The following is a 121,896-nucleotide window of genomic DNA, read 5'->3' as shown; positions in this document are numbered from 1 at the left end:
GATGAGCTATTGCCAGCAGGAGAGTGAGTTTGTGTGTGTGGTTTTTGGAGGGGGGTGTGTGGGGGGGGGTGAGAAAACCTGGATTAGTGCTGGAAATGACCCACCTTGATTATCATGCGCATTATAAAGAGAGGTTTCAAAGAGGGATGGGCTATTACCAGCAGGAGAGTGAGTTTGTGTGTGTGTGGGTGGGGGGGGGGAAGGGTGAGAAAACCTGGATTTGTGCTGGAAATGGCCCTACTTGATGATCACTTTAGATAAGCTGTTACCAGCAGGAGAGTGGGGTGGGAGGAAGTTTTGTTTCATGGTCTCTGTGTGTATATAATGTCTTCTGCAGTTTCCACGATATGCTATGCATCCGATGAAGTGAGCTGTAGCTCACGAAAGCTCATGCTCAAATAAACTGGTTAGTCTCTAAGGTGCCACAAGTACTCCTTTTCTTTTTTCTTTTTACGAATACAGACTAACACGGCTGTTACTCTGAAACCATTCTTTATGTGAATGTTTCTCGTCTGATCTGGCCCATACTTTATCCTTTTCCATCCTCTCCTCCTGACTAAAACCTAGAGAATCTCTGTCAAAAGACTCTCCCCTAAGAGAAGTCTCTGTCCAATCCACGTGCGCCTCTGCAACAATCGGCTTTCCCCCATGTCTTAGTTTAAAGACTGCTCTGCAACTTGTTTAATGTTAAGTGCCAGCAGTCTGGATCCACTTTGGTTTAGGTTGAGCTCATCCTTCCTGTATAGGCTCTCCCTATCCCAAAAGTTTCCCCAGTTCCTAATAAATCTAGAGCTAGTAAAAGACTATACTCCTTAATTATCAAAAGGTAAAACATTAGAACTTTAACCTGTGACTTTTCTAGAATACAGTTAGATAATGTTTTTTGCTATAGCATTGTACATTGGCTAAGAAAATTTGAGCTGCTGTACAATTTGGGTCAAATCCTGCTTTCTGTTCATAAGGAATTAGTAAATCAGGCTCTACACCTGAGCAAAGTAAGCAAGACTGGCCTTTTTGCATTGGAATGGTGCTCTATGGAGCAGTCCCACCTTACTTAGGCAGTTCCTAGTGAGGTTACGCAAGTGAGAGTGAGAGAAGAATTTGGCTTTTTGTTTAATAGACTGTTCATTTTCAATAACAAGTAGCAGCTGTAGTCAAGAGGGCACCTTTCCATCTCTGCTTAGTTAGACAAATATAATCATTTATTTTTGAATGAAGACCTTGATGCAGTCATACAGTCTACTGGTATTTTATTGTTTAACATTGCAATTAATTGCGATTTTTTGAGTTAATCGTATGAGTTAACTGCGATTAATCGACAGCCCTAGTAATTAGCTAATTAGGGCCAAAGCAAATGGAAGTACAATTCACACTAGTTCGTTTAAAACAACAAGTGGAATCCAATACATTAAAAACTCAGAAGACATTGAGTGCTTCTCACACCACCCTATCCATTAACCACAAACCATAAAAATTCCCTAACTACACCTTAAACCCTACAACCTTCCCCCCTCTCAAACTGCTTTAGAAAATAAATGGTCTTTGCATCATGCCCACAACAGGTTTTGGCCCTCATGGGTCAGGAGTCCCTAAAAGCAGCTATCTCCTGAAGGAGTCCAGCTGAAGCACGTTTGTTAATCCCAACTATAACTGTAACTATGGGGAGCGAGACAGTCCGTCAGGTAGCCAGGTCCAAAATTATTTCTTACTTATTCCTGCCTTGAGTGCAGGGGACTGGACTAGATGACCTACTGAGGTCCCTTTCAATCCTACACTTCTATAATTCATGCTCTGTAACAAGGGTGGGCAAACTGTGGCCCACCAACCAATTTAATCTGGCCCTTGAGTGCCCGCCACAGAGCGGGATCTAGCGCTTGCCCCACTCCTGTGCTCCACCTGGGGAGCAGGGTTGGGAGCCACTCCATGCACGCATGCTGCAGCTCCTAGAAGCAGCAGCATGTTCCCCTTCCGGCTCCTATGCACCCTGCTCCCGCCCCAAGTGCCACCCATGCAGCTCCCATTGGCTGGGAATCACGACCAAAGGGAGCTGTGGGGGCAGCGCTTGCAGACGGGGCAGTGCACAGAGCTGCGCCTCTATGTAGGAGGCAGAGGGGAGACATGCCGCTGCTCCCGGGAACAGCTTGAGGTAAGCGCTGCCCAGAGCCTGCACCCTGACCCCCTTCCCCAGCCCTGATCCCCCTCCAAACCCCTTGGTCCCAGCCTGGAGCACCCTCCTGCACCCCAAACGCCTCATCCCCACCCCAGAGCCCACTCCCCCAGCTGGAGCCCTCACCCCTCCCCCCCCCGACTCCTCAACCCCACCTGCACCTCAACCTCCTGGCCCCAGCCCGGAACCCCCTTCTGCACCCTGAACTCCCCATTTCTGGCCCCACCCCAGAGCCTGCACCCCCAGCCACAGCCCTCACCCCCTCCTGCACCTCAGTCCCAATTTTGTGAGCATTCATGGCCCGCCATACTATTTCCATACCCAGATGTGGCCCTCTGGCCAAAAAGTTTGCCCACCCCTGCTCTGTAGGCAACAACCAAACCCTTGAAGCTCCCCCAGAAGCCAAAAGCCAAATCAGTCGCACACGCCAGATCTCGGTGTGCAGCGTACCAAGGAAGGAGCTGCCCCCCAACACACACGCCGGCTCTAACCATGACCCCACCGGGCCCTGGTGGGTGCAGCAGGCACCGCAGGGTGCCCCGGCCCGGGGCTCTGAGCGGGGCGAGCCGCTCCCTGGCCCGGGCAGTTCGGCGGGCTCCCCCTGGTGCTCAGAACCTAGAACGCGCCCATTCGCCGCTCCCCGTCACATGGGCTCAGCGCCTGTCGTCGGGAGCGGCAGCGGGCTTGAATGGGGCTCGCGCCAGGTAACGGCCGCCCCGCCCCGGGGGTAGTTCGACGAATTCGGGGTCGGTGGGGCGGCAGCCGCGCTCCCCTCACTGCAGGTGCCGCCGGGCTCGCCCCGGCCGCCCTCGAGCCCCACTGGCGAGGGAGCCGCGGCCGGGGGGGCAGGGCGGAGCCGGCTCCCTGCGGCGGTGGGCGCCTTTGGCTCCTGCTGGGGCCACTGTGAGGGGTGGGACGCGGGCGGAGTCTGCGCCCGCCTCAGCATCGTCAGCCCCGGGCCCTCAGGAGACCCCAGCCGGGCTCCCGACAGGACGGCACCGAGCGACTGCAGCGCGGCTGGGGGCCCCGCTTCGCCATGTCTCGGGCAGCCTTTGGGGTGGCGCCGCGTCCTGTCGCCGCGGGTTTCGGCTCAGCTGCGGGAGGCTCCCCTGGAACCACAGGCGCTGGCGTTGGAGGAAACCCCCAAAGAGCCCTGGAGCGGCGATGAGCTCACCCCTTGGTTAGGCAGGCCGCAGGCTGCTCCCTGCAAGTCATGCAAAGCTTTCCCCCCATCTGGTTAACGCACCGACCCAGCCGTTTAACAACATACATAATGTACGGAGGAAATTTGTAATAAAGCTTCTTCATACAAATATCACAGTGCTCTCCAGGGGGGGAGGATAAATGGATAATGCCTTTGAGGCTGGCGCACTGATTCTCATGTCTACACTACAAACTTAAGTTGAGTTACAGCCACCACCGTAATTACTTTATAAAAAGTAACGTATTTCCCCTTGTTTATTCCCCTCTCCCCCCACTGTTCCTCAGACGTTCTTGTTAAACCCTGGATTTGTGCTGGAAATGGCCCACCTTGATTATCATACACATTGTAAGGAGAGTGATCACTTTACATAAGCTATTACCAGCAGGAAAGTGGGGTAGGGGGAGAGAAAACCTTTTGTAGTGATAAATACCCATTTTTTCATGGTCTGTGTGTATAAAAACATCTTCTGTATTTTCCACAGTATGCATCCGATGAAGTGAGCTGTAGCTCACAAAAGCTTATGCTCAAATAAATTGGTTAGTCTCTAAGATGCCACAAGTACTCCTTTTCTTTTTGCCAATACAGACTAACAGGGCTGTTACTCTGACACCGTAATTACTGCAGTTATTCAGGTTCACGCTGGCCTCCTGTCGGTGGAGCATGTCTCCACCAGGAGTATTTGGACCAACTTAACAGGGGCAGTGTGGCTTCTCACCTCCTGGTGGAGCTTCCCACTGGGAGCCCGGCTGCTGCCCAGGTTCCCTGCTGCCATCTTACTCCTGGCTCTCAGGGTTGGGGGAGTTCAGAGCAGGGAGCCTATTAACCTTTCTTGTCATTTTCAGGGCTCCAGTGCAGAGCTGTGAAATTGACGAGAATGACAGCCAATGTAAGTAACAAAGTGTCTACATGGAGGTTGCGTACTCCTAACTACACCTACCAGGGCTGGGCTTAGGGAAAATGGCACCCTGGGTGAACTTGTATTTTGCCCCCTCTCCTCACCCCTCCCCCCCACTCCTGGCTCCTACAGGCTCTCTGGGCTTACCCTCCTCCCCCCATCACCTCTGGGCCCTGCTGCCTCCCCAGTGTTTAATTTGTATTGAAAGATGCCACAGCTCAGCCATGGCACAAATTAAGCACTGACAAGGTGGCCTGATGCTGGCTGGGCACCCAGCTCTGAAGGCAACACCACTACCAGCAGCGGCAGTGCAAAAGTAAGGATGGCATGGCATATGGTGTATTGCTACCCTTCTGCACTGCTGCTGTGGCTTCTGGTGCCCGATGCTGGGCATGTGACTCAAGGCGGGCTTTGTGCTGTCACACGGGGGCTGCATCTTGCCAGAGCCCACGGTCCTCCTGCAGCCCTCTGGCCACTCCTGGCTCACCTGGGGCGTCATTTCAGATTTTGGGCAGGGGAAGGAAACTTTTAGCCATGATTCCAGGGACCTGAAAACTCTAGAGTTTTTGCAGATAATAACTTCGGAATTAGTTGACAGGAGCACTGTATCTAATTGTTATATAAAGAAAGAAAAAATATATACAAACTCCAATTAAAGCCACGTTTAAAGTTTATATGTAAATTTAGAACAATCAGGAGATAATACAGATACTCCCAATCCCAGGCCTTGAGATATGACTTCTGGAATTTTAACACAGATATCAGAAACACACATCTGATACTTTGTACACTATCTTTAGTAGAGATGAATAAAAATTAATAAAATCTGCTTACTTTCTCTAAAAGACACACTCTGTGTTACTGCCATTATCTACTCTATTTTAGTCAATTGTTTTTCACTAAATACATAATTTTAACATCTGGGATTAAGGTTTTTCTCTTTATTAAGAAAGGGAATTTATTTTTCTAATTATTTTGACATTTATGTGTACCGATCACAATCAAGTATGTCAGGTTTCAGAGTAGCAGTCGTGTTAGTCTGTATTCGCAAAAAGAAAAGAAGTACTTGTGGCACCTTAGAGACTAACCAATTTATTTGAGCATAAGCTTTCGTGAGCTACAGCTCACTTCATCAGGAATGCATCCGATGAATTGAGCTGTAGCTCATGAAAGCTTATGCTCAAATAAATTGGTTAGTCTCTAAGGTGCCACAAGAACTCCTTTTCTTTTTGCGAATCATGTATGTGACTTACTAACATTTGACTCCATCATTGCTATTGGTATCATAGTTGGAACTGCATTTATTTTCATGCAGATTTTAAGTTATTTTACAGATCTAACTAAAAATACAATTTGAAAATAAGCCACCTTCATCTGCCCAGTGTTGAAAGTTATGTGTTTAGCTAATGTTTTTTTAAACTGGCACTGCTAAGGTTAGTACAAGCTAAAGTTACTTTCTAGGAGGATACTATGATTTGATTGTACTACTTTAAATAATGAATGACAAAGCACAATATGATAACGATAATTACTTCAGCCAGGACAGGTTAGGCATTTTAAAACTCACTACTCAAAGAATTAAATGTAAGCATAAGAGAGAAATAAAATCATGAAATGCACATACCTGTCAAAACACTGAACTAACAGCACTTTGAAAGAATAAAATTACAGAGAATATATGTGCATTGCGGGAAGTATCAACAAGTACCAACAACAATATAAATATGTGTTGGGGGGTGAAAAAGACAGCATGTGTAAGCTGCGGGACTGTGTGAGCTCTAGAAGCGTGTGAGAGACTGCACGCTGCCCCTTTAAGAGAGCAACACTCACCAGTCTGAAGGAAAGCTCCTTCAGACACAACAGCAGCCGCCAGCAACTCCGTCCCACTTTTGGTGAGCCCTGTCCACACATACACACACACCCTGCTCTGCAGAGATGGGGTACAGGGCGGTGGGGGCAGGGGACACCCTGACATCAGTGGTGCCCCTACCCCAGCAGACTGGAAGCTCCTAGGAGCAAATGGCCAGGGGTGGCTCCAAGGCAGTGGGCAGGATTCTCAGGGCTGTAGATGGCAGCAGGGGGAGGGGCACCCCTGTTCCGGAGGCACCCCATTTATAATGGCGCCCCCAGCCTCCACCCAGTTCGCCCCTGCTTAAGGCCAGCCCTGACACCTGCATAAGCCCTACACATCTTGTGCAGGTGGAGTTATTATGTTGGTGTAGTAAGGCACTTACATCAATGGGAGCAAGGCTATAGTATAGACACTGACATAATTAGATTGACATAAGCTGCCTTCCATCAACCTAACACTGTAGTGTAGACCAGGCCTCAGGCAGACTGAATTGGGGGTAAACATTCAAATTGAAAGGAAATATAAAGGGAAAGTTAATGTGTCACCCTCAGATTTGCAAATAAATGCTTTAACACCAGAGGCTAATTATGCTGAAAGGTGAATGAAAGGTAATGTGGCCAGGGAAAACTTTGTAATGAGTAAGAGGACTTTAAGGAGAGAGCAGGATGAAGAAAAGAAGTCTCAGTGCTTGGAAAAGAGAGAAGGCGTTCCAGACAGGATGCCAAAATGGGAAAAGTGGCAGCTCAGAGGGGTGCATTAGATAGTACAAATTACTTTGTCCCTTTTCTTTCAAAGTCTTGTTCTCCCCTAATGTGGAATAGTAGTAGTGGAACTCAGGAGACGTAGAGGAGTGAAGAAATAAGAAGGTGTGAGGTCATAAGTAGCGTGGCAAGAGTCCACAAAAGGTTTTTGAAAACTAGGACATGTCTACACTGCAGTAGACACCCACAGCTGGCCCATGCTAGCTGACTCAGGCTAAGGAGCTCAGGCTAAGAGAGCTGTTTAATTGCAACGTAGATGTTCAGGATCGGGACCCTTGCACCACCACTACAGCTATTCCATAAAAGGGCCATTTGGATTTGAATAAGAGATAATAAGTAGGGAGTCAGTGAAGGTGAGTGGGATGAGTATGGTCCTGCTTTTCGGAGAGAGAGTGAGTAATCTGGCTCTTGTATTTTCATCTGAAATTTAGAAAGTAACAGGCTTAAAATATCCACTCTTGCAATTATTTTTATTATTATTATGAAGTGATCAGTGCACGTGTAAAGATTTCAATAGAGGAAATGCTGAGATAAGGAAAACTTCAGACAGCAAGGCTGGAAATTTTGAGGCAGTGTTGGCTCCCTACTTGGAGTGCCTATCAATAGCTTGACCGTAGTATTCAGTGACACACAGATGAGGCACGTTAGCTTAAATAGGCATTTTGCACCGCTTTTGCTTTTATTGTTTATCTTTCCTTTCAAAGCCACTGCTTAGTAGTTGTTTAGATTAATTGAATCATCACATTCTAGACCTCTTAAACTACTTACTTTATATTTTTATATACCATATCACCTTCTTGTGCAGTGTAGAAAAACAAATATTAATTGTTTATTTCCACGTAACATGCTGTACACAGGACCACGTTTTGCTTTAAATCATCCTTGTAATTTTCAGCAGGGCCTCACTGTCTTTAAGGTATGATGTGTAGAGAGATGTGTTATCAAGTGGAAAATCACTTGTGAATGGGAAAGTAGTAAATAGGGTACTATAAAACAAAATGTAAAAAATGGATTTCCAGCCATTACACAGTATTTTTATGTATCCCTTGTAATCAAATTATTTTTCCCAGTTATCCAAAAATCACTTTTTACAAACTGAAAATATAGTGCAAATTACTTGACAATTGGAATGAAGCTAATCCACATTTTATGAACCAGGTACCATCGTAACACTTGCTAAACTTGAAGTACAGTGAATTTATCAATCTTACTAGTACAAAGCCATTTATTATTCTTGAAAAAAACCAAACCATTTGCCTTACTTGTTCCTTTCATTTATCGCAGCTATCCCTTGTCAAATAGATGTTTCCTGTCCTGAAGTGCTTACAATCTAATATTAAGAAAAGACACAAGTGGGTTTAACAAATAATAAGAAGCAGAAGGGGTGATGATAGTGATATGGTCATTCATGAACATGGGCTTGATTGGGCACAGCTTGTTGCTTCTGATTCAGTTAACAGTGTGTGTGTGTATAATGTGTGTATACACACACACACACACACAGGGATTTGAAGCTACGTATGCCTTTAGTAAAAATGGCCACTACCTCACTGGGGAGGAAGAATGTCCTGAATAAAGATGACTGATTTTTCCTATTTCCAATGAGACTGAAACTTCCCCGTCTTCAGGGAAATCAGGGCCATCTTTTCTAAAGCCTTTACAACGCTTCTTAATCTTCAAATTTTCCAACATATGGCATGTTCCATATGCATGGGAGGAAAAATGACTGAAATGTAGAACATACGTATGTTGTGCGTTATACTATCATTTATAGATAATGTCTTTTCACTGTAAATATTCTTTTTAAGGATATTTTCTCATTGTCTGAAATTAAATCCATTTTTTTTAAAAGATAACCCCAAGAATTCATCTTTTTTCTACCATGTATAATAATAAATTCCTATATGGGTTATTTGAATGTTGGATCTTCTGTTCTCTAGTCCAGGTTGCTCTTAATTGAGTTGCATTAAGAACTCTTTGCAGTTATGTGGAGAGGCCACTTTGCCAGAGTTACAACTCCTTGCTGGACAGCAGTAGAATGCTGTGAATTGAGACTTTAGGGTTCTATTCTCAGCTTTGGGATGGTGAGTGTTGTCTAGTGATTAGATCAGTAGTAAGTGACACACCGATTTGACAGTTCTTTCTGACAGGAAGTATGGAGAACACTGGGATTTATTCTTGGTTTTGTTAGCCATGGCTTTCTGTGACCATTCAGTTACTTTCTTTGTAAAATGAGGTGGTTGATACTTGACTAGTTAAGATAGGGGCATGAAGAATTGCTCAATAATAAGATCTTAAGTGCTGTTTATATTTGTGCAGTGAATGGAATAGGTGAGATAGTACTGAACACTTGAATAGCAGTAGTTTCTCCTTGTTCCCCAATAGTTTACTTAAGTTTAAATAGGTTTTTTTCTATTACTACTGTTCAATTAGGCAAACTTTCTTTAATACACTTAAAGTAGCTGGCCTATCTGTATTGCCAGTTGGCCTAGGCAATGCTCGTCACAGAACTCCAACAAAGAAATCTCTTCCTACCTCAGTTTGCTAGAGCCCAGTTCTGTTGACCTGCAGAGCATGAGACAAGACTTGCTTGTTTGCACAAGTTATTTTAGGGGATGAGTAAGTGGGGAGAGGTTATGATGGAGGCCAGGAGGAAGACTTTGGCTGTGGAGGGGAAGTCTTTAATTTTTTTGGTAAGGTTTCTTACTTAGTGCTTCCCATATTACATTAAAATTTGTGCTTTTAGTGTATGTAATGCATCTAGAGTTTAATAAGGGGTCTATGAAATCTAAATTAACACACCTTAAAGGAGGAGACCTGGGAAATGATCAATATAGTGCTGGGGTAAGCAAATGTTTCCATTGCACCAAGTGTAATGAGAATCCTGATCTTTTGCTTACCAAACAGTAGAAAAAAAATTGTTTAAGGGTCTAGAGCTTTGTTTGTGTTTTGTCTTATTACCTAAATAATCCTTGTAGTAACATAAAGAAAGTTAGACAATTAACAGTAATAAGGCAGCATGTCTGTCACGGAAGTCACGGATTCTGTGACTTTCCATGACTTCGGTAGTGGCTGGTGCTGGCTTAGGGGCTGCCCAAGCCGGGTAGCCCCTAGGCCAGCAGCAGCGGTTTGGGTGTGTGGGGAGGGAGCTCAGGTGTGGGGCAGGAGTGCGTGGCGGCGCTTACCTGGGGGGGCTCTCCGGCTCTGACTGGCATGTCCCTGCAACTCCTAGGCGGAGTGCCTGAGGGCTCTGTGCACTGCCCGCACCCGCTTGTGCCGCCCCTGCAGCTCCGATTGGCTGCAGTTCCTGGCCATTCGGGGCTGCGGTTCTTGGCCAATCAGAGCTGCGGAGCGGCGCTTGTGGCGGGAGCAGCGAACGGAGCCTCCTGGCCGCCACTCTCCCTAGGAACTACAGGGACATGCCGGTCAGAGCCGGCTAGGGAGCCTGCCAGCTCCACCAACCCCAACCACCCAGCACCAGTGAGGGTCCTGGGCCACCGCCCCCAAGCACCCACGGTCCCCGGCCCAAGTTTTAGATAGGGGTATGTAGTAAAAGTCATGGATAGGTCATGGGCTGTGACTTTTTGTTTACTGCCCATGACCTGTCCATGGCTTTTACTAAAAATACCCATGACTAAAACGTAGCCTTAATAGTAAATAAGTAATTTCACAACTGTAAAATAAAACATCATTGAGGGGGTTTCTGTCAAAGGTGTGCTGCTAACAAAATAGAAAATAATAAATTTTTAGTGAGTTATAGTTTGCTTCTCATGCTCAAAGATATAATTCTATATTTCTCTTGCATTTAGAAAGACCCTTTCCTACCCTTCGTGGGTCAAAGGCCAGAGAAAGTCAGGCAAAGCTTTTGAGGGTCCTATCAGCATATGCAAAATACAATTCTCAAATAGACTACAGTCAAGGTGAGTTGATTGTGGCTGCCTCACTATAACTACTTCGTCATTTATAATAACACTTGTAAATATGAGGCTTAGAAGGTATGAAAAAAGAAGTATGATGGGCCTTAAACTCCTATGGAGGGATGCAGAGAACTTGGAGGTGAGTTGCGGAAGAAATCTTTATGACCTTTAACAGCAAGTCTATATGATATGTAAGCTAAGCTTACTACTTGCTCACCTTTCTTATAATAGGTTTCAGAGTAGCAGCCGTGTTAGTCTGTATTCGCAAACAGAAAAGGAGTACTTGTGGCACCTTAGAGACTAACAAATTTATTTGAGCATAAGCTTTCGTGAGCTACAGCTCACTTCATCGGTGCTAAGTAGAACAGAAGGGGGCAGAGTTGTATAAGTATAATCACTCATGTATGATTGTGTTTTAAATAGTAGGAACCTATATTAGGAAAGTAAGTGAAAAATTATTTGTGTAAAAGATTTGATAGTGAAAATGCAAGTTAATGTTCATTTAACTTTTTGGTTTTGCCACTTCTATTATTTGGCAACTGCTTATCTGTTCTTTTTATGTATATCCTACATTGTTGCGATGCTACTGATGAACATGTGTGAAAAAGATACTTTCTGGGCCCTAGTAGCACCGCTAGAGAAAACTAAGTACTTAGATGGACTATTTAGTTATTCTCGTGATAAGATTGTCATTTTCATTAGTGAGTCTAATCTGTTGATTCAGTATGTTTGCATTTAAAATTTGATTTCTAGTTGCAATCCCTACATTCATTATACAACACTTCTATTTGGCACTTAATTTATTTTATGTACGTAGATTTAAAATAGTAGACTCCTATTGAAGGCTCTAGGCACTCTAATACTAATACATCAGTAATTATGCAATAAAATACCAGCAATATTAAAGTAACTGTAAAACATGCATCAGAAGTCATATCCTTCATGAAAGATTTGCTGAAGTGAAGGTAACAGTTACTTATTACTTACATAGGTCCTGATCCAAAGCCAACTGAAGTCAATGTGAGTCTTTGTTGACTTCAGTGATATTTGGATCTGCAGGGCTATAGATTTGCATAGTGCTTTCCAAAACAAAGACATAGTCTCTTCCCCAAACAGTTTAAATAAACAGCAAGAAGGGATGACAGCGAAGGACTGCTGGGTGAAAGACAAAGATGTAGACAATAAGTCTTGTGGTTGCTTGGAAGAATGTGCATGTCTTGACAACTGTAGCTTCCTGAAAAGGCAACAACACACACATTTGTAGTAGTTTTGGTATTTTTATTGAATGGAGAATAAATCCTGTGAGACCAATCTTCATGTCATCAGACATAAATTTTAGTAATTTATGAATGGTATTTGTAATTCAAGAGTAGTTGTCAATTTATATTGACTAGCAATCCTTAGTCTCCCTAACACATAGTTTCTCAAACTGTGTGGTCCATGGACTTTATTTTTGTCTGCAGAGAGCAAGTGAGTTACATGGTACTTCTCTTCCTTGTTTTCAGCTGCTTTTACAGGTGTCCAGGCTTCTTTATAATGAAGAGCCTGGACACTAGTAAGAGAAGCCATTCTATCTGCCTCCACTAAGGGTGGAAGCTACAAGAGGAAGAGAAAATGAAGCAGGAGCTGCCTTCAGGAACAGGAGCCACAAGGCAGACAGCAGCTGCCTGAAGAGAAAAGGGGACCAGTCAGGAGACTAGCGGGAAAGAGAGTCTGGGTTCCATGTGTTGTGGTGAGGGGCACAGAGACAGGAAAAGGTATGAACAGATCATATGGAAAGGGTGGGATAGGAAATGAATATTTCCTTTCCCCTAAAAGGACACAACACTACATTAGAGATAGTTAATAATAGCTGGAAACATTACAAAAACTTTCAGTATAGATAAGGTTCTAATACTTAATTATATACAGTTAAATACTATATTTCAACCCCCTGAGAAATGGGAGACTTCAAAAGACCACTTGCTTATTTAATTATTACTGAAAAGCTAATGAGTAATTCTAAAGGGTCCAAAGTTAACATTTTGAAACTATATTCTGAAACTCAAACTTGGTATAGAAGACAAATGTGAATAAAACAGGAAAGGATTTAGATAAATTATTTTAGAGCACTGACCATTTATTTGGCATAGGATAATTTTCTCCTCCATATGTGTTTACAGTAAAAGAAATGTTAATTCGGTGGTTAGTGATACTCTCATTTAAGGAAAATCTACAGAGATGCATTGGTTGACAGCTGAATTGAATGTGGAATGAAAGGTACTTTAATCCATATTTGGTTGAAATACTCCAGAGTACAGATATGTTGGTCAAGAATTTGAACTCTTATAATAGATAAAACAAAAATGAAATTACCAGTGGATCCTTTGATTGTGTTTTTGGGGCATTCAGAGAAAGAGAGATCCATTGGATAATACAAAATTCTGATAGCATCAAGGTGTATTCTTGCAGAATTTTAGAAAAAGAGGAAGCCCCTGATAACCTATTGTTTCAAAAGAGGTTGATATATTCTTTTATGAAAAAAGCTTATAGGTGATCTGAAACAAGGGGCTAGTAGCCTTTCTCAGATTAAGCCGCCATTTCTGGAATATAAAAAAAGACAATACAAAATAAATAGACCTGGGAAATACAGACATTTTGTTTTACTGTAAAACACTTAATCTTTTTCTTCTGGTCTACTATATAGACAGAATTATAATATGTAGAACTCATGTATGTTAAACTTCAGCTCTTACTACAAGATTTTTCAATATGGTAATGTAATTTGAAATGGAACAATGATTTTTCTTATATCTACTACATCTGAAAAACTATGAATAAGACCATTAAAATATCTAAATATTTTGATATTACTCTTCCATGTAAGCAATTACTATATTAAAGTTCAACACCCATCAAGTTATTTGTCTTCACACATGCATGTTCACAGGCTGTCTCATGCACTATGTAAGTGTAGGTTGCTATTTGTCATGCATACTCAGGTCACAATTCATGCAGCTTACGATTTTTTAATGCACATTCATGGATATCCCTGCACACAGCTGCACTCATGCAACCAGTTAAAATGCATGCATGAATCATGTGATATGCTCATCTTTACAAGACATCAAATCTTGAAATGGTACTAGCTGCTGTTTGTCTCTTACTGGCCACCTTTATAGTTTCTTATTAAAAATACAAAATGTAAGACACTATTTTTTTTTCCTGTTAAGGATTTGTCTGTTTAAGGTCAAGTACACTCAGAAGTACTGTTAAAATGCCTCTAATTTATACTTTTTTTTTTTTTTTTTTTTACTAGCACTCATTTACATACTAAAATCTTTCAGCAGCTAATTAAACATAGCATACCTAAATTATGGCAGCATCTTATAAGTATGACTTCAGTTAGTACTACATACATATTTAATTATAAATGTTAAAACTTTTATGATTTAGACTAAAAATGTCTGTGTGGGAGCTGATGTGTTCCTTTTGAATCCCTTGACCCCTCTCCAAACTATTCAACAGTGGATATCTCCAATTTACTGATTTAGTATTTGGAAAAACCCACAAAGGTCTGATCTTTGAGGCTGGGTTGAATGGTAATAGATATATGAAGATGCATTCTAAATGTTTGTTAGCAGTAATGTTACTTCTAGAAAGCTGCTAGACCACCTGGAAGCACTGTTGATCAGTACCATTTTAAAAACAAATTAAACAGTTACTTGTTAAATATGCAGGAATGCTGATGTCTTTATTATTTGTTTTCATAACATATGGATAATCTAATAATTAATGCGTTAAAATACATGACAATTACAAAACCAGAACAGTAATGTCTGATTCTGCAACCTCGACTTACACATAAGTAGACTCACTGAATTCAGTGGGATTGCTGGCACAAGTACAACTTGTGAATAAAGGGTATAGAACTGGGCTCTGCACTTACATCAAACATGACCATATTTTAAAAACATATACTGATTCTGATTTAAAAGGAATGATACTCTCTGTGTTTGTTAGTTTACTCAGGCTCGTGTACCATTTATATTGTTTAATAACTTATGTGTATTCTATTGTTAATCAACAAAACTTATCCTTGTTTATGAATAAATGTCTGCTTTGGGTTTCCTACTAGAAATGTTACAGGAGCCAAAGGAATGCTGCCATTCTATATCACATTAATATCTTTAAATAACTGTATTTGAAGGATTCTGTTGAATGATTATAGATAGTACAATTATTTGGTTTCTTTGTAAGGTTATAATTGAATCTATACTACTCTACTGCCAGTCACTTCAATCCCAGAAAGAAAGAGAGGAGTTTCTAAGGGAAGCTTGTATATAGCCGGTTTTGGGAAAGAACCCATGATTGATTGTTAACAAACATTATAGGTGTGGCAAATCAGGTGTGCCATTATTTGTAAGAGCTACAAGAGTAAAATTAAGCATTCATGTAAGTGCAGCATCAAGACCTATTTGTGGAACATTCAACTGTACTTACCTACTGTAATTCCATTTGTCTAAAGTGTGTATAGTTATGCTTAACTTGCGAAAGAATTTCTCATACTCAAATATCTGCTAGAAACCTGTTTGGAACCACCAGCTCTTAACTGGAGACTTAGTTCTCATGAGGTTTAAAACCATCACCCAACTCCATTGTCACATTGCATTGGCTTTTAAAAAAAACAATACTACCTTTGTTGGATTTATAATGTAGACTTGCAGACAGATTGGTTTTCAAATATTGTGGAAAAAATATTCCTTTTAATGCTTGGTGACAGATATACCTTCAAAATACATTGATGTAATCATTCATTTCTAAAATATGTCTCAGATCTCTCTTCATCCCCAGCTGAATCTCACCTGTTGTCTGGGTTCCACTACGCTCTCTGCACTGAAGGCATGTCCACTTCTTAGGAACTCCCTTCTCCCTGACCATTAGAATTACACACCTCATCCTGGTCCCAAAATCTACTGGCTGGTATAAATTATGGTAGTGCTGCAGTTGCACTAAATATTTAGCATGTTCCACATGCTAGTTGCTTTGAGCTGTGGTAAGAATTTTAGGACTATCTAGTGATTCGTACAGTGTGGTAAATCATACTTTTAACAGAAAGCTATAAACCTAACATGCAGTATTTTGAGCCTGTGCGACAATTTATATTTCCTCATTTGTGTGCAGGATTCCTATATAGACTAGTGATTAATGTTCTTGAAATCCGTAGAGTAAGGGTGGACTGCTTAGTAAGGTTACCAAGATGAAATGCCTTTAGGTTGAGCCACTTTTACCTCCAGCTTGAGTAGGAAGAGCTAGACATTTTCTAAAGAGGTTCACTGACATTAAAACTCCATATGATGCCATACTATAGAAATATTACATCAGGAATTCAAAATAGTCAACAAAGGATCCCCTCTGTGGTTTAGTTTTTTTTTAATTATTATTAAAATTGTGAACCAGAGAGATGAAATAACATCCTGGGACAGTAAGGGATGTGGACTTTAAGGGATCTGTATGAACCTTCAGCAAATGAGACACAAATTCTAACTAACAGAAACTCAGATATAAAACTGCTGTCAGTTCAGACACTTATATCTGTGGATAGTTGGCTGGTATTATGCACTTTTTGCAAGCAATTTCAACTACATCATCTCACCAGGCAATGCTACCTGTATTACTAAGTCTGATTTCATACTGGTTTTACATTGTATAACTCCTCTGATTCTGTAGTTACTCTTCCTAAAATATTGCCCACTACTGTGTCTTACATCCTCTTAAAGGCAAAACTGGGTGGCTTCAGCTTTTTTCGAAATGGCTATTCAAATGGCAGGAGTTAATTGAATGCAATTTCAACAGGTGCAGAGTGGAAGAAAATATGACAGTCCTCACATATTAGAACAGAAACAAAACTAGTTTAGTTCAAATTGTTGTATAGAATGTTTTAGAAACCGTTATCTATATTACAGATAATTATAGAGATATTGTAAAACAAAATGGAGACCTGTCACAAATGCTACGATAAGTACGCTATGTGTTCTGTTGTCACAGAATTCATTCTGCTGCAGAATTGAGCTTCAGAATCTATTTTTGTTGTTGTTGTTCTTAACCTACCATTCATTTATGTGTTAATGCTGAACTATAAAGGTGACAATTTGCATGCCCACATTCTCACTTGAAATCATTTTTAGCAAAAACACCCAGCTAAGATTTCAAATTGTCTCATCCCTCTGTTCTTTACCCACTTCCAAAATCTCCTGCCTCCCCTTTGACCATTTCTACAATTAACTTATGTTGTCAATGCAAAAATTGCAGCATATTGAAAGCTGAATGTGGGTCATCATAAAATAAATAAAATGGGGACTACTGTGCTGATTTTAGTGGCTTTAATAGGGAAATGAATGCAAACTTCAATTGTGAAGGTAAATAAAACTCCCACAGAATTACTAGTCTGCTGTACCAGATTTTCGGGTCAGCACACCATGGAATACATGAGGCCCTTGACCTTAATCCTGTGAAAGGTAGATATTCTGAGAGGTATTATCAGATAAATTAATTTTTACCAATTTTATTGCTATTCTATAATCCCACTACCTCATTTGGTACTTTTTCTTAATTCAGGGTAGTAGTTTCAATGGGTTTATGTACAAAGCATAGTCTTAAGCTTCTGGAGAAGAACTATAGGATGCTAACATGGTTCAGACTAATCCAATCAAACATAAACAGTGGATGTATGTGTTTGAAACCCCTTTTTAACGTTTAATGCTTGCATATATGCAACCGACAAGATGCTTTTAATGCCACGGTAGTGTTTGTTACGCTTATTGTAGCTGTGATATATATCTGTTTAGATAGATTCAAGAAAAAGTAGGCAAAGTAAATAAAATAACTATGGCAATCATATAAGCTTGTTATTCTCCCCCCCCCACTGCAGTGTATAGACAATATTGGACCAGACCCTGAAAATTAAATACTTTATTTTGCAACTGAGTTGTATAGTTATACAATAAACACTTAAGTTTACAAAAACTGTTCATACACTGCATAAACAAATTATACTTTGTTCAATGCTCTACTGCCTCTACTTCAGAGTCCGAGACTCCTTGAAAAGATTTGTGAGATGCAAAGGCTCCCTTGTTGACCATATACTGGCACCCAGTCTTATATCTTCTCAGTAGATGTGATCAATGTCATCATAGTCTCTGCAAGAGGTCAGTATCTGGATGAAGAACAGCTAGCTCAAACTGAATCTAAACTAAAGTAGTACTGATGGGAAGGGAGACTCACTTAGGAGCTTACATCAAAGTAACATAAAGTTTTTTGTCTTATTAGGATTTTCACTAGTCCTAGCTATCCAGGTAGCAATAGTGATGGTAAATACCTTCTTCCACTTCCAGCTTACCAAGAAACTTGTGTTTTCATCTCAAATAAGGTTCTAGCTACAATAATGCACATGTTCATCACTTCCTGATTGGATTTTGTTAACTTTTCCACCTTCAACCCCATACATAACACAATCCTCCAACTTGTAGAGAATGCAGCACCCTTTTTCCTTAGTGGGGATGGCGCTCTTTGTCCTGTCCTGAGTCCCAGTTCACTTCTCATGCCAATTCAAGAACCTGGTCAAGGGATGGGGCCTGACTACATTAGAGACTGTCTCTCTATTCAGAATGCAGTGAGATAACTATGTTTATCTTGGGCACGGTATGTTTGTTAGGTCCTGAGGTGAAGCCCTGAGCAGTTGGAGCTAAAGTGTGCTTAGTCAAGAGTTTCAGACTGTGAAAAGATTTATTGGAGGAGTTTAGAAGGCCCATCCTTATAATTTTCAGACTGCTGCAAGGCTCATCTTTTTCTTACAGCCCTCATCTAAAGTGCCAAACACTGTTGAAACCCTGCAAATTTAAGTCTCTAAGGTGCCACAAGTACTCCTTTTTAAAAAAAAGTTAACTAACCCAGGAGAGAGCCAGAGTGGAGTCCACTGTGGACATCTCCATGCAACTCCTTAAATCTTGCAAATCCAAATTACTGTATATGACACTAGGTGCTATATGATGTACTAAATGTTCCAAACAATCTTGTCGTGCACACACTTTTCCTCAGGTATTGGAGGAGGACTTGCAAGCAGTTAGTGCCTCTCCTTGCCATTGGTTTTGCTTAGGGTGACCATACATCCCGTTTTGGCAGGGACAGTCCCTTTTTCCAGCTCTGTCCTGGCCATCCCTACTTTTTTGCCCAAACTGGGCATTTGCCCCGGCTGCAAGGCAGAGCGGAGAGCAGCGGCTGCTGCCCAGGATCAGTTGAAGGCAGCGCAGGGGATCAGAGAAATTTTCTGCTGGCAGGCAGCACTGCCTTCAGAGCTGACCCCCTGGACAGCGTGGAGCTCTAGTGGTCAGCCCCGGCCCCCGCTGCAGGTGGCACGGGGCTCAACAGGTCAGCCTCAGGCAGCATGGCAAGGGAAGCTCTGGCGAGCCCTGTGCATGGGGGTGGGGATGGGAGTGAGCGGGGAGGCTCGGGCATGCCCTGGGCGATTCCATTTTTACTTTAAGAAATATGGTCACTCTTGTCTTATTTTATCTCCTGGCCACTGACTTCTGGAATTGCAATAACATAATGGATAATTAGAGCTATTCAGATGTAACTCCTTCAGCTTTGTCTTAAGTTCTAGAGTAGAGAACATGATCACAGATTATACAAATATGAATGTTATATAACAAATACATAGTAAAAGTTTTAACCTGTGCAGTTGAGTCTTGTCTATTCAGCTTCTTGTAGAAAAGTTCTGGTTCAAAGAGTTTGATGAGTCAATACAAATTCCTAAGGAATAGGAAGAGAAAATAATGTAATATATCTTTGTGTATCTTATAAAGCAATACAAATCTACTCCTTGACCATTAAGTGACCTAGTAAATCTTTTCATGTGTAAAAGAAACCTAATTTTATGCATCCATGTTTCCTGAGAACAAGATTGTTGAATGCAAGATGATAGTTATATCTAGCCTTCAGTGATAGTTGTTTGTCTAGAGAGGATAACTGTGGCTCTCTACCTATCAGGGTACCATGTTAATGACTGTTCAGTGAACAGTAATGGTAAGGAGACTATGCTACCTATCAAATTTAGCCAGGTTGAGCCAGAATTTCACAGGCTTTAGGTGCCTATTTTCATCTTTAGGTGCCTAAATACCTTTGAAAATCTGGCCTTTAGTTCTCTGCTTGCACAGGAATAAAATTGTGTGTATTTGCTTTCTAGCTATCTAGAGAGAAAGAGAGAGAGATTGACATTTCACACATCGTTATAGGAGATTATTTACAAATAATTAGAATTTTATAATCCACAAAAAGCTTATAAATTTGTGATATTTAAAAATATTTTTCACATGTGGTTTTAAAATCTACTCCTGAACATCAAATTTAACTGCAACTTCTTCCAGCAATGTTTGTCCCAGAGTGCATTAAACCTCTTCCAGAGAGGGCATGAAAATTATAGTTATGCAACTGCATTTTCCATCAAAATTTTGAGTTAATATTTTATTACGAGAATCTTGTTTTCTGCACACATCATTGTTATATGGGGTTATTTATAAATCTAGAATTTTTACTATCTACTTTCCAGTTATCTGAGAGAGAGATATTGAAAGATCTTGTAAGCACTTTAAGATGCTTTAGATCGCATTTTTGAAGTCACAGATAAAGATGGAAGAATCAGCAGCTTGTGCCTTGGTTGATCTAAAATTATACATTTCCCAACAGGAAATAACGGGAAATAGTAAAGAATCATGGATTTAATGGATATTTCTAGAGTTTTACTGTTTAAAATGGGAAGACTGAATTTCCTAAAAAAGGTAGATAGCATCTTACCTCTCCCAAGGTTGTCTAAGAGCATGAAGAATGCCTTATATTAAGTATAGGTAACTTGTTGAGAACAACCCTTATTTTGGTCTATACAGTAAAGCAAATATAATTGGTGGATTGTACAACTGCACCTTAACAGGATTGGGGGAATCTCTGTGTTTCTGTCCTGTACATTGTGAAGAAGTAAATTGGTATACTATTCAACTTATCTTCATGCTAGAGTACTTTACAGCCCATTTCTTGTTCTGAAAATTAACAAATTTAGTTATAAAACTGTCTGAAGCATTTGCTCACGTGTGAAATTGCTTGCATGCTCCTATGACTGGGCATTCCTTGGCGCTTATGAGTGTGCAGTCTTTCTTGTGTGAGTTTGCTCTTGCATCTACCTATGAGCATGCTGGGGCTCTGTATAGGAGTGTTCATTTGGATCAATAAAATGCCTAGTTAGCTAAATGAAAAGGCATAGTTTGCTGCACCATTAAGCCTTCTATTATTCTAGTGATTTGTAGGTTAACTTGAATCTGTTATTTAGTTCATCAGCTTCTCCATTAGGGCAGTAACAACATTTATTAAGAGCCATGAGAGTGCTGGGCATTTTACAGTGTCTTCTCCAAGGAGTTGGAGAAGAGTTCTCTTCTAAACTGAAGTTGCATAACATGAAGTTACATATTTAATCTCTCTAGCATTCACTATTTCTACTGCTTAATCTGTCCTAGACTGCAGCAATTTTGCTCTGCAGGACATCAAGCTCAGTGTTAGTTATAGTTACACTAGATTTTACTTTTAGAATTTCCACTGATGCGTCTCAAGAAATTATTTCAGGAAATGAACAATAGACTGCTTTATAGTCCGGGCTTGGTCCTCTGTCATATGAAAGGTTTCAGAGTAGCAGTCGTGTTAGTCTGTATTCGCAAAAAGAAAAGGAGGACTTGTGGCACCTTAGAGACTAACCAATTTATTTGAGCATAAGCTTTCGTGAGCTACAGCTCGCTTCATCGGATGCATTCAGTGGAAAATACAGTGGGGAGATTTATATACACAGAGAATATGAAACAATGGGTGTTACCATACACACTGTAACGAGAGTGATCATTTAAGGTGAGCTATTACCAGCAGGAGAGCGGGGGGAGCCTTTTGTAGTGATAATCAAGGTGGGCCATTTCCAGCAGTTGACAAGAACATCTGAGGAAGGGGGGGGGAATAAACATGGGGAAATAGTTTCATTTTGTGTAATGACCCATCCACTCCCAGTCTCTATTCAAGCCTAAGTTAATTGTATCCAGTTTGCAAATTAATTCCAATTCAGCAGACTCTCATTGGAGTCTGTTTTTGAAGTTTTTTTGTTGAAGAATTGCAACTTTTAGGTCTGTAATCGAGAGACCAAAGAGATTGAAGTGTTCTCCGACTGGTTTTTGAATGTTATAATTCTTGACATCTGATTTGTGTCCATTTATTCTTTTACGTAGAGACTGTCCAGTTTGACCAATGTACATGGCAGAAGCATTGCTGGCACATGATGCCATATATCACATTGGTAGATGTGTGGGTGAACGACCCTCTGATAGTGTGGCTGATGTAATTAGGCCCTATGATGGTGTCCCCTGAATAGATATGTGGGCACAGTTGGCAACGGGCTTGTCCCCCCCGCTCTCCTGCTGGTATTAGCTCATCTTAAGTGATCACTCTCCTTACAGTGTGTATGGTAACACCCATTGTTTCATGTTCTCTGTGTATATAAATCTCCCCACTGTATTTTCCACTGAATGCATCCGATGAAGTGAGCTGTAGCTCACGAAAGCTTATGCTCAAATAAATTCGTTAGTCTCTAAGGTGCCACAAGTACTCCTTTTCTTTTTGTCATATGAAAGTCTCAATAATTTTCTGCTTTTAGATGCAGGTGTTTATATAATAAGCCGTCATTCTTGTTCTTCCCCGGGCTTTTAATTTCTACACTCCTTTATTCTAGTGAGGATGATAATAAACAAAATAATTCCTATTGCGATAGCAAAAGAACTCCAATTAATTGCTTCAGTGGGAAGAGTAAAATGCATGTAGGCAAAGCGCTTTAATATGTGACCTCTCCCATAATTCTTACCCTTTGAATTTCAAAGTTAAGTTAACTAGCTTTGCTTATACGCAAAGGCATAGTTTGACTTCCATATTTTGGGGGGGCAACTCCAGTCAGGCCAAGGGGGCCGCGCATGGGGGCGGGCAAATTCTGTGCCTGCCTAAGGCAGTTTTTTTGCGGGAGGAATGCATCTCTACATCGCCCCGCCCCCCCATAAACCCCAGAAAACGTCATGATCCTATCTGCTTATATTTGAGAGATTACTGGTTTCTGGCCTCAAAGGAGTAGAGTTGTTTTTTCTCACTGGGCTAAGGGACCTGAGTTTTAAATGTTTATTGAATTACTATACAACTCAGTTGCAAAATAAAAAAATAATTTGTTTTCAGGGTCTGGTCCAATGTTGTCTCTATACTGCTGGGGGAAAATAACAAGTTTATATGATTGCTGTAGTTATTTTATTTACTTTGCCTACTTTTTCTTTAAGTTATCTATACAGATATATATCACAGCCCCAATAAGAGTAACAAATACTACCATGGTATTAAAAGCATCTTGTCAGTTGTGTATATATAAAAGCGTTAAAGATTAAAAAGGGATTTCAAACACATATGTCCACTGCTTGTTTGACTGGATTAGTCTGAACCATGTTAGCGTTCTATAGTTCTTCTCCAGAAGCTTAAGACGATGCTTTGCTTTGCACATAAACCTGTGGAAACTCCTACAGAAAAACTTCCTGCAGGAAAAGTACTAAATGAGGTAGTGAGATTATAGAACAGCAACAAAATTGGTAAGAATTAATTTATCTGATAATACCTCTCAGAATATCTACCTTTCACAGGATTAAGGCCAAGGGCCTCATGTACTCCATGGTGTGCTGACCCTAAAATCTGATGTAGTAGATTAGAAATTCTGTGGCCGTTTTATTTACCTGAACTATTGAAGTCTGCATATTTTGAGACTGTAGATTTGCCTCATTGATTTTTTTTATCATCTTTCTTGAAAAAAGGGAGATGTGGAAGAGCTTTCATACGGGATTTTGTTTGCAATACCTAACATTTTTAAAAGTGAGATGCCTCTTGAGGATTTTATTCTCAGATTTGGGAAGATACAATTTTTCAAAAGTGATTAAATGAATTAGCATCCTAAAGTCCAGTTAGGTGCTTTCAAAATTTTTGCCTCCAATCCTGTGTGCATGCTAATAAAGAAGGGAAAACTACCCTTTCTGTACTTTTGTGTCTTTGAAGTATCATATTGCAGGATTCCCAGTCACCACAGAGTCTTTTAGTTTGGGCTCAAGGGTGGTGTGTTGTATCCAAAGTTGACTTTGCTTGCATCGTTGGGATGGTCATGATGTGGTATGTTTGTGAATATAAAATTGTGCAGAGTTTGCATTTTTTAGGGCAGCTCTTGTTTCCTGTACATTCAGGAGCTAAAAGAAGGTTATGAAGGGAGCTAAGGCTGTGGTATTTGGAATGAAATATAATGTCCAACTGTCGATGCCTTACTGGATGAAATAACTAAGGGCTATGGGAGTTCCCAACGTCTTTTGTACGAGGGACATGAAATCCAGAAATTGGACTCTCATGTAACGATTAGGGCTGTCAATTAATCGCAGTTAACTCACGCGATTAACTCAAAAAAATTAATCGCAATTAATCGCAGTTTTAATCACACTGTTAAACAATAGAATACCAATTGAAATTTATTAAATATTTTGGATGTTTTTCTACATTTTCAAATATATTGATTTAAATTACAACACAGAATACACAGTATACAGTGCTCACTTTATAGTATAATTTTTATTACAAATATTTGCACTATAAAAATGATAAACAAAAGAAATCATATTTTTCAATTGACCTCATACATGTACCAGAATGCAATCTCTTTTGTCGTGAAAGTGCAACTTACAAATGTAGATTTTTTTTTGTTACATAACTGCACTCAAAAACAAAACAATGTAAAACTTTGGCGCTTATAAGTCCACCCAGTCCTACTTCTTATTCAGCCAATCCCTAACACAAACAAGTTTGTTTACATTTGCAGGAGATAATGCTGTCTGCTTCTTATTTACAATGTCACCTGAAATGAGAACAGGTGCTCGCATAGAACTTTTGTAGCCGGCATTGCAAGGTATTTACATGCCAGATTTGCTAAACGTTCGTATGCTTTCGGCCACGATTCCAGAGGACATGCTTCCATGCTGATGATGCTCGTTAAAAAAATAATGCGTTAATTAAATTTTGACTGAACTGCCTGGGGGAGAATTGCATGTCTCCTGCTCAGTTTAACCTGCATTCTGTCATGTATTTCAGCAGTCTCGGATGATGACATGTTGGTTTTAAGAACACTTTCACTGCAGATTTGACAAAATGCAAAGAAGGTACCATTATGAGATTTCTAAAGATAGCTACTGAACTCAACCCAAGGTTTAAGAATCTGAAGTGCCTTCCAAAATCTGAGAGGGATGAGGTGTGCAGCACGCTTTCAGAAATCTTAAAAGAGCAACACTCTGATGTGGAAACTAAGGAACCTGAACCCCCCAAAAAGAAAATCAACCTTCTGCTGTTGGCATCTGACTCAGATGATGAGAGTGAACATGTGTCGGTCTGCACTGCTTTGGATTGTTATTGAGCAGAACCTGTCATCAGCATGGACTCCTGTCCTCTGGAATGGCGGTTGAAGATGAAGGGACATATGAATCTTTAGCGCATCTGGCACGTAAATATCTTGCGAAGCTGGCTACAACAGTGCCATGGAAACGTCCATTCTTGCTTTCAGGTGACATAGTAAACAAGAAGTGGGCAGCATTATCTCTTACAAATGTAAACAAACGTGTTCGTCTGAGTGACTGGTTGAACAAGAAGTAGGACTGAATGGATTTGTAGGCGCTAAAGTTTTACATTGTTTTATTTTTTAATGCAGTTATATTTTTGTACATAATTCTACATTTGTAAGTTCAACTTTCATGATAAAAAGATTGCACTACAGTACTTGTATTAGGTGAATTGAAAAATACTATTTCTTTTGTTTTTTACAGCACAAATATTTGTAAACAAAAATATAATGTGAGCACTGTACACTTTGTGTTCGTGTTGTAATTGAAATCAATATATTTTAAAATGTAGAAAACATCCAAAAATATTTAAATAAATGGTATTCTATTATTAACAATACGATTAATCACATGATTAATTGCGATTTAATTTTTTTATCGCGTGATTAATTGTGATTAATTTTAAATCACTTGATAGCCCTAGTAATAATATCTTCAAAATAATAGAAATACAGGTAATATTCCTTTCCCCCGTCTTAATCTTTGGTATAGAATTTTCCCCTTCCTGAGTTGTTAGCTATTTCCCTCACTCTGCACCCTCGCACTTCGATTTCCTTCTGTCTTTTTCCTCTCTTTATTGCTCTCTCTCCTTCCATCCTCCCATCTTGTACTATTTTTCCACTCCTGGGACAGCTCAAACAGAGTCTTCATTGTGTTGGGACTACAGCAAATGATGGTATGTTGAAGTAAAACTGGCCAACTCTGGTGAGTTTTATTTCCTAAAATTTCTGGTGAAACAAAGTGAAACTTACAAAAAGCAGATCAATTTTATTTTTACATCCTTTCCTCTGATGTCCATTCAGCACAATAGGGACATTGCTGGAAATGGAGGAATAGAATGGGTCTTGGGAAGTGGAACTTTTTGTGAGATAAATGAAGGCTTATGGAGAAAGGCCTTAATGTGAGGGAAGGGGGGATTGGAGGACATGACTAAACTTGCTCTCTGTACCTTGAAAAAGATACTCCTTTTAAGCTCAGTGGTCTGGTTAATACACTTAATTTACAATAATTTCTAAACTACTGAAAATAAAAAATCAGTTGTAGTTTTATTTTAAAAAATTCCAACAAACTGTGAGTCATTCTGGTCTTTATAAGAAGCAGGTAGATGAGGGTTTTTGTGTGTGTGTGGTTAATCTAGCCTCATACAAAGAATGTTTATGCCACAGTTGTTCACTGTCAGTACATTTATAACTTTTGGTCCTTGTCCACTTGAAAACGGATGATTATTATCAGCTTAAAACCTTTAGTGCAGCAAAATTGAAAGCCATCTTTATAACTGGGAAGAGAACATCTTACTGCATGTTGCTGACTTTTGGTAGGGCTGTCAATTTCCCTAGGGCAGACTGAATTTATTTTTTTCAGTATTTCTTACTAGTCATCTTTCATATTTATACAGTCAAATCCAATGGCTAACTTTCCGGTTTTTGCTTGTAAATGCAAGCTAGAACTTGGATTATCTTGGATTCTTTTTAACTTGCTTTCAATAGTCAGAAAATTTGCGGGAAACTGAATTTTTGTCCCACACCTGTGTCTTAATGGCACATTACCCTTCCACTGTTTCAGATTCATAAAGGAAGCTGTAGCAAAAAGTAACCTTCTCCCTCAGCATTTCAGTTTGATACAGGAAACTGAGATTTTGTATCTTGGGTACAAGAACCACACCTACCCACAGCAACAGTAATGAGAATTTGAGAGATGGAGTCTTGCATATCTCCTCTCTTTAGGATCAGCAGTCCAAGAGTGATGTTTCTGTATGTAAGCAGAGTCTGAATGAGATCTCCCCTGACATCTAGTGGTGAGCTGTGGAAAAAGACTTCAGAAGCTGATCTCGTTTTCATGGACACACCCACCGTGCCTAGGTGCACAGCACAATGGGATTGCTTCTCCAATTGATCATTTTGGCTGTTGTTGGATCCCCAGTCTCCTTGTTATTGGAGCAGGAGTAAAAAAGTGTTGCTATCCTTGTTTTGTGAACCAAGGGCAGCAGAACTGTACCTGGCATACCCCAATGGAGGGACTCGCCCTCAACAGAATGGCACTCGCTAGGTAGGGGACATGGATTCCGAAGCCCAATGAGTTGAGAGAGGGTGGGGAACAGGTACTTGTACCTGGTGGTGTGGGCCTGGTTTAAGGGTCCTTGAAACCATTTGACCCTTTCTCTCTCCATGGTATAATAAAAGAGCTAATTTAGATTCAACTGAGAGTCTTGTTACATGCACCAGAGCTGAAATCACTGATACCTAGGGTCTAAGTAGTAAACCTACTTTGGGACAGTGTCTCTATTGCAAGAGACTGTCCAGTGTGCACCAGCAGTGAGGCTCCCTCACTAACAGCCGAAATCACTGAGAACTGTGTTAAGTGGGGGGGCCCTGAAGACATCTTGGTGCGTGGGCAGCTGGTGGAGAGGCGCATCAAACAGCCAGCAGGGTGGCTGGAGGAGAGGTGTGGCAAGTGTCCAGCAGGGAGGGTGGCAGAGAGGCATGGCAAGCAGCTAGCAGGGTAGCTGGTGGAGAGGCGCAGCAAGTGGCTAGCAGGGCAGCTGGCGGAGAGGCGCGGCCAGCATGGAGGCTGGTGGAGAGGTGCGGCAATTGGCCATTGGGGCAACGAGCGAGTGCCCTAGCCATGGAGCATGTAAGGTGCCTCCTTACCGCCCCTCTCCACACAGGGTGGAAGGTGAACTATGTGGATGAATCTCTGAACTCTGGAGCTGCACTGGCCAAGGACAGCAACTTTGAGTGGGGTACAGAGCACATTAAAGGGTCTTTTGGGTTGCTGGACTTAAGACCCTGAGGAGAAAAGGACACTGTCCAACTTACTTGGGGGTGGGTCTTTTGCTCATGGTTTGTGTTTATGAACCCTAGTTGAGGTGTTTTCCCAAATTAATGCTGAGTTACTTCCCTCCTTTTATTAAAAGCTTTTGCTACACTCAGACTCTGTGCTTGCGAGAGGGGAAGTATTGCCTCTTAGAGGCACCCAGGGGGTGGTGTGTAATTGTCCCAGGTCACTGGGTGGGGGTTCGAGCTGGTTTTTTGTTGTATTGTTGAAAAGGAACCCCCAGATACTGAACCCGGCCCTTGTTGCTGCTGGCTCCGCCTGGCAGAAGGGTTACATGTATGTTAAATGTATGTTCTTCTAGTGGTTTCTCATGTTGAAGCCCCGCTCAGTTTTCTTTTTGTATATTTGTACATGACTAGTTTGAGATTTTTGTAAATATATTTTATTTATTCTTTCCTGCCTTGTTTCATTTTAAACAGTTTTGTTTTGAAAATCCCTCTCAGAAGCTGAAGGATGAATTAACTTTAACATAATTGCCTTAAAAGCACTCTAATCAACATTTTAAAAGGGAATAGTTGGGACAGCCCTTAGCCTTGGAAAATGTAGACTCTTAAAATGACTAATCTGATAGTAGTGAAAATCTAATTTAATACTCCCTGTGTTGTTAAAATGAATCAAACTGCATTGTGTTGTTTGTTAGGTATTAAAGCTTGTCATAACACTATTATCGCTGATGATGATAGAATCTTTTTTGGATGATGTAGATGCAAAGTCTGAAGGTATTGTTTAAGTTCCGGGAAACGTAAGTGAAACTTTAGTCTTGCTGAATTGTAGGATTCTGAATGCATGAGCACCTACCTCTTGCTCCAATGTGAGTTCTAGATAAACTTCCTAAAAGTTCTCATAACTATGTGGGGGTTTTTTCTGCATCCATCATAACTTATGTTGAGATAACATGTTAATCATGTTATCCTCTGATTAATAGTACGTCTAAAATAATTTAATGAGCAGTAAGTGTTTATTAACTTTACAAATAGGAAATTGATTTTCTGAACGTACGTTTTTGAGAACATAAATCAGCCTCTGTATATCTTTATAGCTGTAGTGACTAGCTCTTTAAAATAAAAGTTTTCAAAGTATTTTAAACATTTGAATTGACACCTTTTTTTTAATACAGGTATAATGGTAATTTTTAGTACTGGTCTGTGTATCCCTGCAGCTTTTGGAATCCAAACTGCTGGGAATGTCTGATGTATTTCAGATTTTACCCATTCTACTACGGGCACCTGTTGAAATGTAAGATTGCAGTAGAACTATCTGCTATATTTCCATAGTTCTCACTACTTTTTGTTTTGGTTGTATTCTGGATTATTTATTAAGCATTAATTGAATGCCTTGGTGTCTGGATTGCATAACCTAGGCATTGTTTCTGCTGTGACTATTCAAACTACATTGTGTCAACTACAAAGACTAAAGTTTGTGATATTTACAACTTTGTGTGTTGTTGTTTTTTAAAATTTTATGTTAAGGACCAATCATCTTTCTAGTCTGATTTTTAGAAGGAAGTTTTCAAGCAGTATTACAGTTCCTGAATTTATTGGAAATTGTATTTTCAGCTCGTTACTGATTTTTTTTCAGTGCTTTATGATGTCATGAGAATACTGAGGGGCTTTATGTTTGCATGTAAAGCCTTTTTTATACTTCATTTGATCTGATGACATTTATGAACAACAGTTCATTGTTTGGGTGTGTGGAGTCAGAGAATTTAGAGTTGGCTTACACATTTGATATTATTGTTCATTTGGGTACTGTAATTCTGTTTATGAAAATAATGTAAAATGTTTCTGGTTTGCTCTTAACCATCTAAAAGTGTGTATGTCTTGCCTGTTGTGCCACAGCTGTGAAATGCAGTGTATAGAATCAACAAGGGGAAATTGGCTAGAACATTTGAAAACTGGGACAGATAATAGTGATAAATATTTTTCAATAAAAATTTTGGAACTGTTTATCTGAGAGTTTTCAAAATTGCTTGAATAGATATTTATTAGTCAAAATAATTTTCACTGAAAACCAAAATCAGTAGTCATGATAAAACCAGCTATGTTGTGGGATAATACGTATTTATAGATCTTAGTATTCTACTTCTGAATAATTATGTTTTTAGCTATTACCAAACACTTTCCCTCTGAATTGGATAGAGAGGATCAATTACTAATATGATTGTTGAATTTTAGCTGTTTGCAGAGGCCAGAGCAGAATATCATACCTCTATAAATTAACATTGCAACTGGATTTTTTGTTTGTTTTAGCAAAAGCAAAAAGCATGAGAGACTTTTTGGTTTCATATTAGCTTACATATCTGATGACTATGTATATAGGTATAAAGGGCAAGTCTTGCTTCTGAAGCTGGTGCAGTTCCCTGGTGTGGTTCTGCTGCACAAAAGAAGACAGGATTCCAGGAGGATCCTGTTAGAAGGTCAGCTCAGCCTGGGGCCCTTGTTGACCAGCACAGATGGTGAGGCAGAGCTATCTCAAGGTGACAGAGGGCTGGAAAAGCCACTGCTACATGGATCAACCATTCTGTCTGTGTGGATGTGGCATACAATGATGCATGAGCCACTGTGTCGCAAAAGGGAGTCCTCATCCTACAATCAAGCTGCCCAGGATTTTTGCCTACAAGTACATTTTACTGTGAATGTCTTTGAGTATGGAATTGTTGAAAAACACTTTTCATATTACCAAGGTATATACATATATAAGACAAAAAATGAAAAGCAATGCATGACTCTTACTTCTCCTTAAATTATGTCTTGTTACAATTGTTTTCCTCCATTGGGTTCTACTAGCCTGGAGCCCTGGGCCTCTGTGAAGTCCTGTAGAGTATAATGGATCTCCATATGAGCTTGAGCATCTGTGCTAGCAGATCCTGGGGCAAGTTTGGGTCTAGAACTGAATAAATATAAATATAGTATCAGTATGCTCTATACATGGAGGTACTTAGCAGTTCCACTCCTCGTTTTTGTCTTTAAGAACTGTATATAGTAACCATCTCAAACAATTTACAGAACATGTATGTAGCATATTGTTGCAAATGACATGTATCAAACTGGTTTATAACAAAGTAAAGAACAAACAATTCTTTCAATTGAAAAATTTTTATTTTAAAACATCTAAAAATAAAAATATTTTAGAACATAATGTTTACCTGTTTTGGAAAAAACATAAAATATAAGATGTTGAAGTGTTATAAATTTAGTAATGCCAAGCATTTCTCTTACAAACAAAATGGTAATATCCACAGATGAAGTCAGACAGAAAATCTGCTCAGAGCCACAAGTTAAAGGGTTGTCCATTGTTGTGTCAAGTTGCTTTATAAGCTTGTGATTTTAGTTAGTAGGGTGGGAATGTCATTCTGGAAGCAGTGTTTATTCCCCAAAATACAGGCCCCTACCTTAGCCAAGCTTATAAAGCTATTTGTGAAATGGCCTCTTTGCTTTCGCTTACTAGGACCCTGTTCACCTTTCTGCTCTACTGAGCACAACTTCATGACTTCACAGCCCAAGAATTAAGCCCAGCACACAAAGCAGCTTTACTAGTAATTGTCTGCAGATTAAATTACACAACTGTTCTTGTGCAATGTTTCCAAATTGTATTGGAACCCACTTCTCTGTTCACCATTTTTGTCTCTGTCAATAAGATGTGGCAACTGTGAAAGGTTCCAAATAAATGCAAGATATCTTCACTTAAAATTGCTGCAGAATCTGGGACTTCTCTGCGTTAAACACTACTCAATGCTGCTTATGCTTTTATAGCTAGAAAATTAGTTTAGTCGTATAAAATAGCTTAATAGATTTTTATTGATTTGAGCTACTGCCTTCATTGTAGCATATTGTGGTAGCGTCAATTTAAGGTTGCAACTTATGTTATAAATTCCTACTTTCATAAGTTCAGAACTTTCTCAAAATATTCTTTTAGCCTGCAACTTTACAAGCTTGGTGCTTTTTTAAAGTTGTGATGTATAAGTAAAATCCAGCCACCAATTTTTAATTAGATGAACAAGGAAGAAAACATTTTCCTTGTCTGAATAACTCAAACAGATGCAAAGTTTGAAGTATTAAATACATGTGGCTAGTCCTCAGAAAAGAATATAAAACTGCTAATTTTGTCAGAAAATATTACTAAACTATCATTTAGGTAGCTAACTTGTTTTCAACCAGGTGCATTAACAAATTTCTGTTAGATTTTGAGTGTCATGATAGTTTTCTGTACTATGGAGTTGTGAAACTATTGCAAAACTCCTTAATATGCTGCAGTAGCTTGTCTTCTACCTATCAGTTTTGCTTGTTGCAATATTTTTTAAAAACTAGAGGAGATTTTCAAAGACACACATGGGAGTTATATATCTAATTTCCCTTTGTGTTTTTAAAAATCTCCCTCTAATTCTTCTCATTTCTGTGCAATAATTAAAAAAATATGATATCTTGTTGTATGATATGCTGTAACTTGCACCTATGCTGACATCATATATAATCACAGTATCTCATTAATGAACTTTTTGTAAAAAAGTCTGGAGAACTGGAAAACATACCGTCATTGTCACAGGTGTCTTACTGGTTGTTGATTAATCAGGTTTCTTTAGTTTTATCCTATGACTTGTGGTTGAAGTAGAATGGTTTGTTTATTTGTATAAAATGTCAAAGATCACTACTTTCAGAGAAATGGTGTAATCTCTGATAATCAGACAAGCCATTAATATGAGTTGTTTTTTGACATTGGGGTTATAATTCCTTTGAGGTTTAACAAATTCTTGTGAGGCATTTTAAATTGATGGGATTACCCGGAGCCATTTTGAGGGGTGAATCAAGAAAAAAGGTACTTTTGAATTGCCTACTGCTTTCTAGTTAAAAAAGAAGACAGTGCAGACATTTGAAAGCTAATTTTGTGTTAATTATAGCCTTTCTATCAGTCCATTTAAGTTTTTAAAGCATTATAACTTTATAGTAATATTGGTAAAGTATGAAATTACTAAAAATATTTTAGTCTCTTAAAAATTGTTTAAAGTGACTTGTATGTATTCTGCAAGGAATCCTTTGTGATAATATTAGAGGGAAGTTTTGCAGAAAATAGGGGTATCCTAACTACCTCAGCACACAGATGTCCCTCCCCTTGTTGTGCTCAGCCCTTCTGGATATAGCTGCTGAAGAGGCAGGAAGGTGGGGTTGCCTTTCTAAAGGCTTCTACACTAAATGTCTTGTTCTGGCGGCTCAGTTTCTCTTCATTCCTGAGACATGGAGAGCCTTTACTAAGCATTTCTGAGGTAATAGGGTGTGCATATGTATTCTTTCCTGGATAACCTTCCTAGAGGATTTACTGGGTGAGCCACAGATACCAACATGACAATGTCAGCCTTTTAAAGCCATTATCAAAAATTGGAAGGACAAGATCACGTCACACAAACTCTGAGCCTGCAGTAACTTAGGTATAATAATAAATAGATTTGATCATCAAGGGAAGACATTTCTATCTCAAGAAAGAACTGAAGACATAGGAAACTATATGGGGTGGCTCAGCTGCTGTTGCCCACAATTCTGTCACACACTCTCAGACTCCATCTGAGGCTATGCTTGTGCAGGTTCAAGCTAGGGCACATACTAGCCACCATGGTACCGATGTCGACCTTAATCATTGCTCCAGTACTGCAGGAGTTCCACTACTCAAGGCACCTATTTGTACTTTACTGTCTGGTTCTGCACATCTCTTGATGCCAAAGTCCTCTGGGTTACCAATGGCACCTCTTTCATCAAGACCCCCAGATTCACCAACTTCTACCATCCAGGGTTTACATTGATGGAGATTCTGACTCGCTGTTTGGGGATCTCCTGTTTATTCAATGAGAGGTTACTCTCCTCCACATATGGAGAGAAGAGGCAACCTGGACCTCTGATGACTTGGAGTGACTAACAGTGGCTACCTCCTCCCATGCCTTATGGTCCACTGTCGTAGCCTCATTGGGATCCATGGGCCTGATACAGTCAACAGTTCCCGAAGATTCTGAGTTCCCCCTGCAGGGAGTGTAGGCATTTTCGCTCTCCCATACCTTCTCCTCCTCCTCCTCACCACCCAGAACAGAGGGAAAAACAAGAGGCAAGGGCTGGTAAGGAGGTAACACCTCATATAAATATTTTATTGTCATTGCTGGATGAGGCTATAATGCCTCGACCACCACCCATGGCAGATGATTTCAGGCAGTTCCAGGAATTGATTAAGCAAATCAGTGATTATGCTTCAGATTCCACCTGAGGAAATTCAAGATTCCCATTAAAAACTTGGGCACATTTTATACATCTCAGCTTTCACGTGTGTTGCATTCCTGATTAATGAGACTCTTTTAGAGCCAGCCAGCACCATCTGGCTATGGCAACCCCGACCTGCAAATGTGCCAACAAGAAATACCATGTCCTAGCCAAGGATTTGGAATTTTTATTTTCATATCCACCTCCAAATTTCTTGCTTGTGTATGCAGTTAATGAGCATGGATGGCAACAAAACACAGAAGCTACTCCCTATAGTAAGAACTAGAAGCGCCTTGATCTTTCTATCACAAAAGCTATTTCTCTGCAACACTACAGTTCAGAATAGCAAATCATCAAGCACTCATGGCAAAGTATGACTACCTAAACTATAATAAATTTAACGACTTTATTGAACATTTGTCAGAAGACCACTGGGAACAATTCAAGGCTGTCATAAGTGAGGATCAGCTCTTGATGAAGACATCTCTACAGACTTCCCTGGATGCAGCTCATACTGCAGTCTGGTCCATATCCACTGCGATCATGATGCAATGTGCATCTTGGCTCCAGTTATCCAGTTTTCTGAGGGAAGTACAAACTACTGTAGAGGACATTCTCTTCAATTGTTTTCTGACTGACTTCACATGCTGAAGGATTCGAGAGCCACTCAGATTCCTAAGGATCTATATTCCTGCAAATAAGAAAAAATATAGCATGTCTCAAACAATGCAGAGTTCATGCCAGACCATTTTTCTGGTTTCTGTAGATCACCTGAGCCATTGGCTAAGAAACCGAGGTATTCAAAGAAGAAAACACCTAAATCTGCAACAACTTCATCATAGTCACCTGCATCGTTCAAACATTAGCTTTGATGGCTTGGCCAAGAGTCTAAACTACCTGCTTCACATGAATCTACTGCTGCACTATTCAACGCTCTTCCTTGCCCCTCCCCATACTCCTTTGGATTCTGCCTCTTCCATTTTTCATCTGCTTGAGAGAGAATAAAATCAGACATGGGTTTTGGAGGTTGTAAAATCTGGTTATTCCATCCATTTCACCTCTATCTATCTCACCCTTCCCTTTCCCTTTTCAGGGAGCCGTCTCATGATTAGTTACTGAGTCAGGCCATTACCTCCCTACTACACTTAAGGGCCAGAGAACCAGTTCCACTTCAGCACAAGTGGAAAAGGTTCTATTCTAAGTACTGTATGGTCCCCAAAAAGATTAGATCTGAGACATCTCAACTACTACATGAAACAACAGAAATTCAGGATGGTGTTCCTGGCAGCTATAATTCCCTCTCTAGATTCTGGGGATTTGTTTGCATCTCTTGATCGCCAAGACACACATTTCTGTGTTGCGATGGACTCCTCTCACAAAAGGTTTCTTTTGTATACAGTGAACCATAACCACTTTCAATACTGAGTGTTTCGTTTTGGCCTCTCCTCTGCCTGAAGGGTATTTTCAAAGGTCATGGCAGTTGTAGCTGCTCATCTAATTCATCTAGTCATAATTGTCTTCCCCTATCTTGATGACTGGCTACTCAGGGACTGATCTATCAGGAGGTCCTATCGGCAGTACAAATAAAAAGGGCCTTGTTTCACATCTTAGGCCTCCAGATCAATCTTGAAAAGTCTGTTTTGATCTCACTTCAACAGATAGATTTTTGATGGGAACCTCTCTAGATGATGTGATAGCCAGGCCTTACCCACCTGTAGACAGGTTTACTAATCTGCAGAATCTTATTGCAAAGATGCAGTTAAGCTTGAAAACTTCGGCAAAGAACTGTCTTTACCTGTTGGGCTATATGGCCAAGTGCATCCTTGTGACCCAGCATGCCAGATTTCATCTCCAGTGTTTCCAGGGATGGCTCAAGACTGTCTACATACCAAACAAGCACAGTCTCAATGAACAGGTCTCTATTCCCCATCAGGTTCTGGACTTGCTCAGTTGGTGGAAGAATCCCTCCATAGTCTCTGCAGGAGTCCCTTTCTTTTAAGCCTCTTTTACTGCCATTGTCACCTCAGATGCATCCCTCTTGAGATGGGGAGCGCATCTTGGTCCTCACGCCATCCAGGGCAAATGGTCATCCCAAGAGAATCTACTACATGTCAACTTTCTAGTCTTGAGGGCAGTTTGCTCCCAATTCCTCCCAGTGATCAGAGCCAAGTCAAGATTACTACAGACAATGTGGCTTGCATGTTCTACATCTGTCATCAGAGCAGAGCATGCTCCCCCTCACTTTGTGCCAAAGCAATAAAAATCTGGAATTGCTGCAGTCATATCAGCTTCTTATTGACTGGGTATACAGAACACCACAGCCAATAACCTCAGCAGACACTTTTCCCAGAGTTATGACTAGTTTTCAATAGCATATTTCTAACTTGGGGAATTCCAGATGTGGACCTTTTTGCCAATGCAACCAATATGTGGAGCAAGAAGTTTTCCACAAGAGGGAAACTCAGTCCTCAATCACTTGAAGCTGCTACCTCATTGCATGGACAAAGGGCCTTCTTTACACTTATCCCCCAGTGCTGTTGCTCTTGAACATTCTCAACAAGATCAAACAGCACAAAGACAAGGTCATTTTGATTGCATCAACTTGGCAGAGACAGTTTTGGTATCCTTACCTCATTCACTTGCTTCATGCTCTCCATTGCAACTTCCACTTAGCTCCCATCTATTTTCTCAGGAGACAGGTCAGACACTTCGCTGTAACCTGGAGATTCTGCAGCTTCAGAATTTCCCCCCTTCCTGGGGTTTTGATCTATTGACAAAGAAACTTACAATTAGAGCTGGTCAGAAACTTTTGGTTGGAATGTTTTTCTGTTGGAAAATGCCAATTTGTCAAAAGCAAAATATTTAGCAGACCTGGGTTTGATTTTGACAAAATCTAATTTTGAGAAAAAAATAAAAGCATTTTGAAAAGGTCAAAACATTTCCTTTAGACATTTTTGGAATGTTCCTCTTTTTTTATTTCACAATGACTTTGTTTGAAATATTATATTATAAAAAATTTAAACATTTTTTAAAAGTTAAAATTGAAACAAAACATGAAATACAACCTAGAATACCCAAGGCGCTGACTGAGGAGATATCTGAGCCATTAGCGATTATCTTTGAAAAGTCATGGAAGATGGGAGAGATTCCAGAGGACTGGAAAAGGGAAAATATAGTGCCAATCTATAAAAAGGCAAATAAGGACAACTCAGGGAATTACAGAGCAGTCAGCTTAACTTCAGTACCCAGAAAAATAATGGATCAAATAATTAAGCAATCAATTTGCAAACACTTAGAAGATAATAAGGCGATAAGTAACAGTCAGCATGGATTTGTCAAGAGGGGAAGTGATAGATGTGGTATATGTTGACTTTAGTAACGCTTTTGATATTGCATCGCATGACCTTCTCATAAACAAACTAGGGAAATACAGTCTAGATGGAGCTACTGTGGGGTGTGTGCATAACTAGTTGGAAAACCATTCTCAGAGAGTAGTTATCAGTGGTTCACAGTCAAGCTGGAAGGACATATCAAGTGGGATCCGTAGGGATTAGTTTTGATTCTATTCAATATCTTCATCAATGATTTAGATAATGGCATAGAGAGTACACTTATAAAGTTTGCGGCAACACCAAGCTGAGAGGGGTTGAAATGCTTTGGAGGATAAGACTAAAATTCAAAATGATCTGCACAAACTGGAGAAATTGTCTGAAGTAAATAGGATGAATTCAATAAGGACAAATGCAAAGTACTCCACTTAAGAAGGAACGATCAGTTGCACACACACAAAATGGGAAATGGCTGCCTGGAGAGGAGTACTTCAGAAAGGGATCTTGGGGGTCACAGTGGGTCACAAGCTAAATATGAGTCAACAGTGTAACACTGTTGCAACCACGCCCCCAAAGTATTAACAGGAGTGTTGTAAGCAAGACACGAGAAGTAATTCTTCCGCTCCACTCCATGCTGATTAGACCTTAAGTGGAGTATTGTGTCCAGTTATGGGTGCCGCATTTCAGGAAAGATGTGGACAAATTGGAGAAAGTTCAGAGAAGAGCAACAAAAATGACTAAAGGTCTAGAAAACATGAGTGACTGAAAAAATTGGGTTTGTTTAGTCTGGAGAAGAGAAGACTGGGAGGGGACATGATAACAGTTTTCAAGTACATAAAAGGTTGTTAAAAGGAGGAGGGACAAAAAATGTTCTCCTTAACCTCTGAGGATAGGACAAGAAGCAATGGGCTTAAATTGCAGCAAGGGAGGCTTAGGTTGCATGTTAGGAAAAACATCCTAACTGTCAGGGTGGTTAAGCACTGGAATAAATTGCCTAGGGAGGTTGTGGCATCTCGGTCATTGGAGATTTTTAAGAGCAGGTTAGACAAACACCTGTCAGGGATGGTCAAGATAATACTTAGTCCTGCCATGAGTGCAGGGGACTGGACTAGATGACCTCTCAAGATCCCTTCTAGTCCTACGATTTTATGATTTCAATTTGATTGAAACAAAACATTTTGATTGATCCAAAATATATTTTATTTATTTTAATTTTACTGGAAACTTTGATCGTTTTGGTCTCTTATTCTGTTTAAGAACAGACAAAGTTTCAAAATTGTGGAATTTACCACAAAATAGAAAATCCAATTCCCATCCAGCTCTTATTACAATCAATTAAACTTTCTGCATGGATTTGATTTTTCCTGGAGTTCCTCCCTGCTTACACCAGACTCAAGACCATCACAGCTGCAGACCCATGATCCTTCCGTGAGGTCATCCCACATCTGATGCCTGATTCCTTCCTTGTTATTCCTTCCAGACTTGATGTTGCTGGCAGATTGGTTTTGTGTGTGTTTTGTTTTTGTTTTGGCAACGGGATGGGACAAGACAAAGGAGTTTCAAACCAATTAAGCTCTTGACTTGGTACAATTTTGGGTTTGTCCCTTCCATCACAAGTATAAACTAGCTAGAGCTGAGAATTTTGGGTTTGTCCCTTCCATCACAAGTATAAACTAGCTAGAGCTGAGATCCATCAGACTAGACCTAACAAATTACAAACATCCTAAAAGACAAATGTGTTAGCCAGCACAATTGCTATAATTACTATGACATATAAACTAACAGGGTATCATGAAATCATCAAGTCTTCTCATTGAAGCAATATAAATTTTAACATAGATGAAGGGGAACCTGCTATCAGTAAGGACAACCAAACCGTCTGGCCAACCAGAAAACAAATAGACTGGGAGAAATTAGTCTATATCCAAAGATGTTTACCCACATATTCAGGCTGAGTATAAATCTTTTTGCTGCTTCCTTCACTATATATTTAAGATCCAGCCTTTCCTATCCATTCACATAGCTAAATCTGTCAAGGCCCTTATAGTCTTGTGTGTTGACTCTGCAGCCTCCTCTTTTCTGGCTTTGACAAATGACATCTTGATGAATTTATAGCTATTTAAAATGTTGCTGTAAAGTCTGTTTTCTTGGCTTGTTGCCTTGACTTTCCTCTTTGCATTTGTCCCCTGGTTCCTCCTTTTGTAAACATAAACTACTTGTTTTAACTTTCAAGGCCTTTTGTGACCTATCCTCACCATAGCTATCGCCTCTCGTATGCTGTTGAGCTGTTGACTCCTGCCTCTGCGCCACCAATGATACCAACCTTTATTGCCAATATGTCAACCTTTCTAACAAGCATATTTTCATCTTCTCATATGCTATCTAAGGTATGACACTCCCTGTAAAAATCTGCAAAGTTATCATATTGTCGTCTTTCCAGTCCCTCCTTACAACTCACTTTTTCTGTGACGTCTACAAAATACTCTTTGATAGCTAAGATGCTGGTGTGCTGTGACAGCTGCTTATCATAGAGTGATAATAATCATCTCAATAAATGGCATAACGGGGCCCCAATCCCTGATTGGGTCTCTAGATGCTACTGGGTACTAATATTTAATAATAATAATTTATGAAGATTATGGGAATACTGGGCTAGTACAAAGTGGAGCTATTTATTTTGGCAAAGAATCATAAGGCATAAACCAAATAGAAAGATCCTGCAGCAGTGGTAATTGATGTTCTTTTTCAGGCTTGGAGGTCAGAATTGCTCTATCCCTTTCCTTCCGATCCACTCTTGTGTCCAGAGTCCAAATTAAGAATGAAGAAAGACAAAGTAATCCTTACAGTTCTTCATCGGATCAGTAGACCACAGTAGTCCATCTTGTTCTACATTTCCATCTGCATTCACAGATAGATTTCTTCCTCCAGGGGCCATAGCTACATCTGTATTCAGGGTATCTGAAATTGACAGCTGGGTGTTAAGTGACAGTATTTAAGAGGGGGGGAAACCCTGAGGAGTTGACGAGAAACCTTAATGGCCTTACGCAGAAAATCAATTTAGTTACTGACTCAGAAATTTGGAAGAGATTAGCCAATTGGTGAAGGAAAAGAAAGATCAAAGCTCTTGTTAGCTGAAATAGCCTATTCTAGGGTCTGTGATAACTCAGCCTTTAAATTAGACTAAAGGTTAACCTTACAAAAGGCCATATTAGTAGCAATAGACAGCAGTGGCTGGAGCCCCAGGCCCTTTAAATTGCCTCCAGAGCCCCACAACTGGAGCCCTGGGGTAGCGGCGGCCCTTTAAATAGCCGCCGGAGCCCTGCCGCTGCTACTCCAGGGCTCTGGGGGCTATTTAAAGGGCCGTGGCGGTAGAAGCAGGGGAGCTGCAGGCCCTTTAAATAGCCCCCAAAGCCCTGGGGTAGCGGGGCTCCAGGGGCTATTTAAAGGGCTTGGGCTCCAGCTGCCTCTGCCACTCCGGTCATTTAAGTAGCCGCTGGAGCCCCGCTGCTTCCCCAGGGCTCCGGCGGCTAATTAAAGGACCGGGGCAGTAGAAGCAAGGGAGCCCAGGGCCCTTTAAATGGCCCCTGGAGCCCCGGGCTGCTGCTGCTACCCGGCGGGAGGTGGGGGGGCAATTACCTTACAGCGTGGGTTGGGGCTGGCTCTGGCTCTGACCCCCTCAACCCTACCCCTTCCACCCTAGGCCCCGCCCCTTCCGGGGGCCAGAGCTGGCCCCAGTATACCGGTAAATTGCTCGACTTACTTTCACCCCTGGCTGTGACTGAGGGTGGAAACTTAGTTCTAGCATTATAATTTCCTTTTTTGTAACAATCCTGTCTGCTTGTGCAGTCCTACCCTAATCCTCTCATTAAACATAAATACCAAGACATATAATCTTTGGCTTTTGGACAAGGGGAGAAGAAATTCAGGTCTATTTGTCATGCATAATAGCACTGAACTGCTTCATTACATGTTCAAGTTACAATTGATACTGAGTTAATCCCATTAGTATTTAGTATGTTTCACAGTTTTGGAAATGATCATGTGGGAGGCTTTTGGAGTAGGTGAGCTACTATTTAAAGGTTTCACTCTACCTTCAAGGTAAGCAATATAAGCTTCAATATAAGGGAAGAGTAACCACAGAATGAAGACTGTTAGATGGAACCATAACGAGAAAAGAAATTTAAAGATAAGAACAAATTTTCTATTAGCAATAAATGTATTAATCCCCACAAAATAACAAAACATCAGATTATCAGGGATAAAGAACTTCAAGAAAAGAAATAAAACTGTGACCTCAATGTTGTCAAGGTTTGTTGAAGTTTTATTAGCTTCATTGCTGCACCTGGATTTGTAAATATTTGGCTATGGGCCAGGAATGATTTTTTCATGTGTGGCTGTGCAAGAAATTGTTGCTCTGTTTTTTATTTACGGTCCTTAATATGTTATCCATGCCTTTGCCATCTCAAGATCTAGACTATTATCGTGCACTCTATCAGTATACAGCCGCCTCTCTTTTAGAGCACATTATACAATAGTCTGCACTGGCTGCTAACTTGATTCTGGGTGCAATTCAAGGTAGTGTCTATTTTCTGCAAAATCCTATGGTGATCTAGGACCCAGTTGTCTTGAACTTCTCTCCTTATGTTCTGTCAGAGTAAATGTGATCTGCATGGCCATTTCTGCTGTCCCTTTCAAGGGTGAGATGCCTGTGCGCTGTTATCAGGTCATTCTTGGTCTAGGGGGTCATTAGCTTTGGCATTTACTTCCACTGGTAGTCTGTCAGACCAAAGTCACTCCCCTCACTAGGGCATAATGACAGGGATAGAGCACATGTACCCTTTTGAGTAGCGGAATTATTTTAAATTTTAATTATGTGAATAGTGCTCTAATACAAATGATGATGGGCCTCTTTATAAATCTGTGTATTAAATATCTGCATTCTGGGGCCCGCAGAAGTTGTCACTGTCCCCATAGGCGCCGACTTCGGCTGTTCCCGATGGGTTCTCAACCCCCCTGGCCCCGTCCCTGCACCACCCTCGCCCCACCCCCATTCCACCTCTTCCCCCAAATCCCCAGCCCGGCTCTGCCTCTTCTCCACCTCCCCTTAACACGTGCATCCCTGCTCCTCCCCCATCCCTTCTGGAAAGTCCTAAGCACCACCAAACAGCTGTTTGGGGAGCTTGACTGCTGGTGGGTGCATAGCACCCACTAATTTTTCCCCGTGGGTGCTCCAGCCCCGGAGCACCCATGGAGTCAGCACCTATGACTGTCCCTGCAAATATTGTTAAATGATGTATAAAAATGTCCTAATGTATTTCTAGTTAAATACACAGAAGTTTATATATTTAAACACAAATGCTTGAAAAACTTTTATTCATTTTTTTATTGCACTGTTACAATTTTAAAAAGAGGAAATTTTCCATCAGTGATGCATCCAAAATTGTTGAGACTTTAACTAATTTCAGAGGCTCTTCAAGGCAGGGAACACATCTCATTTCCTTTGAAGTTTGTGCTTTGATATAAATGATCATTACTACTAATAATCAGTCCTAAGTGTTGTTAAAGATGCCATTGTTTCAATACAATAAATCTTAGCTCTCAGCTCAGAGTTAATTTTGAAGAATGAATTGTATTCAATCTCTCAAGTGATTTTGTGAAAATTTCAATATGGTCTGGGTAAGGTTGTCTTTTGTAGAAATATAAAATTATCTTAAAGATAGAATTTTATGGTTAGTTAATATAGTGAGATAATGAAACCAAAGTAGAATCTTTAAATTCACCAAAATATTTGACAGAAGACAATTTTAATGTGTATAATGGATTTACAAACATGTACAGCAGGATTACAGATAAATAGTCCCTGACAATATCTACTATTAGGAGAAGGAATGCAATTTTTTTTGGCAAGGCACTATAACACCTCTTGTAATTTTATTGTAAAATGATCGAGATAGTCCCCATTGGGGATATACAGCTTCATTATAGATCATATGACTAGTGCCTCTATGTACTTAAAATATGTATGGGAGAGAGACTTCAAATTTTAAAATGCAGGTAGGTAAGAATTGGGATGGGATTATAAGAAAATTGGAAGTTTAATGAGTCCACAATAATATTAATTAAAAATACGTGAAATTCAAAATTGTCCATAAACAACACTAGTTCACAGTACTTATAGGTGTCAGACTACCATAAATCTTGATATGTGAATAGTCTCCCATCTTTTGAATGTGTTAGGAAATGCTTGGGTGACATTTAACATATCTATAGATACTTACATTAAGGAATATATTTCCCCCAAATCTGCTTTTGCTATACTAGATAACGTTTCAAAACTCAGAGCTCCCTCATGAAGTAGTAAAATGGATCCCTATTAAGCTTGATGGTAGCAAAATACAAATCCAATTAAGGCACTGAAAAGATAAAGAAAGACCATCTGCGAAGGAGTTTGTCATAGATCTAATTGTGAAATTCCTCAAGGGCTTCTTTTCCATGGGTCCAGATGATGAAGATGTCAACAATGTAGCGCAGTAGAGTAGTGTGTACCTGCATGGCCCCACAATATGCCAACATTTTTATGGCTGACTTAGAACAACGCTTCCTCAGCTCTCGTCCCCTAATGCCCCTACTCTACTTGCGCTGTATTGATGACATCTTCATCATCTGGACCCATGGAAAAGAAGCCCTTGAGGAATTCCACCATGATTTCAACAATTTCCATCCCACCATCAACCTCAGCCTGGACCAGTCCACACAAGAGATCCACTTCCTGGACACTACGGTGCTAATAAGCGATTGTCATATAAACACCACCCTATACCCGAAACCTACTGACCGCTATTCCTACCTACATGCCTCCAGCTTTCATCCAGACCACACCACACGATCCATTGTCTACAGCCAAGCTCTACGATACAACCTCATTTCCTCCAACCCCTCAGACAGAGACAAGATCTCTATCAAGCATTCTTACAACTACAATACCCACCTGCTGAAGTGAAGAAACAGATTGACAGAGCCAGAAGAGTACCCAGAAGTCACCTACTACAGGACAGGCCCAACAAAGAAAATAACAGAACGCCACTAGCCATCACCTTCAGCCCCCAACTAAAACCTCTCCAACGCATCATCAAGGATCTACAACCTATCCTGAAGGACGACCCATCACTCTCACAGATCTTGGGAGACAGGCCAGTCCTTGCCTACGGACAGCCCCCCAGCCTGAAGCAAATACTCACTAGCAAACACACACCACACAACAGAACCACTAATCCAGGAACCTATCCTTGTAACAAAGCCCATTGCCAACTGTGTCCACATATCTATTCAGGGGACGCCATCATAGGGCCTAATCACATCAGCCACCCTATGAGAGGCTCGTTCACTTGCACATCTACCAATGTGATATATGCCATCATGTGCCAGCAATGCCCCTCTGCCATGTACATTGGTCAAACTGGACAGTCTCTACGTAAAAGAATAAATGGACACAAATCAGACTTCAAGAATTATAACATTCAAAAACCAGTCAGAGAACACTTCAATCTCTTTGGTCACTCGATTACAGACCTAAAAGTTGCAATTCTTCAACAAAAAAATTTCAAAAACAGACTCCAATGAGAGTCTGCTGAATTGGAATTAATTTGCAAACTGGATACAATTAACTTAGGCTTGAATAGAGACTGGGAGTGGATGGGTCATTACACAAAGTGAAATTATTTCTCCATGTTTATTCCACCCCCCTCTTCCCCCCACTGTTCCTCAGACGTTCTTGTCAACTGCTGGAAATGGCCCACCTTGATTATCACTACAAAAGACTTCCCCCCCCACCCCCTCCCGCTCTCCTGCTGGTAATAGCTCACCTTAAATGATCACTCTCGTTACAGTGTGTATGGTAACACCCATTGTTTCATGTTCTCTACGTATATAAATCTCCCCACTGTATTTTCCACTGAATGCATCCGATGAAGTGAGCTGGAGCTCACGAAAGCTTATGCTCAAATAAATTTGTTAGTCTTTAAGGTGCCACAAATAGTACTCCTTTTCATAACCATAAGTAACAAAACAAAAGGGAATGGGTCTGGTTCTTCTAAGGTAAATAAAAAGGAGGGTATGAATGCACTTCTCTTTTATTTGATTGTAGCTGTATATTCCACCATATATATATGCTGGGAGTGCTTCGGCCAGTGATGTGGGTGACATGTCTGTTGTGATTTGTGAAAGCCAGCAGTGAGAGTATATGTGAAAGTTTGACTTTTCTCTAGTTTGTCAGAGAGATGATATTAGTGTGTGTAGTAATGTGTTCTTCGAATAGTGTCCCTTGGGGTGCTCCACTTCAGGTAAGCCTGTGCATGTTGAGCTGTGGATTGGAGATTTTCAGTTAGCAGTGTGCATTCAGCCTGCATATGTGTCTTATGCTATCTCGTGCTGGATACTGAGGCAATATAGGGGTGGTGGGCAAACCGTCCTCAGTTCCTTCTCAAGTGCATGAAACAGAGGCCTTTTCTAATATTTCTAGAGTGGTTAAGACAGTTTGCATAGTTAGTTGGTAGTATAGTTTTAATGAGTTAGATAAGTAGTGAGAGGATTGTTTTACTCCTCTCTTTCCCCTTGGAAAGACTTTTTTTTTTTCCTGGCAGGGCATGCGTAGCTTGCCAGGTTTCAAACATTAACTCTGAGGCTGAGAGGCTATACCTGTGAGCTATGGCCACTCTAAGTGTGTCTGTTGCTTGTGGGAGTCTCACATCTCCCAGACATGCAACTTCTGCCTGGCCCTAAAGTCCAGAGCAAGGAAAAAACAGGGATATTAAGCTCAGACTGCTAATGATTTAACTCTCCCTTTGGCCAGCTTGGGTCAGGTCAGGTGAGGAGATCAACCCCCATATTTCTGTCTCCAAACAGATCCAGTGCCCCTTCTACCGTGGCACAGGCTATCCCTAATAATGGGAAGACTTTGGAGCCTTCAGGAAAGGCTTCTGAGAAGAACAGCATGGACTCTCACCTTAAGGAACCAGAACTGAAAAAACCCAGGTCCCCAGAGAGATCTAATGTCTCCGAAGTTTGACCTCTTGACTAGGGGCCATTAAGTCGAAGGACTCCTTCTTGGGTACTGGGAGGCAGTGCTTAATTTGTGCCAGGACTTGCCAGGGTTGAGCCCTAGGCTTGGCAATTCATAGCCCCAGCACCTCTGAGGTTGCTGCATCAGTTATGAATGTAAAAAAAATGGCTTGAGCCCTGGCACTTCTTTCATTACAAATTAAGCATTGTCAACAGGGCTATAAAGTCGTGGACCACAAAGGAGAGACACAGCTCTGATAGGGCCTCGGTACCTTCTAACAGCAAGAAAGGCAAGCATAGACACTTGGGATTTGCACCATCGAGTTCAGCCAAGCCATTGGTACCCATGCATGCGGCACCCTTGGTACCGAGCAAGCAATAGTGCCAGAGACCATTGGCATCTACTTTGATATGCCCACCATTGGCAATACTGTTGGCTTTAGTGGTCATGGCCCCAGCTACTGTGTCGGTACTGAGCCGCTACTCTGTATCACAGGAGTTCAGATATACAAAGGATCTCTCAATAGTGGATGAACCAGAGTATCTGCTTGGGTACCAAGGGTCTCTTGGTACTGAGACCCTGATTTTTCACCATTTTCTCTGTGTGTTCCTCCATTGGATGAGATGGAGGAGGATGAAGGAGATTTCCAGTCGGCCTTCTCTATTTCTTTTCAAGATTCTCCAACATACCCCTTCAGGAACCCAGTCTCTGAAAGTCATAGGGAGGATCAGGCTCATTATCAAGGATGGTGGGAACCAACCCTACATATCACCTCCACTTCCTTTTGGGGCCACCCAATAGCCATACTGGGACCACAGGCTGCATATCAACAACAATTTGCCAGACCTTCTTATAGGGAGGTTAGAGATGTACATTTCTCTTTTTCCCAACCAGCCTACCAACAGGAGGACATGTTTGAGGAGCAGGAAGCTAGAGCAGATAAGAAGGCCACCCCTCAAACACCTATTTCATCCTTGTCTCTGTATGAGCTGGTTATGCCTCAGCTACCATCCAGAGTTGCTGGTTTTCAGTGATTTCAAGACCTCATAAAGAGGGTAGTTGACACTCTTCAAATTCCTCTCAAAGAGGTCAAAGATTCAGAACACTAAGTGTTGGATATCTTTCAGTCAACAACACCCTCCAGGGTGGTACGACCCATCAACCCACACTACCTACCTGAAGAAATGGAAGAGATTCTTCCATTAGGGGTTGTGTCACTGCCTTCTGCCTGATTCAGTCACACTTTCAGTCATCCTCGGTTATCTGTCAAATCTAAAGAATTCAGGGTTACCAATTAGTTTGATTAAGGTCCATTTGGCCACAATATTAGCCTTTCATCCTGTGGTGGAAGGATTCTCCATATTTGCTCATTTGGTATTGTCTAGGTTTAGGGGAATTTCTATCCTCAGATTAGAAACCCTACCCTGATCTGGGATCTCAGACTGGTACTCAATTACCTTATGAAACCTCCATTCAAACCAACGGCAAGCTATTCTCTGTTGTGTTCATCTGTGAAGGTGGACTTTCTAATAGCCATCACATTGGCCTGTAGGGTCAGAGAGATTGGAGCCTTGATGGCAGATCCCCCCTCTTATGGTGTTCTTTAAGGACAAAGTTTCTTTACATCCACACCCTAAATTCTTAGCTAAGGTTCTATTGGGGTTCCACCTTTAATCAATCCATTCATCTACCAATGTTTTTTCAGACGCTACATTGTTCTCTACAGGAATCCTGTTTATATACCCTGGATGTCAAAAGGACATTGGTTTTCTACGTAGATAGGACTAAGCAATTTAGAAAGTCACCTTGGCTCTTCATTTCCTTCATGGGTAGATCCATGGGGGTCCTTGATCTCCACTCAGAGACTATTGAGATGGATACCTGGATGTATCATCACTGGTTATGAAGCTATCCCCAGAATGAGATTGAACATTCAACCAGATTGCAGGCAACATCTACAGCATTACTGAAGAATGTACCAGTGTCTGAAATATGTAGGGCCACTACATGGACTTCAATACATACATTTTCAAAACATTATTGTCCTGATCTATGCTGTCAGATCCAATTCAGCACTTAGTTCTGCAGTACTATCATCCGTTCTGGACTCTATTCCGAAGCTCCCTTGTCCATCTGCTTGGAAGTCACCTGAAGTGGAGCGCCCACAAGGACACTACTTAAAGAAGAGATTACTTGCTTTGTGCAGTAACTGCGGTTCTTCAAGATATGTCCCCCAATGGGTGCTCCACTACCCACCCTCTTTCCCCTCTGTTTTGGACCATTAGGGGACATTTAGTTGGAGAAGGGACTGAGGGTGGATCGCCTGCTTGCCCCTAGAGAGCCAGTATGCATCCGATGAAGTGAGCTGTAGCTCACGAAAGCTTATGCTCAAATAAATTGGTTAGTCTCTAAGGTGCCACAAGTACTCCTTTTCTTTTTACTCTGACTTCAGTGTGCATTTTATAAGAACCTAAGCTGCTCAACTTATATTAATATTATTGGTGTTTCATGGCCAAGACATCACATAATGAAAATATATTTCCTAGATAGGGTAATATCACTTAAACAGCAAAGTAAAAGGACTATATCTTGGGAAAAGAAATAGAAAATAGATTAGGTGATTTGTATGGGGAATTTAAAGTCCTTAAGTAGTAAACACTGAAATGTATAGTATTGTTTTAGCTATATATATATATATATATATATATATACACACACACACACTCACATTGCTGTATTCTTTGTATAATTTGGAATTTGTACATATAACAGTTCTTTCTGTTTCATTGCCATATAATGTAACATACATCTTGTCATTTCTGGTTAGCTAAAAAAGTCTCTACATATTTATGTAATTGAATAACCTTGGCTTGCATTTTCAACCTAAGTTTTTCATTTGCTCAAGTGTAAGTTTGCCATGATAGTTTGAACTATGCGTGCCATCTGGCATGACAAGATTCATAAATAATCCGATATTTGTTGGGCAGGTGAAAAAAATCGGCATTATTGTAAAGTAAGCTGATTAAGTACTTTGTCTCATCCATCTGCTCGTTTTTAAAAACAGGCACATCCAGGCGTATGGCTACTTTTGAACATGTCAGGTTTAGTGATTGTTGTTGTTTGACAATAGGGAAAATAGCAGACATGTTGCATGAATAACTTCCATAGCTTGGTTCAACTGGTCAGAGAAGCGTTAGAGGGGGTGAGGAGGTGAGGGAGCTTTTGTGCTGTTGCGTTTCTCTTACATTTTTGATCTCATAGCAGTAACACTAGCACCTGATCCTGCAACATTTATGTGAGGAGTCCCTACTTACGCAAGTACACCAACTGAATAGTTAATGGGTCTCTTTGAGAAAGAAGTATTCACACAAGTAAAGGCTGTAGGACTAGGCCCTAAGTTCAGTTGATTGGTTTTCTATATTTTTTTACTTCAAGCTACTTTAAGGTCTAAGGGTTTGATTCTGACCTTTGGAAACAAAAATGACCAAATGGACAAATTAGGGGCCAAATTCCAGCCTCAGTTATATTTTTGCTGCCCTGCTGAGGAAACTGATTATAACACTTGTGTAATTAAGAGAAAAATTTGGCCTCTGATATTGCGGTATATTGAAATTGTAGCACAGTTTATACCGTATACTGTTTTCTGTAGTTTGGCCTGTCTATAGGCCAGAGTAATAAAACTCACTTCAAATGAGTTATTCCGGGTATAAATCAGTGTAACTAAGATCAGAGTCTGGACCTGAAGTCCAAATCTGCACTGTGATCTGGGCTTCCCTATCAGTTATGTTCATTATCTCATATACATGTCCAAGTCTTTCTTAGTAATTTTTGCCTATCATGTGCCTCTTTGGCTGTCCAGTCCAAAATGGGTTTCCTAGTAATTTCTTTACTATTCATAACATGAACTAGAATAGTAACTGTTACTAGCATTATGAAGAATAAACACTATTTTAATTAAACTGTGCATGCACCAAACAGAAAAGGAGTACTTGTGGCACCTTAGAGACTAACCAATTTATTTGAGCATAAGCTTTCGTGAGCTACAGCTCACTTCATCGGATGCATACTGTGGAAAGTATAGAAGATCTTATTATATACACACAAAAAGCATGAAAAAATACCTCTTCCCACCCCACTCTCCTGCTGGTAATAGCTTATCTAAAGCAATCACTCTCCTTACAATGTGTATGATAATCAAGTTGGGCCATTTCCAGCACAAATCCAGGTTTTCTCACCCTCCCCCCCCAACCCAAACTCACTCTCCTGCTGGTAATAGCTTATGCAAAGTGACCACTCTCCTTACATTGTGTATGATAATCAAGGTGGGCCATTTCCAGCACAAATCCAGGGTTTAACAAGAACGTCTGGGGGGGAGGGTAGGAAAAAACAAGGGGAAATAGGCTACCTTGCATAATGACTAAGCCACTCCCAGTCTCTATTCAAGCCTAAGTTAATTGTATCCAATTTGCAAATGAATTCCAATTCAGCAGTTTCTCGCTGGAGTCTGGATTTGAAGTTTTTTTGTTGTAAAATAGCGACTTTCATGTCTGTAATCGCGTGACCAGAGAGATTGAAGTGTTCTCCGACTGGTTTATGAATGTTATAATTCTTGACATCTGATTTGTGTCCATTTACTCTTTTACGTAGAGACTGTCCAGTTTGACCAATGTACATGGCAGAGGGGCATTGCTGGCACATGATGGCATATATCACATTGGTGGATGTGCAGGTGAACGAGCCTCTGATAGTGTGGCTGATGTTATTAGCCCCTGTGATGGTGTCCCCTGAATAGATATGTGGGCACAGTTGGCAACGGGCTTTGTTGCAAGGATAGGTTCCTGGGTTAGTGGTTCTGTTGTGTGGTTTGTGGTTGCTGGTGAGTATTTGCTTCAGGTTGGGGGGCTGTCTGTAGGCAAGGACTGGCCTGTCTCCCAAGATTTGTGAGAGTGTTGGGTCATCCTTCAGGATAGGTTGTAGATCCTTAATAATGCATTGGAGGGGTTTTAGTTGGGGGCTGAAGGTGACGGCTAGTGGCGTTCTCTTATTTTCTTTGTTAGGCCTGTCCTGTAGTAGATGACTTCTGGGAACTCTTCTGGCTCTATCAATCTGTTTCTTCACTTCCGCAGGTGGGTATTGTAGTTGTAAGAATGCTTGATAGAGATCTTGTAGGTGTCTGTCTCTGTCTGAGGGGTTGGAGCAAATGCGGTTGTATCGCAGAGCTTGGCTGTAGACAACGGATCGTGTGGTGTGGTCAGGGTGAAAGCTGGAGGCACGTAGGTAGGAATAGCGGTCAGTAGGTTTCCGGTATAGGGTGGTGTTTATGTGACCATCGTTTATTAGCACTGTAGTGTCCAGGAAGTGGATCTCTTGTGTGGACTGGACCAGGCTGAGGTTGATGGTGGGATGGAAATTGTTGAAATCATGGTGGAATTCCTCAAGGGCTTCTTTTCCATGGGTCCAGATGATCAAGATGTCATCAGTATAGCGCAAGTAGAGTAGGGGCGTTAGGGGACGAGAGATGAGGAAGCGTTGTTCTAAATCAGCCATAAAAATGTTGGCATACTGTGGGGCCATGCGGGTACCCATAGCAGTGCCGCTGATCTGAAGGTATACATTGTCCCCGAATGTAAAATAGTTATGGGTAAGGACAAAGTCACAAAGTTCAGCCACCAGGTTAGCCGTGACATTATCAGGGATAGTGTTCGTGACAGCTTGTAGTCCATCTTTGTGTGGAATGTTGGTGTAGAGGGCTTTTACATCCATAGTGGCCAGGATGGTGTTATCAGGAAGATCACCGATGGATTGTAGTTTCCTCAGGAAGTCAGTGGTGTCTCGAAGGTAGCTGGGAGTGCTGGTAGCGTAGGGCCTGAGGAGGGAGTCTACGTAGCCAGACAATCCTGCTGTCAGGGTGCCAATGCCTGAGATGATGGGGCGCCCAGGATTTCCAGGTTTATGGACCTTGGGTAGTAGATAGAATATCCCAGGTCGGGATTCCAGGGGTGTGTCTGTGCGGATTTGATCTTGTGCTTTTTCAGGGAGTTTCTTGAGCAAATGCTGTAGTTGCTTTTGGTAACTCTCAGTGGGATCAGAGGGTAATGGCTTGTAGAAAGTGGTGTTGGAGAGCTGCCGAGCAGCCTCTTGTTCATATTCCGACCTATTCATGATGACAACAGCACCTCCTTTGTCAGCCTTTTTGATTATGATGTCAGAGTTGTTTCTGAGGCTGTGGATGGCATTGTGTTCCGCACGACTGAGGTTATGGGGCAAGTGATGCTGCTTTTCCACAATTTCAGCCTGTGCATGTCGGCGGAAGCACTCTATGTAGAAGTCCAGTCTGCTGTTTCGACCTTCAGGAGGAGTCCACCTAGAATCCTTCTTTTTGTAATGTTGGTAGGGAGGTCTAAATGGCCCACCTTGATTATCATACACAATGTAAGGAGAGTGGTCACTGCATAAGCTATTACCAGCAGGAGAGTGAGTTTGTGTGTGTGTGGGAAGGGGGGGGGTGAGAAAACCTGGATTTGTGCTGGAAATGGCCCACCTTGATTATCATACACATTGTAAGGAGAGTGGTCACTTTAGATAAGCTATTACCAGCAGGAGAGTGAGTTTGGGTTGGGGGGGGAGGGTGAGAAAACCTGGATTTGTGCTGGAAATGGCCCAACTTGATTATCATACACATTGTAAGGAGAGTGATCGCTTTAGATAAGCTATTACCAGCAGGAGAGTGGGGTGGGAGGAGGTATTTTTTCATGCTTTTTGTGTGTATATAATAAGATCTTCTATACTTTCCACAGTATGCATCCGATGAAGTGAGCTGTAGCTCACGAAAGCTTATGCTCAAATAAATTGGTTAGTCTCTAAGGTGCCACAAGTACTCCTTTTCTTTTTGCGAATACAGACTAACACGGCTGTTACTCTGAAACCATACACCAAACGGCGTAGATAATGTATGTGCAACCAAGAAATATATATAGTACGTACAATACTTGCTCCATTATTAATACCTTGTTTTTATTTCTGAAACAAATACAAAAGCCTCAGTCCAGCAAAGCACTTAAGGACATGGTTAACTTTAAGGAGGGCCGGCTCCAGACACCAGCTTTTTTTTTGCGGATACAGACTAACACGGCTGCTACTCTGAAACAGGTGCTTGGGGCGGCATTCAGAATGGGGCAGCAGTCCGTGTCCTGCGGCGGCAATTCGGCAACTGTTGCAGTGAAGACAAACTCTCTATAGACCTTTAGTTTGGTCTGGCATGGTGATTCTCAAGTTTCTATTAATAACTAAGAAAACTGAACAGAAGATTGATTTCAGACTAACAAAATTGCTACTCAGCAATGTGTCATTTATAAAGTAACAGTACAGAAAAGGAGGTACTTCTGTCAGAATTCCACCACTTCCTATATTTTTCACAGATACCAGCTAATATAAAGTATGTGTATTCATAGAATGTATTTTCATTGTTTTATGTTATCATGGACATACCAAATTATATTTTTGTTTGTGGTGATGTTATTGCCGAGTAAGAGTCTAAGTGGTAACTATTAATTATCTGAGGCTGCATGAGATGTACCATATGTAATTTTGAGCAGAGGAGATCCCACTTTTGAATCTGGAGAAGGCAGAAAAAACTATTCACTTGAAAAGTGTCAATTTTCTTACTTCTAGAATACGTAACATTGTGCATAGCTATTAGATGGAGACTTGCTTTTGAATTGCATAATCTTTATAATTAGGCAAGGTTACTTTTTAAGCATTTCCTGGGGACATTTTTAAGGATGGAAATTTCAAATATATACCATGTTTTATAAATTCATTTTCTTCATCTCGGACATTAACTTAAATTAATTACTGAACAAAATAAACGTATTTTAAACAGAAAATAGCAGTGAGGTTTCAACCATTAGGATAGACCTTCTTAAGGAACTGTTTATAAAGAAAAAGGTAAAATCTCTTAGAAGGAATAGAAAGTCAGGACGCACTCTCCTTTATCTTTATTTACAAACACCATGTGAGAAAGTACCTAGATAAAATCTGTGGCTATTTTTTATGTGCCTCTTCTAAATGTTGGTAAGCTTTCCTTTTTATGCATTCAAAACTAGTTTATTACTACTGAAAACAAGCTTCAGTAATAAAAGTATTTCATACAATGGTAGTACTAACAATATTCCATTACATGTTAGCATTTGAAATTGTTCAGGGTTAATGCAGTGTTGCAGTAGCCATGTTGGTCCCAGGATATTAGAGACATATGGTGGGTGAGGTAATATCTTTTATTGGACTGTTGATGAGAAGTTGGTCTAATAAAAGATATTGTCTCACCCACCTTGTCTCTCTGTTCAGGGTTAAGAACATCTAGGAATAATAAAACTGTTCTGACCAATGCTTTTTAATGGGGTAATGGAGTTTGACTATCCAGAGTTGGAAACGTTATGTTATCTCAGTGAGGATATCTTATTCAATTACTGCCAAGTGTATGATCATATTACAGTACTATAAAAGTGCTTTGAATTGAACCTTATTTAGAATAAAGTACCTTATTTAGAACTTTGCAATATAAGATGCCTAGTCACTAAATGAATGTATTCTTTCTTCATTTTTTGTAGTTTTAAAGTTTGTCTTGTTTTACAGTTCTTTATTTCTACCAGCGCTTTCATAGCAATGTTGAAGTCGTCAAACTAAAGCTAATTTGAAAATTGAAAGGGATCTTAGATAATCCAGCTTTTCTTTAAATGTGAGATGTTTATTGGTAAAAAGCACTATCTTTTATAAGGAAAGGCCACTGATATTTTGTAGCTCAATTACTTTTCTTAATTTCTGCCTAATTTTGCTTCTGTACTGTAGAAAAATGTCACAAATGTTTGTAGCCTCACATTGCTTGATAGCTTATTCTTACTGTGATATCATCTGTGTTACAAAAAGAGTGTGCTAGATAGTCTTTTTAAACATGGGAATACTCCTCTCCTGCTGCCTTACCTCTGTTTTTGCATAAAAGTATATCCAAATTTATATGATTCACTAGACTCTCTCTGCCATTTCCTCTCTTCGTAAGACTGTTTATGTGGCTTTAAAAGAAGTTCAAATGATAGCCTAAAGAGAACAGCATTTCGATAGGTCTTATCTAGATGGCAAGATTTACTACTTATACTGGTATAATGAAACCGACCTAGTTATATTGGTATAACCCTGTGACACAAAGCACCCCTGTATTCATGCCCTATATACTACTGTAATAATCTTTTTGTACAAAATATGCCTTGTGAGGATCATTTGAAAACTATTAACTCACTGATCATTACCAATCTTGTGCGATGTATGTAAGTGATAGGTATTAAGAGTTATGGACATATGCCGGAATGATAACTAAAATGTGTCAGTGGGAGTTGGTAAACAGGCCTGCTTAGACAAAGGAATGTGTAATTGATTCTCTGACCAGCCCAATCTTCAGAAGCTGGATATGAGTCAACAGTGTGCCCTTGTTGCCAAGAAGACCAATGGCATTTTGGGATGTATATGTCGGGGCATTGCCAGCAGATCGAGGGATGTGATCGTTCCCCTCTATTCGACATTTGTGAGGCCTCATCTGGAGTACTGTGTCCAGTTTTGGGCCCCACGCTACAAGAAGGATGTGAAAAAATTGGAAAGAGTCCAGCGGAGGGCAACAAAAATGATTAGGGGACTGGAACACATGACTTATGAGGAGAGGCTGAGGGAACTGGGATTGTTTAGTCTGCAGAAGAGAAGAGTGAGGGGGGATTTGATAGCTGCTTTCAACTACCTGAAAGGGCTTTCCAAAGAGGATGGATCTAGACTGTTCTCAGTGGTAGCTGATGACAGAACAAGGAGTAATGGTCTCAAGTTGCAGTGGGGGAGGTTTAGGTTGGATATTAGGTAAAACTTTTTCACTAGGAGGGTGGTGAAACACTGGAATGCGTTACCTAGGGAGGTGGTGGAATCTCCTTCCTTAGATATTTTTAAGGTCAGGCTTGACAAAGCCCTAGCTGGGATGATTTAATTGGGGATTGGTCCTGCTTTGAGCAGGGGGTTGGACTAGATGACCTTCTGAGGTCCCTTCCAACCCTGATATTCTGTGATTCAGGCAAAGACAATGAAGGTCCATTTTTATATATTAGGTAAATGAAGCTATTAAGCTAACAAGTGGGGGAAGAAAGAGCATGGAGCCTTCTTCACCACCAGCCTCCATGTTGTCTTGCTCACAGGTTGAATAAACTATATTTTGAGGGGCTCCCCTCACAAAAATTCATTTCAAAGGTTTACTGGTCTACAAAGACAGGAGACTGAACCTCAGGTGGTAAACAAATTAATCAACTGATTGTACACAATATACTATATTATAAAAGTGTGTAGAGTGAGGTCTTTTCTGAAAGCTAATGACACAGTGGTGATTACTATCATTGTGCAATGTATATATTAACACTAGGTAAGGAATTATGGATATTCATTGATATTACAGTCTGACCAGACCTGAGGGAATGTCTCAACTATCTAACTGTCTCCTATGTAAATTAAGCATGATGGAATCAGAAACAATGGAAGCCTCATTTACATAGAAATCATACAGGGGAATGGGATGCCCACAGGAAGGGAAGAACAGCATGAGGTTATCCTGCCTCTTGAAACAAGTTCATTGAACTTTGGAAAATATAAGAAAAGACTGAAGCCATCTTTGGCATCCATAACTAGATAGATGCAAGAGGCCAGAGCTCTTGCAAGCTAAGAAAAGTAAGTCTTTCAACCAAGGGATGTCGCAGTCTCTGGAACTGAATATAGGTGAGAAACCTGCTTAGGCATCATTCACCTGAGAAGACAAGGGAAGCCAGCACCCTATATTTTTGTAGAAGGTCCTGACTGAGAGAAAGTCAGACATGGCTGGGAAGGAAAATGACTGAGAGAAAATATCTTGACCAAAGTCTGTATCTTGCAAGATTAAGTTTTAGACTTTTGGATGTGTGTTTTCACTTTTATTTGCTTGTAACCCTTTCTAACTTTATTCCTTTTACTTAGCAACACTTAACCTATGTCGTATTGTTAATAAATTTGTTTTATTTTACTATAAACCAACTTAGTGCAGTGTTTAAAGGGAAGGGCCTGTTCACTCCAGTTAAGTTAATAAATTGTGATGTATTTTTGTGTCTCTAGAAGAATAAATGAACAATACTGTTTCTCTGAACTATCCAGGAGAGGGCTGGACATTGCAGAGCACATGGTTTTGGGAAAATTTGGGAGTGGGAGTTTGTTGGAGTCACCTTGCAACTAGTAACCAAGGCTGGTGGAAGCCAGCGTGGGGCTGTAGACAGGCTGCTGGGGCCAGTTCTGCTGACCCAGGTCTATCTAGCACACAGACACTCAGGCTGTGACCTGCATGCTCTAAGGCTCATTGTGAGAGGCCCAGGTTGGGAGCTACAACAGCAAAGCATTGTGAGGCATCCAGGGTTACAGGTCAGGTGGTGACACAACCCCTCACTCGCCTGAATTTGCACCCCAGAATGTGATGATACCTCCCTCCATGGACACTCTGATTCTGGCATAAGAGTAGCTTTTTCAGTTTAGTTTAACCTCTTTTCAAGTGACAGAAACTAAATTTAAAAAGCCACTCATACACTGGAAATAAGAGTGTCCGCTCAAGAAGTTATACCAAATAGTTATATTGGCTTTAAATCACATCTTAGCTTATACCATATTACCTTCTTGTGTACACAAGCCCTAAGAGGCAGTCTTTTTATTACTATATTTTTTCCTGATCTTTTAAAGTTTATTTATAAATAGACTAGACTGAAATTTCTTTCTTAATATGTGTAAAGATCAGCTTAGAATTAGACTCCCAAAAGTCTGGAGGTTTATTCAAAGGTATCAACATTTTTTTATGTCCTTTATCTCTTTTACCTACTTACTTGTTCTCCCACCTCTAACTCAGCCAGATCTCTTTTCCTTTCCCTAGCTTCTTTTGCAGTTTCATTTTCCCGCAGACATTCACATGTTTTCTTTCATATTGTCCCATTTCTAAGACTTTTTTTTTCCACTCCCGAGCAAGGAATACAGAAAAAATTGCTTAAAGGGTTTGTCTGTACAAGTCTGCTGTACAATAACTGGCTGAATTACAATAATTAACTCTCTCTAACAACTTTTCATAACTGAAATCTAAGTAAACAAAAACACTGAGAAAGTAAACTCTTTCTCAGATTGACTTGTCAAGGTATTTGTTGATTCTCTGGTTAAATATCTTATACACTTGTACTAATAACATTTCTCTATGAAATGAAGGGATTAATTTTGTTGTGGGTGTTACCTGTTTGTTCAGTGTATGGCTGCCAGGATAGTAAATTTTAACAAATCAGGAAAGATAATTGTCATGCTCAGTTTTACATAGTATAATCTGGATAAATGTAAAAGGGTCAACTTGGCACTTGTCCTTTATAAAGATACTTCCATATCCTAACAAATGCATGTCAATAAGTATAACCTGTTTTAACTAGGTTAGCAGCTATTGGTTTTATGTGGATCTGTTAATGTACAGATCCAAACGGGGGAACAGCTAAATTCCAAAGGCTCTATTTACATGTACATTTACATTTTGAGCCCCAGACCAGAAGTTGCTGAGTTTTTTTCTACTTCTGGGTGAACACAAACTCTCTGTGACCTTAGGAAAGTAAATAAAGCTGCTCAGGGATTTTTTGATAAAATGTTTTTTTCCTAGGAAAATGCCAATTTGTAGAAACAAACTTTCTGAAGAAACGTTTTGTCGGTAAGGTTTCTTAGGTCCTATATGGAATTTCTGGTTAAAATGAGAGAGAGAAAGAGACCGACCAACCAACCAGAATAGCCAGGCTACTCACTTGTGTTGTGGGAGACCCAGGCTCAAGTCCTGGCTCTCTTATACCCCAGTTGAGTACCCTAACCACCAGGCTAATAGTTTCTCTCTTTCAATTTCTCCAATTGGAATTGTTCCACTTGGTATCAATAATTAAATATTCATTGGACAGAAAGAGATGGTGTATGGCCTAGTGGTTAGGGGGCACACATAAGATGTGAGAAACCCAGGTCCAAGTCCCTACTCTGAATCAGGCAGTACAGGGATTGAATTTGGGTCTCTCAGATCCCGGGTAAGTGCCCTAATCATTATTGGTAGAGCTCTGGGGGGATACAAATTTATATCCACGGATATAAATTGGTATCTGTGGAACTGCAGGGCTCTCCCGGGAACCACAATGGCGAAAGGAGCAGAACATGGGCTGCTGCTCCCAGGAGCCAGTACCGCACGCTGGCAACTGCTCTGGCCCGGCTGTATCGCCCCCAGCCTTGCCCAGGGCACCAGGCTAATGGGCAGCTGTCCCTGGTCACACTCTTATGTTCAAGAGGTGTGCACACCCCCAGACAGGAGAAGCAGAGAGCTGTGTGGAAGGGGTGGGGGCGGAGATATAAATTCATGCACATAAATTTGTATCCATGCAGGGTTCTAATTATTGGCTACTCTGGGGCAGGTCAGACTCTCTGTCTCTCTCAGCCACTTACACAAAGAGACAGAGAGAGAGATTAGACTAGATTTTGTGACTAACAACTATACTCAGTAGTTAGTCTTCAGAGCACTTTACAAACATATATGTGTTTTGAATATTAAAACCTAATTGCAAAATTGATTCTTATGTGGTGTCCAACCACCTACTAGTTATTTGAATTGTTCCTTGATGCTATCTCTAGGAGACTTTACATTCATTTGTTAATTTTTGTCTAAAAAAAGAATCTAAATATTGGATTCTGCTTTTTTAGAAAAATGTTTTACTATGTTTTTAGATTGAAGCTACTCTTTAGCAGATTGAGCACCATTTATGGAAAAATATAGTTATCTCTGAATGTGACAAAATCTAACAGCATGAACAATAACAGTAGGCTGGATCCCACTTTTCCTTCTTCCCCTTTCCGGCAATCTAAGCATATATAGATGGCAGCACAACAATAATTTATTGTATTCTCTCCCCTACTGCAAAGCTCAGTTAATATTGTATTATTTCTTTGATGGGTTGGTCAGAAAAGAATATTGAATAAAGGCATTGATGGAAGTAGCAAGTAAAGAAAATGATCGGAAATGTAAATAAATTGTATAAGTAGCTAGAAAATATAGACCAGGGTAGGTAAAATTCTCCAGTTTAATTAAGCCCCTGGTGGCTTAATCCTCTTCTGAAGGTCAGGAGAGTTTTTTTTCATCTGGTATAAGTGGCTAGACCATGAGGTTTATTACTCTGAGTGTTGAGCTGGACAATAATACCTTGGATACATTTATACAGCTTCAGCCTGAGTTTATCTTGCCAGATTATCAGACTGATAAATACTTTCATCTTAAAAGTTGCATTATTGCAGAAACCCAAAAAACTCACAGCTTTGCCTTGACCATCTGGCCTGTTTTACTTGGCCAAAATTCTTCATGATATTTCTAACATCAATAGCTGCTAACTAACACCCCAAATCCTACCATAAATCTGAATATACTTTGGAACAAATGTTCCAAATAAAGCATATCATGTTCAGTTTGGAATTGCATTTGTAAAATCTTCCAGGACCTTCATACAAAAGTAGTTAATTAAGATTATCTGACCCCCAAATATATATTCTCACACACACACAAACACACACATATATATATAATATGTTTGTTTCTATTTTGCCTTCATTGACTGAACTGAAAATGCTCCAAGCACTACTGAACTCCAACAGAGTTTAAAGTAGTAACTGCATTAGGTAAGAAATATTCAAAAGAATAAACTTCATTCTCAACTTCAAAATATTCCTTCACATTTCTACATGAAGTCTGTGCTATACTTACTGACTTTTTGGTCTCTTCATTACTGAACTTCAGTGGTTTTTTAGTGCTACTTTGTCAGCAAAAAGCTCATAGACAATATGGAAAGCATAAACCAAGCTTTGCATCTATCAACACATTCCTTCATTTAGGAGTTAACGTTGGCCATTTCTTCACTACAAAGTTTTGCTCGTGTGCATGCATACTTGGCTCCTTGTGTCAATGCAGTGCATACTCAACAGGAGTGCTTGTGTCCATGCATAGGGCAGTGCACCATGGGTAAGTATCCTACTGTGCAACCCGCCACAGTTCAGCACACTGTCTTTTGGTAGTTTGGCAATGAATGGTGGGGCAGAAATGAGTCATAAATTGGTGACTGTGAGCAAGGGATCAACTTCCCTTATGGCAATGTTCTCCACCCCATAATATTTCTATCCCATAATTTTCATACCTATTTTAAATTTCCCATAAACCCCATAGACAATTGACTATCTGTACTTCATTACAGGCTACACTAGATATGTCTGACACCATGGCATGTGACATAGCCACTGCAATATCTGTGAGGAGGCTGTCATGGCTTCAGTCCTCAGGAATCTCCAGGGAGATCCAAGCAACAGTTGAGAACTTCCCATTTGAGGGCAAAAAAATTTCAACTCCAGAATGGATGAGGTCCTCTGCTCCTTAAAAGATGCAGGGTTGACTCTGCACTCTTTGGGCCTATATGTTCCAACCCCAAGGAGAAACCAGTCATGCCTGCAGCTGTCCTTCAGACACTGGCTCAAAATTACCATCAGCCACAGAGAACCTCCTCACTGGTATCCTATTCAGCTCCAATTATTTCCCAACCCTTCCCACCTTCCCCATTCCTTTTAGGGACCCTTCTCCCAATAAACTGTTAAAGTAGACTCCTCTTTACAACTGGGAGCAATAGAGAAGGTGTCTTTGGAGTTCAGGGGCAGGGGTTTTATCACCATTACTTTTTTATCTCAGAAAAGAAAGGGGGTTGGCGGACCATCCTGGACCTTCAACATCTCATCTACATCTGCTGTTTCAAGTTCAGGATGCTGATTCTAGCTTCCATAATTCCATCATTAAATCTTCAAAGCTGTTTCCTGGTTCTCAACCTGCAAGAGTCCTATTTCAATATATCAGTCCATTCAGCTCATAGGACAAGGGGGAGCAAGATCATTTCCACTCTGTCAGGAGGCTATTTTGCTATGGAACTGGTGGCAGTGTACACCTTCCTTGTCTTCAGAACACCTTGTCAGATGAACTCAGTACGCAATTCTTAGACAAGTGGTCTGCTAAAGACTTTGTCCTACAGAACATTGTTTTCAAGTGTGGATTCCCAGAAATAGACCTGTTTGCCACAGACCAGGACAACAAGCATCAGACATTTTGCTCAAGGAGAGGTTCGAGCTCCAGACTCTGACATGCCTTTTGTATCCCTGAAAAACCAGACTTTCCACCAATTCCCATCATACCAAGGAAAATAGAAACAAGACACAGGACTGATAATTATGATAACCTCAGAAGCGACCAGATGGTTCTGGTACAGGTATCTGATGAACCTTTCAGCACAACCTCCCATCACCATACTGGCTCTGTCTAATATAGTCTTAAAGAACAACATTCAAATCCTGCACCAACACCCACCAACAGCTTCATTACATTTCATAGGCTGGATGGTGGCTGGACTATATCTGCTGAAAGAGGCTGTGCAGCTGAGGTTCAGAATATTTTGCTTCAATGCATTAAATCTTCAACCAGACTGACTGACAAAGCTAAATGGAAGAGGCTTTCTATTAGGGCATCTCAGCACCAGCTTTCTCCCTTGATATCACCACTTTCAGCAATATTGGACTAGTTGCTAACCCTGAAACAATCTGGGCTTTCCATCAGCTTCATAAAAATCCATCTAATGACAATATCTGCACATCACCCTTGTATTCGGGGCCATGCTGTCTCTTCCTACCTACCCTACAGTGGAAGATTCCTTGAGGGCCTTACTCATGTTTTTCCCCTGGTTCAAGACCCCCTTTGGTCTTGGGACCTCCTTATAGTATTAGTCGGATTGATGGGTCCTTTGAGCTCTTAGCAGCCTGTTGCCTATACCACCTATCAATTAAGTCTAAGTTTTTAGTATTATCAGCTTGAAGGGAAGAGGAGATTCAGGCCTTCATGGCAGTCCCCCTTTATACAGTGTTGCATAAGGACTGGGTTACTCTCAGGCTTCATCCCAAGTTTCTGCCCAGAATTCCATATAAACCAATCCATTCACCTCCTGGTCTTCTTTCCCAAGCCTTACTCAACCCTTGGGAAAGTTACACATCAAACACTTGATATAGTAATGGCTGTTGTTCTCCCCAAACCTCAGGCACCTTACCACTGCCTGCCCTCATAGAGTGAAGCAGTCTGCTGTGGATCAACTCCCTGAAACCACCAGCCCCTGGTGGCACAAGCATTATGTTCCAGACCTCCACAGGGCTTGTTCTCTCTGTGTGTGCAGTTAGCAATAGGCACACAACAACCCCCAAGTCCGTGGAGTGTTCTCTACAGTGTCCAGCCCTCATCTACTGACCACTGACAGAATTACCAGTCCTATTGTTTTCAAAGGAATAGTACACATCAGCCTGTAAAATTCATTTCAGGACCAGCACTTTGATGTATTTATAGTGAAAACAAGAATAAGTTTATTATCAAATAATATTCAAGTAATAGGGAATAAGAATATGGTAAACAAATGGTTACATATAAACAATCTTAGAACGCTTTCTAGAGACTAACCTTAACTAACAAGTTATTTTCTTGTCTAAAAAAGTTTCTTGTGAATGTTTTCAACCAGACTTAGTTGAGACCCCTTTTTCATGAAGCAAAATCACTGTTTTCTTACTTCCTCAGTGAAGGATGCCTAGGGGTCTCCTTTGTCCCTCCAAATTTACTCAAGCAAATCTTTGATATGTGTCTCAGGATAAAGTTCTCTTCCCCCACTGTTTTATTCTTCCTGATAGCTTCTTATAGAATCATAGAATATCAGGGTTGGAAGAGACCTCAGGAGGTCATCTAGTCCAACCCCCTGCTCAAAGCAGGACCAATCCTCAACTAAATCATCCCAGCCAGGGCTTTGTCAAGCCTGACCTTAAAAATATCTAAGGAAGGAGATTCCACCACCTCCCTAGGTAACGCATTCCAGTGTTTCACCACCCTCCTAGTGAAAAAGTTTTACCTAATATCCAACCTAAACCTCCCCCACTGCAACTTGAGACCATTACTCCTTGTTCTGTCATCAGCTACCACTGAGAACAGTCTAGATCCATCCTCTTTGGAAAGCCCTTTCAGGTAGTTGAAAGCAGCTATCAAATCCCCCCTCATTCTTCTCTTCTGCAGACTAAACAATCCCAGTTCCCTCAGCCTCTCCTCATAAGTCATGTGTTCCAGTCCCCTAATCATTTTTGTTGCCCTCCGCTGGACTCTTTCCAATTTTTCCACATCCTTCTTGTAGCGTGGGGCCCAAAACTGGACACAGTACTCCAGATGAGGCCTCACCAGTGTCGAATAGAGGGGAACAATCACATCACTCGATCTGCTGGCAGTGCCCCTCCGTATACATCCCAAAATGCCATTGGTCTTCTTGGCAACAAGGGCACACTGTTGACTCCTATCCAGCTTCTTGTCCACTGTAACCCCTAGGTCCTTTTCTGCAGAACTGCTGCCGAGCCATTCGGTCCCTAGTCTGTAGCGGTGCATGGGATTCTTCCGTCCTAAGTGCAGGACTCTGCACTTGTCCTTGTTGAACCTCATCAGATTTCTTTTGGCCCAATCCTCTAATTTGTCTAGGTCCCTCTGTATCCTATCCCTACCCTCCAGCGTATCTACCTCTCCTCCCAGTTTAGTGTCATCTGCAAACTTGCTGAGGGTGCAATCCACACCATCCTCCAGATCATTTATGAAGATATTGAACAAAACCGGCCCCAGGACCGACCCCTGGGGCACTCCACTTGATACCGGCTGCCAACTAGACATGGAGCCATTGATCACTACCCGTTGAGCCTGACAATCTAGCCAACTTTCTATCCACCTTATAGTCCATTCATCCAGCGCATACTTCTTTAACTTGCTGGCAAGAATACTGTGGGAGACCGTGTCAAAAGCTTTGCTAAAGTCAAGGAACAACACGTCCACCGCTTTCCCCTCATCCACAGAGCCAGTTATCTCGTCATAGAAGGCAATTAGATTAGTCAGGTATGACTTGCCCTTGGTGAATCCATGCTGACTGTTCCTGATCACTTTCCTCTCCTCTCCTCCATGTGCTTCAGAATTGATTCCTTGAGGACCTGCTCCATGATTTTTCCAGGGACTGAGGTGAGGCTGACTGACCTGTAGTTCCCAGGATCCTCCTTCTTCCATTTTTTAAAGATGGGCACTACATTAGCCTTTTTCCAGTCGTCCGGGACTTCCCCGGATCGCCATGAGTTTTCAAAGATAATGGCCAATGGCTCTGCAATCATATCCGCCAACTCCTTTAGCACTCTCAGATGCAGCGCATCCGGCCTCATGGACTTGTGCTCGTCCAGCTTTTCTAAATAGTCCCGAACCACTTCTTTCTCCATGGAGGGCTGGTCACCTCCTCCCCATGCTGTGCTGCCCAGTGCAGTAGTCTGGGAGCTGACATTGTTCGTGAAGACAGAGGCAAAAAAAGCATTGAGTACATTAGCTTTTTCCACATCCTCTGTCACCAGGTTGCCTCCCTCATTCAGTAAGGGGCCCACACTTTCCTTGACTTTCTTATTGTTGCTAACATACCTGAAGAAACCCTTCTTGTTACTCTTAACATCTCTTGCTAGCTGCAACTCCAGGTGTGATTTGGCCTTCCTGATTTCACTCCTGCATCCCTGAGCAATATTTTTATACTCTTCCCTGGTCATTTGTCCAATCTTCCACTTCTTGTAAGCTTCTTTTTTGTGTTCAAGATCAGCAAGGATTTCACTGTTAAGCCAAGCTGGTCGCCTGCCGTATTTACTATTCTTTCTACACATCGGGATGGTTTGTCCCTGTAACCTCAATAAAGATTCTTTAAAATACAGCCAGCTCTCCTGGACTCCTTTCCCTCTCATGTTATTCTCCCAGGGGATCCTGCCCATCAGTTCCCTGAGGGAGTCAAAGTCTGCTTTTCTGAAGTCCAGGGTCCGTATTCTGCTGCTCTCCTTTCTTCCCTGTGTCAGGATCCTGAACTCAACCATCTCAACCATTTCTTTCTAAAGTCCTTACAATCCTTCATTTGCATGCAGTTCGGTCTAGTGAATGGGGACGCATTGTAAATGAGACAACACACAATTTACATGTAAACAGACAGATGGATAGACCTGCCTGTCAGAAAACAATTTTTCATCTGTGCAGACTACTAATACTTTGATACAGACTTTAAGAAAATATTTTCAATATATATATATACACCTAACTTCTTATATAATAACTGTACACATATTTCACAATGCTATTGATCACCAGTATGACAATGGCTTTCATTTGAGACCTCACATGACATTCTTTGGTGAACTAGAATGTACATATCAGACTCAGGAGATTCCTGTAACCCCTCTTCACCCACTTGCCAGTTGACATTAAGAGGTTCTTGGATAACAAGGGCACTGTGCTTTTATATTGACAGAAAAATGTCATTCAAGAACATGCCCAGACTATTCATAGTCTTTGATTAGAAATATAAGGGCTAATCCGTTTGCTCACGGAGGTTATCTAAGTGGGTCTCCAACTGCAAAAGGACATGTTATGAATTAGCTAGATTAGCTAGAACTAGTCATATTAGAGCTCATTCCACAAGAGCTCAAGTAGTCTCTATTGCCTGTTTGAGGAATGTCCCTGTACTTGAAATTTTTAGGATAGTTACGTGAAGCTTGAGCCACAGGAAAGATGTGGAAAAATTGGAGAAAGTCCAGAGAAGAGGAACAAAAATGGCTGAAGGTCTAGAAAACATGACCAGTGAGGGAAGATTGAAAAAAATGGGTTTGTTTAGTCTGGAGAAGAGAAGACTGAGAGGGGACATGATAACAGTTTTCAAGAATATAAAAGGTTGTTACAAAGAAAGAGGAGAAAATGGTTCTCCTTAACTTCTGAGGATAGGACAAGAAGCAATGGGCGTAAATTGCAGCAAGGGCAGTTTAGGTGGTTGGACATTAGGAAAAACTTCCTAACTGTCAGGATGGTTAAGCACTGGAATAATTATCTAAAGAGGTTGTGGCATCTCGGTCATTGGAGATTTTTAAGAGCAGGTTAGACAAACTTCTGTCAGAGATGGTCTAGATAATACTTAGTCCTGCCATGAGTGCAGGGAACTGGACTAGGCGACCTCTCACGGTCCCTTCTAGTCCTATGATTCTATGATTTTACAAGATGCTTCCAGATCAGATGTTCATTTGGTAGGGCAGTTCTGCAGTCATTATTTAAGTAGGACTCTGAATACCCACCTCCAAGGAAAGAGGCAACTGCTTGCTAGTCACCAAGAATGAAATCCAGGTGGACAATTACTCAAAGAATGGTTACTTACCGTACAGTAATTGTGAGTCTTTGAGACATGTTGCCCCCATGGATCCCCTGACCCACCCTCCTTCCCCGCTACTATGAAATACTACTCCTCTGGGATTCTGTACTGATATGTGTGCACCAAGAGTGGGATCCATGTGGACATCACATCTTGAAGAACCATAGTTACTGCAGGGGTAAGTAATCATTCTTTTACAGACTTGCAGAGACTTCTCTGCATTGATACATGTAGTTCACATTTCGGAGGTTTTCTTCACAAACATAACAGCTAGCAATTTAATGAAAGCTGAGATTCTGGAATACACTTCAGAGAATAACTTCAGAGATGCGCCAGGAGGCCTCGGAGGCTTTTTCCAAGACCAGGGAGACAGAAACTCTGTACCTTCATACCTAGAGCAGAATTACATGAGATTTCTTGGTGATTTCTATAGCTCAGGGCTTGTCTACCTGCACAAAATTGCACCACAGTTGTTTTGGTATAGCTATTCCCATCTGGGAATGAGAATAACCTATACCGATATAACTGCATCTACCCAAGGAGGTTGAACCAATATAACCGTTTTGGTTAAAAAAAATCATCCTTGTAATCAAATGAGTTATAATGGTACAAAACCTCTACAGGGTTACATCATAGAATTCCTTCCCCGCCCCAGTCTCAATTACATCTCCTCTTCTACCTTCTCCCACCTGACCCTGAGAAAAGCACCATAAAAAGTTGAAAAGTATAATTTTAAATCAATGTTTCTATTGTAAGGTATTTATGTATAAACCCAGGGAAGGAGTCTTTTTTTAAAAAATTAATAACCTGACAGTGACTCTTCTTAAAATGTTAATTTTCCTGAGCCATAGACCGAGGCAGCTATGTGTGAACACCCACTCTTTGTGTATTAAGCAAGATTAATGCATACAGAAAGCCTGTTTATGCACGCACTGGCTTCACCAATCTGAAGAAATAAAAATTCAAATGTATTTTTTGGCAATTATAAAAGCTGTCATATCAATTAAAATGAGAGCCAGCAGTTCTACTACCAAACACCTCCTGGAATCTATGTCAAAAATTGGTCAAGTCAGTAGTGTAGCTTTTAAAATGCAAAATCTATTCTCTTAAGACAGAAAGTGAATGTATCATTTTAAATGGGGGGAAAAAGATATTTTTATGTCTTGAAGTTTTAAGGAATAATTAAAACAGTCTTTTAGTAAGAAGCAATCAATAGATAGTATTTAAGCCCTTCCACTTTTAGGTTAATCCCTAGCTAACATGTAACAAACATTGAACAAATACTGAGAATAAATAAAATCTTTTTTCATGTGCAATAGCAAACATTGTTGTAAATGTTAATGTTCCTAACTCATCACTGATATCTCTCAAATATCAGATGACATAAGTACAAGCGGTGTCAGATTCTGACATATGGACCTATTGAAAATACTTTTAAAAATGGGTTAACACTGGCAGTTAAACAGAATGCAAGCTTTGTACTGAAAACAAACCTTTATTTGAAACAACTGACTGCAGATTGGTTAGATAGAAACTACGATGGAGGTATGTCTAATTGAAAAAATCAAACTTTTTAAAGAATTCTGAGAATGACCATTTTTCAAAGCTGTGTGCCATCTTTGTTAGACTGCAGTTCAGTTTTTGATATTCTAAAAATGGAGATTTTAGAAAGAATACCTAAATTGCTATTTGAATTCAGATCCTACTGAATAATGAAGGATGTTATTTCTTAAAAAAAAAAAAAAAAAAAAAACAACCCAAAAACTTGTGGCAGTATAATTCCTTAGTATTCTGAACTGTTCTGTTCTGCCCTTCCCCCTTGCCCTATTAAAAAGAGTTTGATTTAGTGATTAGAGCTCAGGCCTAGAATTAGGAGGCCTGGGTTTTAATTACAGCTATGACTTTATGACTGTAAGCACTTTTGATGTGCTGCTCACCTTACTTTGGCATCTTCTGGCCTTCCCATCAGTTATTGGCCTGCTTACTTTTTTGTGCTTTTTTGGTACTCCCCAACAGCCATCTTTGGCTCGTGCTCTTATATCTTTCATCTTTGTCTCCTCCCTCCCACTAAAGACACTCAAGGTTTTGTCACTCTCTCACTTCCTTCCCGGAAGCCTCCCTTGCTCCCTTCCCCATCAAAGTCTTCTGTCCACAGCCTTCACCCAATCTCTTCTTCTCTCCTTAAAATCCCCCATTTGCCCTGCTAAAATCCTTCAGTCTAGCTCTTCTTTCCTATTTCATCCTCCATTTTCTGTGCCTTACAAAATGTCCTTTCCCACCATGGACAAACAAGTTCTGCTGTTTCCTGTCATCTACCACCTAGCTTTCAGACTCTTGAAGGTGGGGAACTGTTGTTACCAGACTGCAGGTCTGTAGCTAAGGGAACATATAAGGAGGAACTGCCCTCCACAAAACTTCTTTGCCTGCCCTGTAGAAATAAGATGTTTGTTCCAGATTTTTTTTGCCCTCCAGTTTCTCAGTCTGAGATTATCAGTCATAATTCTGGTGACTCTACCTCACTAGACGGAGGTCAAGCTCCAAGTATGTAGCCTTGTACAATCTAGGAAAAGACAATGGTGGACCATTAAAATTAATGAGGATACAATAAAACAACTTGAAACTGAAAAGAAAACGCTAGTAATGGAAAATTAAGAAGGGAGGAAATTTCCCCACCCTGATTACTATGAATCACCATGCCAAGAGAAGGGAGAGGAAAAAAGAAAACTTTTATAAACAGTATCTTCCACACATATAAACTTTAAATCCCTTATCTTCAAGAAAGCTCTAAAACTTGATATGGTAGATCCAGCATACAGACAATTTACTAATTTTAGTATTTCAGTTTATTCATTTGCTCAATAACATTACTGAATTATTAATTTGATTATGATATTTTATCATAACTTCCTTTTTTAGGCACTACAACTAGTGCTTTGGTATCGTCCTCTCACATTGAATGAAATGGGTACTATTTAAAAACCTTGGCATAAATTATCCAGTTTGCTGTGAGAAATCAAGATATCATAAATTTCAAAGACTTAGATCTTACTCTGAACAATTCATCAGGAATTTTCATGTATCTACTTAAGTATAGTGCAGGACAAGATCCAAAATTCAAGGATGCTTTGAAAAACATTCCGAAAAATGTAAAGTACACTTCTGCTGAAATTCAGAATGAAATCGTTGATATTATGAAGAAGATGGTTTTGAAAGATTCTGTTGAAGATACTCAGAAAAATGGTGACATCAAACTCCTCTGCTAGAAATGTGACACTACAAGGGATGCTGCAAATGTTGAAAATTTGTCCACTGTTTTCACTTCTCTGTTGATGGCAAAGCCAAGAAGAGACTTATTGGAGTTGCCCAATTACATGGCCTCACTACCGAAGATATTACACAACAAATTTGAAAGACTTCCATGAACTGGGTTTTGACCCTCAAAATACTTTATGTTCTTGCTCTGAAGCTTCCCAAGTTTTATGTCAGGGTGCTAAGGAGACGTACAAATGCTTTTACAGGAGATGTTAAATAAGTAGACACCTTACATGCACTGCTTCACTCACAAGTTATGTCTGGTACTTACTCGTATGTGAGAAGAACTCAACAATGGCAAATATGCTCTCAAATTGTAACTCTCTATTAAGATTTTTTTGCAAGCATGAAGTAAGTGTGCTGTACAAAGGCCAGCACCTGCAAAGACTTACAGAAACAAGATAGACTGGTCACCTGAAAACCTTGGAAATACTCCTCAATAATTTTGAAGAGATTTTACATTGGATGGCGCTTACATGTTAAGAGCTATTCTTTTATATTTCTGCATCTTTGAAGGTTTTGAATGCTTGAATTTTTCGTATTGAACAGTCACAAAATTTGCATCTTATTCTCATTTCATAAAAATAAAGTTTAAAAAAGCGTTCTCACTGAATCTGCTTTTTTCACTAATTACATGAGCTTCTGAAGGCAAGCACAACTGCCCTTCTTCTCATGCAGTCTACCCCCCTTTGCGTCGATGTCCTACCTACAGGCCACCTTACTATACTGAGTCACGCTCCTTTCCAAGCTCCTTAACTGCAATCTAACATACAGAATGCAAATCTGGAGGAGGATTCCAGGCGGGGAAAACAATAAATCTGCCTGATAGTATGAGTGCTGGAATCAAGTCGCTCTGTGGTCAGTGAGCTATGTGTCTGTAGAAAAATGTTTTTCCTTACCAAGGGTCTCAAGGAGGAGTTGTTCGTTTAAAATTCATCCTTCTCCTCACCTCATCATTCATAGTTTTGGTTATCCAGCTAACTTGTAACATTCTTCTTTAACACCAAAACATAAATTCTCTGAGTTGTCTCTGTTTCCTTTTTAAGTGTCCAGCTAGGTGTTGACCATATGTAGAACTTCGGCATTTTAGTGCAGTTATGCAGTTTTAACTTTGGACAACACAGAGGTCTTTGGAAGTTTTTGAATACTCTTTTTTGCAAGTTCTATCAGTCTCTGGATTTCTTCATCACATCTTCCAACTGTTGTTAGACTCCCTAGATAGGGGAAACTATTCACTTGTTCCACTACTTGTAACCTACTTTTTGTGTTACAGTGTTTATTGTGTTTTATACTTTTTGTCTTCCTAACATAGATTGTCATTCCGAATTTCTTGCAAGCATTGTTTACAGCAATAATCATGTTCTGAAGTTCTTCCCTATTCAAAGCAATGAAAACTAGATTGTTGGCATATCTTATGTTGTTGATGTATATGTCATTGACCTGTATGACCTGATTGGTATCTTCTAAGCTTTCCCTCATTATACCTTTTATCTATATGTTATATAATTGGCAAGATCGTATGAAACCTTGGTGGGCATGTTTCTTGGTGCTGCAGTAGTTAGATAGTTCATAGTTCATTTGGATTGATGCTCTCTGTTCCCAATACAGGGTTTCTATTAATTGTAGATCGTGGGGGTCAATATTACATTCTTCAAGAATATGTGTTATCTCGTTATGTTGGATTTTATCACATGCTTTCTCAAAAGCCACAAAAGCACATATAAATTTACCTTTGCACTTCTATTGCATGCTCATGCATGCTCACATAAAATCCTAAAGGTAAAGACTGCATCCTCGTACCTGCTCCTGGGAAGAAACCAAACTGACTTCTGCTAATTCTTGTCTCAAAAATAAGCTGCATTAAAACTAAGGATGGCAGACTGTGCTCTGGAACCAACAGCACCCTGGAAAGATTGATGGAATAGGGAAGGAACTTTCTGATGATCTTGAAGACATGTACATTGAAAAAGGAGAAGAAAAGGCACTGCATATTACAATGTGGGAACTAGAAAGAGTGTGAAACATTATAAAAGCAATGAAAAATAGCTGGGGAGGATGGTGTTGTGGTTGAAATGTTACAATACCTGAATGAAGATGGAAAAGCTTATCTTGCAAAAAGAAAAGGAGTACTTGTGGCACCTTAGAGACTAACCAATTTATTTGAGCATGAGCTTTCGTGAGCTACATCCGATGAAGTGAGCTGTAGCTCATGAAAGCTCATGCTCAAATAAATTGGTTAGTCTCTAAGGTGCCACAAGTACTCCTTTTCTTTTTGCGAATACAGACTAACACGGCTGTTACTCTGAAGCTTATCTTGGTAAAACTTTTCAATCACAGAAAAAAAAATTCAGGAGGACATTAAACATCAGTGTTCGTTCCTCTACCAAAGGTTTATAATGCTAGAGAATGTGAACAAGATTGAACTGTAAGACTGATAAGCCCCACACTTAAAAGTTTTGCTGAATATTATTGGCACATAGATATATCAACATCTTCAGACAAGTCTCTGGTAGCAATGACCAATTCATAAAGTGTCTTTAAAAGTGGTCTTGGAGAAAGAGCTTCACTTTTTGGTAGTCAGCTCCTTTAGGGCAATGAAGAGCAGAGAACAAAAGAATATTGACCACCGCATGGTATGACTACTTGAAGGTGGCCTACTGGCAGCCAATTTTTTTCTCCTGGAAAAATAATTAAACAAACAAAATTTGAACTTACCTTGATTACAAAATAGGCAGTTTCAGTAGAACTTTTGATTTCAGGATGCCTTTCTGGAAACTTTCTTGTAAAGGAATTTGAAATTAAGAAGAAAGAATATGTAGCAGATAAGTTTTCACTTCACTGTATTAAAACACACTGTGTTAAATATTGGAAACAGAGTTTAGGGTATTCTCACAAATGTAACTGCCAATATCATTCTGACTGCTATTACATCACTAATAATTTTCCCTGTAAAACTGACTCTTTGTGCAAGCTATTCTGGGTCTGGTAGCAACTGAACAGTATCAAAGTGTGAATACCAAGACATATAATCTTTGGCTGTTGGCCTTAGTGTAACAGTTTGATCACAATTGGCTGACACAATACAGAACAAAATTTGCTCTAGTCTACATTGTGATCAGCATCATGTCTGCTAACTTGATTCAAACACAGTAAAATTCTCTAGTAAAGACAAGCCTTAGGAGAACCTCCCTGGCAGCCTCTGTACTCAAGTTTGGTACAGGATATGGCCCATGGTGAAGTTTTAACCTCTGACTACTGAACTAATCCTCTTGGAATGCAGCAATTATCATCACCTATCAGATAGATGTTAAATGCTGCATTCAGAAGGGATTATCAGCTCTCCCTCCTCCTCTGCTTTGGTTGAATAGGGGAGGAGCAAATAAACTGCCATTAGCTATTGAGAGGGAAGAATAAAGAGAAATCCCTGTGCTCTCTGCAGTAGCTTGAAACAGGAAGTGAAGAGAAGACAGTCTGCTTTTACTGCAGTTGCTGCTTCCAGGGAAAATGAAGACTTAAATTTTGGACAGCACACATGCACATTGCATTTACATAGCCCTCCAGTACCCCCTGCAACTGTAGGTAAAGAGAGACTGCCTCCACTCCTTTTCCTGAGTTGAAAGGAAGGGACAATTTTGAAGAGCTTTTTGTTTTGTTTTGCTGAACGGGGAGTGAAAATATATAAGAAGGTTCTACTACTGTACTTTTTTTAAGTCATGAAATATAACACAAAACTCAGGGTTTGTTGTATCCTTTGATAGCCTGTCTGTGAGTGATTTATAAAAACTTTTATGAAGTCACCACCATCTTTGATGCTTTGTTAGGAAGCCAAATCCCTCAGGTGCTTTAACCAGATGTTAGCACCTTGACAACGCCCTAGTTTGTATACTGTTTTAATAGATACTAATTACCTATTCAATGTCATTACTGTGTTTCAGTTTCTGGCACCAGAATTACAGAGCAAGTTTCAACAGTCATGTAAATAGATCATTATATTTTCTTCCAACAGTAGAAAGTAAGTTAAGAATTGTTAGGGGTACTTGGGAGGTAATGTGAGTACTTAGCTCCTAAAACTTATATTTATTTTAGATTTTCTACATTGTTTAACATTTGCTCTTCAGATGGAAACTGTGATCTGACCATTATTGGGTTTTTTTAAGGTCAGAAAATAAATCTACTTTGAAGCAGCAATAATTTTTTTCAGTTCAGCATAAGTCAGCAAAAATAAAAAAAGAGGAACTTACTGTTCTTCTTCAGAACTTAGCCAAGATTTTCAGAAACTTACAGTACTGAATATTATTAGCCTAAATAAGAGGAAAACTAACAGCCTTTCACCCCCTGCCGAGGCCTATGTCAGCTTGGAATGGCTCTGAGCATTGTTTGGTTGGGGCTACATGATGCAGTATTAAAAAATCCAATGAAATTCCCTCACCTATATTCCTTTGCTGAAAAAATACTTTCTGGCACATATCTGTGAGGAAGAGATGCTGCAGGAAATCCAATCTCTCCTGGCAAAAAGCAGGCAAGCCTGTGTTACAAAGAAGACAAAAGAAGAGTTTTTATTCTGGGTTTTTATGACTAACCCTTCTGGACCCACGCACTTAATCTCCCACAATGTGACTTCAACCCTGATGAAGCTTGGAAAGTTGAGTGCAATACACAAGAAGTCACAAACAAACACCTTGTGAAAGACCAGATGGAGAATTTCCCTGGCTTCGATCTTCCACGAAGCTTATGGGCAACCCTAAACCACATCCGCACAAATCATGGCAGATGCGGATACTTGATGCACAAAAGGAAAATTAAAAACTCTCCAGTGTGCGTTTGTGGTCACCCAGAACAGACTATGGAACATATAACGACTCAATGCCTGATTCACAAATATGAAGGAGGCATCAAAGCATTACACTTCACTACTCCTGACGCAATTATCAGGTTTAACCAACTAAATGTAAAATTATAGTTGTTCTACATCAGAGATACAAAGAAGACCCATTCTGGAACTCAGGGGTACCAGAGTCAATACCCCAAAAGACTAGAGGGCTGAGACCCATTCTGGAACTCTGGGACTAGAGTCAATATCTAGTGAAAAAGATATTCAAAATAGTTATCGCAGAATTATCCTACAAACCATCATGCCTCTTCTAGAGGAAGGTGACAAACTCTCTGCTCTGGACCTTGCTGATGCTCATGTACACATAGGGATATGTCCTAAGCACTGGAAGCATATCAGATTTGTAATAGGGGGAACAGAATTACCAATTATTATCTCATCTTGCCTTTTGGGCTAGCCCCATGTATCCATAAAATGCTTTGAAATAATCACGAGAGACAAGCTGGATGAGGTAATATCTTTTATTGGAACAACTTCTGTTTGTGGAAGACAGAAGCTTTTGAGCTTCTTCAGGTCTCAGTTATCATGAAATAATCATGGCCTACCTATGGCAAGCTATTGTCATCTCATCTGGAATCTCATGGAGGTGAGCAAACTGTGATTTGCAGTCTATTACATTGCTATTCAGTGTGTTTTGGAACTCCAAATTAGAAAAATTAATAAATTTTAGTCTTATAAGAATCCTGGTTGTCTTTTCTCTTTAATTCAAATAGATTTGCATCAACCCTGGATCATGGAGGATCAGGAATCTCATATGGTTCCAGTCATTCTTTTGCATTTCTGTTCCTGTATTTACTGGAGATTTCACACTTGGATATCTTTTGGCATGATCCTCAGTTACACTAAGGTCACTTTATCTGACAATCTCGCTGCATAAAGGTGTCTTAAAGAGAATATCTCTTGTACTGTGAGCCTCCCCAACTAGTGTCGGAGTGGTGTAAAGGTTTTTCACCAATATTGCTCTCAACCCCTAGTGTAGGGGCATGGCCAGAGGGCACTGACCTATATGGGTAGTCTCTATTTCTTGTGGCACTATGTAAAGCAGAGTACAAGTTAGAGCAGCCCATAAGTGGCTCTAAATTACACATGGGTCTATGATAGGTCCTTGCATGGCTCAGAATAAAGGGAGCACAAAGTTTGTACCTGCCCACATCTCTGTGCCAAGAGCAGGAATAGAATGACAGAGAATCTGAACCCTTATTTTCAAGGACCGCATTCATGTCTGGTGAGCATGGGACATCTCAGCTTCTGTTTTAACTATTTTCAGTATCTACATGGGCATACTGTGTATTAACCATAGCATTTCCAACTTCATGCTCATGGTATTATGAAACAATGTCCTTGATATAGAATCTCATGATATGGCAGCAATTTCATCTCTCCAATCTCACTAAGTGTTTTTTTTTATACTTAGCAGTGCATAGGGGCCTGGGATTTTTTTGTTGGCAATCCATCTAGTGTTTTTTAAACTGTTATATGTTTGGGTCATTTCAGGTTTATTTGAACTAGTCCAATTTTGTATTGGAAATTAGTATTTTAAACTCTTCTTCCTGCAGCTGCTTTTGCTATTAGAAGGTTATCCGCAGCTCAAGAACATTTGTTTATTTCTTGAGAGACCAAAGTCCCTTCCGTGGTGGCAGGATGATATGGGTTGGACAAAGTTGATGGAAAATATTTTCTATTATTCAGATCCTGTGAGCTCAGGTTTCTTACATGGAAGCTGATTTTGCCGGTGACGGTAACTTCAGCTTCATGTTCTAGTGACCATTCCACCTTTTAACCAGATTTTACAAGTTTAAGGTGATGCCAGAGACTGATCCAAAATTCCTTCTTATGATGGTGATGGATTTCAATTTTAATGAGCTAAACATCCTTCCTATGCCCATTCTGGTAAGGTGGTTCTTATCTATCAATATGTTTTAAAATGCTTGAGTATTTAATTGGAATAGAATCATAGAATATCCAGGGTTGGAAGGGACCTCAGGAGGTCATCTAGTCCAACACCCTGCTCAGAGCAGGACCAATCCCCAAGCCTGACCTTAAAAACTTCTAAGGAAGGAGATTCCTCCAGCTCCCTAGGTAACGCATTCCAGTGTTTCACCACCCTCCTAGTGAAAAAGTTTTTCCTAATATCCTATAGATATTAAATACCTTAAAGTCTATGCAATTTTTTTAAACACCAGTTCTACTTATCTGTCTTAGATTTTTCCACTGGCACTGCTCTCTGGAAAATGACAAAGTCTACATTGCTGCTCTCGTTTCACATGGTTCTCACTCATCCATTGCTAGGGGGCAGATTGGAAAAAAACCTGATTCTCTCCCAAGTTCCAGCCACACCCCAACCTACACCCATTTGTGACATCAAAAGGAGACATCTAAATGAGATTCCATTCACAATAAATTGCACAGAGCTTCATGATGTGACTGAGGGTAGGTCTACACTAGAAAATTTTGTTGGTATAACTGATGATTTTTTGTGGACATAGCTATGCCAGTAAAAGCCCTAGTGTACATGCAGTTATATTGATATAAAAATGATTATACTGGTATATCTTATGCCAGAATGTTTCCGTCAACCTGTCTGTTCCTGTTGTTCCGGGAGGTGGTGGAAAAATCCCTTCCGTAGTTGTAGGCTGCATCTATGCTATGGGGTTATACTGGCAGAGCATAGTTATGGCATTGGAGCTATAGTCCTCAGAATGCAGACATGGCCTAAGAGGGTGTTGCTAGTTAAATTACATCTGTATAATTAAACTGACAAAAATTTCTAGGGTAGACTATGGCATGATCCTCTCTTGTGTGATCATTATCAGCAGGGAAATAGTTAAGGTTGACAGGCTATGTTTACACTGCACTTTCATCCGTAAAACTTTTGTTGATTAGAGCTATGAAAAAAACACACCCCGACCGACAAAAGTTTTACCAATGAAAAGAGCCTGTGTGGATAGCGCTTTGTCGGTGGGAGACACTCTCCTGCCAACAAAGCTACCAGCTTTCGTTGGGGATGGTTTTATTTTGTCTGCAGGAGAGCTCTCTCCTGCCACTAAAGAGCGGCTCCACTGCATACCTTTAGAGCAGCACTGGTGTTAGGTGCACAGTGTAGACATAGCCTTAAACTGTAATGTAGTTTCCAGAGTTCACACTGAGATGAACAGGATAGTTCACACTTATCAGAGCTATTGTTTGGGCTGTCTTAAGGCAGAGATAGGTTGCATCAGTCATCATCAATTTGCACTCAAGTCAGAATTCTGAACTTTCTCTTTGCACAATAAGGGCTAGAGATACAGGGCTAGATCCTGACATGCTTGCTCTCATTACTTTACTCCTCATGTAATTTCTAAAGGAGTAAGATATTGCTCAGTGTGAGTACAGATATCAGAAATTGGCCCATCATTTAAAAGTGAAAGCTTAGATTCTGGACCACAAGATGATAACTCAGTACTATTCCTTAGTGGCTGCCAACCCAGAACAACTTCACTCAATTTAACCCCTCCCTTACTGAAAGTTTACAAAGGGCTAAGGTAATGGCATGAGGTAAGAATTGAGGCATTTCATGCTAATCATCACTACCGATGTATCATGGTATATCTTCACTGCAGAGTTAATTTGGCTAAGTGGCATTCAGGTCTGAGTCAACCAGGTTAGCCTAGCCTGGTTGTAGGGCTCACTGCTTCTGCACTCATCCATGTATGCTGTTAGGATTTCTGGGGGCATATTCCAGGGTCCTTTGTCCTGCAGTAAACTGAGCCACTCTGATTCTTTCCCAGTGAATTGTGGGAGAACTTATCTGTCTTCTGGACATGCAAAGGGAATTGTGGGAAGGCATTGGAGGACTTTTAGCTCTCAAGTGATTTAGCCTGTGTTCTTACTGCCAAGTGGGCATTTTGCAGACAGATTGAAAGCAGCACCCAGACTTTAACTTATACCCGCAGCTGGGCCAGCTAGCCAGGGTGTAAAGTACCACTAAACTTGGGTGAGATGCTTTAGGGTGGGATGTGAGGGGGATTAGGGGCAAAACACAAGTAAGAGCCTGAGTTAACTGCAATGAAAGACATAACCTCAGAGGGGTCAAAAATCTCAAGAACTAGGGATGTTCTGCCTAGTCTTTCTCTGGGAACATGAGACCCACCCACAGTGAGACTTCTGTAAGGTATCTGTTTTTAAATAAGAAGAATTATAGGTAATGTTTCCTGTAGCAATAGGTGCACCTAAAATGTCTTGGGCACACTGCAGAAGATTCATGTGAAACATTATTCTGCTAAGGCTGCAAAATGTGTTCCTTCAAAACTACTTGCACGTCCCTTGAGATTGCAAATGAACAGCATGCAAGTACAGAGTGCACCCATTTCACTCTGCTTTGAAAATCTAAAAGTCACCTCGGAGACCTCAGAAAAAATTATGCCATTTTTTTAAAGGCTTAAATTAAGGTAAACTGAGCAACCATATTGTTTCCTCTTTGCAAGAATATCATCTTGTTTATGAATTAGCATTTATTGAAGACCAAAAACAAAACGGAAAACGTATATGAAACATGAATATACGTAATATTTGTTGCAGGCCTGTTAAGGTGTTTACTAACTCTTTCTTGAGAAATGTGAAGAACCACTTTTGTTGGAATGAAGTAGCCTGCTTTTAATAAAGTTGTTTAATTTGCCATTTGAAATTTAATAGTTGAACTTCAATAGTCATGTTTTTTATGACTCTCTTGCTCATGTAATGCCAAATTCTGTCCTTAGTTAAACCCAGGCAAACTTGCGAAGTCATTGCAATTGCATGGCTGTAACTGAGGGGGAAATAGTTCATTTAAAATGTATTCTAGGCATATATCCTTGCAAATTATTCACCATCTTCTCTCCTGAGCAACCATACAAACTTTCCGTTTCCTAAAACTGAAAAGTGGTATCTTCCAAAGGTGGCTTGATTTGGTCTGGGCAGCTGCTTTTTCCCATTTATAGTATTCTAAGCCACTCTTTCCACTGTGTTGATACTTTTCTCTCTTCTTCCCCTTCCCACTTCCACATACTCGTAACAATGCCTACCTTCTACTGGCCTTTTGAGGGTGTGCCATTTGGTTCCTCTGTCCTCATCTAGGGTGACCAGACAACATGTGTGAAAAATTAAGATGCGTGTGGGAGGTAATAGGTTCTTATATAAGACAAAGTCCTGAATAATGGAACTGTCCCTACAAAATCAGGACATCTGGTCACCCTACCCTCATCATTCTAGGGAAGAGCCAAGATGGTGCCTCTCCAGTTCCCCAATGCAAAGAGGAGCATGGGGTGGGGGTGAGGAATCTTCAATCATCTTGCAGAATGCAGAGTAGGTTACCTAGGTGGGTTTCATTCCTTCCTTCCTGGGCTCAGTACCTAGAGATAGGTTATTCTTTTCTCCCTTACCCTTAGACACGGGGGAAGGGAGCAGAAATGGATCTGTGGAAATAACTCTTTTTTTCTTCTCCCCTGATGGTGGGGGAGGTAGCAGAAAGAGATCTTGCTTGGATTGTGAGTGATAACCAGTAAGTCACAGCTGCGCAGGTGAAGCCTTGCATATGTGGGTGTTGTCGACAAAATACAGGTACCTTGGCAGCCAAGTGATATGTGGAAACCATTTGTCTGAAAGACATCTTGACTTACCTGCTTTATTTTGCTACATAACACAGACTTCATTTCACTGTGTCTTACGTTGAATTGGCATAAAATAATTCAATATTTGATGTGATTAATAAATGTGTTGTTTTTCTGTTTCAACAATTAGAGATTGATCCTGTTAGTAAGTGTTGTTACTAGTTTTTGGATAAACTGCACATGTACAGAAGATGAAAGCATTATTTAGCTTATCAGAATGTTTAAATAGTGCTGCTAAGAGCATACTGCTCTGTTTTCCCATTCAATAGCAGGGAAAGTAAACAAAGGCTCAAATACACTAAAGCAACAAAACTATAATACACAGATCCCTGAACTATGACACTTCCATGAGATCAAAAAGCTGATGTAAGATCTCACATCTTTCTTCTTTAATGAAATGGCTCCTTTACAAAATAGCTAGAGGCAAAACTCTGTGTTGGCTATTGAAACTATACCAAATCTAGCCAACAAAAATCCTTCTTTGGAACACACTTGACCTACAGTTAAGCACATAAGGGTTAACTTATGCTTTGAATATGTAGTTGAAATAATTGCCTTAAAAAAAAAAGCTTATAAAATAGACATATTAATCCTAACAACTAAATTAATGTTTTATTTTAAAACATAAGCACCAATTAAGTCACTAGAAAGCTATATTTCTAAGTATCTTGTCCAAAAATAGTTATGTCTGAAGCCACTTGTAATTATTATGTATGTTTATTACTGGACATATCTGCTATGCTTTACAGCTGCAATTCAACAAAGAATTTTTGGTTAAAAATACTTCCTTTCCTACAATTTCTTTACAAAGGATTACTCACAATTTCCCCCTACGTGTATACTTTTTGTTTTAAATTATATTAAAATGATTTAATTCATTTTATCTTGCTCTTTAAATTTTTTTAAATGTTGGCACATATCCCTCACATATGATCAGTTCTGATTTTAGCAGATAAATTAAAATACATTTTCTATATATTTAGTGAGAAATGTAACATCATTTGGATTTTTAGGAGTGTTTCTAGTGCTACAACCACATTTTTCTTGTAAAGATGTAGGCACTACTAAAGAATATTGTGTAACTCTGATTATTATATAAGAAAGAAACAATTATGTTCTGCCTTTATTCAGGATTTTATTTACTCAAATTAATAGCACGTTTTAGGTTTTTCATTTTAAAAAAATCACACACATGGATAAAGGAAAAAAAATCAGCCGTATGGTATTGATACCTGTAAGTCACTCTGCACTGTTTTTGGGTAAAGTTTGATTTTGAAATTACTTATGACTAGGGCATGTAAGAATCAGTGGTGTTGGGATGGGTTTGGGGGATTTTTGTTTGGTATGTATACTAAAATCACTAATATAAAAACACTGAAGTCTCATTTTTGAAATTATATAATAGTTCCGGATTAAAAAAAAAAAATCCAAAAACTGGTGATAAAATATAAGCTGTTTTAGTAAAACAAGAATAGGTAAACCCATGAACATAAAAAAATGGTAGGTTCACTAGCTGTTCATTACAATTTCAAACATACAAACTGTTCAATATCTTAATCATTATATCAAAGTAACAAAAATTTTGTGCAATGTGATAGAGATATTCCTTGGGTATGTCACAATATAGGGTGTTTTAGGTTGAAGAATGGGAGTTAGCTGCTATTATTTTATATTACTGTAGCATTTAGGAACCCCAGTCATGGCCAGCACTCCCCCACCCCCCAAATAATTCTGTTTGTACAGCACTTAGCACAAAAATGGAGGAAGAGTACAAAGAAACAATGATCCTCTCTCCGTAAAGAATATTTCCATTTGTCCAGGCAAAAATTTCGTACTTGGCTATTTTATTTCTGCATTATTGCTTATCAGTTCATGCTTCGCTAGGCTTTAACTGGTCAAATAAAAAAAAGTTTATTATATAATTTGTGCTCTCTTAAGGAATCTCATTCACAGATCCACACTTGCTCACCTGTCTCTTTTGTTCAGAGCTTGTTAAATAGGCATATTCCCAAGAAACTGAAAGCTTAACTTGCACCAGCATGCCTTCACCCTAATTAACTTTGAAACTTCAGTGGCTTCTGTGGTTGACAACTGGCACAAATAGATCCTTTAAGAGTGTGGAGATATGGTGAAGATGCCTTCAGAGAATTCAAATTATAGGAAGGAAATCTGATTTTCATTAATAGTAATTGCTGTTGTATGAAGTAATCTACTGTAGCCACTGACTTCTCTTTCCTTATAATGTGAACTTCCAGTATTCCAAGAGAGAGACAAAGTTGATCTGTACAAAATTCTGGGTTGTCTTTTTTTTTTGTATTTTGGTTAATTTGTATTTATTCTTTATGTATTAAATTAATTAAAACATTACGTTGTTAAACATTAACTAAAATAATATTTAAAATTAATGTTTGTGAGGTGCTCAGATACTGCAGTGCTGGATGCAATTGATTACTTAGATGGAAGATAAAATGCACTTTTTCCAACAAAGTGTAAACAGCTTGTACCCACAGTGAAACTTTTACTTATCCTTGACCAAGTGGGAAAAAAATATGAGGTGTCAACCAGAAAAACTGTCTCTGAGGTTGTGTGGGGGAAAGGGATGAAACCTCAGTCCTATGATGGTGTTTATGCCACTCCCTACAGCAGCTTTACCTGTTGTTTCAACTCCTCTCCCAATATGACGCTTCCCATAGGTACCCATGGTTTTGAGGCACCTCAATACCACCTGCCTGTAGCATGAGGAAGCTGTGCCTGATGGGTCAGTTCCCTGAAACAACCAGCCACAGGCAGAATAGGCACTCCTCTCTCAGCCCACAAAGATTCTGCTGTCCCTCTGCAGGTTAGCAATAGACACACTCCAAACCCTGAGTCCTGAGCATACCCCTGCACTGTCCAGCCGTTATCCATGGGACACTCACAGAATTACCAGAAGAGTGGTTTCCAAAGGAACAGTACACGACAGCTTACCAGTTACACCTTGTATCACAGCTCTGCTTAACACACAACACTTAGGGTACGTCTACAGTATGAAATTATTTCAAAATTATTCTATTCGAATTTTCGGAAGCTATTTTATACATTCGGTCTTCTGTGTCCCCATTAAAGCGTGTGAATTTGGCGGATTGAATCCACAGTACTGAGGCTAGCATCGAATGTCGGAGCGGTGCACTGTGGGTAGCTATCCCGCAGTCCCTGCCGTCCATTGGAATTCTGGGTTAAGCTCCCAGTGCATGATGGGGCAAAAACATTCTCCCGGGTGTTTCTGGGTGTGTGTCGTCAGAAAACTACTGCAGACAATCGTTTCGCCCCTTTTTGGCGTGCAGATGCCATACTGCTTTCAGCAGACGGTGCACCGCTGCTCTCCTGCTACTATGAATCCACCTCTCATTTCCTCTCATCTTCCTATGTAATCTCTACTGTCTACTCTTTCTCTTCCTCATCGAACGCTTCCACTGCCAACTCTGCTCGGCCATCATGAACCGAACAGCACAGCTTCCGCCGCCAACTCTGATCTCCCGCTATTGCCACGCTTCCGAGCTTCTCCATGTTGTCTGTTCTGGGCTCCCACCTCCGTGAAAGCCACAGAAGACAACCATTTTCCGCTGTTGTTTGGCTACTGTGAACCGAACAGCACAGCCTCCGCCACCAACTCTGCTCTCCTGCTATTGCCACGCTTCTGAGCTTCTCCATGTTGTCTGTCCTGGGCTCCCACCTCCGTGAAAGCCACAGAAGACAGCCATTTTCTGCCTTTGTTCGACTACTGTGAACCAAGCAGCACAGCTTCCGCTGCCACTTTGCTTTCCTATGTTTCGCGCCCTTTTTCCAGGATTACCCGTGCAGGTGCAATAGCCAGGGAGCCCAATCAGATCTCCGCTGCAGTTTTGACCATTGTAAATACCTCGCGCATTATCCAGCAGTATGTGCAGTACCTGCAAAACCGGGTGAGGAAGCGACGACAGCGCAATTACTATACTGATGAGGACATGGACACAGATGGCACGGCATGTGACGATAGGGAGATCATGGTGGTGTTGGGCCAGGTTCATGCCGTGGAACGCCGATTCTGGGCCCAGGAAACAAGCACAGACTGGTGGGACTCCATAGCGTTGAAGGTATGGGATGATTCCCAGTGGCTGAGAAACTTTCATATGCGTAGGGCCACTTTCATGGAACTTTGTGACTTGCTGTCCCCTGCCCTGAAGCGCAAAGACACCAAAATAAGAGTAGCCCTCACAGTTGAGAAGCGAGTGGCCATAGCCCTGTGGAAGCTTGCAACGCCCGACAACTACCGGTCAGTCGGGAATCAGTTTGGAGTGGGGAAATCTACTGTGGGGGCTGCTGTGCTGCAAGTAGCCAATGCAATCATTGACCAACTGCTATCAAGGGTAGTGACTTCGGGAAATGTGCAGATCATTGTGGATGGCTTTAATGCACTGGGGTTCCCTAACTGCGGCAGGGTGATAGACGGAACACATATCCCTGTCTTGGCCCTGGAACACTGGGGCGGCCAGTACATAAACCGCAAGGGGTACTTTTCCATGGTGCTGCAAGCACTGGTGGATCACAAGGGACGTTTCACCAACATCAACGTGGGATGGCCGGGAAAGGTGCATGACGCTCGCATCTTCAGGAACTCTGGTCTGTTTGAACAGCTGCAGGAAGGAACTTACTTCCCAGACCAGAAAATTACTGTTAGGGATGTTGAAATGCCTATAGTTATCCTCAGGGACCCAGCCTACCCCTTAATGCCATGGCTCATGAAGCCGTACACAGGCACCCTGGACAATAGTAAGAAGCAATTCAACTATAGGCTGAGCAAGTGCAGAATGTGGTAGAATGTGCTTTTGGATGTTTGAAAGCGCGCTGGTGCAGTTTACTGACTCAGTTAGATCTCAGCACAACCAATATTCCAATTGTAATTGCTGCTTGTTTTGTGCTCCACAGTACCTGTGAGAGTAAGGGGGAGACATTTATGGTGGGATGGGAGCTTGAGGCAATTCGCCCGGCTGCCAGTTTCGCACAGCCAGACAACAGGGCGATTAGAAGAGTGCAGCGGGGCACGCTGCACATCAGAGAAGCTTTGAAAGCCAGTTTCATGACTGGCCAGGGTACGATGTGAGAGTTGTGTTTGTTTCTCTTAAAGTTATCCACCCCCTATATATATATATATATGAAAGGAAATAAAGTCACAATTGTTTAAAAACCATTCTTTATTATTTGTTGCACAAAACATTGAGAGAAATGAGAAGCTAGATGGGGAGGGGGGGTATTGGGTTAGGAGGGTGGAGGAGGAGGGAAGGACAAGTCCAGAAACCAAATCAAAATTTAGGATATGCCAGCTTTCTGCTACTTGTGTAATGCTCTGGGGTTGACTGTGTGGGTCCCCGTAGCCTCCCCCCCCCGCCCCTCCCCGTGTTCTTGGGCGTCTGGGTGAGGAGGCTATGGAACTTGGGGAGGAGGGAGGGTGGTTATTCAGGGGCTGCAGCAGCAGTCTGTGGTCTTGCTGCCTTTCCCGCATTAGATCCACCATACAGCGGAGCATGTCAGTTTGCTCCCCCATGAGCTTGACCATAGCATCCTGCCTGCTCTCATCGCACAAGTCCCTCCTCTCTTTGTATTCATGTAACGCTTTACACAACTCTGCAATTGTTTGCCTCCATGCATTCAACTGGACCCTATCAGTGCAGGAGGACTGCATGAGCTCAGCAAACATGTCGTCCCGAGTTCATTTTTTCCGCCTTCTAATCTGGACCAGCCTCTGGGACGGAGTAGATAGGGGTCGCGTTGAAACATTTGCACCTGCTGCGGGAGGAGAAAAAGGGAGGGTAGTATTTTAAAAGATACATTTTAGAGAACAAAGGGGACACTGTTTCTCAGTGAAACAGGCAATCCATAGTACACAGCACATGTTCTTTCTGTACAAGGTCTCATTTTGCCTCTTATACTGAAGTGCCTGCCACTTTGGTGTGAGTAAGCCATCACATGCGTCCAGTCAACAGAATTCAGCTTGCAGGCAGTGGCCAGGCAACAGAATTCAGCTTGCAGGCAGTCTGTGGGCTCTCTGGGCTGATTGCTTCACACAACACCCTCCCCACACACACACACCGTGGGACTCCAGTGAGGCTCTGAGCAGGGATGAGCCCTTTAAACGCGAACAGCCCAGCATGGCTCTGATGAGGCTCTGAGCAGGGACGAGCCCTTTAAACTAAACGCGAACAGCCCAGCTTTCCCCCCCACACCTCGTGGCTCCAATCAAGCTCTCACACACCAGAAGTGCCTTCTCCAGGGTCATGGTCCGGGAGCATGCTTTGGGAGTGGTGGGGAGGCTATTGGCTCCAGCGTTAAGAATAGTTCCTGCCTTGGGGGGGAAAACAGATTCCCCACTTGCCACCTGTGCACTGTCCTCCTCTTCGTCCTCCAAAAACTCATCCTCCTCGCTCCGTGCAGGTGTCCATGGACAGTGGTGGGGTAGTGGTGTTGTCACCCCCCATAATTGCATGCAACTCACGGTAGAAGCAGCATGTATGGGGCTGTGACCCGGAGCGCCCGTTCGCCTTCCTGGCTTTTTGGTATGCTTGCCTGAGCTCCTTGATTTTTGTACGACACTGCTCTGTGTCCCTGGAGTAGCCTCTTTCCATCATGGCCCTGGAGACTTTAATGTATGTATTTGCATTACTTTCTTTGGAACGTAGTTCTGCCATAACAGATTCGTCTCCCCAACATGCAATGAGATCCAGTACCTCCCATTCGGACCATGCTGGAGCTTGTCTGCGAATCTGGGACTGCATGGTCTCTTGTGATGGTGGACTCTGCATGCTTGCCTGTGATGGTGGACTGTGCTGATGGTCACCTGTGCTGATGGTGACCAAACAGGAAATTCAAAAGTTCCCAGGGCTTTTACTGCCTACTGGCTAGTGCATTGAAGTTCAGAGTGTTGTCCAGAGCGGTCACAAGGGAGCATTCTGGGATAGCTCCCGGAGGCCAATATCGTCGAATTGCGTCCACAGTACCTGTAACCCGGAACTGCGATCTCGATTTTAGCACTACTCCACTTGCCGAGGTGGAGTACAGAAATCAGAGTAAAGAGCCCTTTAAATCGAAAAAACTGGTTTGGTCGTGTGGACGGAATCAGTTTTATTTCGAGGTAACTCGGTTAATTCCAAAATAACTGCATACCGTAGACCAGGCCTTAGATTTGTTTATAGAGAAAGCAAGTATATGTTTATTTAAATAGAAATTAAAATGATAGCAAATAGAAATGTTGGAAACAATAGGTTACATATACAATCATAACACACCTACTAAAGCCTTAAATGTAACTAACAGGATATTATGTCATAAGAGCAAAAACTCACTCCAGATTCTTCCAGTGTATTGCAGCCAGGCTTGGCTGCCATCTTCCATTTCTGAGGCTTCCTCATGGTAAGGGCTGGAGCTAGCAAGGTGCCTCACAACCCTGGGTACCTCCAAGAGTGGTCACATCCAGCAATCTGATGAGCCAATAAGGTAGCCTGCTATGTCTTTCCATAGCCGGTGACAGACCTTTGCTCAAGCAAACTATGCCTCTGTCTTAGCTGTTTTATGTTTTCTTTTCATTCTAATTTTAAGATATTTTCAAGCTGAAGTCCATGTTGCTGGCTACAGACGGACTCTTTAATCAGACAGAAATCTGCCCATGACAAACCTCTGACCAGAGGGATGGTGTCTTCTTAGTCCACCATTTTAAAGGGAGGTATTCAGAAGGAGAAGAGGTTTCAAAATGTCTACCTTAGGACTTAGAGCAAGACATGGGAGAATGACTCTTTTAAATACTTTTGCATTTTATTGGGATGTGAAATTCACATTATAGTTCTCGAGCGGTGGATGGAAAATTCACAAGTGCAAGAAGCACAAGCAATTTTTTCCCCAAAAAATGTTTTTAGTGGAGTATTTGTTCTCAAATTGTGGTCTGTGTGGGAGAGCTGGCTGGTTGCAAAGAACTAATTCTTTTTGTGTACAATTTGCATTAAAAGAAATTAAAAATACCAGGGGCCAAATTTTGTCCGATGCATCTCCACCAACTTAAGTGGAGTCACATGGGGTGTAAATTAGTGTGGAATATGCCCCCAATTTATTGCAAAGCTTGATTTCCTTGACACTTTCACTAGTAATGCAATTTTCTTTGTAAAGCTTGACTCACAGTAGAGGAGCTTAGTCCCAAAATTTGGTCCGTCTACCCCTAATTAATAATTGTAATTAAAAACTGTTTGTTTCAGTTGTCACATTCCAGTTTTAAAGTTAAGGTCAAAGTTGATATTTAAATGACATTGTTTTGTTCAAGTCAAATCACTGATTACTTGCTAAAAGTATGAAGTTAACATTGGTGTTTTTGTTTTATTATCTAATGAAAAGAGAAGGGTTCTTTTTACCATTTTTGTGCAAAATATTTTATATGCGTATGCAGCTAAAACTGTTCTTTGGGGTACTTTGTAAATCTCCAAATCTGTTTTTATAAATGTACACTGAGAGTGAATGAGAAATGTTTATTTGGATCTGCTGTTATTTAACTTGTTACTAAAGGAGAAGTTTGGTCTGGGCAACCAGGCTAGTTTCTTTTGTTTTATGTACAAGCCCAGAAAGAAGAAATAAGAATAAGCTCATTGACTTGTGAACAAAATAGTTAATGTTTGCAAGTATCTGCATAGGTTTTAAAATGTGGCTTTGTTTTTATAATGAAATATATTTTTATTCTCAGACAAAAGTTATGTTAAAATGGAGTTCTTGTTGAGACTATATCAGTAATTTATGGTAAAATACATTATAAGAGGTTGTAATTATTCCTAAACCAAATGCTATAAGTCCAAGAGTTAAGGTTAAACTTGAAAGAAATACAAACATGTTAGGGTAAGAAATATACAATTGGGGCACCTAAACAACCTTAACTCTGCCCTGTAATGACACTATGAGTAACCATATGATTAAAGTGTTTAAATGTTTGTGGTCTCAGATTAGATTCAATTGATTTTTAAAGACATGGTGATACCGAGAGGGGAAAAATAAAGTGTTCAGGGTGGTGATAGGTGCACATCTTACTGTTTATGTGTTTGATCTTTTTTTACATTAAAAATACTGTCACCTACCTTCTGTCGACAGTTAGTCCTCCTGTCTTTTTCCAGTAATTTTGTGAAGTTCAGAGTTCTCATCCTGACTCTGACACAGGTTATCTCTGTGGCCTTGGGCAAATTACTTGTGGCCCAATCCTTCTTCTAGTGAAGTCAGTGTCTAAACTGACCTCAGCAAAAGTATTGGGTCCATCACCTGTCTGCTTCAGTTTCCCTATCTTCTAGAACATGTAACACCTATTCTGGCTACGGGGTAATGAGTTTAGAGTGCTTTAAACTTAAAAAAACACTATTATTTGAAAGGCAGATCTAACCTCCATTTGACATTACTGGAATTTCTATGAATTGAAAGGAGATGAGGAGTGATTGATCAGAGCTATAGTACCTGTTATACTCAGCAGATTTCAAGTTTAGGTTTTAATTTGTGTTTGTTAAGTTACTTGAACATTTCAAATTCTTTAAGAGAAACATTTGGCGTCCTTGATATTCATTTTAATCTAAAAAAAAATGTTCATTTTCATTGATAAAATACCCATAAAATATTTTCCAGAATTTTAAATTTGAGTTTTTGATCTACATAAATTGCCATCTTGAATTGCATACTGTATGTTGCCTGATGCTATATGAAATAATATCAAAAGAAGCAACATTGCGGATTTCTGTTGGAGTTAATCAGAATTAGGTTATTGTCATTTATGTAAAATGGGAAAAATCCCTCCTGGAGATAAAGATTTTGCTTTTTTAAAGTTTACAAATCTAAAATGAGCTTAATCCATTGTTACTTATAAACTGTTCCAGTTTGGCTTATCATTAAAGAAAAATAGTTGTTTCTTTCCCTTCCAGCTATGGAATCCTATCCCAATTAAGAAAATTATTCAAAAATAAAATATTTTTCTCCTTTCCCTTTCCTCTCATAGCTAAAGATCTGAACTCAATCCTTGCTTTTTCAATGCAGGTAAGCACTATTTATTCATGTCTCAGGGACATCCAGAACCTTTAGATAATCAGAGTTTCATCAAAAATGAGTTTCAGTTACTATATACTTTTTGGATGGGGGTTGGGGACAGATGACAGAAATTAATTCTGGATAACCAGGATTTAGATAGTGAGGATCTACTTATAATTCAAATAAAACCTCTGTTTTCATTACAGGAAGATTAAAAGTAACTCAAATCAGGAGATTTCTATCTCTTGATTTAGCTGAAGAGAATTTTTAGATATTCAGTATTTTATCTGTGCTTCCATTTAATCTGTTTCCTAACTATGCTGTGATAGCATAAATGTAAAAAAAGTGCTCCTAAAAATGCTTTCCATCTAAAATTTTTAGCTCTGCAGGCATCAGACACTCATGCTCTCTAACCACAGTACACAGTAAATTTGGGTTAGTATCTCCCCTCCCCTGTCACCACCTTCTGTGGATGCTTAATCCACATACCCCTCACTTCCACCCATATATAGCATATGGCCACTAGTAATAATATCAAGTGGACTCCTCTGAGCGTTTTGACCTTCTGGTGTGGGGAAGGATGCTCTAAAAGGTAATACTCAACTAAAATAGCAACAGAGAGCTTTACAGTCAAACATTAATATATAGAAACCTAAAATTGGTGATCCATGTAAAGAAATAATCCATGACAGAAATCCGTGTCTAAAAAAGAAAACAAAGGAAATTTGGGATTTTTTTCTAGATGGCTTCTGTAGTTTTACTTAGCAAAGAATCAGAAGCTTCTGAAGCAATTAATTCAGATCAACACAGGATTAACTTTGAAGTTTAAAAATAGCCTCCATGCCTGAGGAGAGACCAGTTTTAGGAACTCATGAATGAGGTAGATAGCTGATTTGTAGCAGAGGGACTAATTTATGTATTTGAAATCTGCTGCTGTTTGACTGTGCAGTCTGGATTGGTAGATCTTAATCTTTTTTTTCTTTAGATAGATAGGTAGACTGGTTGTGCAGTAAGGAATAATATTGATTGTTTTAGATTAGTAAAGACCCAAGTAATAGAAATGACTGAACTTGTTAATGCATTTATTTTCACCTGTATTACTGAGGGAACCATGAGTTTGAGAGAACTTGCTGGAAAGTGGAAGGAAAACACTATATATACAAGCAGCAAATCTGAAAAGCTGTTGGAAATCTCTAAAGCTATTACATTTTTTTGCTTTACAGATTCATTTTTATTTTTTTTCTTGAAAAAGTATTGAATTTTAAAAAATATATTTATATTATTTGTGTAGTGAAGAGTACACCCCCGTTTTAGAATAAACTCTGAAATCAAATTGTCAATTTCTAATAAGGATAGTGCTACTATTCATGTGTTGGTTTTTGTAATAGTTTTAAAATTAATTTATCAAGCTTTCCTTTTTACTGGAAAATATTTAATTTCAATAGACTTTAAAAAATCAGCTCTTTAGAGAATTTGTTCATGTTATCACCTTAACCACACATTTTCAAATACATGGTTTATAATACACTATCATTTTTGTAACAATCTGTAAAAGAATCTAATAATTATTGAACACCTATTTCCCATAAGCAGTTTCTTCTGTTTAATGAATAAATTTCTCAGAGGTGGTTGATAATATGGCTTTAAAATATTTACAGGTGTTGGTATTTTTAAAAATGTTGACTCAGGATTTTATACCCTTTTCTGGTAATTTGTTTTCTTTCTTTCTTTTTTTATTAAATTAACAAGAGAGTAGCATTTTATCTTGTGAAATTTATATTCATCATACTAAGCCCTGGTCTACACTAGGTGGGGGGATCGATCTAAGTTACGCAACTTCAGCTACGTGAATAACGTAGCTGAAGTCGACGTAATTAGATGGACTTACTGTGGTGTCTTCACCATGGTGAGTCAACTGCTGCTGCTCCCCCGTCGACTCTGCCTGCGCCTCTCGCGGCGCTGGAGTACAGGAGTTGACGGGAGAACGCTCGGAGGGTCTATTTAGCACGTCTAGACTACACGCGATAAATCAATCCCCGCTGGATTGATTGCTGTCCTCCAACCCGGCAGGTAGTGAAGACATACCCTAAGTTACTCAAGGTGGAATAAGAGATACATTCAGCACATGCCAAAAAAGGTGGCGATTTCGAAAAACAGCATAGCCTTATAATCAGGGAAACAATGCCAATTCAGGAATGCAAATCTAAAAAAAAACAACTGAAAAACCTGGCATGTATCTCAGTCCATGGCTGGTTTAACGTATGCGGCAGATACCCAAAGCTGACACTATCTGATGGCATTACTGAAAAGTAACAGGATCTTGTTACTTTTTTACACTCTCTCTCTCTCTCTCTCTCACACACACACACACACACACACACACACACACACACACACACACACACATTTTTTTAAAACAATATTCCTTCTACATTACATGATGATATACTGACGTGTAGGATTTAGTCACTCTCTGCACCATTTGGTTGGATCTGATATGAAATTAGATTTGCTCTTCTTGGCCACAGAGGATTTCAAAACTGTGTCTTAATCCATTGCCAGAACCTGCCAAAAAATAATAATAAAAAAAAAAGCTAAAAAGCCATCACTAGCAGCAGACTGTGTTGGGGAAGTTATTGTGTAATGTCATAATGCTGTTAAGCCAAAACAAATCTTGGATACTGTGTGCAGATAGAGGTGTATGTTGATGTGAAAAGTGTAACAAAGATTTGCACTACTGCCTTCTATAATGAAATATTAAATTTCCTTACACTCATGTTTGAAATGTATGTATAAGTACTATTTTCTTAAAACTCAGCCTTAATGTGAACACCCACTACAGCCTTGTTTTGTGTGAGTGTGTGTGTGTGTGTGTGTGTGTGTGCATGCTCAGAAATTGACTACCCAGAATTTTACAGTAAAATACTAAGAGCCCAATTCTATAACCCTTAGTCATGTTGAGTAGCACTTACTCATGCAGTACTCCCTTTAACTTCTGTGTGAGTACTGATGAGTAGGGGTTACATAATCAGGCCCTTGTATAAAGGGAGAGAAATGATAATAGATATAACATACTGACATTCTTCTTTGAGAATGTGTCAGTGTAGATCCCACCGTAGGTGTGCATGTACCTCGTGTGTGAGAGAGAAGAAGGATTTTTTACTAGCAGTGTCCACTGGGGGCACATGTACCCTGTGCCTCCTCAAGCTCCCATACAAGAGCATAAAGGGTGAGATGGTTGCAATCCTCCGTCAATTTCCTCTTACCACCAGTGGCAGCCACAAAACTAGCAAGTGTCTGAATGGCTAGCTCTTAGCTTTGCCTAAGTCATCTACAAAACCTTGTACAGATTGTACAAACCCTCAGAAGCTTTCTGATTGTTCAGCATATGGCTACTGGGCTCTATATCAACCCATCTGAATTGAGTACTGATAGTTAGACCCCCTGTGTGTACACACATCTCCCTCCCCCACATAGACCCGTCCATATAGGATTATGCAACATTGTGGACTTGAAACCAGCAGGCTTCAAGCCCTGTACATCCTGTGATGGGCTAATTCCCTGGATAGTTGGATACAGCAGGTGTCTCTTCCATTTAGGAGAGTGCACACATACTGGACAAGAGTGCCTATCAGTCTCTGCAAGAATGCATAAGTTGAAAGGTGCCAGGTTAAAGCTTCATCTCCTGGAGAGGGGGTACTGAGCAGCAGATCTATGTTTCTGTCTCCCCCATATCTTACGGATGCAAAAGTGGAACCTGGAAGAGGGACGTGAGTGGCTTCCATGGAGCAGGAAGGATTCCCTGACCCAGCCCAATCCTGCCTTCCAGCCACTGCAGGTCCCAGCAGAAATACCTGGCCTGGGGGAGGGGCAGGTCTGTCTTCATCCTGAAACTGCACTCAATGCAGGGTTAAAAGATGCCGCATACTTTGTCTGTCTCCACAGCTTTTCTCCATTATCTTAACAGGACCAAATCTTTCAGGATTCCTCCCCAAATCTTTGTGGCTACATCTGGCCCATCAAAAGGCCAAGCCATCTCATCACAGATAACCACGAAATGGATCAGACAGTGCATTTCCTCCTACTGTCAGATGGCTGGAGAGCCTCTCCCTCCAGTTGTCATGGGTATAGGCAGCATCTTCTGTCTGCTTCAGGAACACTGTAGTCTCTGAGATCTTCAAAGCTTGCAACTTGGAGCAAACCACTGACTTTTGTAAATTTTATACCTTTGGCAGCCAGGTCAAATGCCATGTTCGGGAGAGCAGCACTACAATCACTCTTTGACTAACACAGCTGAAATTACTCACTCCCATTGTCCAGGGAGGACACTGCTTGCTAGTCACCTACAGTGGGATTCACACTGACACATACCTGAAGAAGAAAGGTTACTTAAATTACAACAACTGTAGTTCTTTGAGATATAATCAATGTGGATTCCACTGTAGTTACATACAGCATGCACAGATGACCCCAACAGATACTGCTATTAAAAAAAATCTCTGGTCTTGTGTGCATGAGGTGCATATACATCTATAATGGAATCCATAATGGCTACAACATCTTGAATAACCACAATTACTAGAGGGTCAATAACTGGTCTTTCCCTGATATTTAATGTGAGTACATCTAAGGGAATGGGTTCATTTTAGACTTTAATCATAGACTTTAAGGTCAGAAGGGACCATTATGATCGTCTAGTCTGACCTCCTGCACAATGCAGGTCACAGAATCTCACCCACCCAATCCTGTAACAAACCCCTAACGCATGTCTGAGTTACTGAAGTCCTCAAATCGTGGTTTAAAAACTTCCTTCCCGACCGCAAATATGGTGATCAGCTAAACCCTGAGCATGTGGGCAACTCACCAACCAGTAACTCTCCAGCCAGACACCCAGGAAAGAATTCTCTGTCATAACTCAGATCCCACCCTATCTAACATCCCATCACAGGCCATTGGGCATATCTACTGCTAATAGTTGAAGATCAATTAATTGCCAAAATTAGGCTATCCCATCATATCATCCCTTCCATAAACTTATCAAGCTTAGTCTAGAAGCCAGATATGTCTTTTGCCCCCAGTGCTTCCCTTGGAAGGCTGTTCCAGAACTTCACTCCTCTGATGGTTAGAAACCTTCGTCTAATTTCAAGACTAAACTTCCTGATGGCCAGTTTATATCCATTTGTTCTTGTGTTCACATTGGTACTGAGCTTAAATAATTCCTCTTCCTCCATGGCATTTATCCCTCTGATATATTGACAGAGAGCAACCATATCACCCCTCAGCCTTCTTTTGGTTAGGCACCCCTCAGCCTTCTTTTGGTTAGGCTAAACAAGCCAAGCTCTTTGAGTCTCCTTTCATAAGACAGGTTTTCCATTCCTCAGATCATCCTAGTAGCCCTTCTCTGTACCTGTTCCAGTTTGAATTTATATTTCTTAAACATGGGAGACCAGAACTGCACATAATATTCCAGATGAGGTCTCACCAGTGCCTTGTATAATGGTACTAACACCTGCTTATATCTACTGGAAATACCTCACCTGATGCATCCCAAGACCACATTAGATTTTTTCACGGCCATATCACATTGGCGGCTCATACTCATCCTGTGATCAACCAATATTCCAAGGTCCTTCTCCTCCTCTGTTACTTCCAAGTGATGCGTCCCCAGTTTATAACAAAAATTCTTGTTATTAATCCCTAAATTCATGACCTTGCACTTTTCACTATTAAATTTCATCCTATCACTATTACTCCAGTTTACAAGGTCATCCAGATCTTCCTGTATGATATCCCGGTCCTTCTCTGTATTGGCAATACCTCCCAGCTTTGTATCATCCGCAAACTTTATTAGCACATTCCCGCTTTTTGTGCCAAGGTCAATAATATAAAGATGAAATAAGATTGGTCCCAAAACCGATCCCTGAGGAACTCCACTAGTAACCTCCTTCCAGCCTGACAGTTCACCTTTCAGTGTGACCCGTTGTAGTCTCCCCTTTAACCAGTTCCTTATCCACCTTTCAGTTTTCCTATTGATCCCCATCTTTTCCAGTTTAGTTAATAAATTCCCCAGGTGGAACCGTATCAAATGCTTTACTGAAATCAAGACAAATTAGATCCACTGCATTTCCTTTGTCTAAAAGATCTGTTACCTTCTCAAAGAAGGAAATCAGGTTGGTTTGACGCGATCTACCTTTTGTAAAATTATGTTGTATTTTGTCCCAGTTACCATTGACCTCAGTGTCCTTAACTATTTTCTCCTTCAAAAATTTTTCGAAGACCTTGCATACTACAGATGTCAAACTAACAGGCCTGCAGTTACCCGGATCACTTCTTTTTCCTTTCTTAAAAGTAGGAATTATGTTAGCAGTTCTCCAGTCATACGGTACAACCCCTGAGTTTACAGATTCATTAAAAATTTTTGCTAATGGGCTTGCAAATTCATGTGCCAGTTCCTTTAATATTCTTGGATGAAGATTATCTGGGCCCCCGATTTAGTCCCATTAAGGTGTTCAAGTTTGGCTTCTACCTCGGCTGTGGTAATATCTACCTCCATATCCTCCTTCCCATTTGCCGTCCTACCATTATCCCTAAGCTCCTCATTAGCCTCATTAAAGACTGAAGCAAAGTATTTGTTTAGATATTGGGCCATGCCTTGGTTATCCTTAACCTCCACTCCATTTTCAGTGTTTAGCGGTCCCACTTCTTTTTCTTTGTTTTCTTCTTATTTATATGGTTATAGAACCTTCTACTGTTGGTTTTAATTCCCTTTGCAAGGTCCAACTCTACATGGCTTTTGGCCTTTCTCACTTTATCTTACATGTTATGATCCACTGTTAAGTAGAATATGGAAGCTTTATACTTGGAAGCTGAGAACTCATCTTTAAAGGAAGGGAACACAAATAAATTAGTGGAAAAAACAGAGAATAAAGAGAATTCCTGGAATATTTAACCTTGAATCTCACACTGATAATAGTCTGATTAGTCTGACTTTCTTGAAACTTAAGTTATGATTGAGGTGTGTTTGTAATAGCATACCTAAACGTTAAACTAACTTAAAACTAGGCCTTGCTAATTGGTTTGCTACATTATTATTCATTATGTATGCAGTTATTCACATATTAAATAAGAAAAAGGGTAAATTTTTCAAAAGTGCTTAGTTGACTCAGGAGCCTAAATCCCATTTTCAAAAATGACCTAGGCACTTACAACCCTTATTGAAAGTCAGTGTGACTTAGGGATCTAAGGGTACATCTACTCTGCATTTTAAAAACTTGCAGCAGCGAGTCTCAATGTCTGGGTCTGCATACTTGGGCTCATGCTACAGTACTAAACACAGCAGTGTGGATATTGCAGCTTGGCTGGAGCTTAGGCTCTGAAGCCCACCTCCCTCCCTCGACTTTAGATTCTGAGCCTGAACGTCTACACAGCTGTTTTTAGTGCCATAGTGTGAGCTCAAGTCTGTAGACCCGCGCTGTGAGACTCGCTGTTGCTGCGGGTATATATACCCAAAGTGTTTAGGTTTTGAAAATATGATTTAGGTGCTTTTGAAAATGTTACCCATACTGTTCTATACTCAGGATACATAGAAAAGCCAAACAATAGTAACTGTGCTCTTTCCCCTTCTTTCTCTCTTTCAGGATTGGCATATATATGCTGATATTAAAATATAGGCTACAGGATTACTAGTTAAACTGAAAAATATTGTGAAACATGTTAAGGCAATGCAGTGTTGCAAGGTTTACCAAAATCCTCGTGACTTGTTTCTGGCATATTGCCTTTGCAGATGAAATAAAAAGATTGGGGGTGGAGAGGTGCGGCAAACATTTTGTAACATGAGATATGCCTCACACAAATTTACTTCATTTCCCAAAAGTAAAGAAAGATCTCAAAAGACAAAGGATATGAATTTAAAATGTTTTTCTCCACAGAGCATTTCATAGTATTTTTTCACTCACATAGGGGCAGCTGGACTTCAGGCAGATAAACTGCAAGAAAACGCTGTATTTCAGCATTTCAGTTTGTGGTATTGTGTATATAGTTATGGAATATGTAGGATAGGATAGGAGAAACAGTACAAAACCAGAAGAATAATTGATAGTAATAGTGCCTGTTTGGAACGTTCCTCTTGTCAAAGAGAGATTTGCGTTTTGTATAAATGTGTTAGGTGATTGAGTTATTTATCTTTTATCTTGGGAAATTTCTTGACTGATGAAAAAGAGCAGATCTTTTATGTCTCTCTCCTTCTTCTTTGGGAAACTAGTATAAATTAGAGTTCCCTCATAAGATGAGGCAAGAAGATGAGTAAGAAGAGAGAGAACACCACATTGGCAACATTTAGATCATAGTAACTACGAATAGTCAATAATCAACACCTACGCAAATAAATGGGAATACAATAAATGCATATTAATTTGATAATTTAATTTTCATGAGTTATCAAAATGAAATTCAATATGATCAAAATAAAATTATGAAGCCAGTAAGGAAAATCTTGGAGTATACTGGCAACCATAAGAAGAAAGAATACATTTTAAACATTTGATTATTCTTTAAAATAGAACAGTTCTTTTTCCAGTGGGGAAAATCACCAGTTTATGCAATGCCCTGTTTGGTAGTGTTTGGTGTATGGTCAACTGAACACCAGTGTTTTTGGCTTGGGACCGGTAAAGTATCGCGTTTTTAAATAGTATAATTTATGAGTGCTGGTATTTGCTGAAGGTTGATAGGGTGGAAGATCATACTGGCATTCAGAAACTATGGAGGTAAGGATGTGAGAACAGGAAATGAATTTCTGCAGGGAAGTTGCAGGCTGGTTGCTATGCTAAGTCATACATGCTGTATCTGTTAGAAGGCAGTCTGTAGATATACAAAGAAGAAAATAATAAACGGGTGCTTGTTTTCAAGACTCTTTGCTCCTCTGTTCTTCTCCAGCAGCATCACAGTGAAAATTTTGTACAATTTTTAGATAGTCATTCTGAAATTAATGATTGTAAATCTTTTGATGTTTATGAAATCAGGAGCATTTTCTATCCAAGAAATTAATGTTGAGTTGGGAAAAAATTGTCTGTGAATTTTCATTTGTTCAGTCAATTGCTTAGGACACCTGAAGAAAATTTGCTGGTCTAGATCTTTTGAGATACCTATATATAATTTGTGGTCCATTGTACATGAAGTCAAACCTAGTTGATGACAAGGAATTTAAGGCTACTTAAATTGTACAGGAATGTAAATACATAAATAAGTCTACTTATTGTACAGGGGAGGGTACAATAGCTTATTTAAACCATCTTCATTTGCTGCCTTCTTAATGTTTGATAAATTAATTCTTGAGTTTTTTCTGTAACAAATATTTTAATAAATATATAAGTCAATTCTCCAAACATGCTTTACTAGAAAAATTGTCAAGTATAGTACCTTGAATAGCCTTATGAAAGAAATTAAACATTTCAGACCCAAATTAGAATAGTTTCTTAAATTATGGACCATTATGCATTGTAAAGCTTCGAAGTAATACAAACAGGACTGATTTCAGAAATGAGAATTAGAGATGTAAATTTGTTTTACCTGACTACATAGTAAAGTTAGGTTAGAAAGAAACCTGGGAATCGAATTTTTTGGTTTTATTTCTAATTTTGCCACAGACTCACTGAGAGAACATCAGCAAGTGATTTAACCTCACTTAATTGGTTTACACATCTGTAAAATAAAATATAATAGTACTTACGTCACAGGAAAATTGAGGCTCCATTAAATTAATATGAAATCTTCATATAAAAGGTACTAATAGACAAAGCCCTGCTTACTCCTTAGCAAGCTGGTCCTGAATTCTCAGGTGAGGAATCTTGATATCTGGATTATCTGGAATTCAATTGAAACAGATTGGAAATTATCTGGTAGCTTGATGTATATAACAAAATTGAGTTTTAATGAGAAAAATATAAAAATGGATAACACAATCAATACAGTAATCCCTCTGTTATTTATTTTAAAATTTAAATTCAACTTATTTTATACTGTCCCCACATCTGGAGATTTTACTATGTCACAAATATTTGTATATCATTGCATATTTATTCAGCTGGAGGTTTTACAGCCAGATAGGGGACAGCCAGTGCTTTTGGCATGTGAGAAGGTATGGAAATATTTTTAGATCATGGGATAAGTGTATTAGCTAGATGTTTCTCTGGAAATGGTTAGCATCATTGATGTTAAATTGTCATCTTAAATTCATAGTTAACAACCCATTGAGATGAATAGTCTAGATCACACCTCTCAGAACTATTGTTTAAGAATTTCTGCAGGTTTAGGAACACAACACTTCATCCATTTAAATTCAGTTTACATTTTCAAGGTGGACTTTACAGCCATAAAGGAAAGAAACATAATTTTGTGTAAATGAAAGTTTAGATTCTGGATTACAAATCTTCAAAAAGAGATGGATTCTTTGGCAAATTCAACACCTGTGGATTTGCAGAATACACAAGGCGACAGTAAGGGAAATGCAATGTATTCTTATTATTTTCGTTAATGGCTGCTGGGTCAGCAGATACTTATAACAATGAAAATATTTACAATTTGTCTATTGATGGTGATGACAAAAATAAGTGAGGTGAAGAAGAGCTCAGTGTAAGCTTGAAAGCTTGTCTCTTTCACCAACAGAAGTTGGTTCAATAAAATATATTATCTCACTTATCTTCTCTCTCTGCTTCCAACATGACTGACTTTGAAAGGTGTAGAATGAGGCTAAGGACAGGCTTCAAGCATTCTTTATCAATCTGCAAGATGAAAATTATTACAATTTAAAATTTCACATAGTTTTTATTGGAATCCATCCAGTTTTTTAAAATAAAATGTTCAATAACAAATTTTATAGATGCAATGTAGTAGGCAGAGAGTTTACACTGTTTTATGGCAATGTGCTAAATATAATATCTTTTGGGAGCATTTAAATAATATATTGTAGGATTGTGATGCATAGCCAGAAAGATTTAAGCAGCTTGCAGGCTAATTGACCCAGAGTCAACCATTAGAGACACGTTAGAAAAATGTGTGAATGGTCATTAGGGCCACTCCAGGCTAGATAGGCTAGAACTTGGAAATGCAAACTTGTATTGTTAGATAATTGGAGGTGATACTAACTATATGCATGTACTTGTATCTTGTTTGAGCATGAGCTTTCGTGAGCTACAGCTCACTTCATCGGATGCATAGCATATTGTGGAAACTGCAGAAGACATTATATACACACAGAGACCATGAAACAAAACTTCCTCCCACCCCACTGTCCTGCTCGTAACAGCTTATCTAAAGTGATCATCAAGGAGGGCCATTTCCAGCACAAATCCAGGTTTTCTCACCCAAACCCCCCCCCCCCCACAGACACACATACAAACTCACTCTCCTGCTGGTAATAGCCCATCCCTCTTTGAAACCTCTCTTTATAATGCGCATGATAATCAAGGTGGGTCATTTCCAGCACTAATCCAGGTTTTCTCACCACCACCACCCCCCCCACACACACCCCCCTCCAAAAACCACACACACAAACTCACTCTCCTGCTGCTATTGCCAGCAGGAGAGTGAGTTTGTGTGTGTGGTTTTTGGAGGGGGGTGTGGGGGGGGGGGGTGGTGGTGGTGAGAAAACCTGGATTAGTGCTGGAAATGACCCACCTTGATTATCATGCGCATTATAAAGAGAGGTTTCAAAGAGGGATGGGCTATTACCAGCAGGAGAGTGAGTTTGTATGTGTGTCTGTGGGGGGGGGGGGTTTGGGTGAGAAAACCTGGATTTGTGCTGGAAATGGCCCTCCTTGATGATCACTTTAGATAAGCTGTTACGAGCAGGACAGTGGGGTGGGAGGAAGTTTTGTTTCATGGTCTCTGTGTGTATATAATGTCTTCTGCAGTTTCCACAATATGCTATGCATCCGATGAAGTGAGCTGTAGCTCATGAAAGCTCATGCTCAAATAAACTGGTTAGTCTCTAAGGTGCCACAAGTACTCCTTTTCTTTTTTCTTTTTACGAATACAGACTAACACGGCTGTTACTCTGAAACTTGTATCTTGTTAGATGTTAGCCATGTAAACAGACAGTTCCTGTCTGTCACTATAGCTATTGATTCAGAGATCAAAAGGACATATTAACATTTAGATGGACTGTAAACATAGTAACATCACTGTGTTCATTTCTCTTTGAAATGTATAGCAAATCACCTGAGAATGATGGAAAATGGGCAATTGCCTTATATTAATCTGTGTAGATAATTACCGGAGATGCTAAGGAAATGGGTCCACTTCAAAGACCTCATGAGTGCCTACTGTTCTCCTAAGGATTCTGAGCTGTCCCAAGAAGGCCTGAAAACTGTATAAAAGACCCTTGGGTCCTGATCCTGTCATCTCAGATCTGCTTAAGCTTCATCAGGGAAAGTTGGAGTCGCAAGACTGAGGTCTCCAGTCCTAATCTGGAACCACCCTGAATATAAATATTGGACTATAACCTGTGAATTAATTCTGAAAGAGCTCTTTGCAACTACAGAGATCATCATCTCTACTATGAATCTGAATCTCAAGAACTGTATTCATGTCTGAATGTATACTGATCTTTTAACCAATACTCTCTCTCTCTCTCTGATTTTTTAATAAATTTTAATTTAGTTAATAAGAATAGGCTGTAAGTGTGTATTTGAGTAAGATCTGGAATATTCATTAACCTGGGAGGTAATGTGTCCGATCCTTTGGGATTGGTAGAACTTTTTTATATGATGAATAAGATTTTCAGTAATCTTCATCTTATTTGACTTGGGTGTCTGGGTGGAGGCCTAAGGCTGGGTTGCTTTAAGGGAACTGTGTTGTTGGCGTCTGGGTATCCAGTGAGATATTATAGAAGCTGTTTTGTGCTGATTTGGTAAATGTAAGTATTGGAATATCCACCAGCTTTGGGGATTGTCTGCCCCATTCTTTGCAGTTCACCTTAATTGAATGACCTCAGTTGGCTCCCCTGGGACCCCGGTCACAAAGATATTCTGGCCCAGAATAAAAATGGACAAGATGATAAACAAGACAACTATATAAGCTAATAGGCTGGTTTCTTCTACCGTATTTTCTCACTGGAAGATGAAACTGATAGTGTTGGTGGTACTCTCAAAGAATTTTCTCTCATATCTTCTGTATTGTTTTGAATTTCTATTATTTTTCTCAAGCTCTATTTTATTATTTATGTTAAAAAAAATCTCTTGTGAGCAGGAAATGCCTAGCACACTTGGTGCACTATTGCAATCTAAATAATACCATCCAATAAGAGTCAATATTTAAAAATAACTTGAAATTCAAGGCTATTGAAGACAAGAGTTAGATTAGCTCATTAGCAACCTTTCATTACAAGGTTCATTAATTTTAAACCATTTTTATTTTGACAGAATTGCTGCAACATTAATTGTCAAAAGAAAATCGATCTTTTCTCTTTTTCATCTTATTTTTGTAACTCCTTTCTAATTAAAATAAAATATAATATTTCAGTATCTGCAAGCTGTCACTTTTAAAAACAAGGTTTATTTGCATTCCTTCACATTTGCCTTCTATTCCTGCCTTCTAACCATAACTAAAGCATTGTTGTATTTTTATGACAGCAAGCTGTGCCCAGAGGAAATGCAATATGTTTAAAAGTCCAGAAGAGATTATGATTATTTTCGTGATGTTGTGAAAGGTGGTCACCTAGACCTTTGTGGAGAGCATGCAGGCATAGTTAAATCATATTTTACTCAATACCAGTTTGATGTTATAGTAAGGAATTTCTTTATGCTCAAATAAGCATGTAGTATTTACCAGGTCTGCTGTGGAAAGCTTGAGTATTTCTAATCAGCAGTGATTTGACCAAAAATAAAAACAAACAGTGTGTTGCACGAATACAAACTTAGAACCTGATCCAAAGCCCAGTGAAGTACACCTTAATAGAAATACACCTCATTAGCTGCAATGGGCTTTAGATCAGGCTCCTAGACCTCAATCCTACCTGTTGTGGTGGGTCTATTGGAAAGGGTTGAGTAGTCTTCATTCCCATCACAGACAATGGGAACTGGAAATACTCAATACTCCGAGGCTTTCAGAACCTTAAACTGATAATCTGAATACTTAATGTCTAGGACTGTAGATTAATCACACTTAACTCACATGATTAACTCCAAAAAATTAATTGTGATTAATCACAGTTTTAATCGCACTGTAAATAGAATATCAATTGAAATTTATTAAATATTTTGGATGTTTTTCCACATTTTCAAATATATTGATTTCAGTTACAATACAGAATGCAAAGTGTACAGTGATCACTTTATATTATTTTATTACAAATATTTGCACTGTAAAAATGATAAAAGAAATTGTATTTTTCAGTTCACCTCAGACAAGTACCATAGTGCAATCTCTTTATCATGAAAGCGCAACTTACAAATGTAGATTTTTTTGTTACATAACTGCACTCAAAAACAAAACAATGTAAAACTTTAGAGTCTATAAGTCCACTCAGTCTTACTTCGTGTGCAGCCAATCACTAAGAGAAACAAGTTTGTTTACATTTATGGGAGATAATGTTGCCCTCTTCTTATTTACAATATCACCTGAAAGTGAGAACAGACATTCGCACTTTACGTGCCAGATATGCAAAACATTCATATGTCCCTTCATGCTTTGGCCACCATTTCAGAGGACATGCTTCCATGCTGATGACGCTCATTAAAAAAATAATGCATTAATAAAATTTCTGACTGAACTCCTTGGGGAACAATCTCCTGCTCTGTGTTTTACTTGCATTCCGCCATATATTTCATGTTATTGCTGTCTGGGACCATGACCCAGCATGTTGTTCATTTTAAGACCACTTCCACTGCAGATTTGACAAAACACAAAGAAGGTACCAATATGAGATTTCTAAAGATAGCTACAGCACTCAACCCAAGATTTCGGAATCTGAAATGCCTTCCAAAATCTGAGAGGGATGGGGTGTGGAGCACGCTTTCAGAAGTCTTAAAGAGCAACACTCTGATGCAGAAACTACAGAACCCAAACCACCAAAAAAGAAAATCAACCACCTGCTGGTGACATCTGACTCAGATGATGAAAATGAACATGCGTTGGTCTGAATTGCTTTGGATCATTACTGAGCAGAACCCATCATCAGCATGGGCGCATGTCTTCTGGAATGGTGGTTGAAGCGTGAAGGGACATATGAATCTTTAGCACATCTGGCATGTAAATATCTTGTGACGTCGGCTACAACAGTGCCATGAAAACACTTGTTCTCAATTTCAGGTGGCGTGAACAAGAAGCGGGCAGCATTATCGCCTGCAAATGTAAACAAACTTGTTTGTCTGAGTGATTGGCTGAACAAGAAGTAGGACTAAGTAGGTGGGCCAAATCGCACCTGGAGCTGCAGCTAGCAAGAGATGTCAAGAGTAACAAGAAGGGTTTCTTCAGGTATGTTGGCAACAAGAAGAAAGCCAAGGAAAGTGTGGGCCCCTTACTGAATGAGGGAGGCAACCTAGTGACAGAGGATGTGGAAAAAGCTAATGTACTCAATGCTTTTTTTGCCTTTGTTTTCACTAACAAGGTCAGCTCCCAGACTGCTGCGCTGGGCATCACAGAATGGGGAAGAGATGGCCAGCCCTCTGTGAAGATAGAGGTGGTTAGGGACTATTTAGAAAAAGCTGGACGTGCACAAGTCCATGGGGCCGGACGAGTTGCATCCGAGAGTGCTGAAGGAATTGGCGGCTGTGATTGCAGAGCCCTTGGCCATTATCTTTGAAAACTCGTGGCGAACCGGGGAAGTCCCGGATGACTGGAAAAAGGCTAATGTAGTGCCAATCTTTAAAAAAGGGAAGAAGGAGGATCCTGGGAACTACAGGCCAGTCAGCCTCACCTCAGTCCCTGGAAAAATCATGGAGCAGGTCCTCAAAGAATCAATCCTGAAGCACTTACATGAGAGGAAAGTGATCAGGAACAGTCAGCATGGATTCACCAAGGGAAGGCCATGCCTGACTAATCTAATCGCCTTTTATGATGAGATTACTGGTTCTGTGGATGAAGGGAAAGCAGTGGATGTATTGTTTCTTGACTTTAGCAAAGCTTTTGACACGGTCTCCCACAGTATTCTTGTCAGCAAGTTAAGGAAGTATGGGCTGGATGAATGCACTATAAGGTGGGTAGAAAGCTGGCTAGATTGTCGGGCTCAACGGGTAGTGATCAATGGCTCCATGTCTAGTTGGCAGCCGGTATCAAGTGGAGTGCCCCAGGGGTCGGTCCTGGGGCCAGTTTTGTTCAATATCTTCATAAATGATCTGGAGGATGGTGTGGATTGCACTCTCAGCAAATTTGCGGATGATACTAAACTGGGAGGAGTGGTAGATACGCTGGAGGGGAGAGATAGGATACAGAAGGACCTAGACAAATTGGAGGATTGGGCCAAAAGAAATCTGATGAGGTTCAATAAGGATAAGTGCAGGGTCCTGCACTTAGGATGGAAGAATCCAATGCACCGCTACAGACTAGGGACCGAATGGCTAGGCAGCAGTTCTGCAGAAAAGGATCTAGGGGTGACAGTGGACGAGAAGCTGGATATGAGTCAACAGTGTGCCCTTGTTGCCAAGAAGGCCAATGGCATTTTGGGATGTATAAGTAGGGGCATAGCGAGCAGATCGAGGGACGTGATCGTTCCCCTCTATTCGGCACTGGTGAGGCCTCATCTGGAGTACTCTCTTTGCTCTCATCTGGAGTACTGTGTCCAGTTTTGGGCCCCACACTACAAGAAGGATGTGGATAAATTGGAGAGAGTCCAGCGAAGGGCAACAAAAATGATTAGGGGTCTAGAGCACATGACTTATGAAGAGAGGCTGAGGGAGCTGGGATTGTTTAGTCTGCAGAAGAGAAGAATGAGGGGGGATTTGATAGCTGCTTTCAACTACCTGAAAGGGGGTTCCAAAGAGGATGGCTCTAGACTGTTCTCAATGGTAGCAGATGACAGAACGAGGAGTAATGGTCTCAAGTTGCAATGGGGGAGGTTTAGATTGGATATTAGGAAAAACTTTTTCACTAAGAGCGTGGTGAAACACTGGAATGCGTTACCTAGGGAGGTGGTAGAATCTCCTTCCTTAGAGGTTTTTAAGGTCAGGCTTGACAAAGCCCTGGCTGGGATGATTTAACTGGGAATTGGTCCTGCTTCGAGCAGGGGGTTGGACTAGATGACCTTCTGGGGTCCCTTCCAACCCTGATATTCTATGATTCTATGACTAAGTGGACTTGTAGACTCTAAAGTTTTTCACTGTTTTGTTTTTGAGTGCAGTAATTTTTTGTACATAACTCTACATTTGTAAGTTCAACTTTTATGATAAAGAGATTGCACTACAGTACTTGTATCAAGTGAATTGAAAAATACTATTTATTTTATTTTACAGTGCAAATATTTATAATCAAAAATAAATATAAACTGAGCACTTTACACTTTGTATTCTTTATTGTAATTGAAATCAACATATTTGAAAATGTGGAAAACATCCAAACATATTTATATAAATGGTATTCTATTATTGTTTAGCAGCACGATTAATCGTGATTAATTTTTTTAATTGCTTGACAGCCCTAGTAATATCATTTGGAAAGCTTTAGCATCAACTAGTTGGACTTCAGTTGATGATAGCTTTTCAGTGGGCTAGACTCAGAGATAAATAGCAGATACGTTTGTTTTCTTTCAGTTCTGCTCTATAAGTAACCTTGAAATTGAATATATTTGAGAAGAAAAAGGGTTGAAAGGAGACAAAATGATGTGAGCAACTTTATATATTACTATTATATGGAGCGGCTTTACTCTTATGTTTTATTAGATAATTTAGGACAAAAATTTCTGCAATGTAAAATTTTATTTCATGAAACTGATGGACAAATAGATGGGAGTGTTTTGATTTTTCTAATAAGGTTTTTACACCAGGTAAACATTTTGTTTGTGTTTATTTCAATAAACACTTTATCCAAATATTTGATGGCAGATATTTTAATATAGCACTTTCTGAGTAAAGCAACTTCTTGGCTCACCTAGTACAAACCTCTACTCCCATAAAACTTTTGCTTTTCCTACATGTAAAAATATTCTCCATATAAAACAGGATCACATTTGTTTGTGTTTTCTGAATTAAATTTCTCTTTTATTAAATTTGTTGTTTACTAGCAACTCAGCTGAGATTGTGAAATATTACAATAAAGAGTTAAGGTTGTATGGCAGCCAAATTATTAAAGGTGAAAGCCTCTCTTTGCTCTCATACCAGTAATTAGAAAGAATTTTTTTCTCTTGCAGAAAGGTAGGGTGGGAAGGGAAGTGAGAGTTAATAAAATTCAGGTAATTGTGTCAACATTCTTTATTACACAGCTAAATATTTTTAGTAAAGTGAATGCCTTGTGTATAGCTTTTATTTGTTTTTGTTATGTTGTTTTCTTTGATTTTAAACACCCTAACACTGGTGAAAGGGGTTATATAAATCATGGAAATATTTTAGATAATTTGGATATCACTTAAAGCAGTAATTTTCTTTTCTAGACACAGAGGAGGAAGTATTTTCAAGATAAATTTTCAGTGATTATGCTGTATTTCTAGTAAACTATTTAAAATCCTATTTAAACTCCTTCCTCCTTTGTGTTCTGTTGCTAGGTGATCTGTTTTGTTTGGTGTACCAGTCTGAATGGTGATACCTCAGTATGTGATTGGTCAGGCGATCACATTTGTTGACATCAAATACTGGCTTACATGGTGGTTGAAAAGAATATCAAGTATCTTTTGTTTCGAATGCTGGCTTCATTTTGTGTAGAGTGGGTGGTAATGTATATGTTTTAACAACGTGTTCAGTACTTCACTGGAAAAAAAACACCAGTGTACAGTAGTAGCCATCATTTAAGGCAGGGCACTTGGTATGCTGTGAGTACACTGAGAACAATGTGTCCATTTCTCAGGTGGTTTTCTTTGTCAGGAGAGATGTTTATACCTTGTCCTTGGACTCATTTCCTGGCCTTATTCTTCCCTCCAGGACTGAAAAGCAGCATAATAACTGCTTGTAGACTAACTAAAGAACTTATCATCAAAAGCAAGAAATGCATGCAGCCCATTACAAGTTCAACCTAAACAAGTCTGGATACCTAGTTTGTCTCTGAAATTAAACGAATGTTTATGAAATGTGTAAAAGATCTATTTCAGAGATGTGTCTAAATAGGACCCTCCCCTAACAATGACTGAAATACAGAGGATCAACATTTACATTGTTGTTTTTTCTTACCTTAGATAAGGTGATTCAACCCTCTCATTGTTCATGTAACATCCCCACACCTGAACAAGCGTCTCAGTAGGTTTCACTTCTTTTCACTGGTCTCTGCTTCAGTCTGTTTTCCCTAATGTCCTTTTCTAAATCCTCTTCCTATTGCCAATCATCACTCTTCCCTTGGCATTTTTATTCTTTCTCTCCATCTCTACTTTACCTATTTCCCATGCTCTTCTCTACCAGCGCCTCATGCCAGTAGCTTTATTTAACACTTCTAGCATCATATGCCAGTAACATAACTAACACTAGATGCTGTCTCTCTCATTCAAACAAGAGACCAGGTTGCCCTGGATAATCTAAATGTTGTGATGTTTATTGAATGCAGAAAATCCCAAATCCCTAACTCTGTTTACCCTTCTTTCTCTCTGTCCCCCTGACTTTGTGTTCTTCTCTTTCTAGCTTTATATATTTAAAATGTTAATAAAGTTATTAATAATCTACTGATCACACAGAGTTCTGAGCTGTTCTAGGAGTAATTAAATGCCTCCATGTTTATTCAGGAAGTTGCACCCCTGCGTGTATCTAATAGTTTAAGTTTAAAATAATTCCCCAGAGTTTCACTTGTTCTTCACACTAGAATATGGTCCTGAACCACATAGCTTACCATTAAGCAGATTAGGCTATGCTTTTTCCAGATAGGAAGCTCCTAACAGAAGTATGCACACACAATCTAAAATACTGATTTTTAGGAATAGCTAGTTGACAAACATGGAAAAAATATTGTCCCGTTTATCAATGCTTCTTTGAAGTAAGGGACATCAAATGCTGAGAAAAGTAATTAATTCTTTAAATATCAGGCGAGAGCCTGAGTGGAGAGGCTGACTTGGTAGATGTCATCAAGATGTCAGAGAAATTCTCAAGAAAATTAGAGTTCATTTCTATTGCCAGTGTCAGCCCTTAAATATATTCTTTCTTATACTAAAAATGAAACTTAGATCTTAATAAATTCCCTATGAAAAGTGAAGAGATTTAAACTCAAATTTTAGGCATCTCGATGACTCAGAGGATTTAAGAATAGGCTATGGAGCTTTTCACCGCTAGGTCACTCTCTTGAATCTAGCCCAGGTTGGTAATAGTTAAGGGTTACGATTGTACAATGCTTGTCAGTGGCTTATGTGAAATGGGTTTGTGGACCCTCTGTGTCCTTGTAGATAAGTGGCCACATCACAACTGGCGTTAATTAGTATAAATGACATAGCCAAGAGAACTAGGACCGAATGATCATGAAAATTTAACAATCTTTCACGCCAACACAGAGTCTCAGTATCATTAGTCACATAGTGTGGGGGAACTTGCAGTTCTCTTACCTTTTCCATTCCTCTTGAGTGGATAAATAGAAGAATTCCATTTCCAGGATTAACAGTCCAGTCCCTTTTTTCCTGAATTTGGAGTCTCTCTCTCCAATGAATCCCAGGATGCTGAAAACCTTTAACCACGTATGTGGCATGTGACATATCAGGTATGTGGGAGGCATCATGTGATGGGGCATATGGGTACCTTTGAAACCATCCCCATGTGATATAATTTCACAGATACTGTTGTGGGATACAACAGTAAAAGGATTAATCTTTTTTGTGTATGTGCTGACAGTTGTAATATCTATTTTTGATTATACTGTAAATTGCCAATTACAGTTTTGATTATTTCATTGTTATTATTTGATTAGTAACTAATAGCTTCCTTTTAATAGCTACAAACTTCCTAGCAAATAACAAGTTTTCTGAACACTTGTCTTTGCAGGCACCAGTGCAATCCATATGTCTCCTGTGCAAATAACTAAACACAAAGGAAGAATAGGTCTGATGTACAAGGTGTTGAAAAGAATAAATAAAACTCAACTCTTAAAGGTACAGTGCAGTCTGCATTACTCGATTGGATGTATCTGCCCTGCCTTTAATCACAATTGTCCTAATTCAAAAATAAAGAAATAGAAAACTTATACATGCATGTCAGGAGTAAGCAATGGGCAACAGAAAGACTACACATTTAAAAAGAAAAAAAGGAATGAGCCGTGAGTATGACACAGCCTCTTAAGGTGCCCCATTTTGTTGACCTATAGGATACAGTGCAAAGCCACTCTCTTTACCCTATGTCATTGCTTGTTGATTCTGATATGCAGTCTAAAATTGACACTAATGAGGTTTTTTCAAGCTATTTTACTGACTTGCCCATTAGATTGTCTCAATGCATGTTACAAATTAAATAATAAGCCATAAAAATTAAGACTGATGTCCAAAATATAATATAAGGCCAGCCAAATTAGGACTCCCCCTCCATCCCATACATTCAGCCCACCTTCTTAGTAGAAGAGAAAAGATAAGACTTGGAGAATAACTTGTCTATTAGGAAATCTATTGATATTTAAGTGAACCAATGGGGAAGTAAGAGGACTTTTCACTTAGAAGTCCCTGCCTTCAGCCCCTTTCTAAATATGACAGTGGGCTCTTTGCTCATCTACTCCAGTTGTAGCAAATCATATGTCTGAGAGAGAAGGTGGTTTTGAGAGAGGCAGTCTTTGAGGTATTTTGATCTTTTTAGGGATTTAGAGGTTAAAAATAAAATCTTATGTTTTATCTGGAATGGACTGGAAGTCAGTGCAGGTCATTAAACATATGTGTAATATATTCACTGCAAGAAATCCTGCCAAATGAGTATTTTGGTTGCTATTGAATAGAAATAATAAAGAGTTCAAAATGACACATGTATGACATAAATTAAGGTTTTTGTGAAATGATTAAATCTTACCTCCTTTGTTCACTTATTGTAGGGATAGTCTCTTTTTACTGCATATTTGTACCATCCCAAGTACAATGGGACCCTGATTACTTAATGCGTCTTAGAGGCATTACTGTAATATAAATAATTAATAATATAAATTAAAAAGTGAAGAGACAGAAAAAGTACATAAAAACAAAATTAAAAAAGCATTTGAATATAACTGCTGTCTGTCTTTCCCAACTTTAGTCTACAAAATAAAGCCTTTCTGTATTTGAACTGGAAGAGAACTCAGAACTAATTTCCTACTAAGTCTAAACTATATTATAAAATTCCATACTACAGCTTCCACACATTTCTTTCCTGCTTCATAAATGAAGAGCACTATACAACTTCTGTTTAATGTTCCCTTTTGAGAACTGGTCACATGTTTGGTGTAGTTCATGAACATGTCAGGACAGGTCAGATGTGGAGGAGATGCGGTGCTTAAGAAACTGCCAACTAAGGGGAAAAAATAAACTGGCTCAATTTCTGAATTGACCCAATCCCCTAAGGAAACGAGACAATAAGCCACACTCATGAATATATTGGCACAACTCTTATGGCAGATGAGCCTTTAAAATATTGACATTCAAACTAACTATTAACTAAAAACTGTTAAATTAATTAGGCTCCTTTCAAAACATCACAGTTGCCACTTGTTAATAAATGTTAGGTAATGGTTCTGAACTTTATTAAAGAGAAAAGTAATTAAAATGAGTTAATTAAGCTTTTTAATAAACTATCTTACCATCGGTTTCTCTTTACATGTTTTGCGGGTTTGGGGACTTGCCTTGTGTTTTCTCTTAAAATAAGTATATTTTCTGCCTCTGTAGCATACTGTTAGGGACTTCTTGTTCTTCATTTTCTATTATAGGGCTAATTCAGCATTATATTTGCTATCTATGTTGGTGAAGTCATTAAGGCATATCCAACTATTGATATCACTTATGTAAATATGGTGTCACACACACACAGAGTCTTTGTAGAGCTCCCCCCACCCAGCTGTACAATCCCCAGGCTGTTGTGTTTGGAGCCCACCGCACTGGGCTGTGTATGCTCTTTAAGCCTCCTGAGCATGAACAGAGTCCAGACACTCTCCCTGACTGGGGTCTGTAGGCACACTAGATTCTGTGCCTAGCACCACCTCCCCTCCACCCCCTTCTGAGATCTAGGACCTCACAGTCCAACTTCCCATCCCCTGGGTCCAGTACTGACCCCTCAGACTGCCCTGTATACTCTCTCTAAGAACTCCAGCCATATGGGCACTCTGGAATTACAGTTTAACTCTGCAGGGGCATGTGACAATGAAAGAAAACAGGCACACAGACAGACTTTGCACAGGATTCTAAAACACTATTACTCTTTACTTAGTAGCACAAGAGATGCACAGATCTAGACAAAATAATAAACACACCTATATGGATTTTCCCTGCCTCCGTTTCCTCACAACTTTGGAGAGTACTTAGGCTTAGGGAGAGTCCTCTGTGGAGTCCAAGATCCTTTTGCAGTTCTTGGCTTCTCTTCATAATTATGGAGCCTCTCTAGGTCAGCTAGTCTTCGCTAACGTTGGCTGGTCGCGCAGTTAAACCGACCCCTCAGCCCCACTACCAAAGGATGCCTGTCGCTTCCCCTCTCCTACCCAAAGTTTCATGTGTGTGTCTCTGAGTCTCTCGATTTTATATGCCCCTGTATCAACACCTGGTTTCTTTGTTCTCCTGCTGGTGATTTTCTACTCTGTACTTCCACAGATTCATAGATTTTAATGCCAGAAGGAACCATTGTGATCATCTAGTCTAACACGGAACTTCCCCAAAATAATTTCTAGAGCATATCTTTTAGAAAAACATCCAATTTTTATTTAAAAATTGCCAGAGATGGGGAATCCATCATGACCCTTGGTAAATTGTTCCAATGATTAATTACTCTTACCTTTTAAAAATGTATGCCTTATTTCTAGTCTGAATTTGTCTAGCCTCAACTTCCTACCATTGGATCATGTTATACCTATCTCTGCTAGATTGAAGATCCCATTATTAAATATTTGTTCCCCATGTAGGTACTTATAGACAGTAATCAACTCACCCCTTAACCGTCTGTTTGTTAAACTAAATGGATTGAGCTCTTTTGAGTCTATCACTATGAAGTATGTTTTCCAGTCCTTCAGTTATTCTCATGGCTCTTTGCTAAACCCTCTCCAATTTATCAACATCTTTCTTGAATTGTGGACACCACAACTGGACACAGCATTCCAGCAGGAGTTGCACCAGTGCCAAATATAGAGGTAAAATAACCTCTCTCCTCCTACTTTAGATTCCCCTGTTTATGCATCCACAGCGTGTCATACTGGACACTCGTGTTCAGCTGATTAATGACCATGACCCTGAAATCTTCTTCAGTGTCACTGCTTCCCAGGATAGAGTCCCCCATCCTGTATGTATGGCCTACATTCTTTATTCTTGGATGTATACATTTACATTTAGCCATATTAAAATGTGTATTATTTGCTTGTGCCCAGCTTATGACGCATTTTAGATGGCTCTGAATCAGTGACCTGCTCTCTTTGTTATTTATCACTCCCCCAGCTTTCATCTGCAGACTTTATCAGTGATGATTTTTTTTATTTTCTTCCAGGTCATTGATAAAAATGTTTAGTATAGGGCCAAGATCCAGTCCCTGTGGGACCTTGCTGGAAACACACCTGCTCAATGACAATTCCCTATTTACCATTACATTTTGAGATCTATCAGTTAGCCAGGTTTTAATCCATTTAATGTGTGCCATGTTAATTTTATATTCTAGTTTTATTTAATCAAAATGCATGGTACCAAGTCAAACACCTTAGAGATGTCTAAATATATTATGTCAACACCGTTACCTTCATCAACCAAACTAGTAATCTCATCAAAAAAAGAAATCAAGTTAGTTTGACAGGATCTATTTTTAATAAACCTATGTTGATTTGCATTAATTTCCTTACCCTCCTTTAGTTCTTTATTAATTGAGTCCCATATCAGTTGCTCCATTATCTTACCTGGGATCAATGTCAGGTTGACAGGCTTATAATTACCTGAGTCATCCCGTTTTACCCTTTTTAAAAACTGTCACAACATTAGCTTTCTTCCAGTCTTCTGAAACTTCTCCTGTGCTCCATTATTGAAAATCAGCATTAACGCTCCAGCGAGCTCCCCAGCAAGATCTTTCAAAACTCTTGGTTGCAAGAGGTCTGGACCTGCTGATGTTAAAATTTCTAAGTTAGTAGCTTCTATTTTACGTCCTCTAGAGACACTAGTGGAATGGAAAGAGTATTATCACCATATAATGAGACTATATCATCTGTTTTTCCCCAAATATAGAACAGAAATATTTATTGAACACTTTTATCTTTTCTGCATTATTATTGTTAATTCTACCATTTCCATCTAGTAAAGGACCATTGTCAGGATTCTTTTTGTTCCTAATATGTTTTTTTTAAAACTCCTTATTGTTCTTAATTCTGCTGGCCATAGATTTCTCCTTGTGACCCTTTGCTTCGCTTATAAGTTTTCTACAATTCCTAACTTCTGATTTATATTCATTATTATCAGCTTTCCCTTTGTTCCATTTATTAAATATTTAAAAAACATTATAGCTGACTTCACTTCCCCTCCTCCTCCCAGGTCAGTTTTTTAACCAGGATGGCCTTCTTCCTCAGTTGTGGCTTTTTGTCCATCCAGTAAGGTAGTCTGAAATGATTCCCAATTATCATTTACATTTGTCTGATTAAGTTATTCCTTCCAGCTGATTTGGCTCATAAATGTTTTCATCTTTGTGAAATTGTCCCTATTAAAGCACCAAGTATATATATTTTAAGGGTCTGGACTTTATTCTGTTTGTACACTATAAGTGTGATCACTAACTCCCTGCAGAAAAACTTGGTCAAACTGGTTTCCCAGCTCAGGCAACCTTCTTAGCATACCCATAGTTTGGTGAGAGCACAGTTATTAAGGTTAACAACTCTCCATTGTCCCTGGTCTCTTAAGTAAGTATGACAGCCCCTGACAGCAGATGGTGGATTCTACATCCACACAGAGGCATTCCATGATACAACAATTTCATAATAACTTCATAACATAAACCAGAATGTATAAATTGTATAGACAGATTCCCCCAAATTGTCTCAGGTCCTCTTTGCTTTGAATTGATTTTTATTTCTGGTATGAAGCTTTCCAATTACTCATTTTCCTTTGGAAGAATTACTTGGTTTGATCTGGTACTTACAGATTACTTAAACTGCCTTTCCTTTCTCATAAGAATTTAGCATGTAGACATCTTTCTGGTTTATAGATTGTACCATGGTTAGTTCAATGACTCTTCACAGACCAAATGCCCTTTTGCAAAAGTCTCACAGTTGTTTTAAAGAAATATGTTGATTTTATGTTATTTATGAGATGTAGTGCTATGATGTATGTATAGTGGGGAGGTTACGCAAGTGGTACAAAATAAGGCCTTTATGAAGAGGTAGGATTTTTGCAGAAAAGATTTCCTGATCCTTTCAAGACCTGACAAGATTGCACTCCCCTGTGAAAGGCCTGCCTGTAGAAACTTGTTTCAAGTAAAGCATGTCAAAATGTCCATTGTGTAAATGTGGAGATACCTTGTCTGGAAGGTTGTTAAAGAGAGAAAAAATGAGAAGGAAAAAAAATAAAAAGTGCATTCATACACTCATTCAAATGTTTTAGCTTCTCATGAGTTCTGAGTTTGTTTATATATTCTAGAGACTTCCTGATAGATTGAGTACTGAGTTAATTTCATATTAGTGACTGAATGTACTTTCTAAAAGTTATTTTTATTGATCCCTCTCCCTGATACCATAGACACAAATACTGTGTCTTCCTGAAAATGTTTGTAAGAGGCATGGTTGGAGTATAGAAAATAATACATTTCAGCCTTCCATTTCCACCCCCAACGTATTGAGAAGATAGGGTGAAATCAACTTAAATGGGGGGATTTCACCCATGATCTCTTCTATGCTCCATGCCACTACAAAACTGTAGACATTAGAATCGTTTCAGCTCATAGTTGGTTTATTGGCTATAGCTGTTAATTTTACAGATAACCTTTCTGCTATTGCAACTTTCCATGAGCTGAGTCAGGACACAAAAATGTTTTAATTCCCTGTACATCAGTGTTTTTTAAAAGATATGTTCCATCTTTACATCCTGGTAAAATTCTATTCCACCTATACAATCAAGGTGTGGTTTTGAACAAAATGATTTGAACCAATAATGGAGAATGTCTTCTTACAAGGCGTTTTTTGTGTGTGAATATCACATCAGTCTGAAGGGTAAGTTTCAGGAACTTATGTCCATTCCGACACTCTTGAATCTTCAAAAATATAATATATAGCAGTCTCCTTATGCCAGATTTATACCTGAAGTGGTTTCAGACCTCCCCTTAAACCAGTGTTTTTTCAAAGTTCGGGTCACGACCCAGTACTGGGTCATGGCATGTAAGGCACTGGGTCGCCTTGCTCAGCACCCGGGGACCCTAGCAGCTCTGGTCAGCACCACCGACCAGGATGTTAAAAGTCCCATTGGCGGTGCTGCCCAGCTAAGGCAGGCTAGTGCCTACCTGTTCCAACACCGCGCTGCGCCCCGGAAGCGGCCAGCAGTGGATCCAGCTTCTGGGGGGAGGCCATGGGACTCCACGCGCTGCCCCTGCCCCAAGCACTGGCTACCGGCCAATGGGAGCTTTGGGGGCTGGGTGTGGTGCCTGCGAGAGCCACGTAGAGCCGCTTCTGCGCCTCCACCTAGGAGCTGGACCTGCTGCTGGCTGCAGGAAGCCTGCCTTTGCACTCTGGCTGCACTGCTGACTGGGAACTGCCAGAGGTAAGCCTGTGCCCCTGCCCCAGCCCTAAGCCCCCCCAACCCAGGAGCCCTTTCTGCACCCCAAAACCCTCATCCCCAGCCCTACCCCAGAGCCTGCACCCCCAGCCCAAAGCCCTGACCCCCTCCCACACCCTGAACCCCTCATTCCTGGCCCCACCCCACAGCCCTCACCCCCGCACCCCAACCCTCTGCCCCAGCATGGAGCCCCTCCCACACCCCAAGCCCTTCATTCCCAGCTCCGTTGGGTCGCAGGCATCAACAATTTTCTTCAACTGGGTCCCCAGAAAAAAAGTTTGAAAACTACTGCCTTAAACCAATGTCTTTGCCAGTGTTTTTTCCCTTGTCCTCTTTTGTCCCCAGGCAAGTTAATCAGACATAAATTTGTTGAAAGCTGTCTCCTTATGTGATTAAGACTAAATTTTTTGGAATGAATTGATATTGTTTTTCCTTAGTGGGGAGCTAGAGATGATGTCTGAGTGGGAAATCTAGTATTAAGCAATGCTTTTTAAATCAATTTTGAATTCTATTCAAACTTGTTATTAAGAAGCAGGAATTACTTGTTTTAAGATCTGTGTACTGAACCTACTGCAGAGGTGGAACCTCTGAGGCTTAGCCTTTAACATGTTCCCATTCTGGAAACATGTAGAATGATTACATGAAGTTCAGTCCATGCCTTTTGATAGCATTGTTTAGACACTGATGATTTAATGGATGCCATCTTTAGCAAAGTGGTTTTACAGTCTCCCTTTCATTGCTATCAGGGTGGATAAAAATCAATGATTTTTTTTTTAAAAAAATCGGAATTTTTTTATTTAAATCGGATTTTTTGATAGGTTTTTCTCAAAAATCATTTTATCTAAAGATAGTTTTAATTAAGATACATTATAGCTCAAAGATATCTCATCATGGAATAGGGATTATAAATTCTAATTCTGTAGTATGAGACAATATATTCATGTAATGTTTAAGAAAAGTTTTGTTAATGAGTTCCAATAGTTCATGGATTAGGGACCCAATCTTATAGGGTTCCAGGGGCTTCTGTATAGATTATTTAGATTAATTCCTATCTACCCAATGGGACTCAGTGCTCAGTCTAGAACAGGGATCGGCAACCTTTGGCATGCAGCCCATCAGGGAAAGCCACTGGCGGGCCGGGACGGTTTGTTTACCTGCAGCATCCGCAGGTTCGGCCGATCGCAGCTCACTGCTCCAGGCCAATGGGAGCTGCGGGAAGCGGTGGCTAACATATCCCTCGGCCCACACTGCTTCCCGCAGCCCACATTGGCCTGGAGCAGCGAACCATGGCCAGTGGGAGCTGCGATCGGCTGAACATGTGGACGCTGCAGGTAAACAAACCGGCCTGGGACAGGCAACTGTCAGTGTGAACACACAACAGCGGTTTTCCTTCGGCGCTTTGAGTGGCGCTGTAACTGCCGGTTCTGTAACTTTGCAAGTGTTAGACGTGCCCCTAGTTGTTTGACTGCTTTGATTTGAGAAATGCAGCTCCAGTTGTGTAGAACTACAGATATAATATACTCTGAGAATACTCTAGTTACAGGGAAGTAAACTTGTTTTTACAAAGCATAAGATCTTAAATATACTACACTACTTTACTCTGTGGAAAACTGAAACTGATATATCTGCACTTGCACTTTTAAGCTGTATATTGTGTAAAAAAAACTCTGTAGACATTCT

General features: G+C 40.1%; 1 long non-coding RNA gene across 1 annotated transcript; it reads left to right on the top strand.

Moving 5' to 3' along the window:
• The first annotated feature begins 4,214 nt into the window (after nucleotides 1-4,214).
• LOC141990001 (uncharacterized) lies at nucleotides 4,215-92,223 on the top strand. The gene is made up of 3 exons (XR_012640040.1): nucleotides 4,215-4,257; nucleotides 10,689-10,799; nucleotides 92,203-92,223. It is a non-coding gene; the product is annotated as an uncharacterized LOC141990001 (long non-coding RNA).
• The last annotated feature ends 29,673 nt before the right edge of the window (nucleotides 92,224-121,896 follow it).

Source organism: Natator depressus, chromosome 6, assembly GCF_965152275.1.
Source record: "Natator depressus isolate rNatDep1 chromosome 6, rNatDep2.hap1, whole genome shotgun sequence".
Lineage (NCBI taxonomy): Eukaryota > Metazoa > Chordata > Testudines > Cheloniidae > Natator > Natator depressus.
The sequence above is the reverse complement of the archived record's forward strand: the minus strand, read 5'-3'. Positions and strand labels throughout refer to the sequence as shown.